The 144179-nt window shown below is 44.2% G+C and overlaps 1 protein-coding gene across 1 annotated transcript; it reads left to right on the forward strand.

The window, feature by feature from the left end:
• Positions 1–17696: 17696 nt before the first annotated feature.
• Positions 17697–104512, forward strand: KCNK9 (potassium two pore domain channel subfamily K member 9). The gene is made up of 2 exons (XM_074846491.1): positions 17697–18282; positions 103410–104512. The coding sequence occupies exons 1-2, from the start codon at positions 17697–17699 to the stop codon at positions 104249–104251; spliced, it is 1428 nt and encodes a 475-aa protein (XP_074702592.1). The 3' UTR covers positions 104252–104512.
• Positions 104513–144179: the final 39667 nt, after the last annotated feature.

Consider the following 144179-nt stretch of genomic DNA (forward strand, 5'->3'; position numbering starts at 1 on the left):
AAGATGTTTCCTTGCAAATAGCTGAAATTTCCCTGTTTGTTGCTTCTTGTCTTTTCACTGTGCACCTCTGAGAAGAATCTGGCTCATCCATTTCTGTAAGCACCCACTAGAAGTTAATGAAGTCTTCAGCTTTAATAAGGGCAAATATGAAACACTGGAAGCAATACTTGTCTGTATTAGGTTATGTCCAAAGGTGAGCTACTTATAAAATTAATAATTGGAATATTATCCTAGCTTCTAATGACAAAATTCATCAACATGTCGAGAGAGGACGCACGAAAACATAAAAGTAAAAAAATGTAAACATAGATATTTTTAATGAATAAGGTAGTTTCTATGTCTGTAATGTTTCTCGTTACAGCAAAGTTCTCCTTCTCCCCTCCAGAAGAAGAGAATTTCTCCTTCTCCCCAGCCCTCACCCCGACTGCCACTTTTTTGAGTGCATGAAGTGCTCACATAACCTGTCTCAAATATGCATGGCTTTCAGAAATTTGCTATTTCTTCCATGGCATTAAAAGATTCCCATATAGAACATCACAGGAAAGGAAGAAAAAAACCACCATGTCCCATTGATACTGCAGTGCATTTGTTCTGTGGGAAGCAAATCTGCTCCATAGGCCATACCATATGCAATGTAATAGCAGGATAAATTCAGAATGGTTTACACTAGTCACTGTAATGGTTGCAATTGCCAAGGAGGATTTTTCAGATGAGATTAAGATAGACATTGGGGATATACAGTTACAGTATTACGGCCTTCAGTGGTACCAGTGGTACAGAGCACCTGACTATTATACACTGCCTACTTGCTGATGCCGGAGCCCTGAGGGACAAGGTTTGCTAATGCAGGTTTAGGGCATGTGGATGGTGGTTTTCCATCCCCCTGAAGGCAGTATGAACCCCAAGTTTAGCTGTCCAAGGGACTTCTCAGCTCTCTGGTCCAGCTCCCCTTTCCCACACAGGGAACAGTAAGACCACAGTATGGTCAATAATATTCACATTTGTCTGTGTAGAATTAGCTTACTCTTTATGGGGCACACTTAGAAAAGGATACCAAATCCCTCAGAAGGCACGCTTGGTTCAGTTACTGCTATCAGTACTGAGTCATTCATTTCTGAAAAGGCAAAGAATATACCAGTATCAAGTGGTTCATTTTTACAAAGGCAAAGAATAAAACAACTGTTAAATACCAAAGCCCTTATTCTCCTGCGTGTGCTAACCTAGCCCTTCAAGGAAATTTTCGGCACATGTGTGTCACTAGTCAGACCCATTCTCATTACAGTGCAGCTGTTTTAGTGCCTTTCCATAACCCTCACGGATCTCTCATTGGCACTGAGTCAATACAATAATTTAAAATGAACTGCTCTATCCAGTTCTCATATTAGGGGTCTTGTGATACATCTCATGGGGGAAAGGAGGTCACGGGCAGAGCAGTGCTGCCTACTGGCTGTCCACGGATGTCTACTGATAATCTTGAGTTTGTTTTAACCAACACCATGAGCAGACAAAGGGTCACCGCTAGGACCGGGAGGGTATGAAGGTAGGTTAATACCAGACAGCTGTTGTGCTGAATTTAGACATCTGGAACAGAAGCTAAGACAACTCGTGTGATATTGTTGAGTGGAGGCACTGGAATACTTGGTCCGGATTCTTAAACTACAGCCACTGGTGTAAAACATTCTTTTCCAGTTCAATGGTGTCAAATGATTTCAGTTAGGTTCAGAGCTAAATGGTATCTATTGCAGCTGATGCTGGCATATGTTAAGTGCTGGACACCTTCATTGCACTGTATGCTGATACTAAATTATACTAAAAGAGGGGTTCTATTAGCAGTCTGGCCATTGACTTTAATGAAATAGCTAATTTGATCATTTTAATTATGAGTTGAGGCAAAGCAAGAGCATAAATGTTAAAATATCATTTCATGCCAGTAGAGAGAAAAGTTGACATTTACCTAAACCAAGGACTAGATTGCTAAGAATGATGGAGAGAGATAACGAGCAAGTGCAAAGGAAAGTAGGAATGAAAAGGTGAGACAATCTGAAAGCTGACAAGACACTAGAAAGGCATGACCTGGAGCCAGAGATGGCTGGAAAAGCCTTCAGGCAGGGAAAAGATGCTAAGTTTTGTGAAAAGGTTTCATCTGCTTCTTTAGCTAGGGAGGAAGAGTCTCAGTGCTGGAAAATGGAGCCTCTACTTCCTGCAGTCCTGAAACAAAGCATTGGATATCACACACGCAACAGTATTTCTGGATTCTCTTCTGAATGGAATTATTTCTGCATTTGTAAAGCTAAATTTGATCAAATTCCCACAGGAAGAGAAGCAGGCACACAAACCATCTTTTTTTAAAAAAAATAAATAAAGACATACTTTCATTGCGAGAGGCTAACAACTACAACAGGCTAACAACAATGTTAACAGACAACAGGTTTCTAAGAAAGAAAAATGGGATTACACAATTCCTTCAATACCAGAAGCAGTGCAGAATTACCAAAGCACTGCAAATGAAAACCATTCTGGCACTGAAGCACCTCCTCCTACACAGGCTGAGTTCTTCTTTTGCTTTAGCCATTGATTAGGTGTGTGGACTTCACATGAATCATCTAAATTCCCGAAGTGAACTTGTGGAGCTGCTGAAATCAATGAGAATTTCACCACTGGTGTCTCTGGGGGCCAAAATGCTGTTGTACGGTTTTGAAAAGGGGGTGTAAGAATATTTACTGACTTTGCAGGGAGATTAGTCACTCACTATTTGGTGTTCATTTAGCACTTGGATGGACACGGCGCTATGGGAAAGGCTGGCTATGCTTGAAGGTTGATCAACTCCTGCTTTATCTACCTTATTCTAGAGCCAGATTTTCCAAGCTTTTTTTTGAAATAATTTTTGTCTTTATCAAGAAGGAAGTCTGTGACCTGAATAATTGCAGTGAGCTGTGTCAATACCTTTGCCCAAAAGCTGAGAGGTCAAAATGACCTTAAGAGCTGGGGCCTGGTACTGTCATTCCTTAGACAGACTTTACATGGGTCTGGGAAAGTTGCTGTTAATCAGTATCCTCACCAGGTGATCCTGAATGATATCTGATAGAAATATAGAGCTGGATGAAAGTTTCTTCAGAAGTAATTTCTCATGAGAACACGTTTCCTCACAAAGGAAATTCCCCATTTCTAGTAAATTTAGTAGCAATACTGTAAAAAGAGAATCCTTGCCTCACATTAACATTTTTTGTTCTCACCAATCCAGTAGAGAGAAATTCCCTAAGATCTTACAGTCTAGAAGACTGCTTTGATCTTATATTAAAGATATATAATATCTGACACTTTTAGTGGTTTATCATCTGTGTAATTGGATGGATTGAATGGACTAGGCCAATTTCTCAGCAGGTCTATATTGACATCATTGGCAGCTTTGAAGCTGTGCATTTTCTCCAGCTCCTGTTAGCTAAAGATTTCAGTATGACTGAGATTATCGTGTAGTGGTTTGAAATGTCGTTTGTATGGGCCTGACCAGGGAACAGTCTCAGGGTTATCTGGTCCCGGTAGGTTTTGGCTCCTGTTTGTATCCTCTGTGTCCGCATTGCTTTTGATTGAGGTTTCTGATCTGCACAAATTTCCTGTGTGCTCCCGGTCAATGCTGTAATTTCTCTAAAATGCAGTTCTCATGTCTGTAAGATGAGGATAGTAATTCAGCACTGAATTTCTTCTCACTCGAGTGATGCAAGGAGAAATCCATTAATGCAAGGCATTTAGGTAATAGAGTAATGGTGGCTATGAGCATCACAAATACCTGGGTCTAGTCCTGCAGAGGGATGCACTCATATTTATATGGAGATGAGAGCCATGTTGTTCTATCTGCTACCAACCCATTCGACGTTCTCTATTGAAAAAGGACAAGACAGAGAAATAAATATCCTAACTGCAGATCCAGAGAAGAATCATGTGGAAATAAAGAATGGAAAATTGGAAAATGCTGTTTTAACGTCTGTTGTCATTTGCTCTTCCAAGCTATGGGAAGGTTTTGAAAAATAAAAGTGCTGTTTTGTGGCTCCTGCTCTCCCTCTGTAATCATTCCCTTTCCTTTGCTGTAAAGCATCATGACTGTGGCAGTTAATAGTGATCTTACATAGAATGAAATTCTCCCTCCCTCCTCAGGTCCCTCAGAAACTGCTCTGGGTCAGGCCTAGAGCTCCTGTCCCATTCCTTACCCACACAAGTTGTGTTAGGATGGATTTAAATGTCATATTCATAAGAGATGCTTTGGACTAAATCCTAAAAGTCTTTTCATTCATTCTCAGACTCTGCTCATACAAACTCCCAGTGAAACCAGACATTTCCACCAAACACAGATTTTTGATTTACTACACCTCAAGACACAGAGAATCAAGCATCTGCCCTGTGTGTTGTTGGGGTATGGCATCAGGTTATAGGTTCTTCTTCCCGTATGTGAAGAAACTGAGGCTCGGAGGAGTGCAGAGAGTTGCACCATGCCATACAGTGACCCTGTGCAGAGCCAAGAACACAGACTTATGGTGGCATCCCATGAAGGGCATCCAGAACTTCTGGCTTGTGTCATGGCAGAAGTGATTTTTCCTGACGACTTGCATGAGCTGGTGGCATCGGGGGTCAGCAGGCAAACTGAACCCAGGAAAGTGAGAGGCATGGAAATAGCTATGGAGAGGAAGAGCAAGATAAACAGAGCACGAGGGCCAGAGTAACTGTGAGGTGGGAGTAGAAGTTGGACGATGGCGGAGGATGTGATAACAGATGAGGCTGCTATAAGAAGCCTCAACTATTAGTAGTATATCAGTCTTCTGTTTTACTTAGCAGTGTGCTGGAAAGTGTGATGAATTCAATCTTGTGTAGCTTGTGGAAAGACAGCTCTAGTACATTTGAAATGCAGGAGATGCCGCGATCTGGAGTGGAGCTCAGCCCCTGTTTTATCTTGCACACCTGACATTTACTGTTGAAGGAAGCCTGCAGCAGGAAATGGAGTGCTGTTTATTTCACAACGTTTATATGAAAAACATTCAATCATATGCCCTGCTGTTCATACAGTTGCTAAGAGGATGAGATTGATAGTAAGTGGTCTTATGAAGCTATCAAGCAGCTTCATATTCAGAGCTCAGATTTCTGCCTTTTCAATCTGCCCAAAACAGGCCTTTTCAGGACTTTCCAATTTGCCCAATGGGACTTTTCATCTGCCAGAAATTATTATCCTTGCCAAGACATGATCTTCAGGGAAAACAAAAAAGTCCCAGCCCCCTCCTTCCCCATCTCCTTTGCCTGACTCAGCAGGCCAGAAATACCATTTGCCATTCTCTCGTAGACTTTTGACCTGTAACACTTGCCTGTTATTTAATGTGGCTTTACAGCAGGTTCAGAGAGGAAGAGCTCGGCAGCACCTCAAGCACACACGCTGTAAAACCAGGGCCAGCCACGCTACTTGGCCAAAACTAAACACAAGCTTTTTGCTGGGTGAGCGACACTGCCCGGAGGTGTGAGGAGGTGTGAGCTGTGACTGTCTAGCTGTGCTGGCACCAAGTCCTAAAAGCAGTGGGGTTATATGGCTAAAGCTGTGTGCTGCAATCAGACAGCTTGCTTTGCTGATGGGGAAAAGCTACTAAGCTTGTGCAAAGCTCTGCTTTGCAGGCAGGCATCTGCGGATACTTGCAAAGATGCTTTTGCCACTGTAGTTTAGCAGTAGGGAAATGCATCTACTGTAGACATAAAATTAATCCTGGGGAAAGTCTATTTAAACAGCAATTTTCTCTCCTGAACAGTGTGTCCTGAGCAGTCTTTTCAGGACAATGGTGGGAAGGGTTGTTTAGGAGGTGCGTTAGGGTTAATGCCCCTCAGCTCTCAGCACACACAAGGATTCTCCAGCTGCACTCAGGGAGGCTGGGATCAGAAAACTGAGGAGCTGGTGGAGCTCTGGCTCTTTTTTTCCTCACACCATCAGCTTGACACACAAGCACAGGCAAAAGTCTCTGCAGTGTTACGCCCATGCAAGAAAAAAGCCTTAGCAAGAAATGTGCTCAGAAATCTTCAAGGCACGATGCCTCTTGGAAACACAGTTTGGGTCTGAGAGCCCACTTTATTCTGCCAGTACAGTGGTAACTTCACTGAACATAATGTGCCTTTCCCAAGAATCCCCTCAATTTTGAACCCTGCATGACAGACTATCTGCCCCCCTGGAGAAACTAAAATGCGGGTGCTATCTGTTCCCTCCTCTGCTTTCAAGAAAAAATGCCAAGAGGATTCAGCCAGAGTCTCCAGACAGCTGGAAAACCTGCAGACACAGCTGAAGTGGACATTGATAAACATTTTCTGCAGTTCTGACTGCAATTTTTTTCTGCTGAGTGCCAAATGACTGATTGCACCAACCATCTCACTCCTAGCGCCGCATCTTCAGCTCCTAATTTCTCTGTCCACTTCCTTCCTCAGTCCCCCACACCATCTTTCCAGGCTTCTTTTTCCATCCATCTAGGTTAGCTCCCCTGCCTGATAATCATCACTGTCATGCTCTTCACTCTCTTTGTGCATTCCTCCCCTACCACTGATCTTTTCTGTCTTGCACATGCATATTGTGAGCAGCCATCCCTAGCCTGGGCTGGTCCTTCAAGATGGCCTTACGAAACTGGTGAGCAGTCGGGCATCTCTAAACCTACAAGTACACATAGTTTTTCAACTACTACCTCAGCGACTTAAGTGGAGTGTGGACTGTTAAGCAACACCTTGAGTCTCAGAGTGATGAGATGTAATCCCATACAGGTGTAAAGGCAGCAGCACCATGACAATGCTAAGTTGTCATTTTTGGTAGCCAAGAGACAAAAATCACAGAAATTCACACCTTATTTAGATGTTGTTATAAACTTATTCAGTCAGATGGCCTGTACTGAGCAACCACAAGGAAGAAATGCCGTCCCAAAGCACTGCTGTATGATAGTTAGGATATAGCAACCTGCCTTTGGTTCATGCTCTGCCACTAATTCATTTGTCGGGCTTGTAGCCGTATAACAATGCTGTGCTTCAGAGCAACCATCTGCAAACCGAGTATAGTACTTACTGAATCACAGGCATGTTGTGAGGCTTCATCAATCAATTGTGGTTTTAAAAGGACTCTCAACTCCTGGCCCAAAAGTGTAAATCATCTTAATTTATGTCCTTGTTAGAATCTTTTTATACAAATCTTTGTCCTATTCTTTTCTCATAACAAATGTACACCAGGTCAATTCTCAGTGGGTTACTCCGATTTAAATTGTGTAACTGAGCTGAGAATCAAATCCCTTGTCTTCAGCCAGAGGAAGGCTCTTAATACTGTAGCCATTTACGCCTTGAAAATGAAAGCTATTTAAAAGCTTTATTTGACTTCAACAGCAGGAAAATGTGCACCTCACTTTCCCCGGCATCAATCCTTTTTAAAGCATATTGTGTGTTTACAAGCTGTCTTGAGCACTGAAATTGATTTTAGAGCTGGGCAGTTATTAAAGGTTCATTTTCCCTCCCTCCTCCAGTTTCAAACTAAGTGATAATATGAGGTGGTGGGAAATTCTCTCCATGAGATGGTACTGCCTTTGCCCTGACTCTGAGTTTCTCAAGAAAGGTTTTCACTAGAGTATATATCCTGCTTGATCTCTACAAGTAAAACTATAATCTTCCTTTCAAAGAAACAGTTTAGCCTTGTGTGTATATACAGGTTGGAATTTATTTTGGAAAATAGCTGTAAGAGACTCTGGCACAGCTAAATGTAATTGAATTAGCTGCGGTTTAAGCTACTGCTATGGTCTCACTCCCATTTCAACACAGTCAAATACAGTAATAACAATATTTAGTATCAATTTCTTAATTACTAGCTAGTCCAACCACTGCCTGATTTTGGTGAGATAAAACTGACACTTCCAGCATGTCTGTGGAGAAGAGGGAAGATGCTGCTTTTCCACGTGCTCTACAACAGACTGGCTTGCTTGGCCCTAGAGTGTCCTAGGTAGACTGCAAAGTTGCACCCACAATAGGAGTAGTCAGGGATTATATTGGAGTATTATTCAGGCCTCAGACCACTGAGACAGGTTTGTAAGAGATGCAAGTGGAGGCAGTGGGGACACCCCATGGGGTGTCCATCTTCGTTTGTAAAAGATCTAGGTTAAGGCTGCAGCTGGATACCCCACCTGCCACCTCTATGGCTTTGTGTTCCCTACCTGAAAAATGGTATATGCAGCAGGAAAATGTTGGTTGGAAAAAGTTTTTCCATTACTGGGAGGTGGTCAGGTCATAAATGATGGGAATAGAGGCCAGAAAAAAATATGTTAGAACAAAATGCACTCTGAAAATTACAGAGGTATCTGAAGGGTGAATGTGTTCATGTGTCCTCAAAGAGGAGAAAAAATAGAAGGAGGTGTGGAAGAGCCCACTCAATCTCTTCCAAATAAAAAAGATGTGTATCCATGTGGTGGGTTGTCCCTGGCTGGATGCCAGGTGCCCGCCAAAACCGCTCTATCACTCCCCTCTTCACTGGACAGGGGAGAGAAAATATAATGAAAGGCTCATGGATCAAGATAAAGACAGGGAGATCACTCACCAATTACTGTCACGGGCCAAACAGACTTGACTTGGGGAAATTAGTTTAATTTATTGTCGGTCAAATCAGAGTAGGATAATGAGAAATAAAAACTAAATCTTAAAACACCTTCCCACTACCCCTCCGTTCTTCCTGGGCTTAACTTCACTCCCAATTTCTCTACCTCCTCCCCTCCAGCAGCACAGGGAGACAGGGAATGGGGTTTGTGGTCAGTTCATCGACCATTGTCTCTGCCACTCCTTCCTCCTCAGAGGGAGGACTCCTCACACAATTCCCCTGCTCCAGCGTGGGGTCCCTCCCACAGGAGACAGTCCTTCATGAACTTCAACATGAGTCCTTCCCATGGGCTGTATTTCTTCATGAACTGTTCCAGTGTGGGTCCCTTCCACAGGCTGCAGTCCTTCAGGCACAGGCTGCTCCAGCATGGGTTCCCCATGAGGTCACAAGTCCTGCCAGCAAACCTGCTCCAGAGTGGGCTCCTCTCTCCATGGGGCCACAGGTCCTGCCAGGAGCCTGCTCCAGTGTGATCTTCCCACAGGGTCACAGCCTCCTTTGGGCATCCCCCTGCTCCGGCGTGGGGTCCCCCACGGGCTGCAGGTGGAGATCTGCTCCACCATGGACCTCCATGGGTGCAGGGCACAGCTGCCTCACCATGGGCTGCACCACGGGCTGCAGGGGAATCTCTGCTCTGGTGCCTGGAGCACCTCCTGCCCCTCCTTCTTCACTGACCTTAGTGTCTGCAGAGTTGTTCCTCTCACATATTCTCACTCCTCTCTCCAGCTGAAATTGCTGTTGCACCTGTTTTTTTTTTCCCCTTTCTTAAATCTGTTACCCCAGAGGCGCTACCACCATCGCTGATGGGCTCAGCCTTGGCCAGCAGCGGGTCTGTCTTGGAGCCAGCTGGCATTGGCTCTGTGGGGCATGGGGGAAGTTTCTGGCATCTTCTCACAGAAACCACCCCTGTAGCCCCCCCGCTACCAAAACCTTGCCACACAAACCCAATACAATACATGAACCATTTTTTCAAAGGAGATAAAAGCTAGGTCCTGCTGCTCAAGCAGTCAACACACAGACGTAAGGTAAATCAGCACATTTTGTTCAGCTTTATTTTAAATATTCCAAGCCATATGGTGCTTTTTCTTCTGGACAAGACAATTCCACAACAAATATTCATAATAGCTCCTATTTTCCCTTTACAGTGGCATTCCATTAGTAACAGTTGTAGCTTATTGCACTAGCCAGGAAGACTTCTAAGCAATTAATTTCTTTCTTCAGTGGTGATTTTAACAAAATGCACACTTCCACAAATTCATTCAGAAGTTGTTGCATTGAGATATAGTACTCGTTGCTACAGGAAGGCTGTTGTATCTCCCAGCTCTATGGATCTTTGCAGCTCAGTTACCTTTGGTGATGATGGAGAAGGCTGTACCAGTACAGGGATCTTCCTTTCTACTTTGCCAGGGTTCTCCTTGAAGACTTATTCAGCGGCAGTTTTGGTACGCAAGGTAGTCATCTAAGGCATCAGCTGCAGTAAATGCAAAAGTGACAGTCACAGTGTGAGCATTTGGTAATCTACAAATAGATCTGGAAGTCACATTGGCTCAGGAAACTTAGGCGGAGTCAATTCAGTAACAAATGCATCAATAATGAACACCTTTGCTGTATTAATTTCTCCAAGGCAGCTTGTTCCTCTCTAGTGTGCCTACAAGATGTGCATACATTACCGTCAGTGACTGATGCTGTCCCCTTAGCTGCTCATGTTTAATGAAAGCTTTGTGCCTATATATAAATTCTGTGTTTGAGTGAAACATCTTCCAAATCCTTCACAGCAGTTCTGGAGGAGACCTTTGGCTTGTATACTGAGAAGTGAACTCACCCTTTCTGCCATGCACAAGCTCTGCAGAATAAGAATGATACATGAATATAAAAATAGAACAGAAGAGACTATTTAGGTTGGACCAGATGCTCACATTCCTGCCACCTAGGTGGATTTAACATTAGTGAATTCCCTGCAAAATGAAATGAGTGTGGGAAAAATATGAAGCGTAGGTCTGATCCTGTTCTTTTTTTCTCCCACATGTGGACTTGTTTCACACAAGCACCCTCTCCCTAAGTCATTGAGACTCTTCGTGCATGTTTTCTGTCACTGCTGATTACTTTCAAGAGGACTGTCATGTTGCAGGCACAGGAGGGATGGAGGCAAGAATTAAAGCACCAGTCCCCTGTTCTACCTTCTTCTGCACTGGCTGACTGCTTGAGGAAGGGAAGGCTGTTGAATCATTTGAAACCTGCCTGAGTGGATGCAATAGAGGTTGCGCTCCTTTGAACATCAGTGGGAAAAAGGTACAAAGAATAAAACGAGAGCTGCACAGGGAAGGTTCCCTCCTCCATCATTTTCCCGAGCTACTGCTCTAAGGACACAGGTGTGTTCACCTAGTAACCCGCGCTCAGCTTCCTCTCGCAGTCAACCAAACAAGACCGTGGTCCACGAACACATCAGTGACGGTGCAAATGCACACAGCTGGCGGAAGCAAAGGACATGAAGAGAGCTTGTGAAGCTAAAGGGAAGTTTGGCTCCTTACAATCCAGTCTCCAATACTTGTCATGATAATCTTTGCATTCTTGACAATAGCCTGATCCAAAGGCCACCACCAGACGTCTTAGATATGGCTATGATAGGCTTTGAGTCAGGCATTGCATTTTTAAACTGAGCCACTTCCCAATTCTTAAAATTGCAACGTTTGCCTCAGTGCGGCAGCTGCATTCTGAAGGACAGTCTTCATTCATGGTCAGATCATTTCATGAATGCGTTTTGTAGACTTGCAGGGAAGAATTTTTATGGGGGACCTCTGCTGAGCTATTCTTAATCACTGAAATTGCAGTGTTTTTCTTACACATTGCCAATCTTGTCAGAAGTGTTGGAATTGCTGTGGATCTGCAGCACTCCTCTCACGTAAACATCGTGGCAACAACCACTCCCTGTGTGTGACCACCTTCCACGAATAAATTGCTTATTGTCACTCAACATCCACTGCAAATTTCAGCACCCATCAGGTGTTGACTCTTATCTCCCGCTTCCTTAGGGCATGCAGCCCTGGAGAGGACAGTGCCTCCTATGGGACTTTTATTGTAGTAATTCCAAGAAATCCCCCAAAGGGCCAGAGACACTTTATAGGGCAAAGTGAGCCAGGGCTACCCTTCTGCCTTGATGGCCTGTACACATGGAGCCTCTTACTCTAATTGCCGTGGCAGACAGATGGGGAAGCCACACAGAGCTGTCACGTTACACCCCTGCATGGGGGACAGTGGCTAAAATGGGGCTACCTTCTTGAACTTCAACGTCTCTGTCAAACCATGAGCGGCATGGAGAAACTGCAGTTTCTCTCTCTTCCAGCACAGGGGTGGGGGACCATTGAAGGAAGTCTGCTCTGAACAAATAAAAGGGGGTACTCTTCCTGCTCTGAATAACAGATCTGTTGAACTCCTCCTTAGGAGAGGATGAGAATTTTTGCTGAGGATGCAAAAATTTTAGCTGGATTCAGGAAGAGAGAGGAGAAGTGCTTGAGAGAAAGATCCATCATGGGTCACTAAATAGGGCAATGAACAGAGTCTCAGAATATCCCCTGAAATAAAATAGTCTGGAGTTGGGAGAATACTTACGGAGCTGAAAAAGAATCACACATACTTGTTCTGTTCATATTTCTCCTTCATGTCTGCTACAGCCTATGCAGAAAAGAGAGTTCTGGGCTAAATGAACCTTGGCCCTCAACCAGAGCTGCCGTTCTGACCATCTTTGTGCCACAGTTTCAAGAGAAAGAAATTGGTTTCTTGATAATCTGTGTAGAAAAATAAATAGGTTAGGTCTTTTTCTTTCTAGTTCTGATCATGGTTTTCAGTTTATTTTTCTGGTTTGGGGTTTTTTTTCCTTAACTGGATTGTTGAGACTCCTGTGGTTTAACTGGAAGATGGCTCATGGATTGGGAGGTCCCAGCCCCTTCTTGATTAGAGAGGGACATTAGATCTCTCTCAAGGAGCATCTCTGACAGGTCAACAGGGGTGATTTGAGAGGTCCACAAAAACAACTCAGAAGCCAGTTGCTTTGCAGCTACCTCTTGCCGTTGTTGCAGCAAACTCAAGGTAAAACAGGAGAGCTGCTGTAACACAACAGCACCCACACACTCTTACCTTTAACGTGGGAGACTTCTAACTCCCGTTGGCTTTTTGTGGGGAAAGTAGGCGAAACATGAGGTTAGCACAGCTGTTAGCAGCCAGGGAAACCACTACACAGCTCAGGGCTATCTTCCATCCTGCTTGCTCTCCCTGAAGTTAGACTAAACTGAGAGGAGCTAAGATACGTGTTGACACTTCAAGTTAATCTTCCTTTTGGTGACTAAACAAGGTTTGCTCCTTCAGTAGCTCCATCTACAACAGAATAAAAGACTTTTTTTTTTTTTTTTTTTTACCTTATGGAGACAACTTTTGGCCAGGAAAGATCTTTTCTAGCCACTTCCATCTATATTAAAGAGAGAAAAGCTCTTCACTCATCCCTTCCCCCCCAATCCTTTCCATGCCAGCTTTACAGATATTTTATAGATTCTTCATCTTTATGGTTTCCTTTTCTTTCAGCCATGTCATACACCTCTGGTCACAATCCGCGTTGACAACAAACTTTCTGTTCCTGGGTGTATGTGTCTGTCTCTCACTTGGGCGATGTCAGCTCAGCCTGGCACTCCAGCAGAGCCTGTGAGCTGAGCCATAGATCATCCTGTCCAATGTCAATCCTTCCCCCTGAAGTTTGCCTGACTGCTCTGCTGTAGATGGAAGGATTGAAGGAAGCTTCTCTTCAGACGTTATTTGCTCTGTGGATCAAATACAGACTTCTGCTGGGGAGTCTGGATGAGCAAAGACTGGTCCCCAGAGAGGTGGATACTTTCTCAGCAACAAGGTCAGCAAAAAAGAAGAAAATCCCAAATTCTTGTAGACTTAAACAGATGTTCAGAAAAATGACTGTGACTTTTTTCTAAGCAATATTGAAAGTACACAGAAGTACAAATATTTCCTATTCCACAACCCCAGAAATATGCTAATACTCAGATATTTCTCCAGAAAGCACTACAGCAATCTGCAGCTTGACACTGCAGCCTGATCAGAGGAAGGCTGTGAGATCACGGCCGTGCCCGTACCCTCCATGACTGTCACGCTACTCTCTGCCCTGAAGTCCCATGGAGACCTCCTCCCTCCCCGGCTGCCCACAGGCTCCACTTTGACCCCACGCTAACCACCCCTTTCCAGCTAAAGGTTAATTACTCCAGGGGACATTTCCATCCAAGCTGTTGCCCGCAGGTTGCAATCCCTGCCTGAGTGCTATTTTTAGATCAACTCCTTCGTTGCTATTGATCCCAGTCACCCTCTGTTAATTAGATACACACAACACACACAGCATTTGCAACTCATTTATCAATTCTGTTCAGCACCTCCCTCCCCTGAGATGTAATTTGGAGCCCTCCTTGAATCATGCTATTGATCTTTCCCAGCAACTTGGATATAGGATTCTCTGTGTTGCAAACTATTTATAGATTATTCTTCTTCTCCTGCTGTCCCTTGGGGAATGAGAAATGGGCAACGGTAATCAGACTTCCACTTTTAAGGAGTTGATCGAAACCAGATATTTCCTCTTTTCTCCTTCTTTCCCCTCCTTTCCCCTGTTGCTGTTATGTACAGGCTTCCTCTGGCAGGTGAGACTTTCCTGCTCCATGTAGTGCTGTAACCATTCTGGTAATGCTCAGGTGATGTGATACAGAATTTGCCCTGGATGAAATCTTGTTTGCTGAATTAATGAAATTAATTCCTGCTCCTCCCTGGGTCCAAGAGTTTCACAAAAGGCTTTGGGACCTGTTTTGTCTGCTCAGTCTGAGGTGCACTTTTCAGAGGGCTTCAGTTTCGGATACTGCCTTCTCAGCCCACAGATTTCATCAGTTTGCAAGGCACTGGGTTCCTGTTGCCCCCTTGTATCTCAGGAAGGGCATCCAAAGGCCTTAGACAATGTGTATTCAGGAGTGAGATAGCTGGAGTTGCTTTTAAGAATGGAGGATGGCAGTAAGAAGCCCTGGGGTCCCAGGGTTTGAGAAGGACCTAAAACGAGGGAACATCACCTGAGGCTCAGAGAAGTCAGAAGCAGCTCAGCCTTCATTGAGTAAATCCCAGCTCTAACGCAGGAGGAGGCCTACAGTTAGGATAGGCAAGGTGACACCAGGAGGGACAGCCTTTTCTCTGGGCGTATGTGAAAGCAGCCCCAGGCTTCTGCAGCTACACCTGCTGCTGAAAATCTGATGGCAAAGTGGGAAAGAGGTGTGTCAGGAGGAGCTGGAGCCCTGGCCTGAAGCCTCCGGCTCACAGCACGGGGATTGCAGCCCCCCGAGCAGGGTGGTGGCTCAGGAGTGATGGGGCTGGGCTGTGTGGAGCTGGGCTGGCTCCTCCGAGCCATTGGGAACGTGGCACCGTGTGTGCGTGTGTTGTGTGTGAGGCTCTGCGTGTGCCTGTGCTCGGGGGGGTTGTGCTGTGTTGGGCGAAGGGGCGGTGTGGCACGTGTGGGATGAGGGTGGTGTGCGCAGGGCTGCGGGGTGGTTGTGCGGTATGCCAGCGGCTGTGTGGTGTGTGGGGGCTGTGGGGTGTGTGGTGCTGTGGGGTGTTTGGCTGGGGACCGGGGGGTTGGGCTGTGGGGTAGGGGGTCGTGTTGGGGGAGCTGTGCCGTGTGGAGGTCGGAGTGTGTGTGTGGGGCTGTGTGAGTGGAACTGCGGTGTGGGGAGCTCTGTGCGTGGAGTGGGGAGGGCGGGATGGGAAGCTGTGGTGTGTGGGGCTGTGTGTGGGCGTGGGGGCTGTGGTGTGTGAGGCTTGGTGTGTGTGGGGCTGTGGGGGGCTGCGGGTGTGGGGCTGTGGTGTGTGACTGGGGCTGTGTGTGTGGGGCTGCGGTGTGTGGGGCTGTGGTGTGTGGGGCTGTGGTGTGTGGAGCTGTGGTGACTGGGGCTGTGGTGAGTGTGTGGGGCTGTAGTGTGTGACTGGGGCTGTGGTGTGTGTGTGGGGCTGTGGTTTGTGTGTGGGGCTGTGGTGAGTGTGTGCTGTGGTGTGGTGTGTGGGGCTCAGGGGTATGTGGGGCTGCGGTGAGTGTGTGGGGCTGTGGTGTGTGACTGGTGCTATGGTGAGTGTGTAGCTCTGGTGTGTGGGGCTGCGGTGTGTGGGGCTGCGGTGTGTGTAGCTGTGGGGTGTGTAGCTGTGGGGTGTGTGTGTAGCTGTGGGGTGTGTAGCTGCGGTGTGTGTAGCTGCGGTGTGTGTAGCTGCGGTGTGTGTAGCTCTGGTGTGTGTAGCTGCGGTGTGTGTAGCTGCGGTGCATGTCCGACGCTGCGGTGATGGTGTGGGTGCGGTGTGTGAGCAGAGCCCAGCGCGGTGCCGCTGTCCCCGCTCCCCCCGCGCCTCCGCCCCGCCCGGGCCGCTCCCTCCATCCCGCCGGCCCCGCTCGCGTCCTCCCCCAGCGCGGCCGCGGCGGCAGAGCCCGGGGGCGGGGCGGGGCGTGGCCGGCGGAGGGGGCGTGGCCGGCGAAGGGGGCGTGGCCCCACCTGTCCCGGCCGTTCCCCGCCGCTCAGCTCAGGGGCGGGACCGGCGGCCGCGCTGTGCCCGCCCCGCTCCGGGCTGCCCCCGAGGGAACGCCCCAGCCCCGCCCCGCCCGGCCCCGCCCCGCCCCGCTCGGCTGCCCGGGGCGTGGCCACAGGCCGGGGAGCGGGTGCGGGGGGGGGGGAGGCGGGAAAGAGCCGCGGCGGGGGAAGCTCCGCGGCTTCTCCCTGCCAGGGCGGCACCGACGGGGTTAACCCGCTCCCCGCGGCGGGCCGGGGCGAGCTGCCGCCTCCCGGAGCAGGGACAGGGACAGGGACGGGCGCTCACACACTCACACACACACGCGCAGGCGATGGCTGAGGGGGGCGCGGGCTCGATTTTCCCCGAGATGATGTCAAGAGCTTGGGAGAAGGAGGAGGAGGAGGACGGTTGCTCTTTTTCTTAACGGCTTTGTTCTAAAATCATCCTAAATAAAGCAGCCCCAGCCCCGAGCGCCGGGGGAGCAGCCGCGAAAGTAGCGCTTTTTTTTTTTTTATCTTCTTTTTTTCCTTTTTTTTTTTAATTTTTGTTTTTTTTTTTTTCCTCATCTCTGCCTTTGTGTCCGCCTGGGGCCGAGCCCCCTCCCCGCGCCGCTCTCTCCCCGGGGAAGCCGCCGGCTTTTTTCCGCTCCTCCCCGCAGCCCGAGCCCGGAGGCAGCGCCCGCCGCCCTCCCGCTGCCCCGGGCAGGTGCTCGGCGGCCGCCGACTCTCCCGGCGGGCGCCTCCTCGCCGCCCTCCCCCGCCCGGGGCGGCTCCGCGCCGGTCCCCCCCCCCCCCCCCCCCCCCCCCCGCCCCCCGCCCCGGCTCTTGCGGGGCGCTGGCTCCCCGCCGCCGGGGCCACGCCGGCGGCCCGGCGCCCCCGCCGCCCGCCGCGCCCGGGGATGCTGCCCCCAACTCCCCGCCCGCCGCCTGACTCCGCCGCCGCCGCCCTCGCCGAGCCGGACGCCGCTCCGCTGCCCGCGCCGCGGCCACCTGCAGCAGCCCGGCTCCCCGCCGCCCGCCTCGCACCGCGGCGGAAGGAATAAAAAGCGCCCAGCCCGTCCCGACCCGCCCGGCCGGCCCTTTCCACCCCCCTCCTCCGCTCCAGGGCAGCCGGGGCCGGGGCGGGTCGGGCCCCCGCGGGCCGCCTCCCACGGACGGAGCCCGGGCGCCCGCCGCCGCCGCCGCCCCCCCGCCGCCCCGCACCTCCCGCGGATGGGCGCGCTGCCGCCGCCCGGCCCCCCCCGGCCCCGCCGCGCCGCCTGAAGAAACTTGGGACGGCGGCGGCGGCCTCCGCCTCCCCGCCGCGCCCCGCCCGGGCTGCGGGGGCCCCTTCCCCCGCGCCGCCGCCCCGACTTCGCGGGGGGACCACCCGCCCCGCCGCAGGACTCCGGCCCGGGGCCGCCGGCCCCTCGGCGGGGCGGCGCCCAGAGCCCCCTCCCCGCGGCGGGGGGACCCCCTGCCCCTGGCCGCGGTGCTGGGGAGGAGCGGGGGTGCCCTGGATGGCCCTGCGCACTGGGACGGCTTGGTTTGGGCAGGTCCTGCGCAGAGTTTCCCGGCTCCAGGGCACCTGGTCCCGGCGCTCCAGCAGCCTCCTGTGCCTCTCCTCCTCCCAGGAGCCCGAGCAGGCGGGCGGAGAGCGGCCGCCGCCGCAGCACAAGCTGCCCCGGAGCAGCGGCAGCGGCGGCGGCGGGCGCCGCCAGCCCCCCCGGCAGCTGCCCCCCTGCTGCGGCTGCTGCGGCCTGTCGGATCCCCGGGCGGCCAGGGGGGGACATGGTCCCCTCACTCGCCCCTTGCTGGCGGCCATGAAGAGGCAGAACGTGCGGACCCTGTCCCTCATCATCTGCACGTTCACCTACCTGCTGGTCGGGGCTGCCGTCTTTGATGCCCTGGAGTCCGACAACGAGATGCGGGAGGAGGAGAAACTCAAAGCCGAGGAGATCCGGCTCAAAGGAAAGTACAACATCACCAGCGAGGACTACCGGCAGCTGGAGTTGGTGATCATGCAGTCCGAGCCGCACCGGGCCGGCGTCCAGTGGAAATTCGCCGGCTCCTTCTACTTTGCCATCACGGTCATCACCACCATCGGTGAGTGCCTCGCCTCGGGGAAGCCCTCTGGGGCCAGGACCAGGGCTGGGGCAGAAGCCCCCCTGGTTGGGAGAAAGGGAGAGGGGCCGGGGAGCTGTGGCTTGCGAGGGGTTAAGAGCCGGATGAGTTTTTTTGGCTTCCCTCCTGTGTTATGTAATTCATCGCTCTTCATCGGCACTTGTTGGACTTGGCGGTGTCCCGCACCTCTTCCCCTGGAGACGGGGCGTGCGTCCCCTGGGTGGGACTGGAGAGGAGTGGGGCTGGCCCGGTGGGGGGAATGGCACTGGCCGTGTGGCTACCACCGAGCTGTGGCTTGGGTGGCAAGGAGGAGGGGGGACGAGGCAGAGTGACCCTCTCCTGAGGTTCCCCTCAGGAAGAAGGAGGCCCTGTTGTCACGTTCCCTCTTGCACCTTTGCTTAAGAGACACGGGGAAAACTTAGGCAAAAGGCGGTTGGATGAGGATGAAGACGGTGAGGGCATGGGAACTGGATCAGCTGGGAAAGCCCTTGATGTAGCCAAGCGTAGCCCTGCTTTCGCAAACTTTGTTTTGGCGTTGGCGAGGGCTGTGGTGGGGGTTCCCATAGCCGTGGTCCCACCACTGGGCCTCTCCTGGGCATTCTCAATGTGTTCCCAAAGTTTTTATTGCAGCCGGAGTGTCTCATGTGCCAACAGGTCACAGTCTGCGTCCCCTCTTTCTGGGCACACGGTTGGACAGGCAAAACGATGCCCTCTGTCACATCCATGCCGCCCAGCTTCCCAGACATGCCATTTCCCAGGATGGTCCAGGGACAGTCAGTGGACACGGCCACAGGCTGTCATTTTGTAATTCTCCGCTTCCCGCAGCTGAAGCGGAGTGTTCCGCGTAAAGTTTGCTTCCCTGCCGTAAAAATAAATACCACGATAAGTAGAGGCTGCAGAGTGCACACAGAACTGTGCTACAACTCAGGCTTTGGCTTGATGAGCAGGTTTGTTCTTGCCGGTTTTGTATTCATTACGGTGGATTTACTGAGGCAGTTGATAACGTTCTTCTCCCAGCACTTCTAGATGTTCCCCCCTAACATCTGGGGAGATCTGAAAAGACCTCTCTAGCTCAGTGGCTGTTTGATAGTGCATTATATTGAACAGGACACAAAAGACTAGCTCTCTTATTAATACAGAAGGACTCGGTCTTTTTACCATTTAGGGCTTGTTACAAGAAATTTACACATTGCCACCTGAAGATACTGACAGTTTTCAGCAGGACGGGCTGTCCACTGCCCTTTAATCAGTGTCTACTTATGTTTGTATTTGACTATATTATACCTGGGGCAGCAAAAAATTTCCTTTGAAAGACCATCTGACAGTGTAAAGCCCATTTGCCCTTGCAAAGATAAGATTTTTAAGGGATAATTTCCTCTTCTTTTCTGTTATTAGATATATTTACATAAAATGCAGATGGTAATAGGCTATAGAATATAAAGTAGAATGTAACTTTGGCTGATGACTTAGATTTCCTGCTGTTCATTGCGATGTCAGAAGTCTCCTTTCCCCTTTGGTCACTGATTCTCTCTTCCTCGATCTGTCTCTTGTCATTTATTTGTGCTAAGTGAATACTGGACTGGCGTGCCCCTCTGGATTACAACAAGGCTTCCACGCACACACCTGTGTACTCACGGTGCCCTATATTCCCGCCTAAGGGGTGGCTGCAATACTTTCTGCATTCTTAAGCTCGGTCGGTGACAGGTAGAAAGGGCTGTTTTTACAATAGCGTGCTGTTTTGATTGTATTTTATCTGCAAACACGTACAACTTGCTTGGGAAGCTTTAGCATTTTCTCCTGCAAAGAGCTGGGATTTGTTTGGGAAGCTCGGAGCACCTCAGCGTGCAGAGGCTAGCGTGCATTTCTGTAGGCAGAGGCGCTTTGGAGTGTCAGAATTGTTTAAATTAAAAATGTGTATAGCAACGGGGAGCCACTGGGAGGAAGAGTGATAATAAAGAATGGTGCAGAAAGACAGACGTTCTTTAATGATTGTTCATTTGGGAAACTCTGCTCCAGGAGGATATGTGATCTGTCTTTCAAAAGTTTATTAATAGTTACTATCTGCATCTTGCCAAACGCACTTCTATTTTGCGTATCATCTCTTCAGTACTAAAGTAGCTTTGTGATGTTATCTGATCTACTGGTAGTCTGTAAAAGTGAGCATGGCAGGGTTTTCTTTAATTTCTTATTTATCCTAAAATAATTTGGTTCACAGAGGGAAGAAATTACTTTTCTTGTGTAAGTTTTCAGGGAAATAAGGGGTTTCTTCTCTATGTTTCTTGTGCAGGGCAGCGATCCGAACTGTTCATACTAATTTTTCGTGATGGTTCTTATTTTTAATCTGACTGTGTGTGCACTCTCACATACATTTCCTTCTCCCTCTGAAACCTCCCAGACTTCAAGAAACACATGCAGTGGTGTATGCATTAGTGAACGTGCTGTAGTCAGTTGGTGCTCCTGCAAAAGTGCATCCAACGAACCGTCGCAGGCTGACTTTTAAAACAGACTTGAATAAAACCCTTCCCTGCCTAAGCTAGAGTGGTACATCTGTCTTCACAAAACTTCTCTTCGGAGAAGCGCGATAGGAATCTGCGGACCACAAGGTCTAGCAATATGCCTATGACAGCAGAGTCATCTGTGTCTAACTTAATTGTTCTCCTTAATACTGCCGTGCTAGCAACATGTCTGAGGCGATTACCAATTCACTGCCTTGATTTAAACTACTGTGGGTTTAATTTAATCAAAGGTGTTTCTGGCTGGCCCCGGACCAGGAGCCCGCGGCGACCGGTAGCCCGGCAGAGCCCGTGGTGCTGAAGGGACAGCTCCTGCTGCCGCGCCGCCGGCCCTGGCCTCCCCCAACCCGGGCCATCTCCGCGGCTGCTGCTTCCTGGGCAAACACACCTCTAAAGACCTGTGTGGAAGGGAGGATGGAAAACTGAAAGCCTCCCGTGCGAGCCGAAGCGCTGAGATTGGGTCAACTCCCACATTTCCTCCAATCTGTGGCATTTGGCTTTGATCAGAGGGTGGTAGGGGGTTGTTGCTCGCTTGTCAGGCTGAGTACTAAACAAAGAAGCGAGGGCTGATCCACTAAATGGAAACAGTTTTTTTTTTTTTCACCAGGGACACAACATTTTTTTTCTACCCCACAGGTGCAATGTTGGTTTTTTCTCTGTTATTTTTAACTGACCCAACAACAACAAAAAAACCCTCAAACCAACCGCGGGTGCTACGACATTCAATGAGTCTGCTCCTAAAATCCATTAGCGGAAGAAAACTACCCAGCTTTCACAAAGTTTTGGTCATGTTTGGATTCTGCAGAAGTTTTTAGGTGATCAAAAAGATCTAATAAGCTGTTCTTGGCTCTCACTAGTTGCTGAGTTTATTTCGTGATTGGTCTCACTTCAGAGTTAGCTAGCACAATTTCCTATCCATTTCCAGTTACAAAGACATTTCCAGTTACGCAGTCAAAATGGTGACAGAGTGATTTAATCAAGTTCTCCATCCAGGTACTTGTCTTTTATGAGATACGCTGTAGAATACACCACAGAGTTCATCAAGAGGCTGGATACGATGAATGAAAACACCAACTTTTGAAAAGAAAAGGTAATTCCTAGGATTCCTAATAAGTTTTAATGCCATTTTCTACAGGTTTATAAGAGTGAGTAAACTGCTTTTATGTAAGCAGGTGTCAACACTGTCAAAATGTGTTATTGGTATGGATATCGCTCCATCATTTAGGCCTTAAAGGGTGATAGTCATACTTGATTTAACACCACCGAGCTCTAGTAAACACTGAATATTTCTGGCGGCTTGTGCAGAATGTAAAGAACTGAAAGCTGTTTATGTCACCCTAAAATGAACTGAAACAACAAACAGATTGAGCATTTTTATTTATTTATTTTTTCCTGAGAAGTGACTGTAAGGGGAGCAAAATTAAGACAGTGTGTGTTGTGAATTGCTAGTCTCTTTTTCGAGTTTTAGGCCTTTGTTTTCAGTTTCAAACCTACTACAAGCAGTGACTGAACTCTCCTGGTGAACACAGACAAACTATTCTTTAAGAATGTGGTGCAATACCTGTAATGGTGAATGGACTATCCACGTATTGACAGACATTTGGCTACTGAGTACCTAAAGACATGGGAACTGTCTACATCCAGATGAGGAGATGGCATACTTCTGTCAGATGGTGGCCTGACAGGGAGTTTGAACCTGCATTTGAACCTGTGTGAACTAAGCAAACACATGCTTAAATCCATTTCAGGATAGTAGTTGAGTCACTGTATCCTTTCTCTGTATCACTTTACCCTTCTGTAAAATGGGTATAAAAATACCAAGCTGGTAGTGTTGCAATAACTCTAATTTGAGTTAGAAAAAGATTTAAGTGTTTTCAAGTGTGAATTTGTTTGTCAGTATTGCTCCTCCTTTAAGACCAACTTCTCTGGTGTTTTGAGTCAGCTCTTGGTTTTCAATGGATGGTAATATTTAAAGGCAGTCCATTGACAAGATTTGAGTAGGGAATCATGGCAGATGGACAATTTGCAGTGGAAAGAAAGAAAATGAAAAAAAGAAAACAAGACACAAAAGGGGGAAGATAGAGAATAAAGACACCAGTGCTTTGGTCAATTAACTGCTGCATTCATGACTTGCCAGGACCATGAAGGTCATATCTCATATAAAAAAAAAACCAAACAAGCACAGAGTAGATTAAAGCCAGTCTGTTATTAATAAACTCAGGCGAAAGTAGAGAGCAAGATTTTCTGGTGATACGAACGCTTGTAGATGCACTGGAGTAATGAATCTATTCATTGACACCATCTGAAGCTTCAGCGGAGAATACTGGGTGATCAGGATCTGAATATCTGTTGGGAGTATCTCCCAGGCAAGGAGGAAGTCAACTTCAGCGAGCCACATGAAGATGAACTGTGTGTAGGATTTTGCTCCCTTGCGTAAATGTTCTGCAAAATCTTTTCATGCTATATTCTTTGTCTCATGGAGATTTCAAAAAAAAAAAAAAACAAACCCAAAAAAAGTCCAAAATAGTGATCTGCTAACACAGAGGGGACTTTGTGGCTACTTTGCTCACATGTTCATAGAAACAGTTCTTTGGTTCTTGAAAACTGGTTTTGCAATGATACCTCACATTCCTGCCAGAGGCACATTAACAAAAGCTTTTTAAAAATCACTGATAAACAAAGCAAAAATACATCTCAGGCTGATGCTGAACTGCAGCTTCCCACTGTATGGCTTACTGGCAGTGCAAATGCAATATCCAGTAAGAGTCTGAAAACAGTTTTGGGGAAGCATCGAGAAATCTCTAGCCACTCAGCTGGTGATGGTGTCAGCAGATTTCCTTAGCATAACCAGGCTTGAGAAATTACTGTCTTGTAGTTTTTTAGGATTTGGTGCTCTTTCATTTCCTCCTAACTATTCATACTTTTTTCTTTAACTGAAGCAAGTGAGATTTAGATTAGGCACGAGGAAACTCTTTCCAGCTGTCAGGGTGGTTGCATGCTGAAAGAGATTGCCTAAGGAGATTGTGGAGTCTCCATCATTGGAGCATTTTTAAAAGAGTTTAGACAAAAATCTGTCAGGAATGGTTGAGTTATAGCTGCTTTTGCCTTTGGGGAGGAAGATGGACTGGCTGACCTCTTGGAAGTCTTTATCAGCCGTATGGTCTATGATTTTCTGAATCTCCCTTTTTCCACGTCTTGAGCTCTAATAGTTCCTGGGCTAGCTTGTTTTTCTTGAGAAAGAACACCAAAGATCTTTGAAATTCCATTTTCTCCACTGTATGGTCTTTGCTTTGACTATTTTTCTATGCAGTAAAACCATTTATATACCTTTGCAAGTGTCAGCGTAGAAATATCTGTGTTTACCCACTGACAAGGCTACAAGTTAGAGGTGTCAGTGAGTCTTTTGGGAAAGAAGTTAGCTGAAGAAGAAAATGATCCTGCTGATACAAGGATGGCAAGCAGAATTTACAGGGAAGAATTGGGAGGGAGAGGAGGTGTTCTAGAGTAAGAATAATGGAAGAAGTTTAGCTGTTAGCTATGGGTTTATGCCTGCTTCAACTCAAAAGAATAACAATCCCTTTGCTTTCTCTGGGAAGAGCATCAGAACTACGAGGCTAGATCTCAAGAAAAACTGGTTAATGGAGAGCTTGCCTGTTGGACACCATGGGTTTTGGGACAGACGCTGCTGGTCTGGGACCACAATGCTGTTGTCTTCCCTTGAAGGCAATCTGAACTGAGGTGCTTAATTCCTTCAATGCTGGGGCATATTCCTTCATAAATGCTGAAAGCCATGCTCATGGCTTTGAGCTGGGGTTACACAGCACTTTATATTCAGAATGCTGTACTGACATTAGGTGATTCATCTTCACAACACCTCTGTGTAAAAATTACCCTCAATTTAGAGACAAGAAGATAAAATGACTTTCTGAAGATTCAGGTTAGGAACTATTTCTAATTGCCAAACAGCTCACTTCTCTCTCTTTCAGACCACCTGGCATTAGCTTATAACCAGATTAAACAGTGAAGATGAACCAAAGGCAGAGATCCATAATGGATTCAAGGTGATAGTAGCAAACTCCTGCAGCTTAGCTCTTCTGACATGCAATAATAGCAGAACCTTGAGCTTTATTACATGAAGGAGCGTATACAGTTCTGGGTAATTATCTCTGTTATTACTATATTTCTTCCGTCAAAGGCCCTTCAGGTTTTCAGGTACCCAGTTTCTATGGATTTTACTGAAGATCCTTGACTGGATCCAGATAAAGGCCGCATGAAATATCCCCTTCCCCTGTAACAGATGCTAGCAAGGACACTTGCTGGTGATGCAGAACTAATCAGTAAGTGTCCTTGCTGCTTCTAAGTTGAACTAAGAGGTTACTGTGGACTTGCAACAGCTGTTTGCTTGTGTGTAGCTGGCCTATTCATCTCTTTTTGGCTTGTGGATATTTTTGAGTGAAGCCATGGACTAGTTCTGAAGTTTTACATGTGTAGATTACCGTGATGCAAATTAATTTGAATTTGTTACCTTCTCTGGATTATAGTCCATGGAATCTACTGATTTCAAGTTAAAATGTATGGATAGAGTCCTTCCCCCAGGCTACCTATACCCTACCAGGTGTCTGTAACTTGATTAACTACAACTAACATTGAAGTTGTTGGTGTTCTAGCTACGGTGGTTTCTTTGATTAAAGTGAGAGGGTCTATGGATTAGGCAAAAAAACCCCCTAGAAATTAAGGCCTGGTCTAAAGTCTGTTGTAAATAATGTAAATAGTTTCAGATCAGGATGTTATTTGACATGAATTCTACAATGCAAGGAGCTATATTGTATAGGAAACCAACTCCTGGAAAATACCTGTAATAACAGTTTTCAGATATTTATTTTTTTTAACAATCAAGTAAGCAGAGTTTGTGAAGTTAAAGCACATGTTGACTTTGGCATTTATACTGATTTTAATTTTTTTAATTGAAAGTGAAAGGCTAAATTACATGCCTACTGCATACCTTAAACTTTGAGCAAAGAGGAATCTTGAGGAAGAATGTTGATGCTTTTTATTCCATTTATTTGTTTTGGTGTTTGTTTTTTTTTTTTTTTAAATTTTGCATTCTTTCATTGGTGCCAGACAGTTAACAACCTCTTCTGATCCAGCCTCTTCTGATCCAACATCTTCTGATCCACTGAGATGCCTTTTTCCTTCTTAAAGTGTAGCGCACACTTATTTCTTTTGTGTTTCGAGGGAAGAACCTCCTAAGTTCCTTAGCAGTTTTTTTCTTTTTGAGGAGTTAAGTGACCATTTTTTTTTTAATATCTGGCCAATTGCCACAAGAGGCTTATGCAGTCATCAGTTGGTTAAAGGGTTCAGTATCCTTTTTAACAGCTTTCATTATGGAGATGATTAGGGCATGTCAGTGAAAGACATCTCTCTATTAAGGACTCATGTATTTGTTACTTATTAGGATGATTAGAAGGGAATAGACTATATTGTCCTTTAAATTCCCTGCACCAGCAAGAAAGGAGAGCTTCAGAGAAAAGCAGGCAAGTAGTGGGGTTAAAAGGTATCTGATGGAAGTTGATTGTCTCATTGCTCTCCCATCACAGAAGAGGATCACTCCCTTTGCTAGCTGCGTGAGCCTTCTCAGACAGGAAAATTTCACAGAGAGCTTTAGGGCACAGATTGATGAATGAAACCTGCAGCAGCTCTTTCTAATTGTATAGTGCAGGAGATTAGCTACGAGGAAATGTTCGTAGACTCCCAATTTAGGGATATTCTTGACATAGTGAAGGGAAGGTAGAAATAAAAGACATCTACTCCCAAGACAATTGGCACTGTCAGCAATTTCCAATGCGTGCTACCATTAAGTCGTTACAGAGGTGTTTTGGGTGCAGATGGAATATTTTATTTCTTCCACCCTCTTTTCTTTTGATATTCTCTAGAGAGGATGTTCCGCTCTTATGTTTAAACCATCACAGGCCATTGCTGTGGGAACTGTATCATAAATTAACTGTTGTAACAAACCTGTGACCACCTGGAGTTTTGAGTTGTCACTTTGCTGCATTTCACACCCATCTGGAACTTTTCAGGACTAGGCAGAGTAGGAAAAGGTGTCAAATGCTCTTGTTTCAAAGGTCTAGACCTCCATTACTTGAACTAATGAACAGTTGCTGTTAGCTGTTAATAGTCTGGACTGTATGGTGAAATAAGTCTGACTTCACTCCTTGAAAATAGTGTTATTGGCAGTCATAATTTTTAAAAATCTGCAGTTTGGTACTTAGAATAACTTTAGTCTGGAAACTAGGGGACCTGCAACAAAATGAACTCCATCAGCAGGAAGGACATGGAGCCCTGACCATAATAAGGCTCTGCATGCAGGCTGTGTTGTTTAAGATACTGCATCTGAAATGTTTTAAAACTGTTCATGAAGTAAAGATGATTGAACTCACCATTACAATCTTGCATCAGAGAAACACCTTATACTTGCAGAGGTGACTTGAAGTGCTCGCCCACAGTTTTTCTGACCTTTTGGAACTTCTTGGGCTTCCAGAGGTAGACCAGGAGTTTTAGAAGAGTTCCATACAGGATAAAGCATATAGTATTGTCTGCTGAGGACTAGAAACAGTAGAAGGATGCCCTTTCAGCATTATTCAGGATCGTTATATATACTAGGCTGTCAAAAAAACTGGATTGCTCTTGACTGCCAAAGAGGAAAAAAACATATTTTGGGATGTGGAAGTCTGGGTACCAACATTTGGGGAGTGAGAGTCTCTCCCAACATTTGAAGGATCTACCGACCATCTCTCTGCCCCATCCTGCATAAAAGTCTGTGATCTACTATTTGTTTGCTCCTGGACATCAAATGTGAGTTATTGTTGCAATCTTTTTTTTTTTTTTTTTTTTTTTTTTCCCCAATATTACTTAAGTGTGTTAGAAATGAGGTAAAGCTAGTTCTAGGGAACTGCTAGTTGAAACAGTGACACTGGATCTGTGCCATTGGAAGCACCTGGAAATCCCAGTGATTTGATGTGAATTTTTCAGTTGACCTTTCAACTGATATATTAACAATTCAGTGATCTTCTCAAACTCTCTCATTCAGAGTTTCTCCCCTCCTTTGCTCTTTCATGTGGGAATGAACATCCCAAGAAGGGAAAGGAGATGGTAGCTGTTCAGTCTGTACTGATGCCCTATCAGTTTTTGCATTCTTTTCTGGTATTTTTGTCTGACAAACAAATAAATGATCATGCAGTCTTTTGGCAGAAAAGGCTTAAGCTCATGATTTGCTCTTAAAACACATCCTGCCTAGTAGTAAAAGGTCTGTTATTTAAAGGGCACTTTTCAAAACAATTAGGACTTTAGTAGCAATGTGTTTGCCTTAATGAGTACACTCTGCCAGTCAGAGGAAAGAGCATTGGCTGATACCTACTGATGTAGGCCAACAGAGGCAAATTAGCAATGTTACAAGTCAGTTCATGAATGTACTGCACATCCAAGAGGTTTATTTTAATGCTTGAGAAGCACTAGGCATGATTCAGAATGGCTCATTTTTGTTTTCTTCCCAAATACCCACCCCCGATTATGTTTTCATTTAGAAGACTTCATAGCACTCCTATGCTTGTGATAGCTTAATCTCTGTGGGTTGCATTCAGCTCTGGTTTGAGTTGTTGGACTGGCACCAGAGGTAATTTTTCATAAAGCCTCAATCTTACTTCATTGCTGTTGTTGTATGATGTTTGAAGTCAATGTCCTTATGATGTAGGTAGGTCAGCTGCTGGCATTTTGGTATGACATAGATCTCTTTTTTAAAGGTTTCAAGAGGTTTTTCTTTTCTCAAGTTGGGCCACAATAAAGGCTGGTGGCACTGAAGAGGTAGATGCATGGGATGCAGTCTTGCCTCTGAGTATCCAATGATAGGTACCACAATGGAGGTTGCTGGCTCTTGAGCATATGTGGTCCTGATTTGGATGACTAGCTGAAACCTGACTGCAGGTTGGGTGATGAGCAGTTAAAAAATATTTCCATGATCTCTCTGAGAAGAATGCATCCTGGGGGGCTTTTCAAATCCGATCGAAACCAAGGTCTGTTACTGAAGAGCTTGAGTGTGGTACAGTGAAAGACACAAGCTGTTAAACAACAGCAAGGAAGCATTAGAGTGGCCACAGTGAAAAAAATCTTTCTAGCAATGATACTAGTGAAACACTGAAATACATTGCCTGGCGAGGGCGTGGGCTTTTCTTTGCTAGGTCTTGAAGAACAGGATAGACAAGCATCTGTCAAGAATGGCCTATGCATGCTGTCCTGCCTTGCGGCAAGGTATGGACTGGCCTCCTCCTGCTTTATTTTTAATGGTTCTGTACACACACAGGCTGTTTGAAGTTTGTCTTGGATCTTGCTTGGGATCTGTGTAAGTTTATCTTGTCCTTTTTTGCTGAAGGTTCCTGCTTCCCTGAGGGATTATCAGTGCATCCTACAATTTTGTCTCCAGCTGAATATCTGGATAAGAATCAAACCTCTTCTCTAAGCAGCAACTGTTCACTGTCAGCAGTGTCACCAGTTTTTTATGGCTGCTGTTTGAACAGCTCTACCAGTGGCTGTTGCAGGGAAAAACAAACATGCTGCCTATCTTTAAAAAAGGGACAGGAGAGAACATGGGGAGTTAATGCTCAGTCAACCTAAATTTGATACTCAGGAAGATATTTGACCAAGCTGTTGAACAATCACTGTGAAAGTACCGAGGGGATAACAAAGGACAAGCTGGAACAAACGCAAATTTTTCTTGAGTAACTCACATTGGACTTCTCTGGGTTGTTTTTTTTCAATAGATAGCTGATAGTGGGGGAGCAGTAGATCATGATGTTTATTCCATATGTGGCATTATAATAGCCCTGAGTTTTCATAATTACGGTAGAAAAACACAGACTGGATTGAATTGCCACAGGTGGGTGGAAGGTCTGGATGCACACACACTGTGGACTAAAGGTTGCACTGTGGCCAGACTTATCGCATGTGTGAAAAGCACACACACCGTGCAGGTGGTTGTAAATGGGGCAGAAAATACAAACACAGTTGCCCCTTGCTAAATCTGCCACCAGATAATTTCTCAACAGGATAATAAAAATGCAAAAGTATTTATGATTAGTTTTCTGTCAAATTGAATGGACATAACATGTACAGTCTTACAAGGGTCTGTCTTGTGGTTGCTATTATTCAATTTTCCCATTAATGGCTTGGCTGATAGAACAGACAGTACACATATTAATTGTGAGAGGGGGTGCTCACTTCAGAGGGCAGAGCAGAATACAAAATGATTGTGATAAATTGGAGAAATGGTCTGAAATCAATATGATGAAATTCAATAAAGACAAGTGCAAAATACTACACTGCAGAAGGAAACATCAAATGCACACATAGAAAAATGATATGAACCGACTAGATGCAAGTACTGCAACATCACGCTGATAAAGTGGATTGCAGTCTAAATATGAGTCTATGGTGTGAGATGTTCAAAACAGGCAAGTGTTGGATGTAAGTCACAGAATGTAGCTATTCTATTTTCTTGGTATTGGTAAGGCTTCAGCTTGAAAACTGTCCAGTTTTGGGCACACAGTGTTTTGTGAAAGAAAGAGAAAAATCAAAATGCTAAGAGAAAACTTGACCTGTGTAGTGGACAGAGATTGTTTAGTCTGGGAAAGAAATACGTGAAGGGAGGAACAATAATAGTCTTCAAATATGTGAAACGTTGCTGTAAAGAGGACAGTGATAAGTTTTTTCTACATGTATAATACCCAAGGTTTACTCTTCAACACAGCAGATGTAGGTTCATTGTCAGCTGTGAACAGCTGTAACATGATCTGTAAGGAACCTCCAAAGTGCCAGTAGTAGGATATTTATCTGAATGGGTTAAATGGTTGTCCAACACACGTGGGCTTGGCATACTTCAGCCTGCCTCAGATCTGAATGGACTAGGTTACCTGCTGAGGTCCCTCCAAGCCATGTGTTCCTAGGAGTGGATGGCTGACAGGTGCTGTACAGGAACTGACGAGTTGAATAACCCCTAAGTGATGGACTGAGGATCTAAACATCCTGAAACAGGTCAAATAGTTTATTGAGATTTCTCCCGCCCTCAGCTTCTGGGATTACACACTACAGATGTTTCTGATACTGCACTAAATGTACAGCAGCACTTGCTATCTAGCAGTGGACTTCATTATGGTCAAGGCTAAACTTGTCTTTAAGAGAACAATTCTACAAGAACAGGCATCAGTATGCATCTTGCAACCCCCGCTCATTTCGCATTTTGGGTTACAAATACTGTCACGCTGAAACAAAGAGGTTTCTCCTCTTTCCCTAAATCCCATGCATACAAACCAGCAATTTCCATAACACAGACAATCATCCAATCTGTTATCTTGGCAGACACCAATGCCTTTCCACTTTGGAGGAAGGAAATCTATCCCATAATACACCTGTGCAATATATGGCAATGGTGATTTCGTTGCTAACCCCCGCAGCAATCAGTTTATGCCCTCAAGCATGGGATTTGATTATCCTTGTCATTATCTTAGCTACAAATGTTATTAGCAGCCATAAAATTGTCCATTAAAGTGAGAGGAATTACTTGCCTGCACCAAGGGGAGAACAGATAATTTACTACACCGATTTTAAGCCCAAATGCACTTTTTTCCAGAAGAGCCCTCTAAGCCTTTGTATAGCCTCAATTTTTGTGTTTCAAAACCTGCTTCCCCCTCTATGGGCTTCAAGTCTGGGTCTTTTACCATTACAGTGAGATAGATACATGCCGTTCTTGAAATAACCTCAGGGATCATGACCATATATTTCTTTATGTTCTATAGCTTGCATAAATTCTTCCCTAACTCTGGAAATGCAGATGCCCAAACTTTGGTTGGGTTCCATAATTTCTAGACTTCAGTGTTGGTTTGGGCTTCACTTACACACAAACAATTCTGGATGCCTTGGGCTGACTTGGCACCCATGGACTGACTGTACATCACTGGTTGAGTGTAGGATCAGTTTATCTGCTCCTGGCAGGGTAATTTTTATAGGTTTTTTTTTTTAAACTGCAATACTAGGTTTTTATGAGAAGAAGAGATGATGTATCACAGGGGCCAAGAAAAGATGCTGTGTCTGAGTGGGTGAGATCCAGGGTAGTGTCTGAAAAATTTCTTTGTCTTCACTGGGACTGGCTGATTCATTCCCTTCCCACCACCCTGTTAATTCCTGTTCATATATCAGTTCACCGTAAAGCTGCTTTTTTATTCCCATGTGGTATTGTGTTCCCACCCCCTTCCATCAACAGGGAGTGGGAGAGACCACCTACGTCTTTCCCAACAGACAAAAATGGTGGATCCTGACAGACTGGGACAGATTCTGATCACAGTTGCTCTCTGTAAATCCTGTGGAACTTGGTTGTTTTGGTGTGTTTGTTGGCTTTAAACTGAGATGAATGTGTGCAGAATCTGGTCTGGAGAGCCTGTATTTTGAAGGAAGCATCCCCTCCTACTCACCCAACAAATTCACACACACATGGTGTAGCATCAATATTAGCTCCTGTAGCAAATGGAAAATGTGGCAGTAGCCCGAAAGGAATAGAAAATGTTCTTAAACAGGGCTTAAAAAAGTAAATAAACAACATACAACCAACAAAATCAATACAGTTCCACACTAGCCATTACAGATATCTCTGTCTTTGTCTCCATCATACTGTGCACATTTCAGTGCTGTAGAAAATGTATAACCCGGAGGACCTCATTTCAGAACTTGGAGGTGATATATTAAATGCAGGGTCTGGGATAGAAGGCCTGACAGAGATTCATGTTAAATAACAGAAGAGGCTTTCCCCTTCCACCCCCCTAAATAGCATTAACTGAACCAAAGAAATGCAAAAATATATATACATTTTGGATATATATTCATGGGTGTTACAATGTTACTAGAAACAACTCCTCAAAAGCTCTTTTTTTCCTGAGTCATCTTTACTGACTTAAAAAATGACTTTGCAAGAACAAACATTAGGTTCAGGACATCCAAGAGGGGACAGCCTTTCAGCTTTTTGCATTCTAAAAGCTTTATATTCCTCAGCTGCTCTGCTGCTTGGAGGGAATCCTAGACGGAGGAATGTCTTTATGCTTTCCAGTCTACACCTCATGGCCTTCTTCCTTTACTCTTCACATCTTCCAACACAATCAGTAATATTCAAGCTAATCTTGCGGTCTTCTCTACTGAATTTGTTCAAGCTAAGCTGCTCTTGGCTGCTGAAGGCATTCCCTCTTCTCTTCTTCCTTTGAGAAGTTCATGTCCCTGTTGATCCAGGAAGCAAGAGTCAGGACTGCGGACTAAGCAGGTGGTTGGTGATCTTCCCAACCGGAAGATCACAGGTGTCATCACCTGTCTCAGTGGAAGTTGTGTTAGATTTAAAAGGAGGAAATGCTCCTGTGACCTTGGGCCATTCTTTGGTTGTTTGCCTAATACAATGCACATAATATTGGGGGAACATGCTGTGTCTTTTGAATAGAGACTTTTGCTTCCATTCACAGTGCAGAGGAGGGATGGAGAGAGTTTTTCACAGGAAAACTTGCCAAGGAGAGACTGGCAAGTTTTCCTGCACAACACATTGGTAAAGACTTTGAAGAAGAGGAAGAAACTGGAAACATCTATTGGGACAAAATGGACCACTGCTTGGAATCCTTCATTCAGGTGATTTCCTGAAACAGAAATGGCTGATTTTGGTGGTCTTCAGTCTTCTAGTGTTTTAGTTCTGTGTTTCAGAAAAGGTGTGCACCCTCACTGAGTCTGCTGGAGAGCCACAGGAGCAGTTCTTCACTGTGTTTGCTTTTCTATTAGAAAGACAGTATTACCTGAAAGGTAGATTGATAGATAGACAGATAGGTAATTTATTTTCTTTTGTATGTAACCTTTTAATCTGACATGCTCCAACCCTTTTTTACAAGTGTCCGTAGGCCCTCTGGGAGGTCCACAGCCTTTCATCTTGAAGGGGAGACAGAATGCTTTTGTCTCTCCTCCGGCTTCTCCTTCACCTCCCAACTGCAGTGCTTGATGTCGGTCTTGCTGCTCAGAGTGCCTGCAGCGTGTGCGAGACCTGGGGGCTTGGGTTTCTTGTCTCTTTAATGGCATTCTGTGAGCTTGTGTTCAGAGAGAGACAGAAAGATCAAAGGCTGTGCAAGTGCACTGCGCTTGATTTTGCTTACACCAATATGAATCGATTGACTCCACTGAGTTATGAGGGATTTACAGCTAGGGGAGAACAGATTCTGACCTAATGGCTCCAAAAGAGGCTTTTCTTGGATGAGCAATGTAATTAGAGCACTGGAACAGACAGATTTCGTGACTCATCTGTGGGTCTCCAGTCTCTTCTTTGCTTCTGGTAGGGTGTTCACTAATGTCACCACACTTCCATTTCACCCGTGGGCTGATCTAATGAAGGACCAACCTTTGCTTGAACAAAGATCTCTATTCAGCTGCAAAGCATCCTCCAATCTTCATGTCACTGTGCAAACTTTATTTACTGCAGATCACCCTAGGAAGGGAGCAGCAAGCTTAGGGCAAGACACCGGGGTAGTGGAAAATTTCCATTTTCTTCCTTTGTTGGAGTAAAGCAGAGGATTAAAAGAAATAGAAAAAGTGAGGCAGGGGGCAGGGAGAATGGACTGATGACTGGGTCCACTTACAAATCCCAGATATGTGTTTTATCAAGGGACAAAATGGTGGAGCACATATGCCAACATCAAGCTGCTCTATATATCCAGCTGGAAAGCAGTATGTGCATTTTGAAATCGGTAAAGCTCCTTTTCAGAGCTGGTTGGAGGTCTGGGGATAAAATATTTTTGTTAGAAGATACCAATTCACTGAGACTACAAGGCATTAATTTGGGAAACTTTGTTGAGAACGTTCCCTAAGTTTGGGGAAGAGGAGGTAACGGTCAGTGTAAGAGGGACTAAGCATGTGTTTGGAATGAGGGTAGATGAGCATAGTCACAAGGCTCAGGCTTGTCTTCTCCAGGTGTCTGGAGGCTATGCTGGGTACAAGGGCCTCATGGAGAGGTGGTAGCACTCAGGAGGTGGAGGTGATGCAGTTTTGGCTGCTGGTTCTCCTTTGGTCCCAGTGCAACAGCAATTGGAGTCAGGGGCCAGCTGTTGCAGCTTGACTGGTGGCCATGACCATGACAACAACAGTAGCAGGGTTGTGTTAGGTGTGAGTAGGCAGAAACCCTACCTTGCTGCATACATAGTCCCACCTCTTTCTCACCCATCTTTCGTTTCAGCTGAGCTTGAGCTGTGAGACCTCTTCAACACCAGGGCTGTTGCAGTGGCAGGGGGCAGTGGCCTTGCTTTGGTCCGTCAAAGTAACAAGGAGACAATAGTTTCAGGAAGGGGTAAGGAGGCAGTGATGCAAAGGACTAGAATTTAGTGTGGGATGGGAGAGTTGAGGCAGAGACACTATATCTGGCTTCACTGAGGGTTCCTCCAAAAAGATTGGGGGCCACAGATATGGGGACCCCAATGGAGGTGTCTGCCTTACATGCAACCCTTCCTTTGTGCCTGTGGGCTATCTTCTGAAGCCTTCAAGATGCCAGTGTGCATCTGCTACAAAACCACAACCTACTGAAGTTATACCTGTGCTAGATTTAGCCTTCCTAAGTGGGTTGCTGCTGGTGCAATGCTCAGCACAGATTGTAAGACCCACCTGGGAAGGTGAATTGCTATGTGCTGAATTGTGTGCCTCACCACTTGGCAGTGACAATAGCACAGCTATATCTGCAATTGGATTGGTTTTCTTCTGATTTGCCACTCACTGAAACTTAGAGCCAGTCATGATGATTGGTCCTGTCCCTGGATTCAAGCCCTGCTGCACTGGGCTCTGTACCAGCATGAAATTCAGGGTAATTTCAAAAAAGTGTCTAGAAGACCACAGAACTAAAGCTCCATTTTCAAAAGTAGCTTTTGCACTTAGGAGGCTAGTTTCCAAGCCAAGTAAGCTCATACCTGCCAAATACGGGTTTAGAAAACAGGTTGGTTGGGGTGTGAAGTTATTGAAGAACATGTGAAAAAAATACCTTTCAGGACAGTTTAAAAAAAAAGAGGTACAGGTGCCTGGTAACTCCGAGTCCTCTGATAATCCAATTCTTCAGCTACCTGTCACACAGATTTCCCTTGGAAGATTTTCCTCTCCTGTTACCCTTGAGGAAGTAAGTCACCATGTGAAGTATTCATGAAAGCTGCAGTGGGTGCTGGTCTGCTTGTACACAGAAGTTAAAACTGCTCTTTCTGCCTGCTGACTCATGAGGTACCAACTGCTGTTGATATTCACAGGAGCTTGATGAATACCTGTAAAACACAAGAGTAAGTCACTGCCTTGGACCAATTTCTGTTGCTTTGAAACAAGACACAAATGAGTGCAACAAGTGGATGGAGGTAGGATGGAAGGAGAAGGAATAATGACACTTATGATCTTCTAATTGCTCTCAATTGCCACCATCACTGACTAGCTGAAAAATTTATCCCAAGCAAGATACTGACCTTGTGAGTTAGTTCAGGGATATCTTTTGTGTCCAAGATGCTATGAGGAACAATGCCTGGAGACGTTTTTTGAAGAAGCCAAAAAATGCTAGTCACAGCTGGCACAAATGGGATTGCAGATGGGGAAGTGGGTGATGAGAAACGGGAACTGGGAAAGATGGAGCAGGACTGTGTGGTCATGAAGAGCTCAGAGATGTGGGAAAAGGAGAAGTCAATAGGGAAGGGCAAAATTCCTGAGATACTGTGCTGCTCAGAACAGAAGTGTTGACTTTGGTTTCCTTTGATATTTTTTTGAAGATAGGTGAGGATATCCCACCTGAATGGGGTAGCCCACAGGTGTAGAACATCACAGCTTATGTGAGTGCTGTTTAGAACAGTTACAGCTTGACTGACCTTCCCTGACTTGGTTGAGGGCTTTCTTTATGCCTTGCATGGTTGTGGGGATCTGGATGCAGGATGCACTGTCCTTTCTGAAAGAGTCTGAAGCTACATATTTTATTTTTTAAGCCTCCAGAGATAGCCACTACCACATGTTCCCAGGCTATTTACACTGCACAGCTATCTGTAATATGGTCTAATACAACATAAGAGGTTCACACAGCTCACCAAGCTGCAACGTGGGCAGGGTTGAAACATCCCAGCACAGTATTGCCTGAACCTACAGGTTTTGTGTGCGCTCTGCACTAGGTTTAGCATCCTAGCATCAGCCTCATTAGCAGCCCAGCTCTTTTTAATGGTCACCAACACTTTAACACTTTTCAGCAAACTTTGGGGTTAAAACTCTGGTGGGAGAGTTGCAAAACTCTTCCCACTGTTCTGACCTGTGGATATATTTGGCTGTGGAAACAGTCGTACCTCAGCAGGATTAGACAATGTCCGAGCAGGAATGGTAGACCTGTGACATTGAGGCCAGGTTGTTGATCAATAATCTGAAATCCTAATTTTCCAAGCCCAGATGCTTCTTAATGACTTCAGCTGAATTTGTGGACACCTTCCAGCTTTGGGTGTCTTGAAACAGACCTCTAAGAAGGGAAGCGACTATTGCAAATGTGTGGCAGATACGCTGATGCTTCTGTTTTCCGTCTGGGGGCAGGGCCATGCAAGCCTTCCTGGAGCTGTTCTCTAGGTTAAACCCCGCTCAGGGAGTACTAAATATTGTCATTATTACTTGTGTGACTGAAGAGAGCAAAATTACCTCAGGGAAGAAGGAACTGGCCAAATCCACTCTCCCGGACGCATCGCCCTGAAGAAGAATTTTGATTGTGAGCAGCACAACTCCGAGCTGCCGTGATGTTCAGCTGCTGTCATTGTAATGCTGAGGCAGACGTGCCGCTTCCTCTCTGGATTGTGTATTTTGAGCACGTTTCAGTAGTGCTCTGAGTTAACATTTTTTTTTCTCTTCCTTTACAGTGCCAGTCATTGCCTTTTCTTCATTTTAGTGATTAATTGCTCTAAATACTCCTGCTCCTGGACTGCGGGAGTACAATTTCTGAGCTGTATTTCATTTGAACTTGCTATGCAAGTACAAGCGAACTTGGGGGAGTGCACACACCCACGTATTGCTAGGTAGAGATGGTTGCCAAAAGGACACCAAGTAAAAGAACAGTTAGTTCTTAAACAAGGGTATAATCTAATAAGCCAAAAAAGAGAAAATTACATACTGGAATCTTCAGTGCCTTCCCCCTCCCCCCAGTTTCAAAATTTACAGCTAGTACAACCCCTGACTAGAGCAGTGATTTAAATATATATAGGCATCTGTGCTTCTAAGAAAAGGAAGTGTGTCTGTTTGGGGAGCTGTGTGGAATGAGTTGGTGGATCTCAGTCCAACTTCTGGCAGCCAGGTTTTCACATCACTCAAAGCCACCCCCTCGCCCAGCCCCCCTCCAGGGCATGTGCCAAGCTCTTCATCTCTCCCTTGTATGATCCCACCTGCCTTAGCACCTTCTGCAGAGATGGAGTGTGTCTCATTTTCGATTGTGGACCTTCTGGGCTGGTGCTGAGACACGCTGCTGGCCTGTCAGCCCTGCACGTAGAGGGTGCTCTTTTCCCCAGTGCGGCCGATCCTTTGCACATCGCTCTCCACAATCCCCATGTGTTAGACACTTTTAGCCATCCCCATGACTGGTTTTGCCTGGAATGTGGCATCATCTTTTCAGCATGCTGAAGAGAAGCCAACTGGAAGGCACGGTGCTGCCTTGTGTTAGGAGCACGGCACATCCCCTGTCATAGGGTGGACATGCTGACATGCACCTCTCCTGGGTCCAGTGTGCCAAATGTATCAGGAGCATGGATGTTGTCTGGGATGTGGTAGAACAGCACTTCTTCACCTTTTCTATGCTGTGGCTCTGTTTTGTTACCGACAAAAAGCTTCAGGACTTGCAACAGATTTAGCAGCTCAGAAATAGAAGGTGATTTGGTGCTGCCTGGAGGTTACAATTTCCTCCTCAGCTCCTAGGTGGAAAATCCATGGCTTGATGCTGCCCTCCTTCATCTGTTCTTAGGATGTCCATTGCCAGGACCCTCAATCTGGTCTTGTTTATGTGCTGCTTTCCAAACCTCACTGTGCGAGTTATTTCTTACAAAGCTGTCGCTATGTCTGGCTGTATTTAGCTGTTTAACGATCCTCTTGTGCCCCTTGAAAAGTACAACAGCCCTTTCTGATGAAAGCGGCACTCTGCAGGCTGAGTGCTTTTACCTTGACTCAAAAACTTAAAAGGAAATGTTAATTGCTTTAGTGTTGTTATTGTTGAAAAAGGTACACCAGGCAGACTAGCTCAGAAAGATGAGTCCTGGCGCTGATAAGGAAAAGAGCAATCTATGCAGGTCTGTGAAAAGTCAGTAGTGCCCAGGGCAAATTCAAAAGTGGAATGGAAATATCTCAGTGATTTGATTCCTTGTTGCTTTTGTCTGGAGATGGCGGAACTGACTGGCATCTCAGGGCTGTGTTAACTTCTGCACTGCTTTGTCACAGGCTCTGGGCTTCTTTAGAGTGCTGCCTGTGCTGCTTTTCTCTGTTATGGCAAGTGGCCAACTGCAATGGAAGTGCAAAAGGGAGACAGAAAAGAGATGCTTTAGGCAATGCATTAGTTACAGGAGTCATGAAGGACATGGGCAAGGTGTGTGCTTGCTCTTCTCCTAGACTTGGAGATGCTGTGGATGGAACAGCACAATCAAATTCCAAATTTGTTCAAGCCTGGAGGATTCAATAGGTCAGGAAAAGGTGACACAGCTCTCTGGGAGCCTGGGTTCAGAACCAGGGCATATGACCCCAGAAATATGAGGATGTCCCAGCAAGTTCCTTTCCTTTCCCAGCTCCCATCTGCCATAAAGCCAAATCAACATGGCCTTGTGGTTGCTGGTGGTTTGAGATGCAGATGATGTGTCTTCATGTCTTGGGCTAGCTCTCTTTGGTGCTCAAGTGACCTAACCTATACTCTTCTGATGCCTCTGCTGTTTTGTTTATTTTTTTCCTTGAATTTTTGAGCTCTTCCAGTTACAGTAGTTGCATATGTGCAGAATCACCACTCTCCTACCATCTCAACACCTAATTTAGGCATCCCTGGGATCATAAATAGAGGTTACTTGAAGCAAGAGGAGGTAGGGAATGAGTACTTTCTACCTGTGCTGTTAAAAATGAGCCATTCTATAGGAAAGGATCCAGCAAGAGAGAGTAGAAGGGAGGGAGCATGTCATAACAGCATGGTGATCAGATGAGGAGGAAGTCTTCGACTCTGGTTTTTGTTCCCTGCACTGATTCTGGATGTTGTTACTTGAATAAAATACTTTAATAGTCATGACAGCCACATCTCCCAAGCCCCTGAGACAAGGGTTTGAGTTTTACTCTGTGAACTAAACACATAAAGCATGCGCATTGCTGTACCTCTGTTCTGGGTGCCCAAGGACCTTACTGCTTCTACCCTTAATTTGACTATGTCTCAGTTTCCTGCTGTGTTGGGTATGTGTGTGTGTGGCGGGGGCTTTGATAGCGGGGGAAAGGGATACAGAGGTGTCTTAGACAGTAAGCTGTCCTAGCTACTAAGAAGGAGGGGAAAAAAAAAATCAGCTCTATCCCAGACAAAACCAGGACACCTAAAAATGAAATAGGTATAACCGTGCCTCCTCTTCCCCTACGTGTGCAGTCTACACTGAGAAAGAATTCTTCCCTTGTCTTTTACTACATTTGTGCAGTACATGCTTGCCTGGGGTTTTAAAAGCCCAACTCAAATCCAGTGAACTAATGTGTTATTTCAATTTCTGTGTGCACCTGTTATTGTTCTCCAAATTCCTGGATTATTTTTTTTTCTTTTACGAATTCATGCTTATTCTCCCCAAAGAGGTTTTAATGGGCAGAGAGAATTAAGGTAGACAGTCTGTAAAAATCCAGACACTTAAGAAAGAGCAGCAGCCTAAATTATCATCTCAAGTTATTGCTGTACTGTGTTACTGCTTACACTACAAAGTGCTTTGAGCTGTAAGGAAGCAGCTGGTTTATAATAGTGGAGGTGATTGGTATCAGGTAGAATCAGAAATGCCCCACAGTGTGCGATATGGTAACAGTAGTCTTCTGCATGAGAGCATGGTGGAAGATCTCCTATATCAGAGAAATGCCTGCTGTCTTACGTGGCCAGAAACTGGCTATAAATGACATTTATTTAACAGGATCTCCAACTCATACTGCAGAATACTCAAAAAGACAGCTTATAATTGGTTAATCTTAGTGCTGGCTGGTGGGTCAGGAATAAAACAGCATAAAAAGCATCCTACTAGACAAATGGGAAAGGAAAGGATCTGTAGTTTGTAGAGTAGGAAGTAAATTGGCCTGAGCCAGCCTTGGAAAAAAGGTAGCCTTATGCTCTGCAAACTTCTAGACTGCCAAATCATCCCCTATTTGTTTTTTCTTGCTCCAGCATTCACTGATAGGCTCAATCCCTTTGCATTACTTTTTTTTTTTTTTTTTTTTTTTTTTTAAACTATATCTCACTATCCTCCCCCTTGCCTTTACTCTCTTTTTGATCCTTAGCCCATGTTATGTCTAGTTCATGGAATTTCTACCCAGGATCTGATGCTGAAGGATTATACAGCAGGCAGCTGTTATGTATCAGAACTGTTGCTAGTAGGTGAACAGTGATGTCTTGTTAAAAAGTGCCAGTTAATGCTTGTTTGAACTATTCAGTAGCCTCCAAAACTGGGCACTGGCCTGGGACATTCATAACATTCCCAGAAAAACTTGGGTTTCAGGTTTCACAGGCAACTGGGAGTATTTAATCCTAGCACAGGTTAATGTTTTTCCTGCCCTGTGACATTTTATTCATGAGTAATGATGACTGTGGCAGTGTGGTAATAGTGCAGTGGCAGAATGTGGCTGCTTGGGTTTAACACCACAGTTGTGATGGTGTTTGTGTGGGTCTCCCCTCGTTTTCAAATTGATCACTTTTTCTGGGATGGTCCTTCTTTGTACCTGTCATTGCTCTAAAGAGAGCAAGCATTCAAGAGGTGGATGGACTAGTCTGGTAGTAAAGATAGCGACTTGGGTGAGATTCACGTTACCACTCTGCTAATGGCTCCGTAAGATGCACAGAGAAGAATAAATCAGCGTGAAGGAAGGAAATAGTGTTACTGGAACCTGGATGGTGGGATGCCAGGATTCAAATCCTTTGTGAATGGAGCTGTGTCACTCACTCTAATGACAGTGCTTTTCAGCCTGAGATTTCATCCTGCTCCTAAGAAATGCTGTGTGCCAAAAGTGGTGTATTTCCAAGCAGGGGGGGGGCAAGGGCTGAATTGACACTTTTCATAAAAAATACAGGAAAATTACTGTATATTCAGTATCTGTCCTCATTGCTGCAAGGGAATCCCGCTGGGTGTCCTATGTGTCTCCCAGGAGAAGCAGTAACCCTCTCTCCAGAGCTGAAGTTGAGCACAATCCCAGTCCAATTGGTTCTGTTCCTAAAATGAGTGGGGGCTCCTTAATATGTTCCTGCAAATGCAATGGGAACTCCAGAAGGGCACGTTGAGATCTGCATCCCTCAGTAAAATCTAAGCAGGCAGAGAGGAGGAGAGAATAGTGAACATCTTGTTCAGCTCAAGTGATGGGGGCAGGTCTGTCCTCACAAATTTGCTTTGGGTATGTGTTGTAGACAGAGGAGTGATTGCTCCCCACACTCTGGAAGAGTTGTTACTGCTGGACAGCCCCAGAAGGTAATCTAAGTATCTGTCATATTATTACGGCTACTCAAGGAAGATTTTTTGGCCACTTGTAAGCTAGGCAACTGTGCAAGGAACCTAAGAAAACTGTACAGTATTTTGAAAGCTGTGGATGCAGTCACAGGGATAGTGGACAGTGGGGAAGGCAACTGGCAGGTGGGACCTGATGGGCAGGTGAGGGCTCCCCAGAACATACCCTCGGCTGTTGAAGTAGGAACTTCATTAAGAAAAACTTCAGGGAGCCCAGTATTGTGCTTCAGCCAATTTGAAATCATCTAATACATTTTCCAATATCCTGTGAGCAGGAATAATGTTACTGTAGTGCTTTCTCTTTTATCCCTGACATTCATCACAAAGACGAAAGCAATGATGTTGTGACTCAGCCAACCTGAACGAGCCTGACAGTTCGTCTCTCTGATGGGTTGGGACTGGGTTATGATATGGAGTCATTTACTCCTAGTTGGCTTTCAAGCAGTAAGGACTTCAGAAACGTCCCTGGTGAGGTAGGGATGAGGGCACTTAGCAAAATCTAGTTCTTATCTAACTGACAAAAAAAAGCTGTAAGAAGCTCCGTATTCCTGGTAGAAATGTAACATCGACACAAAGAAGACAGAGTTGGAAAAATGCCTCATTCCAAAGTGTGTTTATCCATGGTAAAGTGCTTCTATAAAAGGCATCTTGGGACTCCATGTTTATTCCCCCTCAATGACTTCTAGACTGGGTTTGCTTGATTTTCAAGTCAACAGTGGTGGTTTTTTTTCCTACTGCCAACCGTATAAACTCAGCTGGGTTCTGGAAATCAAACAGTGCTTTCTCCCTCACGACTGTCGCCTCCAGTAATATCCTGCAATCAGCACATGGGAAACAGCTTTATTGGCGATACATGAGCCAGTTTAGATACCAGTTCATTCGCCACTGCAGTGACCCTATCACGCTGAGAATAGTAAAAGCCAGTCCCTCTAAACAAAAATGGAAGACCTAATTTGGCGACATGCCACCTTGAGAAAGAAGGGGCTTCTTTCTACTTCGATGTGGTGGTAACTGTGGACTTCTACCTTTTTTTTTCCTGGTTCCCACACTAATATTTTAAGTTCACTGTGGTGAAAAGCTGATGCATTTGTGTCTGTTTCGTGGTGAAGAAGAAAAGCCCATGTATGTACGTATTTTCCCTCTTTTCAGAGAGTCATGTGGATTTCCCACTTGTACCTTGCAGAATCTGTAGGTTGGGATGTGCTGTGTCCTGAAGGGAGCAGCTCAGAGAATAATTCCCAAAGGGGAGCATGCAAAGGTGGCATTAGATTTCCATTTGTATCTCTGGGATTTTGGGGAATGTCTGGGACAGTTTGGGTCTTCAACAGTGTTATGGGGAGGGGAAGAAGGAGAATGATTTCTGTGAGTTGTTTCTGATGCAGCTCTAAATCCATTTTGTACTTCTGAGGGCTCTTGCTCCTGATTTTGGTCCCAATTTTGGTTCAGGTGAGCTCCTTACATAGAACCACAGAATGGCTTAGGTTGGAAGGGACCTCTGTTCATCATCATGCCTCTCCTCAAAGCAGACCCTGTCCTGAGTTAGGTTGGAGCCTTGTCCAGTTGCGTTTTGATCATCTCCAGGGCAGATTTTTAACCAGCTGGAGATTGCACAGCTTCTCTGCCCCTGTTCGGTGTTTGTTGTAAAGATTTTTATCCTAATACTGAACTTGAGTTTCTCTCTCTGCAGTTTGTGACCATTGCCTCTCATTTCGTGGTGCACCTCTGGGTATACAGCTCTCTCTTCTCTTGACCTGCCACTGTGCTCTTACTAACACAGCCCGGTGCGGTTGGCTCTTGTTGCTCAAGGGCACACTGCTGACTCCTCTTTCACTTGTTGTCCACCAGGACCCCCAGATCTTTTTCTGCTAGCTATGCTCCCTCCCAGCTTCTTGTGCACCTGCACACTAGCAGGACATGGGGAGTTGAAAAGTCCTTGATTTCTTAGCAACAACGAAAAACATCAGTGTATTATCAACATTCTTCTCATACCAAATCCCACAGTGAATCCAAAACACAGCACTATTCTAGCTACTAAGAAGGAAAATTAGCTGGAACCAGGACACTAACTAGTCATGATGGTTTTCAGGCCCCTCATGGTGGTTTCCAGCATTTGCACTTCCAGAGGATTTTAGGGACAAGGGCAAGGAATTGAGAATCCATCTAGATGAATATTGGAAAAAAGGAATGGAAAACTTCCAGTGAGGGATCTGTCACTGAGGAGCAGAGCAGAGCTGGTTCCTTTTGTAACTGGAGTGATGTTTTTTTCCTCCCTTAGTGTAGAGCTGCTAAAAAATTGCACAGTATCAGTTGTAACAGCAGCGTTACAATTTGCAAACATGCTATGTTAAGCAGTTAGCGTGAGGCTGCACGCCGGAGCCTGCAGGTTCCTCTGCTGATTCTGGCTGAATCCTCGCAGATGTCAGACGGTTCTGGGAGACTATGTCCGTACTAAATAAAATCTTTGCTTTTTCTGGGAAAGATCGCTTTCCTCAACAGACTGTTCCACTGATGCATAGGCCCAGCATTTGGAGTAAGCTCCTAATTTTTAGCCTGCATTTTGTGTTTCATAAATTCCTTTGGTTCTTGCTAGTTTTACTGCCTCAAGTAAAGTGTTTGCATCCTTCCAGTATTTACAGACTATTATAAAGTCCTCACCATAGGTTATATTCAGTCAAACTATATATTTATTTGACTGCTTTAATCTCTGCTGGTTAGTCATTTCTTTCCAACATTGAAATAATTTCTCATGCCTTTCTTTGGATTTCTTTATCTCGTACAATTAGGTATCCTCCCTTTCTGGGCCAGGGAGTACTGTGGGGAAGCAATCACAGGTGAACTTTTTGCCTCTGTTTTTTTTTCACCAGAACATTCACATCAATTACATTTCATCAGTGATTTTAGTTTTTAATTTTGCGTTCCCTGATGAAAGTGTGAATGCAAGAGTGGTGCAACTACATCAGCACCTACCACATTGAGTGGGGGACTTCTGGAACCGAAAGCCACATCTATAACTTAGGCTGAAATGGAGGAGCAACGTGCTGACCGACTGCCTTCATATTTCCCTCTGCTTTTCAGAAACGTGGCTTTTCCCAAGCTCAGCTTCACGAACATCAAGGATCATCACAGCTAAAAGCCCAAAGTTAGACCAGCAAGGGGGATGGAGACAGTAGGGTCATGGGTTCCCCTCCCCCATGGAGAGAGGGGATGCTTAATGTATATTCTCCGTATGTTCTTCTGAGCAAGAGGTGTTCAAGGAGCTGTGTTTCACTGAGGCATATGAACAGACTGCTGTAGTCCTCAGTGATAATACTGATGGGGATAGCTGGGACTGGTGCTGAGTGACCAAGGTAGATTTTGAGATTAATTAATTCAGAAGCTGTTTAAAATGCCTGAGGCTCTGAGACATCACGCAGCAGCTGGTGGATAACGTGCCACCAACTTCAGCATCGCTGCTGGTACTCATGGCAGTGCCTGGGATGCCTTGGCCAGGGACCCAGCCCTCGTGTGCGTGATGTCATACATGGGTACAACTGGGAGCACCCGGAAGAGACACTGTTGAGAGCAATGTTGAAGGGCCTGATACAGGTTTGCTCAGCCCTCATCTTTCTATTTATTTGCAAGCTAGCTGACAAAATGCTGTGAAATAGATACCTGCATTTCCAAACTGAATTTCCAGGGAAGAGGATGCTTGTTTCTCGAACGAGAGACAAAGGGGAGGAAAGGCTGCTTTCCCCTCCTCTCCTAATTTCACAGCAGAGACAGCGAGATGGAGCCAGCCCGGGGAGTGGGGGGGGCCAACTGCGGTTCCCGAGCTCCCCCCAGAGGCACACCGGCTCCCCGCTCCCTGCCAGACTCGGCAGCGTTTCAAACACTTTTTTCTTATTTTTCCACCTCTTTTCCTTTTGTTTCTTTCCCCAAGAAAGCCGTAGGTAAGTAAAGCATTTCTCATCTTCAGCACAAATGTGACACCCCCCCCCCCCCTACATTTCCCTTCCCTACGGGTGGATTTTGTTTGCAGAATAAGGCATCCACCACCGTCTGCAGTGCAAAAAAACCTGCAACCCCAGGTACTCTCTGATCAATCAGTCGTTAAGCCTGTTGCGGACTCTGGGATAACAACAACAACAACAAAAACAACCCAGAAAAGGAAAGAAAGCCCTCCGAATTTTATTTTGAACAATTTAAACTGCTTTATTTTTGGTGTTAGCTTTTTAGGAGAAACTTCAGGTTAAAAGAGATTCGCAGATGGCTGAGAGGGTACAAACACTTCTCATTTAGGCTACCAGTTTTAGTACAAGCCATCGCTGGAGAGAGGGTGAGAAGGCAGAAGGGATACTTGTGCATAGAACATTGAAGGATGTGGTTATACTTGGGTTTTGCCTCGTGTGGCGTTTGGACATCCTCATGTTGGATGTTCCTATTGACTCTGGATTCCTGGCCAAACCAAACTCCCACTTTTTGGGAGCACAGTCTCATGTCTCTGGGTAACGCTTATTTCTGGCTGGGCTGTTAGGACTTCTGCAGGTTTGAAGGATGTACTTGATTAATCTTGTGTTTTTCTTCTGATTTTGATGGGGAATTTTGGATCGATTCCTCCTACCATCCTACTCCTCTTCCTTTCCTCCCCAAAAGGGTGGGTTATTGCAATAAAGAAAAATGAGCCGCATAGAATAGAAACATCAGTTAGACTGCAGTGTGGGGACTGTTTGGTCAACCTTGTGAGTGGGTGCTGTGAAGGAGAAGGATGATACAGGCATCAAACTGGTGTTTTATAGGCGCTCTTCAAATTGCATGGGTTTCACGCAAGGGATTATAGGAGGAGATGCTAATGCCTTGTCAGTACTCATCTCCTGAGCCTGTGTTATGGTGTTTGGTTAACATTATGGTGACATTTGGATGGTCTCATTAGCCTCTTCGAGATGAAAGAGGAGAATACAGAAATCTTTGCATTGTCAGCAAAGCCTTGGCCAAATCCTGGTGAGTCAGTGAACTGAAAGCAAAGTGCAGTTGGGGAGCTATGGAGATGCCAATTTATTTGTAGAGAGTTGCCATTTCAGGATGGTTTTTCAACTATCCTTTCTCAGCTTCTATTTGTTTTACTTGACACTCCATAGACACAGTCTTTCCCCCTTTTAAATTTATTATGTATTCAGCTGGGACATGCACAGACTGACGGATTCTCTATTGGATTTCTTTTTGGCACCTGGGCTGGATTTTTACAATGGACTATGTACTTACCAAGAATTATTTTCTGGTATTTCCCTCTTCGTTTTATGCAATCTGACTGTATCTGTCCTGCTTGAGTACAGGCTTGAAATCATTCACCCAGTGGGATTCAAGTCACTTAACTGCTTGTGATAGGCAGGGAGTAGCATTTGACATGTCTTCTTCTTGTCTGGTAAGGAGTTTCTTCACTTGATAGCAAACTTTTTTATTCCAGATTTGAGACAGAGTGGGAACCAATGTGAGACCATTTGGGAAGTCTAATCTCAAGCCCTGAGTAACCCTGTCAGTGAAAATGTTCTCAGGATATTTGCATGTTTGATGTGGCAAGAAGATGTTTTGTGGTGGAGTCTGCTCCATGCGGTGCATGTCCCTCCAAGTAAATCTCTAAGGTGCTTTCAGCAGGTTCTCCATAAGCATGAGTAGGTACATTTTTAGTCACCATGTTTTTCTAGTCAATGCGATTAATGTAGGAATTCTTTGTCCCTTTATGGCTTGGGTGCTAAAGACTGGAGCATGTTCTTCAGCAACTACATTTGATGTCAGTCCAGCTCCCCTGAAGAGTTGTGCCATGGGGTCATTGCAGCTACTGGGCAGCAGAATAATACCAGAGGACATCAGAGAGGCTTTGGCACCTGTTACAATAAAACGTTTACTGGAGCAGACCTGACCTGAAATCAGCTAGTCTGACATTTCTTACCAACAAACCTGCCTCCTTCTCTGTAACCACGAAGCTCCGTGGGGATGGAATTGGAGTGCCTTTCTTTTTCTTATTTAAAGTATAATTTCAAAATTTTTGGTAAATGATAAAAAATTAACAAGCTTTCAGACCGTGATGTGTGAACAAGAAACAACCTCAGAATGCCATGAGTAATAATACTGTGTTAGATTAAAAGGACAATGATACCATGTAAAATCTTTTCAGTATGTGTAGATCTCATTCCTAATAAAATGTTACATTCAAAATGTGCTGTTTGTTAGCCAGTATCTAGATAAATTTGACCTGTTTAGTGACTACAAAACACCTAGAAAATAAAAAGCCTTGTACTTCATTGAATCGGGCTGCCCAGGGCAGTGGTGGAGTCCCCATCCCTGGAGGTGTTTAAGAGTAGGGTCGACATAGCATTTAGGGATATGCTGTAGTTGAGAACTGTCAATGTTAGGTTAATGGTTGGACTGGATGATCTTCAAGGTCTTTTCCAACCTAGATGATTCTGTGATTCTGTGAATGTGTCAGGAAGTAAATACAGTTCATATTATGTTCTGCTTAATAGTTGTTTAATAAAACAGGATAAGCAAATGCTGCTTTTATACTTTTCATTTTGAAGACTGTAAAAAAACATAAAACATTGTGGAAAATGCACAGTGTTTTCTAACTCAGGGAGGTTTTAGTACCAGAAGTCATGAGAAAATGTACACCCAAGTACTTCTTTTAAGTATATAGTCAAAACCATGTTCAAGATGACCAAAGAATTCCACAGGAATGATGCAGAATTAGGTCTCTGTTGATATTTTGTTAAGGTAATGATTTTTTTTTTACTTTCCAGACCATAGGGTTTCAATAAAAGAAAGTGAAATTGAAGAACAACAGTGACATTCACATTCTGATGGAATTGACTCAAATAATCAATTCCCTTGTCTGAATCATTCAACTTTTCATCAACAGATTCATTTCTCTTTTTTTTTTTCCCCTTGATTTGACTATTCAGAAGTGCCACTATTTTATCATAATCATAAGAGACCGTTTTTAGTATCTTCAGCAAAATGATGTTTGGTGGGAAGAGGAAATCAAATAGTGAATCCTAGTGAAGATAAACAAAGGTTTAGGTTTTTTTCTTTTCTAGTGAAGGTGCTACTAAAATGTTGGGTGAAAATTATGTTTAAAATTGAAACATTATTGCTGATGGCTCTTTCAATTAGGAGTATCAGTCAGTCATGATCTAGCTTCCACCCAAGCCTTCAGTATGAACCAGTCACACACATGGGATCAGTAGTCCTAGAAGTACCTGCACTGACACAGAATCATAGAATAGAATCATTGAATATCTCAAGTTGAAAGGCACCCATAATGACCATTGAGTCCATCTCCCTGCTCCTGGCAGGACGACCTAAAACTAAACCATATGTCTAAGAGCATTGTCTAGACAGTCCTTGAACTCTGATAGAATTGGTGCCATGACCACTTGCCTGGAGAGGCTGTTCAGTGATCAAGCACCCTCTCAGTGAAGAACCTTTTCCTAATGTCCAGTCTGAACTTCCCCTGATGCAGCTTCATCCCATTTCCTCGTGTCCTGTTGCTGGTCACCATAGAGAGGAGATCAGCACCTCCCACTCCACTGCCCCCCTTAAGGAAGCTGTAGACTACGATGGGGTCGCCCCTCAGCCTTCTCCTCTCCAAGCTGAACAAGCCAAGTGACCTCAGCCGCTCCTCCTAAGTCTTGCCCTTGAGGCCTTTCACCATCTTGGTCACCCTCCTCTGGACACACTCTAATAGTCTGATGTCCTTGTTACACTGAGGCACCCAAAACTGCACAAGTACTCGAGGTGGGACCCCATCACTGCTGTGTAGAGTGGGACAATCCCCTCCCTTGACCATCTGGTTGTGCTGTGTGTGATGCCCGCAGGACACGGTTGGCCCTTTTGGCTGCCAGGGCTCACTGTTCACTCATACTCAATTTGCCATCAACCCAGACCCCCAGATCTCTTTCCGCAGGGCTGATCGCCAGCTTCTTGTCCCCCAGTTTGTATGTATAATAATAATTGCTTCTAACACAAATATGTGATTAATTCATTGTTACCTTATAGCCTTCATTTGTTGGTGTTATCTGCCTAGCTCAAGAAGCCTCCTAGGCCTTATGGCTGCATCACATGGAGTCCTCTCTCAGGACTGTCGAACCAGTGAAGGGGCCTGGGGGCAGCTAGAGCTGCTCTTGTGCTCCAGGAAATCTGCCCCTGCCTATAACAAGAGCCTCTTGTACCTGCAGCAAAATAAAACTAGTACTCAAAAGCTGGAAGAAGGTTTCTCCTGGAAGGCATGTGAGAAGTCAGAACTGCCAGAGTAGCCACTCTGGTGGTGTCCTGGCTTTACCTTTCTCTCCAGAAACATTTAGAAGGACAGACAAACAACCATGAAAGGTCAGTCCCTGACCTAACAATCTGGTTCAGCGGGTAGATTTGAGGTGGAGATCCTCTTAGTTTTTCTCCTTCTCTCCTTTGTTTTGTTGGGTCATTCTACACAACTGGCTTAAATTTTCTGCCTCAGTTTCCTCTTCTATCTGCAATGGTACTCACTGCCTGCCTTTCTGAATCCTTGCTGAGGACTGTTTAGTTAGTATTGGTACAGTTCTGTGGGAGTGAAGAAATACCTCCAAAAGTGCTAAATTGTTAACCGAAGTGATGAAATGCTGTTGTGCACAATAATTAATTTTTTTTTCTGGATGAATTGGCTAGTGGCAAATTAGCTAATGTTCAGAACAAGGTCCTGCTTAGCTGGGTTTATCAGCCATTGAATTATTAGCCCGACATATTGTTACGTATTATACAGTGAAGCCATCAAATATGCATCAGCAAAGCCTCTATTAGCAAGACAGGAGGGGTGTGATGCTGTAAGTTGCAGCCAAGCCCAATTACCACGCCAGAACACCACTCCTGTTTGGTGGCTGCCAACTATTTTGGCGTTTACTCCATTTAAGTGGCTTTGCCATCCTGTCCCCAGCTCCTGTTTCTCTGGCATTGCTGCACGGCTGTAAGCAGTGACAGGCATGTTCATAGGTTGTTTCAGCTTAAAAGTGGGATTAGTTGTCCTTTGAAGACAGGGCTGAGTTTGGGGGTTGACCATGCTCAGCAGCACTGGTTGCTGCCCCAACCACCTCCATCATTTGCGTGGGGTAGGAGTAGCAAGCTTGCTCTGTAGCCCTGTCCCCCAAAACTTTTCTTCCTATCCCCATCTTCTCCCAGCTTTCAGTTCAGCGTTTGCTCTGAAGAGCTCCAACTTGGCTTCTGAGCAGAGAAACATGAACAGTTGGGCTTCTCCATACCACCTTTTTCAAGCCAATGTGAGATGACCCATATGATGGGACTTCCTCCATCTCAGCCCTCCGGCTGCTGGTACAAAAGAGGGATTAGGCCCACGTCTGATCCTTCCTGGTAATCTGAGGCCAGGCACGATCTTTTCTTTCAAGAACAGTTGCTGAAAAGATTTTAAGGATGTTGCCACAGCTACACTCACAGGCAAATGGAGCAGTTCAGCTGCTTCAGGCTGTGAAGATTTAATTGAGCTCCAAGGGAAGGCTTGAAGCTGAATTAAGTATTTTTCTGATGGAGAGGAAGGTCTGCCATAAAGTAATTCTCCTGATGCTTGCCTTCCCTGCGTGCTGGCTGTACCAACCCAGGACCAGCTCTGACCCAGTCCAGGGCAGAGTTTGTGCTGAGAAGGTGGCTGTTTGCCCTGCTGGAATTACTTCCCACAAGCAAATAAACTATTTTATTCTCTGTTCAGCATGTGAAAAAGACATTCAGAGCAACTGAACTGCCATTTTTTAATTGCTGTTACTCTGTAGCTAGAGATCATGAGATTTGCAGTCTCTCAGTCGAAATGTCATAGCAAGATTGTTCTTTATAATCGTGTAAGAAGAAGCAGCATATGTGGGAGAGACGGGCAAAGAGAGAAGAGTTTATCTGTTTTCCTTAGTAATATAAGGATGACACATGTATTAATTTTGGAGCAGACTGTGAAGATTTGCCGTAGAACCTCATGGGTTTTACTCCTGATTTTTACTCCTGAATAAATCTCAAACTCTAACATGTTTTGAGTCTCAGGCCAATTTGTAAGCCTCGTTACTACCAAAAGTACCTGGTTAGTCCATCCCTGTAAGGATTACATTTGGAGATCCTAAGGGACTAATCTTATACTGGCTACTTGGAATCAATTCCGCTGGATTTCTGCACAGTAAACACCTCTTAAAATGGCTTTTAAAAAATGCCTTCAGCCCTGTGTTGCTGTTGGTAGGTTTGGCAAAGACATCCTCAGCAGCCAGGAGTTCAGTGCTGGAACATGGGTGTGTGGGATCCTCTGGAGATGGACAAAGGCTTTACTCCTGAGCCTCAGAGACCCCGTGACATATTTAGGGATATGTCAAAAAGTGCTTCCATGGAAGGGCATCTTTATGCAAAGTGTCATCCGCTGACGGGTTTGTCTGTGCTTTGTGAACAGGAGAATTTGGGTTGTTCTGCAAAATAGTATGTTTTTGTTTAAGATCTGTATTTTTTTTAATTGAGGAAAGAAATACTGAAAATCTCTTTAAAAAAACCCAGCTCTCTGTTTTGAGAATTTTGGCAAAACCAAGAGGATCAGATGTCTGGGTAAGGATCAGAACTGCAGGATATTGGTGTGAATGAAACTTTGGGGAACTTGTAAGGTGCCACTTTTTGTTACTTACTATTCTTACTTGCTGAGAAGATATTTTTGCAATCACACAATCTTTCAATGAATTTAACAGGAATTCAGAGAGGTCTCCTGGTATCATATCAGTTCATTAACATACCTCCAAACTTCAAGTCTCCTAAAGACTTCATCTTTCTTTTTTTTTCCGAGATCCTCCCTTCTTGTAACATGTCTGAAAACATTTTCATTCAGATGTAACTAAACTGAGACCAACACTTAGTGTCAGGAGTATTTAAACTAGAAAAGAGTTATTATAGAATTCAACCTTGAACTACCTGGGGTTACAGGAAAGCACAGAACTAGGCATGAATTACGGGAAAATAGATGTGAGGTGAGTGATAGGTGATATTCTTGGAGGCTTTATGATTCCAGGAAAGAGGGAAATGTGAAATAGAAGGTGAGCCAAAATTAGAGACACTTCAGAGACACTAATAAATCTGAGGGGTGCTGATTAGTGCAGGGTTTGTGAGCAGCTTCCCATCTTTTGTGAGATCGAGGAAGAATTCTTTTTAAATCAGTGCATGCTAACCTGGTTCTCACTTTGTACCATCATTTACACAGACACAAAAGGTGACATAAATCATAGAGGTGATCTGTTTTGGTAGCATTTTACCAACCTTCTGGACAGGTAAAAGTGAAAACAAGTCTCACGGCAGCTATACCAAATTTTGCCCTGTGACTGTGGGATTTCATTGCACAGTTCTGGGTCTTAATCCTTTTGCATTTGCTTGACATGACAAAATGAAAGGACCCTAAACCAGACATAGCCTCATCCATACCAAAACTTGAACCAAATCCAGTGCAAAAATGAACAGGCTGGTGCCTGTGACTGAACCTTGCGGATGCCTCACCCCTTCTTATACTAAAACGACACTTGGAAGGAATTACCTCTGCTGTAGCAGATCTGGGGTCCCGTTGTGCAGTAATTCTTTGTGGTGATTTAAGTACTGCATCAACTAACTCTGCATGTAGCTTATTGCTGGAGCTAAGGCTCTCTGTGACCTTGGTGAGGTTAATCCTCATGTGTGCTAGTGTGAAAACTGAATCCAGTCCATATGTTCAGCCTTGCATGTGGCTCTGGGAAGTGCCATGGATGGGTTCAATATTAGAGTCATACCGCTGTCTCCTTGGGTAGATGGGAGCTTGCCAGGACTGGAGGGGAAAATATTAGCTGATATTCATGAAAGCAAGGACATTCATGATTTTTCCTTCTCCCACCTAGGTTAGACACCTGGAGAACCTGAGGACTTTTCTCTTCTGTTTTATTTTGTTTAATGAGCAAAGAGATGGAAAGATTGATTTTGATTTAAATGTCAGATGACAGAATTACAGCCTTGACAATGCCTTGGGTGCCCTTTTGTTTAAAAGAAGCATCTGCGCAAGAATCGGTACCCGCAACAAAGCCAAGGTCTCAGACAGCAAAATTAAAGTGACTCTAACCAAGTGGTAAATGCGAAGCACCAGTATGCCTGAATCTGCTTCAGAAACGTCAACTTCTCTTTAAGCTGCAGGATAGGGGCAACAGGTTTTCCTAATCCTCTGACTCACATACCAAACTATTCTGCAAAGCCTGTCAGCCATGGGATGTATCATTGTCCCTGGGAGATGAAGGGATGGGAAGATTCAGGAATAGTTTACAGTGGGAGAAGACGGTGTTTCTTAAGGGTTTGTTGCTCATTTAGATCTGCTGGGTAATCTGATGGGGCTGGTCTCAAGAGTCCTGGGTAGTCTCAGGGGTCCTGTGTCCATTTCTGGGCTCCCCAGACATGGACATATCAGAGAGAGCCCAGGAGAGGACCACAAGGATGATTAAGGGCCTGGGGCATCTCTCCTATGAGGAAAGGCTGAGAAAGATGGGATTGTTTAGCCTGGGGAAGAGAAGGCTCAAGGGGAGTCTTATTAAAGTGTATAAATACCTGAAAGGATGGTGTGCTGGTTTTGTCTGGGATAGAGTTAATTTTTTTCATAGTAGCTGATACGGGGCTATGGTTTGTGTTTGTTCTGAAAACAGTGTTGTTAACACAGGGATGTTTTAGTTACTGCTGAGCAGAGCTTACACAGAGTCAAGGCCTTTTCTACTTCTCACCCCACCCCACCAGCGAGGAGGCTGGGGGTGCACAAGTTGTTGGGAGGGGACACAGGTGGCACAGGTGACCCCAACTGACCCAAGGGATGTTCCATACCATGTGACATCATGCTCTGCAAGGAGGACAGAGCCACACTCTTTTCAGCAGTGTCCTGTGACAGGACCAGAGAAGCGTCCATTTGAACACCAGAAGACACTTTTTTTTACTGTGAGGGTGACTAAGCACTGGCACAGGTTGCCCAGGGAGGTTGTGGAGTCTCCATCCTTGGAGATGTTCAAAAACCACCTGGACATGGTCCTGGGTAACTGGCTCTAGGTGGCCCTGCAAGGGGGTGGGGCAAGATGATTTCCAGAGATTCCTTTCCACCTCAACCATTCTGTGATTCTTTGTAAAACTAAGGGTTCAGTTTACTGAAAGATGTGTCTCACCTGATCATGTTCCTGAAATGTGAGTGACTCCTGAACTATTCAGCCTGCGTACTACTCAAAAGCCAAAGCCCGGCCTTGCCTTTCTTGGATTAGAAGTAGACCACCAAAACCCAGATCTTAGCTATTCCAAATGGGAAGGAGAGCACATTTCACACCTGGCAGCCCTTGCAAGGATTGACCTAACCCGTGTAGAGAAGGAATTACATCCATCTAACCACAGCTGTATGACCATACCAATATCTTTGTTCAAGAAATCTCTAGTAGAAGGTATCCCAGTTGCTAGAGCTCCACTTGGAAACATGAAGCTAGCCCAGATTACGGGACAAGGATGTGTGGGCTAGTGTTGAGACACAGGCTCTGTGGAGTGATGTTTCACTGTGCTTTGCTCCTGTAAATGGGCTTTGACAGCGAGAGTTCCCTGTGGTGAGGGAACCCAGCAGAACCTCAGGTCTGGGTAACGGCATTGTCCTTATCCGAGGGGTGAAGCTGAAAACTCTCAACCTCTGTCCCAAGTGGGCTTGCTGGGAGATTTTCAACATACCCAAAATAGCAACACAACGTGTCTGACTCACCTTATTTGCTGCTGAAACACCGCGCAACATTGCAGGTGACTCACCAGGGGTTAAATAATATCTGCAAGCCCACTGATGTCTCCTGGAGAGGTCTAAACTACTGGCACCATGTAGCATAGCGGAATAATAGGAAATGAGTTTTGATGGGAGAGAGGGTAACAGTAAAGACAAAAATCCCTTCTAGATCAAGAGGTTAATACAGGCCAGGCCAGCGAAGCATTGCTGATAGAGGTGCTGATAGGCCATGAAAAATTCACAAGCTAACATCTCAAGGCTCTGTCAGACTGCAAAATGTTGACCTTAATCCCCCGAGCCTGTGATGCCATTGCCAGGCAGTAGATGCTGAGCCTTTGCAGAAGATCAAGATCGGGCGCTGATGGTTGGTTTGCTTTCCCTGCAGCGTTCTTCTAGGATCTGCTGATCTCTGCATCTCACTCGCTGTCATCCTGAAAATGGCTGGATGTGTGGTCTGTTTGCTGTGAAAATGCAGAGTCGAGGCCTCACTGGAGTGTTGGCAGGAAAGTGGGGGCTAACTGGTCTCTGTGCTGGACCCCCTGACCTATGGGCTTTACTGGAAACATGAAGAATACATATAATCCTAAAAGGTCCTAAATAGCTCCCATTCCACATTAGGCAGGGGTCTCTTTGACATAGTCATTTCTTTCTCTTTGCTGATGCTTTTTCTTCTTCATAAAATTGCTGAGCATGCTTCTCTTTATCTGAAGGAAGGGAAGACTCACCAGTTCTGCTCGATTAGAGGAATACTAACCTAAAGTGTTCAAAAGTTGTCTGAGGATACAGATTTAATACCTTGTGCCTTGTCTAAGCCCTGGGTGATGTGGCCAATGGAAAACTAGGAATCTCCCAACATCTCAGTCCCAAAGAGAAGAGACTGGTTGGAGAACCAGACTAAAAATTAACTCGGCTGTGTTTTCCTCCCAGTTCTGATCCTGACTTGCTGTGATGGTTGTGTAAGCACTTTCCTCCCCCTCCAAAGCAGCTCGCTGTCTCGCCGGTGTCAGAAGGTCTGATTGCCTGGTGTTTATAAAATGTTGGAAATCCTCCAATGAAAGACTGAGTGCTATTTCACTCCTTTAACAACACACCATCTTGCGTGAGCTGTAACCCCAGTGACAACGGTATGTCAGTCTTATTTTAAGCCTAATCTGATTTAAACTTGCTTATACAAAAGCAGAGAGAGAGAGATGAGGAGAGTTGACCCAATACATATCTACTTAGATCTCCAGTTTAAAGACAGTGTAAATAAAGAGTAAAATCTGAGCAGGGTCTTCAGAGCTTGGCCCCTAGGGAGCCCTTTTTTCCCCCCATAGAATGAATGTAGCAGTAATGGGAGTCCCTTACCTCACATCTCTGGGTGCACCTCTTCATGTGGTCTTGGAGACACAGGTTGTTTCCACCTCTCTGAGATGCAGCCCTCTCCACCGTGCACTGTCTCATCCGTGCATCATTGAGCCGTGACAGAAAAAGCCAAATCCAGTTGATGCCTTGGGGTCCATCAGCTGGCTACTTACACTCGTCAGCACTGAAAATGTGGTGGTCTCCAGCTGCTGTGCAAGGCAATAGCACTGGAGATTTTGACCATGCTGCTTGGCAGAGGGGTAAATGGGTGCAAAGAATACAACCCAAGCCAGCTGGGGTCTTATTAGCCGTCTCCAGCCCTGGTGGTGGTCAGGCAGCTGTTTGTCTTGTGAAGGATGGTGTGTCTATTTGCAGGGTAAATCAAACAGAGAAGTGAGATGTCCAGCTGAAAAGTCTCCTAACACATGCTGATTGAGTATTGGCTAACAAAAGCATAGATTGCATGGCTTCCATTGAACTATGTGACCGCAGACCTCAGAGATTTTACTACTGGAAGTCAGGGAAAACCTTGGGTACATAAAATGGTAATAAATAAGAGCCTGAAAGGTTTTTGGATTTAGTGGGGCAGTGAGCAGCATGGAAACAAGACCAAGTATTTTCCCTTCTTCCATATCTCTTTCTCTCCCCCTCTCCCTTCAGCTTTTGTGTTTTGCCATAAGGAACTACTGAGGGAGGCTGCACAACATCACTTTTCCTAAGATGAAGTCTCCAACTGTTGTTTGTTTTTTTTTTTTTTCCCATTCTGCAGACACAAAATTTACGATCACAATAAATTGATGGTGGTAATATGCTCCCCAATTTACCCATGAATTCATATATAAAAATGAATGTGAAATGCAGCATTCCTACTGCTGACAACCTACCAGCAAGGCAGCCAGAAACTACAGCTCCCCTTTCCATAGAGGTGGGGACCCCTCCTACTGACTTCATTCATGCGGAGGTGATCAGGCTTCTCATAAAGCTTTGTGGGCTTCCAGGTGATGCATCATTTTCAAATTCATTTCCTGCTTGGGTTAATAAACAGTTGATTCATCTCCTTCCTAGTTACAGGCTAGTTGCAATGACTCTAAATACTAGACCGTCAAGGTGGAAGGGAGGCAATCATAGGCAATAAACAGACTGCAGAGGAGTTCAATTACTTGTTTGCATCAGTCTTCACTCCAGAGCTGTGTTCGTATTGAATTGGAAAGGGTTTGGGCGGCAGGGTGAGAAGAGTTGTGTGGGAGGGAATCCCTTTCCTCTTCTGAGTTTTAATTTCTGAGTACCATTGAACCATTCTCACAAGCAAAGCTCTGAGCCAGAGTATTTCTGACATAATGTCTCCCCTGTGAGTGCATCACATCAAAGCAACTAAAAGACTGTCCTGACACTGAGGTTGCAGGTAATCCAGGATCCCATCTTGGAGAGTTTTTCCTTCTTTGCTCATGCTTTGCCAATAGAATAATTAGAGGGAGGAGGACAACACAGACACTGAGAGAGGGAGCCAAAATCAACATGGCATTGGAACAAATGGGAATTGTAAGGCTGCAGGGCAGTAAGGAGCACGTCATGGGCACATCTCTGTTGTACCCCGCTGAAATTGGCTGGGCACAGGTTTTGTTCCTAGGGACCCAGTCCCAGAAGAGAGGCACAGACCAGGGCAGTGGGGAAATTCTAGGTGTCTTGAAAAAGCTAAGTAATTCAGTATTACATGGGAGCTGCATAGCCATGCTGTTTAGCATCAAAACCAGCTGGAGAAACAGAATAATAATGCAATAAAGTTTTTGGTTTTTGTGACCGAGCTCTTGACTTCACTATACTTTGCTTAGTTCACTTCATGCTGTTGGCAAGTATACTGAGAGGATTTGGGAAAGCATCTTCCAGTCTTCAAAGTCCAGTGATGATAAAACCATTTATCATTGATCTGTGATTTTCCAGTGTAGTGTGTGGCTTCTCTAATAAAGCAGTTACAAAATATCATGGATACAGGGAACCAACAAGGAACCAACCATTAAAAGTGAAGAGTCAAAGAAAATTGTTTGCAAATAACTTAAGGTCTATTTGCCAAGTGCTTATAAACAATCAATACATTTAAAGAAAATCAGGATGGTTCCCAAACATTCTGCTAACCAAAATGGGGCTTTATTCATAATAAATACTATTTATGATGAGTAATTTGACTAGGGAGGACTGGAGAGAGGCCAATGAATCCATCTATTTAATAGGAACTATGGGTGATCCAAAGAATTATAGACTACTCAGTCTTATTTCAGTTGCTGAAAGAATAACTGAGAAATTAATTAAAAAACAGGCAATAGAACACCAGGGTAAGTGTAAGTTGAAAGTAGCAAATCTCCATGAATTTTAAGGGTAAAATTCTTCATGCTTTCATTCACATTTTGTAGAGTTGAGGTAAGAATTGTTCCTTCACTGGCGTTTCTGTATCTACTACGATCATGAACAAACAGAAATGGGGACTTTCACTTGGTGTAGACAGCTTAGCACGTTGCCACCTAATCTTTGCTGATGTCTTTGAACACTGCAGCACTTGAATACAAATAATAAGTTATGTCTCTAATGCTAATAACCCCTCAATTTCTTTGGAAAGATTAAGAGCAGAGCAGATAAAGGAGGGCTGGCAAACACAGTTAATTTAGATTTTCAAGATGTTTTAGAAAAAGTGCCTTACAAGAAGCTATTAATGGGATTTGGTGACTATAGAGGGAGAGGAAGGCACAGTCATAGCTTCAGCAGTGGTGAAGAGGAGGGCCGGAAAGAGGAGGGCAAAGAGTTCAATTCTCAGCATGGGAAGAGGTTGATAACAAGGTCCGCCCAGAATCAGGTTCATGAAGACTAGTGAGGAATAAAAGCAACTCCATAAAGGCCTAATAAACCTCAAAAATTGCCAACATGAATTTCAATATAGCCAAGCACAAGGCAATGCTGCTCGAAAGGACTGATTTAAATGCTTCGTGCATGCTCATGATTTGTGTTCATTTTAACCCTTCAGATCTCGGGACGTTATTGCCAACAGCTGAAAGAAGAGATTCGTGCAGCACGCAGCAGGGGCTTGCAGTGGTGAAAGGACTGCTCAGCTGAGTTAAGGAATGGGTGGAGGAATCTGTGGCTAGTAATAGTGATGTGGCTAATAATGATCCAGTGAACTCATTCGTCATCTGTACCACCTGCTGTATTGAGTCCTGATCACCCTTTTGTTGAGAAGAGGTAGTGCAAATAGGAAAAAAATGAGAGTGATCAACAGCATGTGGTTCCTCTGTACGGTGAGAAGGGAAAGTAGTGGGGTTTAATCTGTAGGGAAAGAAGATGAACAAGTTAGAACTGACATATTTTATGGGGTTAATAGTCATGGGGAAGAGCTCGTCTCTCACTCTATGGTTTTGCTTTTTGTCTTTTAATCCTTTTTATGAAGTGATGAGTACAAAGAGGTACAAAGAAAGCTAAAGGCAGTTTGTTTCAGAGAAGAGAAGTGTTCAGAGGCTGCATTTTCAGCTATTTTCAGTTTGTGGACCTTGGTGGGGGAAGTATGTCTTGGAAGCAGCTGTACATTTTTGTAATATATGCTTACATATATTTGGATATATATATTTTCAGTTAAGGATCTAGTACTTTTAGGATCTAGTACTTTAGTACTCTAAAAGAAAGAAAATGTCCTAGGCTGTGAATATGCAAGGTGCGTACTGATGTCGAACTGGGAATGGAAAGGGATGTCATGCCGTGGAAATACCACCCTGTTCTCAAGCACTGCTATACACAAAATCTCTTGCAGACAGCAACGATTGCAGCATGGGTTACCACAGTTCAGATTTGATGGCGGTTTTGGGCTCTAGGTCAGGCTATCTAGAAGTTGCCTGTGCCCAGTGTGTGGTGTCCTGAACCAATCTGAAATGACTTGGGCAGGAGTGGGAGGCTTTGCCTGTGTATGACTGCAGCTGGGAGAGACCCAGCAGTTTTGATTCAGTCTCGGGCTCAGTTTTTGAGCTCATTTGAACCCCAGGAATGAAACACGGATGGGTCTGTTCATCAGCTCTCAGGCAGCAAAGCTCCAGATCAATTTTCCCAAAGAGGTGCAAAGTGAAATCTGTCTGAAGCTGAAGAGTGCCTTGAGAAATTGCCTGTGACCCAACACTCCTGTGTGTGTTGACACAGGCTGGGACACTGCTGCTGTGCACGCACATGCTGGTGTTGGAGGGACACCAAGCTCCAGGCAGCTGCGAGATGCTTGCGGATGGTAGGACTGCTGCTGTGAGTGAGGTGTCAGTGCCCTGTGCCATCGATTGGAATGGGTTGCTGGAGGACTGTCTATTCTTCTCCTTTTCCCTGAAGCCGCCTGATGTGCAGGTTAAGGTGTGACCACTCAAGGCACCCGATACATCTGTTTTGCCCATAATGGTGCTTACTGCCCCAGCCTTATGCTCACTGGAGTCCTCCAGCTGGTGCTGAGAAGTCATGTGCTGTCCTCTTGCCTCACCTCCTTTCTCTGCACCACTGTTGCTATTGCTGTTAACTACAAAGGTAGCAAACAGGACAACGAAGGTGTAGCTGGATGCTGAATAAGTGCTTAATACCCTGATCAAATGTGACACAGGGATCATGTCTTCCCTTTGCTTGAGAAGGCAGGGAAGTGCTCCATCCTTCAATTACCACTGGAGAGCTGAGGCACAGAAAATGTCCTGGCCGCACCCTGAAGAAATTCAATGCCAGCAACTGACTCTGGCTTTTCTGGATCCCAGCCCTGGGTGTAAAGCAGAAGCTTGACCCTTCATCAAGGCTGTCTTCTCCCCTCCTGCTGGTTTGTCACCGTGCCTCACTGCATCCTGCTTAGCGTTAGCATCCACATGTGCTATGGACAGGTCAGCTCCTTCTGTGGTGCTCTGTGGGAAACGAGCCTCACTTCAGGGTTGTTATGCAAATTCATAACAACGATGATCCAGAAATAGTAATCCTTAATCATGGGTAATTTCAAAAATGAATCAAACACACTCTTTTCTTTCCAATGAATAATTCTCTTAATGCTGAGCATTAGTGATGATAAGGACTTTCTAATGTCCCTACAATATGTTTTTAAAAGACATTGGTCTCTCCTTTTAATAAATCCCCTTTGGTAATGGTCTGTTTAATTTGAAAACCTTAGGAAAAAAGAAGGGTCTGGTCGAAGCAGTCACTGCTGTTCAGCCTTAATCATATCAAGATGGTTTTCCTCTGCAGATTTAATGCATGTGTGTGGATGTGTGGCTCAGACCCTTCCTCAGGCATGCACTGACTTTATAGGCCTTAATGGCCATGTCAGTGATCCACAGATGATAGGTCACCGGGAGATGGGGCATTTTGAAACTGCACCTTTCAATCCATGCTGCTGCACCTTTGTGGGGTTTCTGAGGCAGCCACAGGAACCAGCCAAGAGGCAGGGATTTTCATCACTGAGCATCCTAGAAATGCCTTGGGCAGTGACTTCCATCATAGCCCTGGCCTTTGAACAGTTCTGAAGGACAACTCTAAACTACAGGAAGTTTAGCAAAATCAGAAAGCTATGAGAGGTAGTATTGAACCACATTGCCCTGCACTGGTATTTATTTGCTAATTGAGGATAAAGCCACTGTGGGCCTGGTGAATAAACCTAGAAGTAAATGCATGAGCATAGTCTGTCCTGGAGGCACTGTGTGGAGTCGGTGGAGGGATGCCAGGAGGCATCTGGCTGGAGATCTCTGCCTTGAAGTGCTTGGACTCTAAGAGGGGACATAACTGAGCCAGGCTAGAGAGACATGGGCAGTCACACACGTGCAACGTGTGCACATGCCCTCACTGTCAGGAATGTAGTGCTTTCAACTAATATTGATCTTTCCTTATTGCCCTTCTACTATTTCCTCCTGCCAGTCTAGATGAAAAAAAGCACAGATTGTTTCCTTAGAGCTGCAACAAGAAAAGACCAAAGAAGGAAAATTTAATGGATATCATCAGGGCTCAAAATGCAGAAGGGCTATCAAGGAAAAACACTGATGCTTGTGGCTCTGCAGATGATATGGTAACTGCATGTTCAAAATGCCTGTGTGCACCAACATGACAGCTGCCCGCTGCACGGGGAGGCATGATTTTGTGTGGTTCCCCACTGATGTGCCCACGGGACAAGTTTGTGAGCACTGCGGTTGTCCCATCTCAGGAAGACAAGAGTTGCACTCAGGAGTTCCTGGCACTTTTACTCATACTTGTCCCATAGGATGCTCTGACCACCTGGCACAGTAGTTATTTTGCCAACTTATTTTTGGTATGTCAGAAGCAAGAAGGCGTGGAATTAACAACAGAAAAACTCTATCCCTTTCAGGAATGTGTTTCACCAGGAATTGAGAGCTTGTCCCAACGTGCAGTGCCTGAGTGCCAGAAGTCCATTGCCAAGGATGCAAAGTTTCCTAATTCTGCAGCGCGGTTGCACTAAATACCCTGCATGAGCAGCTGATCTTGTTTTTTCCCCCAGTTTTCAAGGCTGCCCCACAGAGTGCAGTGAGATCTCTACATGGGGATGCAGCATTAGATTTGAACTCTTGCTCTGTGTCACTATATAGTTCACTCTTGCATGAAGAGCATGTAGTTAGGGGGGATATGGCCTCATGTTACAGACCCAGAAATGTGAGTTTGAGCTTCCCTTCATGCCCCTACTGAAGGTTAAGCATGTTTCACGGTGGTGTGAAGAAAAAGCTCCTCATCTGAAGAGCTGGTGATCCAGATGGACAGTATTTAAAAACAAGGGGAGCAAGGAAATGAACATACAAACCAAGAATTGAGTACGGAAGCTTATTGCCCTTCTAGCCTGTCCAGTGTTGGTTGGATGTTTGTCTAAGTGCTTGGGTCCCTGAAACTGGTAGCCTTTGATAAATAATCTATAGGAAAGTGATAGCTAGCTTTAAAAAATCATATCACTGTGTTTAAAGGTGAGGAAAAGGTCAGCTTATGGTGAAATCTCTTGGTGTGATTGACTTGTTTTTTTAACATATTCATTTACTTATCCTTCTAAAAGTGTGGGTGCTGGACAGATGAACTGTGGTGTATATGGCAGCAGGAAAAGGGATGGATAAGGGCAGGCAGGAATGTGTGGTTGGGTGCATGGGAATCTTTTAAACTGGATTTGCCTCTGGAGATGTTGTCTTATGAAACTGTCCCCTTCAACATCAGTGTATCAGGATGGTCATCCTCCTTCCCCATATCCTTTGGGGTAACACAGCTGATTTTGCAGAAGTTTGCTGTGGTTAAACAGCAGCTGCTCCTTGGCTTTACACTTGCTGCTCTGTGCTGCACAGTGTGTAGATCATGGGACAGGCCATTCCTGGGCAGTGCCTTGTTCTTCTCTCAGTCCTCTTGCAGCTCTGTTACCCTTGCCTGGGATTGCAGTCCCTGGGCTTCATGTGGGTTCTCTGCCTGGGTGTGGTCTCACCCTGCTCTCACCCTGCCTATGACCAAGAGGAACTTTAACTATGCAGAGTTAGTGGGATAATATGACTTAAAATTGTCCTCTACCTGATTTGGATGTTGTGCAAGACCCAAAGTGGCACTATAGGATGTGAGAGATAATTACACTCTTCGTGGAGTCGTGGGTTAAGTGGGTTAAGCATGAGGGCTTAGAATTGCAGAAGGCAAGCATCTACTGACAAATTCTTCCTATCCTGTCCTCTAACATTCATTCTGTACGTGCTCTCTTGCAGAGAAACTGTTCTGCAAACATTATAGAGAGCTGTAATGTATTAAAATTAGGTTTAGATTAGCATCCTCCCACCTGGAAATCCAGGTGCTTTACTTATCATGAGCTGAGCTCTCCGGAGCTTGGAGACAACCATAAAGCTTCTGTGAACATCCTTAAATAGCTGTTCTGCACGTATAAATGCTGCTCCTTTGAAATCAACTACCTAATTTCCAGAGCAAGTGATATGTATTGCTGTGCATAGCTCTCTCCTTCCCTGGGTATGAATTGCCCTATTCTGCTGAAGAGCATGGACCAGGGCCCAGAGTGGCAGATTTTGTATTACATATTTGTCTGGTCAAATTTTCCTTCTCCATTGAGTGGAAGATGCAAGTGGGCAAGAGAGAAGAAATGCCATGTTGGAGAAAAAAAAAGAAGGAAACGGTGTGTAGAAGATTTAAAAAATAATAATCAGTGGTAGTAATTTGGAGGTGTCCAGATAAGATGGTGGAGGGGTAACATCCCAATGTATCAGTGTTCTTGTAATCATCAGTGTTATTGTAACGACTCTCCAGTTCATCACAGGGGCATCATTTCCCCAGGTGCAGATTATATCAGTTATTTTTAAGGGCACACTGAAATCTAAACTCTGTCTTCAGCTGGTGCGGGGTGGCATAACTACATGACCTCAGCAGAGCTCTGAGAATTTATTCCAGCCAAAGTTCTGGTTTATTGACTGATTGCTATAAAACACCCCACACGTCGGTTCGAGGTGGTGAGTACAGAGCGCTGTATCCAAGTGAAATTTTAGGAGAAGCAGAAATAACACAAAATTCACTTGCCACAGCTGGCATCCTGCCAGAGTGCTGGGATTAAGCCGGCAAATGCTTATAAACAGCACAGCTGGCCCTGGTTGTAGCTTTCCCCTTAATCCACATGGCATGGTTCCTCCGGAGCAGCTTCCTGAGCTGTAGGGTTAATACTGCTACTGAGGAAGAAAAGCTGCCGATGAAGGGGCTGGTTGCCTGCTGGCCCCTTCTTCTGGCTTATGTGTTGGAAGGCTAATTGCAGAGAGTTCCCAGCTTGGGGGGAAAAAAGTGGAAAAGACAAATGGCGAAAGGATGATTGGATTTTGCTGTCAGCCTGAGGAGGTGAATAGTTGGAGCATGGAGTTTACTGTGTAATGGAGGCCTAACCCAGTGCCCTTTGAAATCAATAGAAAGCCTCCAACTGGGTTCAGTGTCCCTTTGTTCTAAGGAAGGTGAAGATCATGGACCTGGGAAAGCAAAACGATAACAGGCTTTAGACCCGCAGAATGCACACTTATCATGGGGTCTGCGGAGATGCAATTACCTGTCTAGGTTCATGGAGAGACAAAATAGTGATGTTTGCCTTAAGGTAAAGGATTTTTAAAAAAAAACAAACCAAACCCAAAAATAAATAATGCATTCAGGGGAATTGGATAGAGGTGTCTGCAAAGGATGAGGATTAAAAACTTGGTTCTGCTTGTTGCACTCCTGCCCAAACCTGAGTTTAGAAACAATGCAAAACAGTGCAAGGAGCAGAGGAGCCAGTTCCAATTCTGCAAGGAGATTAGCCAAAAGATAAAGCAGACTAAATAAAAATCAACCTATATCTTCCTGTTGTAGAGGCAAAGAACTGAAAAGATCAGTTAGAGTATATGGGAGGGACCAAACCCAAGTTGGCAATAAATTGAGGACAGATAGGTTGTCTTGGGAATCTTCAATCTACCTGGCTGTCTGTGCACATATCTGCCATCTTATACATGGGGCATCCTATAACTACAGTAGAAAATCAGAATAGTCCATGACATACACTGAGGGTGTTGCTTTGCATATGTATACCTGAACAATTCCTGGTTACTATGGTGACTGGCACTATAGAAAGCGTTCCTATGGATTCCTTGACAATTTCTAATCCAGTGGGGGAGAGAGAGCCGTCTGAGAGGGGGTCTTTGCCAGATGGGTAGCCTCTAGAGAACACCCCTACAGGGACTAATGGGTCTTCACTGGAGACCTTTGAGTTATATGTTGAATTTGTATTCTTTAAGAGAAATAAAATGAGCTCTGAAAACCTGATCTCTGCAGTTAGGGTTTTTGGTGCCACATGGCTAGACATTGCCTCAGAAACTTATGGACTCCTGAGTAAATATCCTGGATTTTGCATTTAGTGAGGTCCATCAGGTATTTAAATGTTTATATGCTTTTAAACAGCTAAATCCATTATGTAGGTGATATTAATATCCTTGAACAGCCAATGAACTGGGGTGGGACTCATGGAGTCACAGAGTCATGGAGGTTTGGAGGGACCTCTGGAGCTCATCCAGTCCCCAGCTCAAGCAGGGTCAGCTGGAGTGGGGTTGCTGAGGGCCACATCCACCTATGAGTTGAATATCTCTAAGGAAGGAGACTCCACAGCCTATCTGAGCAACCTGTTGTGGTGTTGACCACTCTCACAGTAAATAAGTTCCTTATGTTTAAATGCCATTTCCTGTATGACACTTTGTGCCTATTGTCCTGTCAGTGGGCACCACTGAGAAGAGTCTGGCTCTGTCTTCTTTACATTGTCCTGTCAGATATTTATACACACAGATAAGACCCCCCTGAGCCTTCTCTTCTCCAGGCTGAACAGTCCCAGCTCTCTCAGCCTCTTCTTTTGTGACAGATACTGCCGTCCCTTAATCATCTTCATGGCCCTTTGCTGGACTCACTCCAGTATGTCCATGTCTCTCTTGTACTGGGGAGCCCAGCATTGGATGCCTTGGCTACAAGCACTGTCCTTTGGAAAGCATCCACATTGTCCATCAGCAGATGATCAAGGGAGGCAGGATCTGGACCCATGTGTCCCAACTACCCACTCTGACAGCGAGGCCACGTCTTCTAGCCAGGCTTGGAGATGGTTCCCTTCTCTGGCTTCTCTTCCTTGCTGTAATGAAAACGTGGTTGGACTGATTATCAGAATTGGAGAAGTTGATGAGTCACTGTCTTGTAGAGCAGCACAGTTTTGTGTGGAGCACTGCACTGATCTGCCTACCCATCTTGGGTGAAGATTTATTTATGGTGCTCTCCGAAGTGATACTGTAATATCCTTTTCTAGCCCACATTCCCTCTGGTGCCTGCTCACTATGAGATTTTTTTTTTTTCCCAATGTGTTAAATAAGATTATAGCGTATTGAGGTTGAAGGGAGCAGGATATTGTTAGGATTTTTATCATCAAATTACTACTTTAAGCAAACTGGAAGTCTCTGATCAATCATGTCCTGGCCTTGACATCCTCTCTCCTCTCAAAGCCCCAGCAAGATTCAGTGAGGATACAGAGGTTGCCTGAGGTAAAGGTGGAAAGCATATTGGTGTGAACAGCTGCTCCTGGTCCTGGCTCCTTCACTCTCAGGGAGAGTTCAGAGGCAATAGATTTGTCTCAGTGAAACATTTCTCCTGCTTGGTAAGTCATGCTTCACTAATGTACTCATCTACCAGGAGGCTATTTTCAGTTTATGCCCATTCCAAAAATGAGAGCACATCTCCGCACTCCTCCTCAGCCTCCCTGCTCTGCCCTGGGAGGGCTCGAGGGGATGGTGGAGGCATCTGATGCCTGCAGGGAAATGTGGGTGCTTTGCCATCTTCTTCTTCTTCAATGAAGCGTGAGAAAAGTGATCTGCTGAAGGTGTCTATGGCAGGCAGAGCTAGCTGGCCACTCATTTCTCCTATCTGTTGCAGGCATTGAAGGTGGTCAAGTCACATTTAATTCTGATATAAAATTAGAATGTGTTTAGAGGCAAATTCAGTGTGTTGCCTGGCAGAGGACCTGCATTGCCCTTGGCACTTTTAAATTTAGATTGCTAAATGCAAGTGATACAGTGGTACCTTCCCTGCTTCAGAAGTCCAACATCTCTCTTTCTACAGTGGGCTGGTGGATGCATGGTGGTGATGTTCCTTCTACCTCCTGAAATACTGAATTTGACTTATTTTGACTGATGCCATCCTTCAGTCAGTATACAGGGGCTACTCAGTCTAATACCCAAAAAGTTAACGCAGAGGGGCAGCAGTGAAATGGTTAACAAGAAGGGCAGGGGAGCACAGAGAGATGGAGATGAAAAGGAGATGAAACGGATTATCCAGGACAAGTTGTTTTGGTTTGCTGCAGGAGGATGAGTCACTGGCGATGGTGGCTAGTGTAGATTTCGAGAGATGTGCGTCCTTTTTTCTGAGTGAGATTTTCAATGGAAAATGTGGTTTAAATGTGGACTAATGTCAAACGATGCAACAGGGGCAGTAGAGTGCATATGTTAAACTAAACAGCTCTGCAGCCAGCCACCCGGTGAAAGTATTGATGGGTTATTTATTGCAGATTATATGACAGGGGAAGAAACCTGGCTCATCAGGGGCTAGGGAAATTAAATGTTATTCTCCTGTCACGGTAGGTGCTGAAATCAGTCTGTTACCTCCTGTTACCTCTTTTGATGAGCATGCAAAGCAGCCTGTTGCTCAGTGGATGCGGCCAAGTTTTTAGAGTTGTAGCTGACTAATTCTGAGGGCAGCAGTAACATTTCTGGTTATGAATTTCAGAGCATAAAATGTTTTCTGCATAGATCAAGAAAGATGACATCCCTGCCACATATAAAATTGATAACCCACTATGGAGGTGTTTTTACATAAAGAGCTTCTTTGAACCATCAGATAATGGTGCTACTAGAAGCATGGTACTGAAGCAGACCTATTTAGTGCAAAATTTTGGCTTCCATAGGTTTCAAGAGAGATCACCTATTTTACACCCCTATAGGACTTGTTTCCATGTCATGTAATTCTGTGCCATTATGTGAATACTGTGTCTCTGCTTCTCTGCGGACATGTAACAACATTTATCAAAGTCCAAAAACACGTGTTAGGAATGTGTTAGCCAGGGCAAATTTAATCCTGTGCTTAGCATCTGGTCAGTGATACTGCTCCCTAACTCTTCTTAGATCTTTAAGCCTGGTTGTGGTAAGGGTTCTGCACACACAGTCGGTGCCTTTGGTGACTGATTTAGTTGGCCAACTTTTCTTAAAACAGGAAAAGATATTTCCTGCTTTGAAAAGAGTAGTCATGTCTTTGCTCATCTGCCAACATCTGTTGGTGTGAGCCAGTCACAAAAATGTGTCTTAATCCAAAGTATACCATGCTCTGACACCTACCAAATCCTAGGCCTAAAGGGACTTGGCTCATGCCCATGGCCTTTGGGAATTGCTGTAGAAATGATTAATAGTGATAGCCATGGCCGTCCGTGGCTGTTAATACCAACATCTGGCAGATTTTGGCAAGAGTGCTGAGCATTGAGGGTTGCCTTATGGCCATTCTTGATGCGTTATGTGGTGCAGATAAGTGCTAACAAGTACATAAGCAGGTAAAACTGGAGAGATGTGATTGATGCTTTTCCAGTGGAGTCAGAGACTAGAAATCCAAATCTACTCTATGGTAACATACAGCTAAGTTTTTGAGGGACTTTATGTGCAAACTGATTGACTTTTATTAGAGAGACATTTCTTCTACTATAAAGAACCTGGTGGCTAGTACCTGACAATGGGGTTCATTGCATTCAGCTTATAAAAATGTTATTTATATATCAGCAAAGATTAAGGACATGAGTCTCTTTCTACTGAGGTGGCTGCGAGATTACCAAGCAAAGAGCAGTCAGCATTATGAAGCGATTTGGTAAATCTGAATGAGATCAGCAGTTGTCATTGAGAGCAGCCTAAAAAACACCACACATGAGACAATCTGAATGCAAGCTGAATAGATGGGACATATTGCTTGAATGCAAGAGACAGTCATATGGAGTCAGGACATGGGTAAAAAGCAAGGCTAACCAGTTTAGTAGGCAATTAGGCTGTGGCTGAGCGGAAGGAGATAGTTATGTGATTTAAATGCCAGCAGAGCTGTCGGATTGGGGTTCTGCTCCTGACTGCTGCAGGCTCACAGGCTCCTTTGTTTGCTATTGATGCTCTCCCCTGCACAGCCTTGTTTCTGCTTCAGAGCTGCCGAAGGGGTGGCTATATGGGGGACAAAATGTTTTGGTGAATACTTTGAGCTTGTTGCAGAAACAGTCAGGTCTTGGTTGAGAGAGGGATGCTGTCAGCAAGGCTGGTTCCTACAGTATCTGTAGCTGTATATGCATATATATGTGTATATATGTATTTATATAGCTATGTATGTATGTGTAGATGTAAGGCTGTCATTCTTGCCTCTGCTGTCACAGACTTGGAAGTGCTTTTTAGGAGTTGATAGGGGAGGTAGGAGCATAGCTGTACCCTCACTTTCTCAACCCTGAACTCTCCTGATGTGTCTGGCTGGCCACAGAGAGAAGGGAGCTGCACCAAGGTCTCCAGCAGGCTAAAGAAAAAGCTGAGACTCTGTCAGCTTTATAGCAAAAAGTATTGTAAAACAAGGAGTTGGTGGCCTCTTGGATAGAGGAAACTACTCACTGTGATCATCTAGTAGAATGGTGGCCCTTTTGAAATACCCTTGGTATGTGGCAGACCCGCATTGGGAAAACATCAATCGCCCACTCAAAAGGCAGCATTTGCCAGAAGGTTTTATGCCAAAGTGTCTGAGTCAGTGTTCTGTGAATGGGGAGCTTCTGGGTTTCCTGACGCAGCCTCGTTGGGCCAGTAGAGCATGGCACAGGAGCCAGCAGTGGTCTTTGGAGGGTGCCAGTCCTGCCATCACTCACCAGTGCCATGGAGGGCCTGAAACCTTTTGCACAATGACCTCAGGAAGCTCAGAGTCACTCATGCTTGTCTCATGCACATGGAAAGCTGTCTAGAAGCACAGAGTTTGCTGTGGAAAGGGGAAGGGAAGGGAAGGGGAGGGACAGATGGGCAAGGAGGTAGCAGGTGGGAGAAGAGAAATAGAGCAAATGCAGGACAGACTTGGAGCCAGTGGTGGCCAAACCTGCTAGCCAGAACATGCCAGAAGGAAGCAAAGATCATGACCAGCCATCAAAGCATCCCCAGGATCCCTTGCCAGTCCTTTCTCCCTGGAAAAACAAATACAAGGGGAGGCTCACTGACTTCATGTCATCCCAGGAGCTTCCAGCACAGCATCATCAGCCATAGCATGCTGACCTTCTCTACCCTGAGTCAGACTTTGTCCTCTCTTCATTTGGAACCCCTCTCTTGGATGGGCCAGAGAGGATCAAAATGCCAGAAGCCAGAGTGTGAAGGACTCAACAGACCATGACAACCATGTCCTGCATGGCCAGGAACAAAAATTAATGTGACATGGCTCTCCAGCTGAAACACAAGAAAATGTGAGGAGCACTGTGCCTAATTTGTCAGTCAGGCAGAGCTCTGGTGACGTGAGGAATGGGAGGTGACACCCCATGGCACAGCCACCGTTAGGGAGGAGGATGGTGTGTGCATGTGCTCATCCCTGCTCGGCATCAGCGGGACAGTTATTTCCTGCTGGTCCCCCCTCCCACAGATGTACCTGAAAAGATCTGCCAAATAAGCTGAATAAGCTGTTTGACTACAAAAGCCAGTGAAATAGTAATTTTGGCAAAGAACAAGTTTTCTGGAAATCAATTACCTAAAATTCAACCTCCGGCTGGGTAAAGTCCTGCAGATTCCAGTACAGTGTTTGTGTTGCCTGATGGATTTCTTGCTCTGGGGATTGCTCTCTCCTCATTTTAATTACAGCCACTTTCAACAAATGCAGCAAGGAACACCCTTTAAAACCAAGTCAGGCAGCTCTTCCCCATGCCTTCAAATATGGGCAATGAGGCTGTTGATCTTGCCACCTTGTTACATCCAGAGATCACAAAATGAGACTCGTGCTTAAGTGGATTATGTAGTTTTGCTCAGTGGCTTCACGTGGAGAGCAGAGACTGGGAGCCAAGATTTCTAGTTCCCTGCATTGCCTGTTGGCAATGGCTGGGCTCTTCTGCAGTGTGTGGCATGGCCACCTGTTTTATTATTTGGTAGAAAGCTGGGACTTCCTTCGAATGCACTTTCCTTGAGGCCTGTCCTGGATCCCTCCCACAGAGCTGGATTTCTTCTCTGTTTATTTCTTTCCTGTTTTCTTTATATGCTTCAGTCTTTAAATCTGCAGAATGCAACTGGAAAGATGCTATGCAGACAAGCTTAGAGATTGCAGCTTGTGTATGAATTCCCCTGGACTCTTGGCATGACCTCCAGATACGCTGTAGGTGCTAGGAGATAAATAGATGTCTTCTTACCACAACATAAAATGTGCAACACTTCCTGCAAGCAAAAAGAAGAGACTGAAAGTGTTGTACCCTATTAAGAAAGAGAAGTCCCCCTCTCATAGCTTTAGTAAGGGCAGATATTCAGATCTTGTTACGCTGTTACCAAAAAAATTACCAGGATTACCAGGAAATGCACAAAAAGCCATGGGAAGGCAATGCAAAATACTAGTGGAGGGCTGAATCTGGAGAGCTTGTCCAAGGGATGAGTAAAAGGGCTTGTGCTACCTAGCTACAAAAATTTAATGGATGTAAAAACCAAAGAAAGAGGGGAATGATTTGGCTTAGTCAAAGGGCATAGCACTTAGCAGTAATGGGGGCAAATTATGGAAGGTTAAAATCCAGGTTGAGTACAGTACAAATGTGCAGTCAGATGTGTTAGTTTAGAGAATAACCTCCCATGGAGATGTGTGGCACTTAGTTGGCATTTTGCAACTAGGTAAGTGCGCAGAAGGGGTAGCAATGAATGGGTATCTGGAGAAAGGAATTGGGTGTGAGCAGGTCTGTTGAGATAGGAATGCGTGTGAAGCTGTGTTGTGAGGACCCATGGGTATTTTGCCTATAAATAGTATGAACAGAAGAGCTGGGAGAATACAGTGTGATGGCTTCCCAAACAGCTATCCCGAGGGAGAGACTTATAGAAAAAACTCACAAATCAGCAGGCTTTATTGAAACATTTTTATGTCCAATGCTCACTGTTCAGAGATCCCATAATCATTTTCACTTATTGATGGACAGGCACCACTATTCCAAATTTACAGAGGCAGTAAAGACAAGACGTGGAAGGCCAAGACTCTCTGTAGTCACTTAGTTGGTTAGCAGCTGACCTGAAAAAAATTACTGTTTCTTATCATTTAGGCCTTTCTCTCTGAATCGTACCATCTCTGAAGCTCATATCTTTTTTTTTTTTTTTTCTCCTTTTCCAATCAGTACTGGAACCTGCTGTACCAAAGTGCTGCTGGGAAGCTGTCTCTTGGAGGGGGGTAATCTCCAGCTGAATCACAAGAAAGATTGTACCTATCAGATTTACATCACAACTTTTGAGTTTTTTTAAAATGCTTTTTAAAAATATTTGAAGCTGTAGATGGTTCTCCAGACCCAAAAGGAGAAATATCTGAGGTCTTTTCAGGAATCATGCTGGCAACTTCATCCAGGAAACAGCAGCTTTCTTGGCTTCCTGTGGTACCTGTTGTTATACCCAGTTTGAAGGAGCTGCTATTTTTGAAATTTACAGGAAGCCACAAAGTTCATGTGTTTATTAATTTATTTTTCATCCATGTACTGAGCAGAAGGCAGCCAACAGCTGATGGATCCAGGATCCAGAGAAAGAGGGAATGGCAGCAAATCAGAGATTACAAATAAGTCCCTTGTCTGGTTGGAAGTGTAGCAGAATTTCCAGGTGAACAAGTCAGAGACAGAGACGTCTGTAATTGTTAAGGAGCCGGACACTAGCGAAGAAGTTAGTCTAGTGAAGAGTCAGTCTGGAGCTCCAAAGAACCCTTTTAATTCTGCAAATCTTGGAGCAGTTGTGAATTTGGCTTGAGACAGAGAAGTCCAGTGGTGACAAGAAACATTACGTTTTCTTTTTTTTTCCTTGCTCATTTGATTTTCCTGTTTATTCTTAGCATCACGTACAAGATGCAGTCATTTTCCCAATATCTCTGGGAAGAGATTAAAGACACAGGATCCAGTTCTGGTCATTCTTCATTCTGTATTTATTTAATATGTGCAAGCAGAAGTTGGTTGATGAAACATGCTATTGAACTGAATGAGGCCATCACAGGAGAATATGGGTTTATTTTTCTCCTTAATGATGATTCAGGTAAGTAGACAATGACTCCTGGAGGATTCTGCATCGAGATCATGGAGCTGCAGGCAGCTCTCCTTTCATATTTTCCCCTCAAGGCCTCAGCCTTGGTCCTGCTGTGTCATGTTCATATGCTTTGACCTCTTGGTACTGATGTTATGCAGTGAGGATTTGGGGCTTGGAACAAAGCAGCCAGGATGGACTTGATGTTCAAAGATCCCATGTTGATTACCAGACCCACAAATGTCAGTAAATAAATACTACCCAAGCACCACATCTCTAAACCTGAACAAAACCGTGGAGCCATGCCCTTCCTCTGTGTGTAGTGTTTGATGGCAATGCAGGAGGCAGTATCTCTCTTACCTAAGGCCCATGTTTGAGCACAGCGGTCTCCAGATTAGTACCTGGAGAGACAGTGCTTCCAAGTCCATGAGCATACAAAGGTTTTAGCGTGATGTTGGAGTGAAGACAGGCTTTGATGTACCTACAGTTGGCAGCCCAGATACCTCCTGTAGTGTGATGGTTCGTGGTTGGCGTTATGGCTAACAGACCGTGTGGCTAACCAGCTACACAAGGTTAAAGAAAAGCTGTGTAGTGTTAAGACTTCCAAGACTGGCCACTGAAGAGAATGTGGTATGTCCCCAGATCTGTATATGACTGTATCTGACACCCTTTACTGCTTAACTTAACTTACAGCCTTAGCAGGAGCAAATATCTTAGGCATGCAAACAGCAAGATCTCCTTCCTGTCTGAGATGGGATTTTTTTCTAAATTGGTTAACGCCAATTGCCTGTGCTTCCTGATAAGCTAAATAACTGCAGTTGGGATCATCTTCATGGAAATTTCCATATGCCCCTTGCAGAGAAGCCAATAACCAGCTGTCAAGCAATGAACCTCATCCCAAACACCCAACCAGGCTGGCTGCTAAATGGGTGTGGAGGGAGTGATGACTCCACATCCACATCCAACTCATGGCTCTGTGTGATGGCAGAGTTGCAGGGTTGCATGACTGCTTGCACAGTGGGCTTGGGCTGCTGCAGAGTGGCTGTGCCAGCTATGCAAGAAGCTCGCAGGTGGAGATATGGGAACTGCTGCTGATGGACTGCCCATAAATTCAGCCCAATTAGAGATGGAGAGGATGTCTTCTTCATTTGGTCCCCATCCCTTTCTCAGTGCAGAGGTGGAATGAAATGCTGTGATCATCAGTGCTGCATTATTGTAGCTCTTCCTTGGTGGCCAGCAGTCTCTAAAGGTGGACTTGCCTCCTCCAGCCCTGACAGCACCCCCACAATTGATAACAAGTTGAGCTTTCTTTTGTCACTTATCAGCTCTGCAGCAATACAGTTTTTACTGCAGCTTTGTTCTTTCTCTTTGAAATGTAGGCTAGCGTCTCCTATTTTCCCTATGCTACGCAAGGAGTAGTAGAGATGGTGTATTTGGAGTATTTAGAGTAGAAGTTTACAGTTATCTAATTTGCAGCTTGAGAGAAGTTATATATGTCATTCAGGAGTACAGAGAGTTGTTTTGTTATTATTTTATTAAAAGTGCATTTTTTGGTAAAGGGGATCCTTAGCCAATAATCAAATAAGAGAAGCTGCAGATCATTAGGAAAACAATAAAGGATCAGACTAATGACTCTTAGGGCCTCATTTGCTCTCCAGTTAATTAAACAGACAACACAGATGCTGCTGCTGTTAATAATATCATTCAATTACTGTGCTGCTAAGTATTATGGTCCCTAGGAAACCATTACCCAGTGCTGATTGAGAAGGGGAACTGTGAAGGGCTACTTAGGGGACAATAAACCATGTCTCTGTTGAAAAGGGGGCTGAAAGGAATGTTTACTAGAGACACTAGGTGCTCTAGTACAAGTAGGTGCAAGGTTGTTTGAGGTGATGGAGGAGCTAATCTGAAAAGCTGTACTCCTACCCCAGGTGTGCTAATGAAGCTCAGAGCAGCTGGTCGGGGTCAATGGGAGGCACTTTTGGGAAGAAGGGGCTGGGGAGGAAGGTTCTTTGCTTGTGGAAGGAAGAGAGTGTGTGCATATAGCAGCTGGGAGATGGATGGTGAATAAAAGGGAATTGGAAATGGAAATGAATGTATCTCAACACCCCAGAGTATACTAAGCATTTCTCCAGGGGGGATGGGGGATATCATAAAAGCCTCATTGAGCAGTGCAGGTAATAGATTCACTTGTCTAATATTTCCACTCTGTTAGTTTGAGGGCAAGTGTAAAATCCAGGGCTGGCAGTAGAAGACCTCATCTCAGCCCTTGTGACTTTACCAAACTCAGGTTTATTGTCCCAGGCATTGCAGACACATGGACTATCGAGCTGAAGGAGCACAGCACAGCGCAGTCCCAGGTGGCTCCTGTTCATGGCACAGACCTGCTTCCCCCAGCATCCTGGGAGTGCGATGCACAAGGGTGTGAGAGGGCAGAGGATAGATGTTGACAGGAAACCTGGACCTTCCCCAGAGTCCTGATGTCTCGTTGCACCATCTCCTCTGTCCCAATCTGTCAGCTGTCTCTCATTTTCCCCATCAGGGCCAGAGGTGGTCATTTTTTTCTTTTTTCTTTTTTTTTTTTTTTCCTTTTCTTTGTGTTTGTTTGTGCAAAAGAAGCTTCTGTAGTATTTATCTATACTGTGGTAGCAGCTGGAGACCCTGACCACAGATGTAGGGGGACTTGTATGCTGTGATGCTCAATCTGGCAGGTAACAACAGTGTGGGGTTAATGGTCTGTGTGCTTGGTACTTTCAGCTGTTCTCTGGTCCCCAGGAAGTGCCTTGGGTCATGGTCATAATAGCTTAAGTAATATGAAGAAATGTGTTGGAAAATGCTTGGCAGTAGCTCTGTGTAAGAAAACCTCTCCTGCATGGCTGCACTGACATTTTGAGCACAGTGCTGAGAAGTTTGCTTCTGTATCAGGCTGCTTCTTTGTGGGTTCTCAGGGTAAGGAGGTATCGCAGTGTTGAGGGCTGCACTGCCACGTGGTGACACCAAGCTGCATTATAACTGTTTAGCTAGTTGCAGAAGGGTCCTTTACTGGCCTCTCCTGGAGCATTGTGCCAGGATCAGAATTTCAGTTTGCGTGTTAAAGGCTAAAAAAAATGTACGTTTGTGATACAAAATGATTCAACCCCAAACTAGTAAGAAGGGAATTATATTAACTTCTGGAAGATGCTCTGGGGAAACAGGTTCCAGTGATGAGGCACATTGCTGAGAGAAGCTGTGGCTGTCCCCTCTGGAAATGTTCAAGGCCAGGTTGGACGGGCCTTTGAGAAACCTGGTCTAGTGGCAGGTGTCCCTGCCCATGGCAGGGGGGTTGGAGCTATATGTTCTTTTAAGGGTCCTTCCAACCCAAACCATTCAATTCTATGATTCCATGATTTCCTTTAAAGCTCAATTTAAAAAACATACCTATATGGTGTTTTTACCCAAGCTTGCATTTATTCATTCAGGTTCTCCTTTTTCACTGTCTTAATATACTATGTCAAAATAATTTAAAATGGCTTTAATCCCACAGACACCTGTGCCCCCACTGAATTAATGTCTGAGCACCTCAAATCCAGAACACAGAGACTGTTCTGGCCCCTGGGACTTGTAGTGTCACCTGGCAATTAGCATCTCTTTGCTCTTCTGCCATGAGCAAGGTATGAACTTGGGAACACACTGGGATCTGAGACCTGGGCATGCACCAGCGTCTCGCCAGCCATTGGGCTGGTGGGGGGCCATGAAGGACCAAGGCCAACCTAGATCTGGTGGTGTTGCCAGGGGGTGGACCTGCTACTTCTTCCTCAGACTGGGACCATCCAGATGTTTTCAGCAGCTCCAGCTCACTGGGGCTACGTAGCACCTCTTTCTGGAGAGTGGAAAAGTGTCTTTCTTGGTGGCCAAGACACTGCATGTTCCTCGGCCTAAGGCAGTGGCCAAGGACAGTGCAGTATAAGACTGAATATCTCAGGATGTGTCTTAGCACCACGGCAAACTCAGGCAGAGATCAATTTAAACAGGAGAATACAGTGAAGCAGTAGCAAAGGAGATTGAACCTCAGTTCTATGCTTAAAACAGGGTAAATTGGGACTAATGTCAATCAGGGGAATTAAATGCAAGAACAGCCCAGGCCCTTGTGATCTCCACTGCTGAGAAAGGAGATTTATTGTGGATGAAATCATTCTCTGGGGTGCTTCAGTATAAGCAAAACATCTCCTTGTTTCCGTACAGTTTGTCTTTGCTGGCACTGGCCGGTCGAAAGGCAGCTCCAGATCAACTTTGCATCAGCAGGATGGGGACTGGCCTCACAAGGACATGCCGCTACGCTCACCTGGTCGCTTGGGGTTTGTGAGAGGTGGGAAAGAGGCTGGGGTGGCACAGGTGAGCAGAGACAGGTCTGTGCTCCGTGTTTGGGGATATGGAAACCTTTCTAGGACACCATTTTCCTTCTGTTTCAGCTCTTTCCCAGCCCCCTGGAAAGGGGCTGACAGTCTGTGCCCCCAAAGACACTCACCTCCTATATTGTCAGGGGTGCTTGGTGACTGTGCAGACCTTCCCAATGCTTCTGTTTTTAGCTTTTGGTGACCCCTCCTTTATTATGGATGTGTGTGTGACTTGCTAGCTGGTAACAAAGCTGGTGAATGGGCTGGAAGGCATGTCCTATGGGGAGTGGCTACGGACTTTAGGCTTGTCTAGTTTAGAGAAAAAGACGATGAGAGTTGACCTCATTGCTCTCTATGGCTTCCTGAAGAGTGGAAGTGGAGAGGGAGGTGCTGATCTCTTCATCCTGGTATCCAGTGAGAGGACACATGGGAATGGTTCAAAGCTGCATCAGGGGAGGTTTAAACTGGACATCAGGAAGCATTTCTTTACTGAGAGGGTGGTCAAACACTGCAACAGGCTTCCTAGAGAGGTGGTTGATGCCCCAAGCCTGTCAGTGTTTAAGACGCATTTGCACAATGCCCTTAATTACACACTTTAACTTGATCAGCCCTGAAGCAGTCAGGCAGTTGACTAGATGATCATTGTTGGTCCCTTCCAACAGAAATTATTCTACTTCTATTCTATTCTATTCTATTCTATTCTATTCTATTCTATTCTATTCTATTCTATTCTATTCTATTTATTTCTATTTCTATTTCTATTTCTATTTCTATTCTCACTGGCATCCCACTTCTGTCCCACAAATGGAAATATTAATGAAGATCAGCCCCACCGTGAGGAGCTCCATGTGTGCCTGCAGGGATGGGACCTCTCTCCAGCAAGGCTTTGGCTTTGGTGCATCTGCCAGTTGCCCGGCCACCATTCCCTGTCTGCAGCCTGCTGAGATCTGTGGATCTCTACCCTGCCTCAGTTGCTCCTTCCTCTGACGTTTCTTCACTTACCCATTATTGCACTAAAGGCTTGTTTTGTTCATAAGCTCCCACAGACATCTCTTTAATCAGGGCGATAAAACACAGCCATTAACTCTTTCTAGGTCAATACTCTCCCATGCGACACAAGGTGTTGACATTTCTTATTTAATTCTTCAGCATTCCTCATTTTCATGAGGGATTCCCTGTGGGGCATATTAATTAATCTCACTGGAGTGCAACAAGAAACACACCTGCATTTTTTTTCCACTTTATTTATTTATTTATTTATTTATTTATTTCTGATGTAGAGATACTTGGTTTCTATGTTTGAGGATGTGGACAGTTGTTCAAGAATTGTTACCAGTTCTCTGTCCCAGATACTGGTCTCTATCTGGACTTTTCCTGAGTATTAAGTAACCTCCTTTCTGCTGAAAACCAAAGCAAAGCATTCTTCTAATGTATGGCTCATCCTGCCCTTGTTCCCCAGCTGCCTTCTTTCCTTACATATCCAAAGAACCCTCTTCTATTTGTTTTAGTGTTCATTAGGCAGTTCTCATCTGATTCCTACATGTAGAAACTTAGCAAACATGTTTTTGTTGTTTTGCCTTTTCCCGCTCCTTTTAAATGTCCCTGTCAATTCTTCCCTTGCAATAAGTATTACTGTTATCTTGCAATAAGTTGCAAGATCTATTGCAGTAAACATTACTGTAATCAAATCCTGGTACTCTTTGTGCATTTGTCATGGAGAAATCTCAAGCTGCTTTTTTATCATCCCTGCATTCTTCATACCAAGTGATTCAGTTATTAATCCCTTTAATTTTTCATCATCGTGCTTCAGAAATTAAGGACTTGGATACCTGCTTTTGCTTATCCTTCCTTTTAGTTTAAACAGTAGTAGTGAACATTTGATCAAACGCTTTTGCGTAGTGTCCTCACTGTTGATCTAAACTGAGAATAAAATAGAATTGCTTTTTGCTGGCTCTGATGCTGTTTCAGGGGAGAAAAATCTATTGCCTATTACATCCAGGAAGGACTGAGCTGAAGTATCGTTAGTAACAGTAATTCTCCACTTGCCATCTAGAAAATTACAAAATGACACATTTCCCAGTATTATTTATCTTTCTAATAATTTCCCAGAGATCTCTTTCATGTCTGCATCCAATGGCAGAGATCTGTAACAGCTTCTCAGAAAATGAATTCTGTTCAGATGGATCCTGTTATATGCATGATCTAATTTTTTAAATCCTTATGAGCTACCGTGTTATTCACCTGCACTGCAGTTTTGCCGTTAGAGCTTTTATTTCTCTCTCCTATCATATCACCCAGTACTCTGTACTGATCATATCATGTTCCTGTTATCACAGAAATACCCTGTTTCATATCTGGCACCAGGAGTTCTTGTTCTTCCAAGCATTCACATTGCATATCTGCCATTTTCCATGGGCAAGTTTTCCTCATGTTTTTATTTCCTTGTCACGTTCTCTTGTTCTCTCTCTCTTTCTTCATATCCTCCTTTCTCCTTTTCACCTCTTCTCTCTGCTCATTTAATCTCTTTTTCATACCCTTTCCCATCTCATTTTGCTCTTTCACCCCCCTTTCTCTTTTTCCTCTCTCACAGTGAAATAACTCCCATGTCCTTATAAATTCGTTAGCGCTTGTCTCCCTGCTTCAGGCTAGCCTGCAAAAGAGTTGCCGGGTACCACACTTTAAAGGCATTTGAGATGTGCTTAGTCTATAAAATATGGAGCACGCTCAAATACAGTGAATCTGTCTCAGCTAATGTCCCGGTACATCAGCGAGAGTTAAACAATCAAGGTCAGTGCAGTTCAGGGCTTGTGTGCACACTGGATTACTCAAAGTCCTGCACTTAATGACACTTGTTGTCTCTGCTGGCTGTGTTTAACTATTTTGCTTGTGTTCCCAAATCCTGATGATCCACTGAACTGCCCACTCCAGGCTACAAGTGGAGGAGGGAGAGGATGAGTCCAGTCTGGAAAAGGGGGGAGAGGGTGTAAGAGCTGAGAAATGATGAGAAGGGGGATGTGAGAAGAGGCTGGAAGTTATTGAGGGTGGAGAGGGGAAGGTTAAGAGGGTTTAGGGGGAACCATGGTGGTCAGGATGGGGTAAGAAGGACCATTTGGGTACCCAGAAGATGCTGGAGATGGTATAGTGGCCAAGATGAGCTCCAGATCTGTGCTGTAATGCGTTTCTGCACGTGGGGAGAGGGAAGGAAGTGGGGCAGAAAGCAAAGTGCAGCAGATGTGTGAAGAGAGAGGCATGGAAAGGCACTGAGAGATATAAAATGTACAGAGTGGGCTGGAGGTAGAAGAGGGGCACCCCTGATCCCCCATGAGTGTCTCTTTCATAGCGGGAAGCCGCTGTTCTCCTCCCCAGTCCCAGCTGGTCTTGGGGGATGCTGGCACCACCTTGACAATGCCTGTGCCTGCTGCACCCGACGAGTGCTGCCCGGCCAAGGCTTCAGCACTGTCCCTGGATCAGCATCAGCAGCGCTGGCAACAGCAGCAAAGTGACGGGGCCAGCCGCTGGCAAGCTGCTATAGTTAAAAAACAAAACAACAACAAAAAATTATATACATAAGAAAAGGAAAATGAAGCAATGATGGGTTGGGCAATTAAGCTAAAAGCATTTGAGAGTGTAATCCAGCTCTCTCTATCAATAATTCAGGAGTCCAAGATCAGTCTAATTGATTGAACACCTTCCACAGTAGTCAGCCACTAATAAGACAAATGAAATGTCTTTTTTATTGTCAAATCTCCATCTCACATTTGCACAGGCAGAATCCTGCAGGGCTTTTCATTTGAGGAGCTTGGGTATTTTTTCTCTTGATGGAGATAAATTGAGGGCCAGCGTCTGTTTTTAAACAGCAGTAAATTAAGCCGGTCTGCTCCTTTGGCTGCGGGTGGGTGGAGAAACAGAGCTATGCTGAACAGGATTCACACATAAAACTTGTGTGGGTCGTCAAAAGTTGAACCTCATTCCCAGAGGATGTGTTATCACTGTGTAATGATTTGAGTGCCTAGGACACTTGGCATTGACAGACACCAAGGGACTACAGATCCTACGCTAAAGCCAGTGTCTCTTGCCTCCCTTCCTCTAAAGAAGAACCACATTAGGATCCTTGGTTTCCTAATAGTGGTGTCGATGCTTACCTTTTGACACGGCATAGATGTTTAGAGAGGGCAGGAGAAATGTTTAACTTTTCCAATTTACGTGAGCAAACCACATCACAGGTTGTGAAGAAAAAGAAAAAAAAAGGGTGTGTGTGTGTGTTTGAAACAGTTCTGTGTTTTATAGCTTTCTTCCAAAATTATGCCAAATGCACTGATTTGAGGGACCTCTTTCATGACAAAGTAGGGCATGATCAGCAAATTTGCTTGATTTTATTTCCTTTGGACTGTATCCCTGAGTTGGGGGGAGATTGCCCCAGCAGGAGGGAGCTTGTGGACAGCAGCTCCGGAGCACTGCCCATTGCTAATCAAAAGCTGATTTGGAGAAGTGAGGCTTGAGTTGCTACTGATGTATATACAAGTGCCTATCTGCACGATGAAAATCTGTGTGTGAGCAAGGCTTCTTTAAGCCCAGATACTCACCAGTTATGCTAACACATCCTCTTGTACGCACAGAGGCTCTGGGACTGGATTTTTAGCCAACATAAATCGAAGTACCTCCTCTGGGGCATTCTGCTGACTTATACGAGCTGAAGATAGCCCTGGGGTGAGGGAGCAGCTCTGATTATGATGTGTGCGTGTGTGTTGAATTAGGAAAGACCGCAGGCTGTGTGCATGCTCTGGAGTCCCCACCGAGTTAACCTTTTCGCTGGTGTGACACAAGTTACCTTGTGAGCAAACCCAAAGTATGGACATCTGGTAGTGACTTTTCCTCAGTTGCTATTATTACACTTGTTTCCCCGCGGCTTGCTGGGGTGGGAGGGAAGGAGGGAAAGTGCCTAAGAGCAGTTTCATTTTGCCTGCATTACCTCTGAAACATTATATAATGTGTTCAAATGCTTGATCTAACCAAGGAGTAGTTGTTTTACTTCCTAATCGAATAACCTCATGATGTCTGTCTCCTCTTAGCTTTGCTCTAGCTTGACTGTGCAAATGCCATTTAATTGTGTTCTTGTGAAAACTAAAGGCCAATAGCCTTGCCAGGGATGGCTAATTTTATAATGCACTACTCCAGAATTAATCTTGACTGCAAAGATAAGACTGATAGTTTATAGTTGGCAATTATGGTCATAGAACAACTGTTGTATAGGGTGGTTATAGGCTATGAAGTTTTTTAACTCTTGTGCATTGACTAAGGAGGCAGGTGTTTGACATAGTCAAGACAGAGGAGAATGAAGAAGGGGCAGATGGGAGTGAAAGAAATGGGGCAAGGGAGAGGAGGGAAATAGGACCCCAAAAAAGGTGATAACAGCAAATGAAAACAAGTAGGGTAAAGGCATGAGAATGTCATGGGAGTGACACACAGGTGGGACAGGGGAAGAAGAGGAATAAGGGAGATTATGGAAAAGAAATAGAAAGAAACTAATGGGAGAAGTAGACCAGTGAGTACAGAAGTCCATCTGAGATTCAGTGTAGTCAAAGAAGATTTCTTTTTCTTTTGAAGAATATTTTCATCTTCTCTGTCTTTAGGCCACATATGACCTATCTGCCTAGTAAGAAAAGTAACGTGGTTACTACATAGTAGATGTGCTGATGCTTACTGGAGTCTTCTCACTGGGACAATTTCTTTCAAGCTGAGAGCTGGTCCTCTGCAGAGACAAATAAAACATTGCTAGGTTTATAATTCTGCTGCTGCTGCTACACAGCCAGGAAGTCAGGAGGTCTTCAGGAGTCAGAAGCAGCTTTAGCCTCAGTGTGAGCACTTGAAGCTGGTGGCAACAGCTCCATCAGACTGCTTACGGTTTTGCAAGGCAAATGAGACCCAGCAGCAAATGAGCTAGCAAGTCTGGAAGTGGAGCTGTTACTTCCAAGACTTGCAAGCAACCAAGCTAGCAAATAAAAAAACCCTATTGATCTGTATTGGGTTTACGTAGCAAGGTTTTGGTAGCCAGGGACTGCAGGGGTGGCTTCTGTGAGAAGACACCAGAAACTGCCCCCATGCTGGACAGAGCCAGCTCCAGCTGGCTCCAAGACAGAGCCACCGCTGGCCAAAGCTGAGCCCATCAGTGATGCTGGTGGCACCTCTGTGATATATTTAAGGGTAAAAAATGCTGCGCAGCAGCTGTGAGAGAGGAGTGAGAATATGTGAGAGAAACAACTCCGCAGATGTCAGTGAAGAAGGAGGGGCAGGAGGTGCTCCAGGCACCAGAGCAGAGATTCCCCTGCAGCCTGTGGTGAAGACCACGGTGAGGCAGGTTGTCCCCCGACAGCCTATGGAGGACCATGCCAAAGCGAATACCCACACTTCAGCCCATGGAGGACCCCACACCAGAGATGGTGGATGTGCCCTGAAGAAAGCCGCAGCCCTTGCAGACCCCATGAAGGAGCAGGCTCCTGGCAGGAGCTGCAGCCTGTGGGGAGGACCCCACGCTGGAGCAGGTTTTCTGATAGGACCCACACTGGAGCAGTCTGTGCCTGAAGTACTGTACCGCATGATAAGGACACACTGGAGCAGTTCTTGAAGAACCACAGCCCGTGGGAAGGACCCATGTTAGATCAGTTCGTGAAGGACTGTATCCCTTGGGAGTGACCCCATGCTGGATCATGAGAAGGAAGGAGAGGCAGAGACAAAGTGTTATGGATTGACCACAACTGCCATTCCCAATTCCCTTGCACCAAATGGGGAGAGGAGGAGGAGGAGGCAGAAGTGTTGGGAATAGAGCAGTGAAGTTGAGCCTGGGAAGAGGGGAGGGGTGGGGTAAGGGCTTTTTAGTTTTGCTTTTGTTTCTCACTATCCTACTCTGTTATTAACTGACAATACATTAAATAAATCTTCCCCAAGTTGAGTCTCTTTTGCCATGGTGGTAACTGCTGAGCAATCTCCCTGTCCTTATCTTTAGTCACAAGTTTTTTCATCCTATTTTCTCCCCCTGTCCAGAGGGGCGGGGGGGGGAAATAGAATGGCTTGGTGGGCACCTGACGGCCAGCCAAGGTCAACCCACCACATGATTATATATATGGATTCCCCGGAACATGCAGCTGAGGAAACTTGACTTCCACAAAATTACGCTAAGATCCTTACTGAGAGTCCAAACTTGAGCGTGTGTCTGCAAATCCAGTCCCAAATTAGAGTGAGATAATACCACACTGGAAGTACAGGGCATACCCTGTACAGGGCATGGGAAGGGGTTGTGCAATGGAGGGTTGTTACGTCTCTTAGACAGGAGCTCTAGTGGTCCCTCAGCAGTGCTGCTCCTTATTTATATAAGCTTCAAAGCTTGCAAGTGAAGCTGAAACTGAGACTTAAATCCCTACAGGAATGGTTCTGAAGGATGTTAGCCAGGTTTTGTTTTAAATAATCCTACTCATGGGTTTTCTCCCTCATTGAACAGATTAATAATTTTCCTCATTACATGCCCTTTTTTGGAGGGGTGTCAGACTCTTGGTCTGATCTGTATTCTTCATGACCAAGTCCTCTCCCTCTCTGGTATCCACGTCTGGAAAGTGCAGATGGTAGTTTCCAGTGTCAGGACAGAATTGTGAATAGTCAGGGACCATCTCATGTTTTTCTGTGTCTTTTATATAGCCCCTGCTCTTGTGGGGTCGTGGACCACAATGGAGGTTCTCAGGTATAAAAACTGTAAACGATGGTTATGACTGCTCAGAAATATCACATGAAATATTTTGTCAGTCTGATTTCTTGAGCTACATTGTATGGGGGAGTTCAGGGATGAAACAAAATAGACTTGGTTATGATATGAAAAGAATGTAGTAGGATGCTGTTTTCCACCCAGCAAAAGAGAAATGATGAGGGGTAGAGGTTGGCAGAAGCTTTGGTAAGTGGCTTCCCATTTCTTCCCGCTCAGTTTGACTATTCCTGTTGGCTGGGAGTAGAAAACTGAAGTGATGGATTGCTCTGATTATGCCTAGTCAGGTGCATTAAATGGTGTCTCACTCTACTGCCTCCTGCAATCTTGCTGCTCGGTGTGCTTATCAGGGCTGACGTGGGAAAGGTAGATGTCTGTAAACAATAAAGAAATAAAAGGAGAGGTAAAAGATCTCAGAATGGTCTCAGCAAAAGAATTTGTTGGGAACTGGAAATGTGTTGGGGAGACTAAACTGAGCCACTTTTAGAATAACTAATTGGGGTATGCCTGTCAGCTTCAAGACTCGGTAGCACACATGAACCCCATCCTGCTTTTTATAGGTCATTTGTTGGAGAGATGCTTGCCCTGTGTGGAAAGTTTCTTTTGAGCATCCATCTGTTTAATGCTAGCATGGAGCTTAGCTCAAACACTTGTGTCTAGTTAAACCATGAACTCATGTGTTCTTGAGTTACACTGCTGTGAGTTCATAGTCACCAAGAAAGATTACTCTGTTTTCATCAGTGTGAGACAAAATAAGATCCCATGGATTTTTAGTACTGCGAACCAAAGACAAGTAGGTTTCAGATGCAGTACTTTATTTCAAGTTGTGTCAGTGCTGTATACAAGATCTGTCTAAAATTGTATGAAATACTATTCAAAGTCTGTACAAATGGAGCATTGAATTTCTGTGTTTCTCTGTGTAAATTTGGGGTGTTGATGTACAAGAAAATTGAATTCAAGCTGGAAAGGTGCAAAATGCTATGAAAGTGAAAGTGTAATGCAGCAGATGAGCCGTGGCTGGTTTATTCATCCTAGGGAAAAAAAAAAAAAAAAAAAAAAAAAAAAAAGGCTAGTGAGATATGGTGGATCTTTATTAATCTATGGGAGTAGGGAAGACAAACTGGGAGGACTGCTGTTTGAGCTAAGGACATCTATGAGAACAAACAGACCATGAACAAGTTTGGATTGAAAACAGGAAGACTTTTAGCTATAAGAGCAGTGAGTTTAGAAACAGCATTGCAGCTTGATTAGTGGAGACGAAAGCCCTAACTGAGGTGGACATCCATCTTTTTAGGAAGGAGATTTTCACTGCATGTGAACTCAAGTTCTGGTTTTAATACCAGTTAGGCTCAAGCTCCTAAAACACCTAACTTAACTTGGACAGTTTCTGTTGGCTGGAACAGTATCCCATGAGAAACACCTCTGGTTTCATCTTGGTGGCCTTGGTGGGGAAAGGTACTGACAGTCTCTACACTCTTGGTGTGTGCTTGCTTCTTTGAGATAAAAGTTTCTATCAGAAAAAAAGGATGAGGTGGCTTCATTTGAAAGTGCCAACCCAGTGAGTTAGACCAGTCTAGCTCCAGCGGTGTAATTACCTTGATACTGCAATTCCAGCAAATCTTCCTGTAGACAACCCTGAACAATGTTGCAAAGCTTTGACCTTCACATTTTAGCTCAGCTCTTCTGTCTTCAAAGTGGAAGGATAAATGTACCTCAAAGTTAGCACTGGCTCGGTGGACAACTAAACAGAACAGTAGAGTTGGGCAGTATATTTCCATTAACTTTCTTGGTTTCAACTTGCAAAAATGCTTTCTCAATCAGAATTGAACTTCTTCCTTCACAGAAGTTTTGGGTGAATTATTTCAGTTTTTCAAAAACAATGGACAGGACACACTTCAGATTTGTAAAGGAAAACTGAGAAATCTCTTTTTGCTTGTATTTTCAAGCATAAGCCTGTTTTGGGAATAAGAGCAGCAGAAATAAAAAAATTAATGTATTGGTAAAATAAAGTCAATCCAAAGCATTTGAACAAAACATTTTTCTTTCTTTCTTTTTTTTTTTTTTTTTTAAATGAAATACATATACCCCTTTGATGAAATCTATCTATTAATCCAGTTGAATCACTGCTCAGTCTATATGTGATGTGATGAGGGAAATTATGATGAACTCCACTTGTTCTGGCTGTTAGCACATTGAAGCCAGGTTTCAACTAATAAAGCTGCTGCAAAATTAGAGTGTCTGCATGGAAAATAGCCTTGGCCAAATCTGCAGCCAGTCAGAGTCAAAAGAGATGTTTGGGAGTGCTTTTCTTCATAGAAGGATACAATAATTGCTGTAACTGATGTAAAGAAATCTATGATTGCAAAGATCTAGAATCAGGAAAGCTTGTGTCCCTCTGGCTAATTCCTTATCATGGTCATGAAGGGACAGAGAATGAGAAGCAAAGGAGAAGGAATCATAGAATTGTAGAATGGTTTGGGTGGAAGGGACCTCAAAGATCATCTAGTCCCAACCCCCCTGCCATGGGGGGGGGGTTCCACTAGCCCAGGTTACTCAAAGCCCCGTCCAACCTGGCCTTGAACACTTCCAGGGAGGGGGCAGCCACCGCTTCTCTGGGCAACCTGTGCCAGTGTCTCACCACCCTCACAGTGAAGAGTTTCTTCCTTATATCTAATCTAAATCTACCCTCTTTCAGTTTAAAACTGTTACCCCTTGTCCTATCACTACATGCCCTTGTAAAAAGTTCCTCCCCACCTTTCCTGTAGCCCCTTTAAGTACTGGAAGGCCGCTATAAGGTTTCCCCAGAGCCTTCTCTTCTCCAGGCTGAACAACCCCAACTCTCTCAGCCTGTCTTCATAGGAGAGGTGCTCCAGGCCCCTGAGCATCCCTATGGACCTCCTCTGGACCTGCTCAAGCAGGTCCATGTCCTTCTTATGCTGGGGGCCCCAGAGCTGGACACAGCATTGCAGGTGGGGTTTCGTAACAGTGAAGTAGATGGGGAGAATCATCTCCCTCGACCTGCTGGCCACGCTTCTTTTGACGCAGCCCAGGATACAGTTGGCTTTCTGGGCTGCAAGCACATGTTGCTGGGTCAAGTTGAGCTTCTCATTAACCAACACTCCCAGGTCCTTCTCCTTAGGGCTTCTCTCAATCCACTCATTGCCCAGCCTGGATTTGTGCTTGGGATTGCCCTGACACATGTGCAGGACCTTGCACTTGGCCTTGTTGAACTTCATGAGGTTTGCACAGACCCACCTCTCCAGCCTGTCCAGGTCCCTATGGATGGCACATCCCTTCCCTCCAGTGTGTCGACCACACCACACAGCTTGGTGTTGTTGGCAAACTTGCTGAGGGTGCACTCGATCCCACTGTCCATGTCACCAACAAAGATGTTAAACAGTGCCAGTCCCAGTACTGACCCCTGAAGAACACCACTCGTCACTGCTCTGCACTTGGACATCAAGCTGTTGATTGCAACTCTTTGAGTGTGAAGAAGAACTGGTGGTTCCTCCATGCTTGACTGTTTACCTGACGAGACAGACTACCCTGGAAGAAACGCTTTTGTATCTGTACAACTTTGTCTAGATCAGAGTTTGTACCACTTTCCCTGTATTAGTAAAAGTTGTGTCTCCTAATTTATTTGCTGGCATGTTTTTCTAGCAGGGACTGAAGTTGAGCACAGAGGGAATCGCTGACCCTTCCTTTAGCTGCCCTTTTGGATGGGGGAAGCCATGGTTTCTCAAACAGCGGAAAGGAGAATCTACTCAAAATACCATGTGCCTGTTAGTATTTTCTAAAATTTTCAAATATATCCTTTTTTTATTCTGCACAGAAACAATCTGCAGTAGATACAGCACAAAATAAAAACAAATAGGTGAGCAAACTCTTGGCAAATTGTGCTCTTCTAAGTTTCTTAGTTGCATAGAGAGGAGAGTCATAGAGGCAAAATGCAATTCCTCCAGTGAAAACTGAGCTAAACCGCTTACCTAAATGTCACCCTGCGACCCTCACTGGATGTGCTGTGTTTTGCCAGACCAGCTCAGACAGCATTTGATGTCACACTGATTTGCAAAAGAGCTCTGTGGACTGCAGTGGATAATGTCATCAAAGGTTCAGAGGGAATGATTACTATGTCGTTAATGATTTGAGCCACTCTGCTGCATGCTGGCCTTTGGTAATGTTTTGTTTAGCAGGGTTTTTGCTGAGATCCAGTTTCTCAAGCCCTGGCAGTGTCCGAGAGCTGTCTCAAGCATTCAGCAGGTCTGAGAGCAGAATCCTGTTAACCCCCCGAAGGCTCAGAGTTAATGTGGTTTTAGTTTGAAAAGAAGTAACCCTTCGATCAAAGAGAAATCAGAAATTTCTCATGCCCCTTTTCTGTCATCACAGCATAGTAAAGGAAGAAGAAACCCCATTCATTTTTGGCTTCTTCTTAAGACATGAGCCCCTATGCTTCTTCCTGATGTATTTTTCCCCGACCCCCCAGAGTGCTGTTTGGATCATCCTGCCAACTCTGCAGGTGGTGAGTCCTTCATCTTCCCCCCTCATGGACGGGTCTCAGATCATTGCCCATAAACTGTGAGCAACCAAAATCAGTTACAGAAAACTATTAAAATTACCCAAGATAGAGAGGATTGAGGAAAAATAATGCTTACTGCAATCACAAACATGCAGTAGAAGGAGCCTTTGGGATGTAAAGAAATGACAGCATCAGGAAGTTTGCTGTACAATGAGGACATAATGTTATAGTGATGACCAGTCAGACCTATATTCCCAAAGAGGATATTTTGCAGTCCAGGGAATTAATAACCCTTCTGCCATAGTCCTGCCTCTGTAAGGACTGTGCACAACTCTAGCAAAGAGCCTGCAAGTTTCTGAAGAGCTCATAAGGAGCTGCTTCTGAAGAGACATTTAAAATGAATCTAGGTATATGTTGTAAAACACCTATTGTCTTTCGTGCTGCAGGACTCTGCCCCGAAGAGCTCTGTTTATAGCTAATGTTGACTAAGGGATGAAGCTGTGACTATCTCCAAGAAGTGTAAAGGAGCGAGTAGTGATGGAGAGAAATGGGGTGTGTTGGATTGAGGGCTATAAAAGAACACCGTGATAAAAGACAGCATAGAAAAATACAGGCCGTGTATCAAAAAAATTTTCCTAATAGCTGGATCTGCTAGACAGGGGAATAATTTCCTAAGGGAGAGAGCAGAAGCCCTGTTATTTCAATCATTTAAACAAAACTGGACAAAGCCCTGGAGTATATATTGTAGGGAACAATCATATGCCGGCCCCTGGGAATGGATAACATGACCTGATAAGTCTTTTCCTAGTGGTTGCTACGATTCTCTTCAGATTGAGAACTTGTTCTGGGCATGATTTGTCTTGGGACTAGATGTGATGTGAGCCTCAGGTCAATCCTCTGACTGTTTCAAAGAACAAAATGGAGAGGATGAAGGGGAGGAAAGGCATCCAGGGGCAGTCAGAAATAGAGAGCATGGGAAAACGTTGGCTCAGAAGTGCTACAGGGCTTTGTGCAGTTAGGTATCTCAGTGCCAAAGAGATATAAAACACACTCCTGTCCACATGCAAACGTTTTACTCTGAGCTGGTGGTGTGCAGGATCCTGAAAACCTGACTGTTTGGTGCTTACCAAAAAGCTCCAAAGTTGTATCAACCTGAAGAGTCATGGTCAACCTGCTTGTCGTTGGACTTTGGAGGTTTGTTTTTCTTGCTGTTACAAGAATCCAGCTTGTTGGATGATCTGTCTTGCTGTGTTCCTGTGATGCACACGTGGTGTCCTGGTGATGTGCCTGGCCAATTTGTACTGCTGTTGATTTCTTCAGAAAGGTGTCTGGGCTCAGTTGCAGTCCAGGGACCTGTCGGCTACTGCCCAGCTGGAAATCCACAGCAGAGCTGCTGTTGGTTTCAGGAGGGGCTGGGAAATGGTATAGCAGAAACATGGCCCAAATCACTACTGTTTTCGATGCTAGTCTCCTCATAGAGCTGGAGAGGAACCTCTTCTCTCTTCCAAGCCTCTTTTCTGAAGCAGAGGAAGTCACAGAGTAGAGATAATATTGTCATGTCTGGACAAAATTAACTGGCAAGTGTTGGCATCCTTGATTTCCTGGTGGGGTGGAACACCAGGTAGAAGTTACCTCAGATGCTCTGTTATCTTATTCAAAAGAATTGTCAGTGATCGCAGACATCTCTTACCTAAACAGTGTAAGCAGAGGCTGTCTTAAGTTCAACAAGAGGAGGTTTGAGATGGTCAGGTCTTGCGTGTCATATGGATGAGCAGGAAGATTGTAAGTGGTTTCACGTGGCCATTTGAAAATTTCCACTCTCCCTCATTTGCTGACCTTTTTTAGTAAAACCCTTTATAGTGTAAATTTTACACAGAAAAAATGGAAAAGGTTCACATGCAGAGGGAAAAAAAGAACAAACCCAAACAAATGCAAAACTCTCAAATATTTTGGGTTTTTTTTAAAGCAATATTTTCCAAGTTTTGTCTTTTGCTAGAGACAAGTAGTTTCTTGAGCAGCAGCAGTACTCAAGCCTGGTTTCCTGTGAACTCCAAAACATCCACCAGTTCACTTGAACCCTGATCTGCATCCTCATCATCTCAGGCAGATAGATATTCCATCACAGGTTGTCTTATAAGATGGTGGAGATATCCGATTCCTGCAGTTCTCTCCCATGCTCCTGTGTCTCACCCCACCTTACAGGACCCCCGGCTCCTGTTTCTTTCCTGTAACTGGACAGAGGAGGAGCTTATCACATTGCAGCTGAGTCTGCACTATGTGTGTGTTGATTTTTTTGCCCTTTTTTGTATATTCCCAGGTCGGCCAGATGGCAGGCCCAGCAGAACAGATTACTATCAAGTTCACATTACCGCTTCTTCTAAAAGTGGTGGAAATTGGTGAGCAGCTTCAAAGCTATTGGGGAGAAAAGACAGATGGGCAGAGATATAGATATAGGTGGCTTATCCTTATCAAGATATGAGAATAAAAGCAGAAGTAATTAGAAAGTTTCTTATGGCTTAGTTTAAACTTGTAAACTTATTTCTTCATGCAGTAACCCAGTGGGTATCTGAAAGGGCCAAACATTGTGACCAAATCTGTTCTTCCCTGTTAGGCAGAAGCAATATCTGTCAGAATGGGGGAGCTGTGTCCTATTGGGGTTTAAGTTCAGGAGGAATACAAGATCTTTTCCAGGGGAAGCAGAGAAGGTCCCAGGTCTCTCCAGCTGTGGGGAGGGTGGAAACTGCCTGGGCACACACCTCTGACGGTCACACGACTGAAGGAACAGCACTTCCAACTACTCTGCCCCAGTGAAATGAATAGATTTGTTCGCTCACCATCCCAGATAGTCATCCAAAAGGACAGAGGAGAGGCCACCCTTTGTACATGCTGGTGGTGGAGTCCAGGCAGGGAAGGAGGAGGAAAGCCCAATCTAAGCAGTCTGAGAACCTCTGAAATGTAGTTCTCTGACGTGTCCCATGGAGGTGACTTTACGGAGAGCCTTACTGGGACTGGGACACATTATTTGCCTTGAGCCTCTAAGAATCTAAAGGAAGTCTCCTCAAGAGGGGAAAGTTCTTGCAGGAAATGCCTGACTGTATTGCATGTGATCCCCAGATGCAACCAACCAAACCTGAAGTCCTACGTCCTAAAATCAAGGAAGTCCTAAATCAGAAATGAGCATGGCAGTGCGTATCTGTGTTTCACTAAATTGCTGCCTTTAGATCCCTATAATTTAAGGTCGTCTGAGAAACATATTGTCTTCCCAAGCTACACCCACAAGAGGACTACCCAGAAGGCTGTTGCAGCTGATGGCCTCAGTTCTTGCTCCATCATGGCTGTAAGAGTTCAGGGCAGTGTTCTTAGGCAGTTGCCCAAGCACCCATTATGTAGTACTTTTCCCATGGTTGTATCTTCCAATGGGACATGGTTTAGCAACATCTGGTAATGGTCAGGATTGGGAATTTATACCAACAGACAGTTTGGGCAATTCAAAAAGCAGGAGGTAATGTGGGATGGCTGCGGATCAGACTAATGGAGAGAGTGAGGAAATGTGGCGCAGGGATGAGTGGCACAGAAGCTGTCATTGTGCTGACTCAGCAGTAATTATCAGTCTTCTCAGTCATTTTGGATGAGTCCTTCAGGTCTCCTGCTGGGCTGTCATGCACAGCATTTGCTGACAGGCAGTAGATTCAGCGTGCCTGGTGAGCTTAACAGAATTTGCTGCAGTGGGGGTAATTTCCAAGGCTGAGGCACTTGTCTCAGGATGTGCACGGGTCAGGGCTGGCCTCCTGCCCACCAAAAGACCAGCTTTGCCTGCGCCTTCACCTGCTGGTCAGTGGATCACAGAGAAAAGCCATTTTTTCTCCTCCTCATTTTCCTGTGGGATGCTGCCTGTGAGTATGTGTGTGCCTGCCCAGCTGGTCAGAGCTGCTTTTGAAGCTGTTTCCCCTGATCATCTTGAAAGTTTGGTTCCAAGATCAAGAAGAGACATCTGTGCTTGTGGTAGGAGATTAAAGTGAGGGAAGCCTGCTGCGTCCCTGCTGCCCAGAGTAGTAGGTCTTCTGCAGGTCTTGATACAATGCAAAGCTTTGAGTGTAATTTCCAAGGTGTAATTTCCAAGCCTTACCTCAGCAGTCAGGACATAGGAGCAGTCATAACAGAGCAAGGGTGAGCCGGGGTGAGAGGCTGTGCTGACCTTGTCAAGGCATTTCGGATCTGAGGTTGCACCTGGGCCTTGGCACAGCCTTCCTTCTCTCACACAATGCCCATGTCTTCACAACACGGGATGATTTCAGCCCACGTTGCTGTGTGTTCCTGTAGGGAGACATGTGCCATGCGTTGACCTGACATTAGAGACTGTCTTTTGAGCATGGAAGGGGAGGATGTCTTTGAGGATGGAAGGGGAAGCTGTGCAAAGTAAGAGAGATTATTCAGCTAATGTGCTGCAGTGACATCAACTAACAAGTGTATGAAAGAAAAAGGGGGTCCTGAAGATGTTTGGGGAGGAAGGCAGCAGGATTTGGGAAGGGCCCAGACATGTGAGAGAGAGAAGAGGGAGTAGTCAGAGGTGCTTGCGTGCCACGAGGCTGGTGTAGTTACACAGCAGCTTTCATCCAGGTACAGCAGCATCCATGATGTGCTCTGGATTTCCTTACAGGAGGATGCCTTTGTCCTGGTAAATGAGTCACTACCAGTTAGTTAGATGAAGTATCTCCCTGATCCCTGCTGAAGCTTCTTTCATCTGCACTGTGAAGACCATGTTGTTTCTTCTCCCTGCTGAAAGCGCAAGCAGCAAATCCAGCGGAGAGCCAGCCTGTTCCTTGTGGCAGTTTCTCTGACGTAGGTGAACCTCTGAAGTGAAGTGTGTGACATCAGGAAGATGTTTTAATCTGAATTATGCTTGCCCATCTGAGTAACAGGTGCCGTTATCCTCTTTTCATTATCTCACAGCCAGGGCTGCTGCCAGCATGAGTAAGAAAGGTTTGAGTCACAGGGATGGAGCAGTTCATTTCTTTCCGGAGGCTGTTGTCAGAGACGACCAGGCCCAAATGTCCATCATGAGGATGAATGATGTGTAGATGAATGAGGGGAGAAACTTACTCCTGAGAGAAATAAAGCATCCCTCATGAATAACGCAGAGTGTTGCTTCAAGATTCAAGACACCTAAAACCTGTTGTACATTGACTGTGAATGTGAATGAGGCTTAACTGCTCTGCAGCTACACACTGGCCTGAACGCAAACTATAAATAACTTACCGCTGCCACATTTCGTTTTTATTTTTTAACACTGACCATGTATTTGGCCTGATACCAATGCACATCTAAGACAAACCTCTCCCAATCTCTGACAGAGCCTAATGTGGAAAAACACCCTTTGCTTTGCACCATGCAGGCTCCATCTATGCTACTAAGTAGAGCAGGACCTGTGTTTTGTAAGACATGGAGGTCAGCAGAGGTGGCATGGAGAATGCCAGTAATGTCTAAACACACATACTGCCCCAGAGTGGTGCTTGGCTACAGTGGGCCCTGGCGAGCGTTAACCTCCATGGGTGGACCAGGCATGGGCATTGCCTGAGACAGTGATGGTTGGTCCAGGGTAAAGCCATGTCGGGAACTAGGCTGATGATTTAGCAGTGTGGACTGTCATGGGTTGGTGGTAGAATCCATCCGTGTCCCAGTTCAGTTTGCTGGAGTCAGTATTGCCTTGCAGTCTTGGAGGTGGTCACTAAGTAGATGTAACACACAGAAAGTATTCAGGATTTTTTCCCATAAAGTTTTATTTTTGTTATGGATTTACTTATTCTGGGCAGTCTGCATCATTGCAACAGCATGAAGTTCTTTATTGGGACCCTTTTTCCCCCAGAAGCAAAGTGTTATTCAAGAGACTTTACAGGCCTGTCTACATCCTGCAGCTGAGCGTGGTGCAAAGATCACTGATGTAGATCTAAGCAAGCTGGTCTGTCCACATGAGGCTATACAGTGCCTTAGTACTTGCTTAGGGCTTGAATGCAGACATCACATTTTTGTTGATAAAATGTCTATAAAATCATGAGTGACACAAAGAAGGGGAGTAGGGAATGATTGTTTCTGGTCTCTTCCATAGAGGATGTGAGGACATCAGATGATAGTAATGGGAGAGAAGTTCAAACTAAAGAAGTGATGGTGATTTTTTAAAAGAACACATGGTTGATCTATGGACCTTCTTGCCACAGGAGGTGGCAGGTGCTAAAAATTGATACACATTCAAGGGACAATGCCCAAGCTCATGGAAAAGAAATCCAGTGTGTGTTACTAAAACCAGTGAAACTGTATCTGGTTTAGGAAATCCCTGGGCTCCAGATGATAAAGCTGGGTACCTGAATACTTGTGGGAAATGTCACATACCATTATACCATTCTTATGCACCTCCCCAGCCATCTGCTTGTGGTTGCTTTTGGATTCAAGGTAGCTGTGCACTGTGTTCCACTGTGCACTATGGTTGTGGCCTGGAACCACAGCACAATATCCCTTTAGAAGTGAGAGAAAGTTATTTGGGTTGTCCTCCTGAATGGACCTCATGTAGATTGTAATGAGAAGTTTCTCTGTGTCTCGTCTGAAAGGCACCATGGAAAAATAAGCTTTGAAGGAGTCTGAGTGGGTTTTCATAGCTACACTCTGGCAAACAAGAAAACAGTATTCCCTTTTTTTCTAGAATTACATATAGATGCACATGGTCTTTGAGAGTTTTCCACCAGAGAATGGATGAGGCCTGGAAAAATCAAAGGCAGAGAAGGCCTCAACAGAATAGTCACAGAATCACAGAATCACAGAATCATCTAGGTTGGAAAGGACCTTGAAGATCATCTAGTCCAACCGTTAACCTAGCACTGACAGTTCCCAACTACACCATATGCCCAAGCGCCATGTCAACCCGCCTCTTGAACACCTCCAGGGATGGGGAGTCCACCACCTCCCTGGGCAGCCCATTCCAACGCTTAACTACCTGTTCTGTGAAGAAATACTTCCTAATATCTAGCCTAAACCTTCTCTGGCACAACTTGAGGCCATTACCTCTTGTCCTATCACTTATTACTTGGTTAAAGAGGCTCATCGGCAATGACACTCATTTGGTGTCAGCCCTTATGGTCTGACCCTTTGCCTCCCTTGCCTACACCTTCTTGCAGTTCTGTTTGATGTCTGTAGTCCATACCTTCCATAAGTGGGAGGAGATGGCTTTTGCAGTGCATTGGTGCTCTGCAGGCCAAAATTGGAGTAATACTCTGAGACATGACATTTCTTCATGCCAAACTATTCTTCTTGGTGCCAACACAGATGAGCTCTGTCTTGAAAGCCTGAGCAGCTGGAAGCTATTATAAAAGAGAGAGAGTACTAATGGCATCACTTCCAATCAAGGTGAGAGGTATTTAGACTGTCTTTGATCATTCAAATTATATCTCATTAAATATCAGGCAAACCTGATTGATGTGGTCATATTGCTGTATTGTGGGACCTCAGCAAACTGGTTAGTCTACTAGAGTAGTATAGGTAATATTTACCTAAGCATGGTCCAATGTAAAGCTCCATCTATACCTTTCTTACTGATATCTCAGCCCCATCGCTAGTTATTTGCTATACCTAGTTTTAAGGTCTTCTGTTTGATCTTTCTTCTTCACCATAGAAGAGTGAGAAATACCAATGTCATGCTTAATCTTTCTATTTCTCTTTAAGCCTTGTGTTTCTTATGGTTCACATGGAGTCATCTCTTTATACTCTGGTAAAGGGCAGTGGCATTCATGTAGAGGGCATTAGGCTGAATTTTAGGAGCTGAAATCTGCTACCAAGGGAGCTGATTCTGCTTCTGCCTTTACTTGACAGAAGTAAAGCCCAACTGCTTGGAGACTGATCCTGTGCACTGTGGAGGGCTATTTCCCAGCGTTAATGATCATCTGTGCCCCTCTTTCTCTGGCAATTGCTGACCACTTCATTTTGCCCAGAGGAAGTCTTTGCTGTTAAGAAGACAGTGGTTTGTTTTAAATTTGAGATTTACTGAATTTCAGAGAACGTATACTGCTGGAGTTTGCTTTTCATGCATTGCTCAGTGTATTGCTGGATAGATTCTGTAATGCTAAAGTAATGGAGAGTTAAGTCTTTCTTTGGTGCATTTTGAAACCCCTCATCTCGGAGTGTTGAAGGCAATGACTAAGGTGCCTATTCCTTAAAGCCATGTTATACTGGAGAAAGATATGACTCTGATCCTCTATACATGAATCTATTTGTAAAGTCTTATTCCAGCTTCATGAATAAAGTCCTTTCTTTACCCCAGTTTCATGGTGAAAATACGGTAAAAAATATTATCTGATGTTGTGGAAAGTGAGTATGACATGGGGCAGAATAGAAATCAGAATTTCTGGATATTCTGTCTACCTGTGTGAATTGGAGAGAAATTATAGCCTGACAGTGTCTGTGCTTTACTATCTGTAAAACAGGGATATGGATATATTCCTATCTTATGGGAGAGCTGTGAGTCCCAAGTTAATTACAAAGTCTGTGACAAATCTTAGATATTCAATTGTGAGATAGTGTGTAAGCACATAATATTAATGTTTTATAATCTCCCTAAACTGTCTCTGTGGATATCTTTAGTGAGAGGGATATAGCGATATCAAAAGAAATCTTTTTTCACCCCAATCATTTTCTTTAGAACCCAAAGTGAAAGCTGTTTCCACCAACTGCCATCTCTGCAACCATCTGGAAAATCACATTTTCTGAAGCTTTCCTTCTCTTTATCAGCTGTAACTAAAGCTATAAAATGGGAAGATGTCCCTGGTTTAATTAACACCCCTGTAGTTCAAAAGCTGATCTTAGTAATGAGAGGCAATTATAGCCTTTATTGAGGGACAGTCAGGTGGAACAAACCCAGCATCAATCTATTGAAGACACTTCCCTTTCCAGGTAATTTGAAAACTGCTTTTTATGATGAACAGGCTACCCGGCCCAATACAACAGGTGAATCTCTTTGTTTTGTAACCTGAAAAGAACTTCCTATTTTGAGTTATGTGCTTCTTTTGTAAACTGTTTTTTACATCCCATCCATCTGCCAACAATTAGCAACTGAGCTATGGAAATACCTGTTCCTTTTTGGAGGGTATTCTTGCTGGTTTTCTCTCTTTTTTTTTTTTTCTTTGTCCACTGTTGGTTTTAATTTTGAATGCCGTCTGATGTTCATATTCTTGTTCTAGAAAAACTGCAGACTCCATGGTGCGCCCACATCCTGAGGGCTATGCAGAGTTCTGGTTTCTGCACCTCCAAAATTATGTGGCAGAGCTAGACAAGGTCCAGAGAAGGACATCGAAATGATCAAGGGAATGTGATTTCTGCTATATGAGCTAAAAAGGCTGTGGCTCCAGTTCAGACAGGAGAAAACAGAGCAGAGATAAAGCTGAGTTTAGCTCAAGTCATGAAGATAATAGATAAGGTAGATACAAAACTTTAATACTAGACGTAAGGGGCACTAGCTGAAACAAGGAGATCTGCCTGAAAGTATGAAGTCCTTTTTTACACAGCAGATAGTGAAATTCTGGAATCTGTTGCCACAGGAGTCTGAAGAGATGAGCAGTGTCAACAGTTTCAAAATAAGGATTAGACAAATTCAGAGCAGCATGTCCATGACCTGAGTCTAAGGGTGATGGGCAGGGCTGGGGCAGTATGAGGGGGATGGTCCTGCCTCAGCAGTATCTTGGATGCTGTCTGGTCTCCAGCTTCTGATCCATAAGTGTGGCTCTGCTGTATGCCCTGTGTTTCATCTGCCAGCCCTCTGTGGATATCCTGATAACTCAGGGGTCTCAAATGATGATAGATGGAAATCTGATTTAAACCCTTAGTGTCTACAATGCAGGCACCTACATCGGAGCTAGTCACTGAAGATGAAGCTCTACTCATGATAAGACATCTGCGTTCAGCTGTTTGTGTTTAGGAGTCTACCTGTGCAGTAGGTGTCTAAATTCTTCTGCAGTCAGCAAGTGTCTAGTCTGTCTAATGGGGACCTAATCAATACAGTCAGTGGAACAGTCAGTACTGTCATTTCATCTCACCATAAGGTAGACTTGGATGGTCAGTTAAATAACTCACTACTGGCTGTTTTCATTAAATCTTTGTTGACTATAATGGGAGCTTGGATGCCTAGTGCACATGTAGATACCAAAATTTAGGTATATTAATCTTGAACTGAGTTCTGTCCTGAGATTTCTATTATAATGACTGTAGAGCAATAGGTGACTCCTGAGAATAACTCATTGACCTGTTTTAGACACCCAGGTGTAGATGATATAAACTGCACTTGGGAAGTGCATATTTCTATTCATTGACTTTAAGGGGATTATAGACAGCGGTTACCCACATGGTCAGTGCATACCATGGCCAGATAAGTCCCAGCCATCCCAGTTTGGAGACTTTGGTACTGTCACATAGAATCTTAGCTGTAAGAAATGTAGATTTTTAAAGCAGTGTGATGTGAAAAAGTGAAATTATGATTTCAAAACAGACTCACCCACACGTATGGTTTGATTTAGAATAAAGGTTTTGCCATGATTTTACTGTCTGTAAACTATGATGTGAAATGTGCTACATCCTCAGTCCTGGATTAGTTTAATATCCTGACAAAATTGCCTTTGCCTAGCTGTAAAAGCTGTAAAACTATAAAACAAGCTTGTAATTTGTTTATTCTTCAGTAATTAAAGATAGAGCAGGCATTAAACCCTTAAAGTCCTATGGTGTTCCAGCAGTGAGTAGCTTTCATAAGGTTCTAGGCGAAAGGTTTGTTCAGTATGGAAGAGTTTGGAAAGGAATTTCTTTGGTTGGTGGATCTGTGGATGTTGCTAACTCCAAGCTGCCAGCAAACAAAGAATTTGGATACTATCAGTGTATTATGGTTTTGAGACGGGGCAACACCAACTCTTCTCAAAAATACTGTGGACAAGTCAACCTATTTCCAAATCTTCCACTATTGCATGTGATACAGGATGGATGTGAAATTTCTTTAGTGAATGAATGCGATATAATCTTGTTTAGGAGACTGCACAGTTATTTGAGGTAGGATGGATTTGCCATTCTTTCACCTTTCCCACCCCTGCATGTAAAACTTTTTTGTTCTGTGTCTTATTTTCTTTGGATACAGGACGTGAGTGAGGAGATAGGAAGACTGTGTGACTGCAGTGTTCCTGTAGCTTTGGATCTGGCTGTGGCATCAGACCCTCTGCGATTCACGTGGCTTGCATGAAGGGGGAGCTGTGGTCATCATGTGCCTTGCTGACTGTCCTGTCTTTTCGTTCCCCCTCCCAGGTTATGGACATGCTGCCCCAGGGACGGATGCAGGGAAGGCCTTTTGCATGTTCTATGCGGTCCTGGGGATCCCACTGACACTCGTCATGTTCCAGAGCTTGGGCGAGCGCATGAACACCTTCGTCAAGTACCTCTTGAAACGCATCAAAAAGTGCTGTGGGATGAGGAGCACCGAGGTCTCCATGGAAAACATGGTCACTGTGGGTTTCTTCTCCTGCATGGGAACACTCTGCATTGGAGCAGCAGCCTTTTCCCAGTATGAGGAATGGAGCTTTTTCCATGCTTACTATTACTGCTTTATAACGTTGACTACGATAGGGTTTGGAGACTATGTGGCCCTGCAGACCAAAGGGGCCCTTCAAAAGAAGCCTCTCTATGTGGCTTTTAGCTTTATGTACATTCTAGTGGGGTTGACAGTCATTGGGGCATTTCTAAATCTGGTTGTTCTCAGGTTCTTAACCATGAACAGCGAGGACGAGAGGCGGGATGCCGAGGAACGGGCATCCCTGGCAGGGAACCGCAACAGCATGATTATCCACATCCAAGAGGACTCCCAGCATGGTCGGCCACGGTACAAGGCCGAAGTAACAGACCTTCAGTCAGTTTGTTCCTGCATGTGTTACAGGTCCCACGAGTACACCAGCCGGGTGGTGTCCCACCAAAATTCGTTCAGCTCAAAGCTGAACCCCCAGTACTTTCACTCCATCTCTTACAAGATAGAGGAGATCTCACCAAGCACATTAAAAAACAGCCTTTTCCCATCTCCTGTCAGCTCCATCTCACCTGGGTTGCACAGCTTTACAGATAACCACAGGCTGATGAAAAGGCGAAAGTCCATTTAAAGGGATTTGTCTTCTTTTGCTTTCCTTGTTTTCCCTAGTTCTCCGTTGTTTTGTTTTTTTTGTTCCTTGAGTGAGACAGAGCGAGGCCAAAGGGAGTAGAGAAAGCCAGTCCTCCTCTGAGACTCAGCTCTTGAGCATGAAGCATGGATTATTACTGTTCCAGCAAAGTATGCCTTACATTACCCCCTCGGTGGATGTCAGAGGATTCAAGGTGACGTGAAGTGGGTACCAAATCCAAAGTTGCACACACAGCTGGGAGCCTTCATGTGCCACTGGCACTCCTGACCTAATAAACTATTTTCCTCACGAGCAGGTTGCAGCGTGCGTGCGTGCTTGTGTGCGTGTTGGGTGTGTGTGCGTGTGTGTGCGCGTGCAATTCCACAACTAGTGCCATGTGACAAAAATTAAAGCATCAGGTATCATTTTTTTTCCCTTGAAGCAATTGTGTTCCAGCCTGCTTTTAACTTTTAGATTGCTTCCAAAAGGAACGGGGAGGGTGGGAGGGGAGCCAATTCGTTTTGTTTTTTGCCAAGACAAGCATGCGCCATAAGCAGTCAATATACCAGGTGTATCATGATAAATTTTTTAATGCTAGATTTTAGATTGTATTAACATTAAAAAAGGCAGGAAAAGATGGATCATTTTAGCTTGCCAGTTCAAAATTAAAAAAAAAAAAATAAAATAAAGCATGCACTTTGTAAAACTGGTATGCATAATAAAAACACAAGAAAAACTAGCAATGGAATTAATAATCAAAAGCAAATAATCCTATTGATTTAACTATATTTACTTTTATCATTTTCAACTGTTCCAACAATTTACAAGTGGAATTTTTAAGAGAAATTGGGAGAATTGTTGGAACTAAAGAGTGTATTTTGTTATTTTTATTTTATTTATAAAATTATTATTATTATTATTATTATTATTATTATTATTATTATTATTATTATTATTATTATTATTTTGTGCAGCAATTACCTGCATGAATAGGAATTATATTTTTTTGGAATGCTTGGATTAGGATGGGTATAAAGAGGTGGATGTATATTTTTTCTTATATAATAGTGACAGGGCATTCCTTGTTTTAAACAAAAAAGTGAAGATGATTGTCTCTAAATGCTTTTGATTTGTAAATAATGGAAAGCCTTTGTTGGTCTCAGGAAGAATTCAAGGGACAGTATCTTGTGTTTGGCTCACTGGGAACTTGTGAGTTTAGATGTGATATTGCTTTTTTGCTAGGCAGAAAGGCAAAATGCATTTCGCAGTAATGGGCAAAAGCAGTTTTACTCCAGTGTTTGGAGGGTAACATTGGGAGTGATTGCGTTGGCAAGTTGTAGTGGAGGATGTTGAGACCGTGTCATAGAGTTGTTCCTTGGAGATTGTCCATCTCTCAGTTGTTCATCTGGACCAAACAGACTTTACAGAACCGAATTAGAGGCCTGATCCAGCTCCCTTTTAAGACAATAGGAATTTGCAATGATTACATGGGATTTAGTGCTTTGGCAGATTTATCTTTGATTTGACAGGGGTAGGAGTGGGAGTTTTATAAACCTGCACTTTTGTCTCTGATTTAATCCTATCTTTTAAATTGCCTTCCGTGTTAATTTGCCATACAAACCCCATCTTTTTTTGACACTTATCACCTACTGCTGATTCTACCATTTTGTGCTCTCGATGTAAAAGCAATAATCCTTTTTTTTTTTTTCTTAAAACTAGATGGTGTGTTTTTGTACAAGCCCCAGCTCTGAGCTCTGTGTGTTGATGGATGTTGATATCCTTTCAAAGAGGCATTTATAAAGAGCATTAATAGGAGAAATAAGGAATGTCATTCCTCCTCTGTTCTCTTCTCCCTAGCTATTAAATTATTAGCTATATCAAATATGCTGATGTTCTCCTAATTTCCATATCTGTTTCAACAAGTAAATGAAAAGCAAGTATCCATGACTTTGGCTCCCCTATGCAGCTTCCTTTGGGATTATAAATTGCTGTGGCATGAAAACCTCCATTAAGATTAGTGAAGAAATAATTTAGGATTCCTAATAAGGATGGATGAGGATGGACTTTTTCAGCCTAATGTGTGGGGATGACATCCTTCAACACAGTAGGAGAGCATGCTGGGTACACTAATGCTGCGCTGCGGGTACCATGTCCTAAGGCAAATGCTGATGGCAGAAGTATTGAAGCAACCATACCTCGAAAAGCAGTTTCAGGATGTGTTAAACAGCCTCGGTGATTGCCACCTGGAAGCTGGTTTCTGCGAGGGTGGCCCATAGGGTTCACGGTGCTGTCAAAATTCACTTTTGTAGTCTTTGCTGGTGGTATCCCAGAAGTGCAAATAAGTGTAGGCTTCTTTTCCTGCTAAGGAGTTAAGAAAAAGTATGTCTGGCATATACACATCTGTACTATGTATGACTGCTGGGTGTATCTGACACTGGAGAAAAGCAAGAAAAGTTTGGGATTTTGCAGAACTCAAATGAAATTCTCTCTGCCTAGCAAAGGAGAACATTTGTAACAGGACTTTTACCAAAAAATTTTAACAGTTTTGTGAAAAAAGGTTACAACATATAAAATATTGATTAGCACTTTCCTTTTTTTTTCCTTTAAGAAAAGAGGAAAATTCTATTTCTGCTGCATATGAAAATAATCTTTAAATGTCCTATAAATAATGTTGAACACCAGAAGTTCAAAGCTGTTACATACTCTGGCTGATTTGTTACTAAATCTTCCCTCTGGAACCATAAATGAAGAGTAAATTTTAATACATGGGGTATTTAACCAGGGGAGCAACTTACCTTGGCATGTCATGGGTTATCTGCCACTTAGAGCCTTTGCATTAAAACTCAATGGCTTTATAAAAGCTCTGATTTAGCTTAGTTGAAATTTATAGATGTGATTGAAGAAATCTATGTATGTTGATATGAAGGAGCCAGAGTAGATGTCCGCAATGACACTTTTATGTCTAAAAGCTGTAATGAGTGTGTATGTGGGAGTTTTGCTAAAATGTGTCTGCATTCCATAGAATTTTAAAATACATTTATTTATTGTTATTTTCTGCCTGAAGAACCTACAATTCTGTCCAATCTATATTTTTGTTACACATGTGATTTTAAGGTGGCAAGACATTTCCTTTGCAAGCCTGCATTCATTCAGATGTTTGCATGAGCTCTTGCAGGACTTTGCTTTGTGAGCAGCCACAAATACAAGAACTCTCGTATGTACCCATCAGTACATCAGGCGAAAATATGCTAAAAATGCCTCTCTTGACTGATGTATGAATAATGATTTGGGCTGTCTGGAACTGGAACAGACAGTATTGTGAAAGGGAAGCTTTTGTCCAAGGTTAATCCTAGCTTTTCAGTTACACATGAGAAAGTAGTCTGTGAAAGGTGAGCTGATTTTTGTCTGCTCTATCTCTGCCTTCCTATTGCCCTACATGAATACCAGTTTTCTTCCCACAACACTGCTTTTCACAGAATATTTTCTCTGGTACATTATTAGTTTTATTCCACTATCATGGTTTAACCCCAGCCAGCAACTAAGCCCCATACAGCCGCTCACTCCCTCCCCGCCCAGTGGTATGGGGGAGAGAATCAGGAGAGTAAAAGTGAGAAAACTCATGGGTTGAGATAAAGAAAGATCAGTAAGTAAAGCAGAAGCTGTGCACGCAAGCAAAGCAAAACAAGGAATTCATTCACTGCTTCCCATCGGCAGGCAGGTGTTCAGCCATCTCCAGAAAAGCAGGGCTCCATCATGCGTAACGGTGACTTGGGAAGACAAACACCATCACTCCGAACATCCCCACCTTCCTCCTTCTTCCCCCAGCGTTATGTGCTGAACATGACGCCATATGGTATGGAACATCCCTTGGGTCAGTTGGGGTCACCTGTCCCACCTGTGTCCCCTCCCAACTCCTTGTGTACCCCCAGCCTCCTTGCTGGTGGGGTGGGGTGAGAAACAGAAAAGGCCTTGACTCTGTGTAAGCTCTGCTCAGCAGTAACTAAAACAGCCCTGGCTTATCAACACTGTTTTCAGCACAAATCCAAACCATAGCCCCGTATCAGCTACTATGAAGAAAATTAACTCTATCCCAGCCAAAATCAGCACATCCACTTAAGACATTATTTCTTTCAGAACAACCTCTCTTGCTCACTACTCGCTCTTTTGAGAGTCAGCTAGAAGCAGGTAGTAGTGGTGCTGCTTATGACAAGACACCCTAATATCCAAAATACCTAACCTGTGTTTCCGTAGCACACAGACATCTACTATCACTTTGTGATGCACTCTCATTCCCCAGAGTCTCATTTTCCTACCCTTCCCTATTATTAAGCATTAGAAATAATAATAATAAATCAGATTAGTCTATTTATGTCACACTAATGTGCTCTTCATCAAAACAACACAAATTTAGCTCCCTGCTGTCGACTTTGATTATATAACAACCCTATTATCCTATCATATTTCATATTATCATCAAAGGGAAAAATCAGTTTCATCAGTGAAGCACCAAAATAGCTTTGACTGAGCATGCTGTGATATGGAAACGAAAGAGGAAACTTAATAGAACAATGAAGGCACAACTCTCCACTTGTTCTTCATTACTGTGTATGGAAGATCCTGACTGATCTAACTGGGGCTGCTTTGCCAGAACTCTGTACCTATATATGCTTTACAGGGATGACTGTAATGGCACAGCTCTAGAAGAGTTGTTTGGGTATTACTTCAAAGGTCCAAATAACTTCTTGGTTGTTAATGAATGGAGACGATGCACAGTGACCTTCATCAGTAGACTTCTGTTTGTACTCCTCTGTAACAGCTCATTAGGACACAATCAACAACTTTATAAAAAAAGAGAAAAGAGGGAAGTGACCAAGTTAATCTACTGTAGGTTGTCTCATTAGTTTCCTAGTGCTTTGATCGAAGAAATGCCAGGGCAGTAATCAAGATTATTGTGAATCAAACCTGAGCAAGGTAATTCCTTGTTTTCTCTGACAGATTTGAAAGCTTTTGTTATGGACAAAAGCATAATTTGTTGCTAAAAGCTTAAAAAAGAGCGGTCAGTAGAACCAAGATGGAGAATGAAAATGTTCCAGACTGATTTGGTGTGTGCAGACCAGAGGGCAGGAGCTTGGGTAGAAGTAGCTTTCAGTTGATGTTTATGTCCTCATTTAGCTTTATGTAATATTCCTGTTAATATTAGGATCTAATTAAGACAGTAATTTAAAATCTTTATGAGGAAGCCAGACCAGAGAGATGTGTTGGAGTGTGTCCATTACACTAATGTTATGGACTTTTTAATGCATATTTCAACAAGACACTATTATTGACTGGAATATTGCACAAATTACAATGAGAATCACACCACCACTACTTTCATCAACTAGAGATGCATGATACTCACAAAACTGAAAAAGAAATATTGCTTTTCTGACCAGCCTGCCTGTCATCTATAATATCAAACTTTATTTTGGGAACTTCAGCAAGATAAAGCGTATGAAAAGGATTATCCATCAAATGATACACCAAAATCAAAACAAATGGAATAATGACATTGGACACAGAGAAACTGATTACAGACAGAAGGCGCTCTGGGACTCTTATGCTAGTTAATCTGAGCTCAGAGGCTGAATTAAAACCATGAAAACTCATGGTACCCTTTGCCAAAACGAACATGGTAAAGGAACTTTCACCTAAAAAAAGTAATAGGAGGGCAAAAAAAAGAGTTGTAAAGAAAGAAATTGTTCTCAACGGCAGGAGTAGTTGTGTTATTTCCAGTTGAAACCACTGTGAGGTGATACTGAAGACTGTTGTGCTTTGATCTGGGCAGAATCAGTCTGGGAGACTGGCTGTCCTCTGCTCAGCCAAGCTCTATGGCCACAGTGTTTCACTGCTTACTGCTGATAAGGAGATCCATGGAGTTCCTGATTCTCCAGTCAGGTTTTTGCTGCTGTCTTCACTGAAACCTCGATTTTATTCAACCAGCCCATCCTGAGCAGTGCTGGTCCACTGTGATATATCATGTTAGTGATGCTATTTCCTTTACTGGTGCTCCCAAGTGCAAGGGCTCAGTAGGATGTAAGCAAACTCTTTTCCTCTCTAAAGCTTGGCGTGGCAGTGGATGCTTTACTAATGCTAAACTTGTTTGGACTGGCCCTAAATCTTTCATTTAATTGGAAATTGCTCAGTGCTTGGTAATTTTTCCTTTTCCTCAAAGAGGCTTCTCCAAAGCTCCTGACTGATTCTCAGTCAAACCATATTGTCCTTTGCACAAATTTCCAAGTCATCGGTATTCCCTTGGGGGAAAAGTCCAATATAAAGCTTCAAATTGGGGAGCTTTCAGCATTTGTGTCCCTGTTACACTTGGAGCTCCACAAAGTTTCTCCCTGTGTGCTCTGGAGAATGCAGACATGAGAAATGCATGACAATTGGGTTGGCACATAACCTAGGTGGATGTTATAGCTGCTGAGCTGGCTCTTGCTGGACTATTTTCTGAAGTTGCTGGGTTTATATTGCTGTGAAGTGGTAAGCTACACAGAAATCAAAACTCTTATTTGGCTATTTTTTTCTCATGCAGATTTCCAGTGTGGTAACTTAACTGATTTGGGTGCAATGCAATGAGTCCTGATTTATACTCCTTTACTGAACCTGGAATGTGACCTGTTTTCTATTTACTGCTAGGTACTATGTCAGTGTCTCCAACTACTGATTACTGTGAACAAACTTTCCTAAACCTAATGGAGAGCAGAAAGACCTAAAGACAACAGTCAACCTGTATAAATTATGCAGCTGTATTTTGCGTTATGGTATCCAGTCATCCAAAGCTGCCTGCTAATTTTAGGCTGGAAATACTATCCCTGGAGCTTTCAGCCTTCATTTATCTCTCCTTCTGTGAATATTGTAATTAATAAATGTGCTAAAGCCCTCCCTCACCTTGCTTTCTGACAATGTAAGGAGTGCTGCCATACATTAACACCCACAAGAGATTGGGGGGGGGGGGGGGGGGGGAGGGGAAAAGAAAGATTGATGCTGCAATTTTATTGGTAATTAATATTCACAGTTCCAGGCTGTGATGTCTTTTAGTTCACTTTGAGAAATGCAGAGCAAACAGCATCATGATAGCATTTATCATAGCTGGCTAATTCACAAGTTGAGCTAGCAAATATAATAATTGAAACTATGCTTTATAATGCATCTTCCTCATGCATGAGTACTGATACCACTAGCCTGTCTTTGATTCATTGTTTATCTGGTCTGTGGAACAGCTTGCAGTAATTGCTGTATCCAGAGCACGATACTTGAGGCTAGAAGAGAGATCCATTTCACAGACAGTGGCCCTCTGGCTTTCTCCATATGCCCTCCCCCCTTTCCTACCCAGACATTAACTCATTAGCTTGCCATTTCATAGATGTATGTTCAGACCCAAGATCACCACATTCTGTACTTTCCCCCCTCATCTATTAATGAAAAGCATTATGCTACAGAACTGCACCCTGGGGAAGGAAATGTTCCACTCTAATTACTACTGACAAAGGAAATCTACAGATTGATTAAAAACAATGTGCAGGGAATCAGATAGGAAAGGCAAAGTGCATAAACCTGCATGGGTGAGATCCACTTCTTTGCTGGCTGGGATGCAGTGCATTAGCCTGTGAGGAGAATCTGGGAGAATGTTTGTTCGGGAGAAGGCCATCAGGAGAAAGGGCAGCACAAATGACACGAGCAGGCAAAGAGACACAGCAGTTTGGCTCATGGTCTGTAGGTCATTGGTAAGGTCTGTGGTGTGGTTTCAAATGAAGGAGGAGCCATGGGTCTTTGGGGTTTAGTCTATTTGCTGGTCATCTGCCAGCATCCTCCTAAGCAGGAGTGACAGGAGGTGTGGGAAGGATGGACCATGTCTGGTTCATGGTGGAGTGGATTGACATTGGTGAGAGCACGTTACTGACGCATCAAGCAAGAAGCTTGTGTGTTCTAGAGCATCTTCTCTCTACTATTCTTTGGAAGAGATCAATTTCACCATCCCTCTTATTGCCTGCAGCAAATCCATACTGTGGCTCAGGGAGACCTGGATTGTGGTATTCTTGCCCATCTTTGATAGCATTTCCCCAGAGCTGTGCGGTAGAAATGTGTGGGAAATGCTAAGCTTCTCCAGCTGGGTTCAGGAGGTCGCAATATAGCAAAGAAACCTCTTAGTATTGACTATGTTTGGACAGTTTCTACATGTCAAAACATAATCAAAAACTGACCTTTAGAGAAATAACATTAATTCATTATTATTGCCTCTCTCTACAGCATGGGTATGCAGCTCCTTCATCATAATTATTGTTAAGAGGCTAATTAATCTGATAACAGTATTTAATTAGATTAGCTGAAGTAGAGTGTAAATGATTCTGGCTTCCCAGAGTCTGAAATCGCAAGTCTACAAAATGATTTCCAAAAGGCCTGTTTGGTAATATCACTGCTGACATGGGGGTCATGGCATGACTGTCCTATTGACAAGCATCATCTTGGCACGTTGACTGGAGATGGTCATGGGAGTATCTGGGGAAAGGCCTTTAGCTCAGATCCAGTATATGCAGTGAGGCTCTTAATTCCCACTGAACTAAATAGCTGCTTAAATGTCTTTGTGGAGATAGGTTTTGGGCCCGATTTTGTCTTACCTGTAGAGGAAAGAACTAGTGTTGTGTCTTAGAGAGATGGGATGATGCCAATGGATGAGCAAGGGACTGTATTTCGGGATGGAGCATCGTTCTGGTACCCATTTGGTGCAATGGCCAAAGTGTCTCAGCTGTGCTGTCTGGGATAGATTATGCTTCTAGGAGGAAGGGTTGCTGGTTACATGTCCAAACATGTCTGGACCACCTGGAGAATGGGCAAGATTCAGTTGAGTCTCTGTGTCACAAGCTGGGTTGATGAGGACACTGATGCTATGGTATATCCTTCTCCCAAACCCTGTCTGAGCAAGGTTAAAAAAGGCAGAGCAAAAGACTGGATTTCTACTTGGCCTCTGGGTGAGGACGATGGAGGACAGGGCTGATTTCTAACTTACACACTGGGCAAGAGTTCAGGGCAACATTCTCCTTAGGAACCAAGACAAGGAACTTTGGTGACAGAGCCTTCAGATAGCTCCATAATTGTTTCTTCTTCTGTTTCCTTTAAAGCACCTAGTACGTTTCACTGATCTCTGATTTGAAGCTCTTCTTCTGAGACACCCTTCTGAAGGGTGAATTGGAGTTTCTTGTTCAGCATGCAGCAGTGGGCACATCTCATTATCTTCTTTGTGCCAGTCATCCAAATGGATCTGTGGGGCAGCTGACAGCTACTCATCGTGGCTGTGGCCACCATAACCTGGCCAAATTCTTCTGATTGCTCTGGCAGCTGTTGTTTTGCCAGAAGATTGGCCAAGTGCAACACAGGTGCAAAGACATATGTGAGATCCTTTTAGCAAAGCAGTTAATTGTTGTGGGTTTTTTATCTTCACTGTACATTCCTTTCATGTTCTTCAGCATCTAAACCTCAGTTGCTCTATGGTGACTTATCTTTCATGTGACTTATCTTTTATGTGACTTCTCTTTTCTTTGAAGAATTCCTTATTGTCACACACATTTTCCAGAAAGTACGGATGCCATATTGCTCCTTTTTAGCATATCTTTTCAATTCTCAACATGGAGAGATACTGCAGTCAAAGGTAGCAGTAGGAAATTCCTCTTCATCGTTGATACTGTGCCCTTTTAATTCTCCTGGGAAGATTAGTACAGCAGAGTCTGGTGTGGTCACCACCGACCAACACAACTGGTATGCTCAACACAATTTAGTGATCTCATGCCAGTTTACCTCCTTTTCGACTGCTCAGCTGCATTTACAATGTGGCACATACTTTCTGTATAAGTTGTTAGTGCAGGAATATTATTCAGATATTGGAGAACAAGTGTAATACCTGCATAAGAAGAGAGGGATCCCAGTGTCCAAGTTACAACAGATTTAAGACTGTTAATCTAGCAGTTGTCTTTACTAAATTGTTTCCTGGGTACCACTCTGAGCACTGCTCTAATTTGGTTAATCCATACAAAGTTAGTTTGGGTGTAAGTACTGTTGGGTTGACCGTGTATGAAAGAAGGACTAGTATATGCTTCAGAAAGAGTCCTGTCTCCTACAGACCTTTTTAACAAGTAACTAAGAAGCAGAAATTATAAGAGACTGGCTCATTCTTTAGAACACAAACCTAATCTATTTTTCTTTTACAGAATGTAAATTTCCTATAATAGGCTATACAACCAATAATCCATCTGTTCCTTTTTTGCAAGGTCAGGAGTGAACTGTGGAAGAAAAAAAATGTTTTCTTTTTCCTCTTCCCTTGACTTGTTAAGATTTGTGTGGCTGTTTGTTGCCATTGAGGAATATTGACTAAAACTTTTGATCCTGGTGATATGATGGCAAAGGAAATTATTTGGAGCTGGATAGGTCAGTGGGGAATGGGAGGGGGGCTTAACAGTTGTTTCCAGTAGGCCAAAAGAATGTGGATACTGTCTCTTCAAGGTGCAATTTCTTACTTCAACAAACTGTTCATCTATGAGAAACAGGGATAAAAGTGTTCAATTTGGGACCTAAGGAGTTTATATGGAAATTCTTGGATTTCTTCCAAACACACATACATGTTGAAATTAAATTGTGATTCCTACTTTGGAGACTGAGCCTTCCTGCTCAGACAGAAGCGTGCGTGTATGTGTGTGTTTGTGAGTGTGTGTTGATGCTATGTCTCTTTTGGATCTCTTGACACTTTTTGGTGCATTTTTGTACTTCTTTGAATGTGCATATGCGGACTTACCGATGGTGTATTGACGGCATTCTAAAGGCCCTCAACAGCCTGAGATAGAGCAAAACTCTCTAAATTTCTACCCTGGTTGATACATTTTCTGTGCAGCACACAGAGCATTAGGAGCACGGTCATCTAGAAAGAGGAGCTGCTTGACTGTGGAGACTGCACTGGGAATTTACCTCCTGGAAGCTGTTTTCTCTGCTCATTTCAGACCTCTAACTTCAACATAGTTGTTGAGCTGGTCCTAGCAAAGGAGAAAGAGCAGGTCATAAGCATCAAGATGCGATTTATTAAACCAGTGATAACTTGATGACAAAGAACCAAATTAAAGACTCTTTTGTGTTTTCATTTCTTTTTCTGGCCTTCTCCATAATGGGAGAGGATGCCTTCACACATGGCCTTAGAATGCCGTACTGGAGTTAGAATGCAACAACAGTCAAATGAAAATAAGATGTATTGCAGCTTACATAAAGAATGAAAACTGTATCACACAAATGTTTACAAGTCCAAGTAGACAGCGAACCCCTGTACAATATGTAATTTATGCAAGGGATTGCATCTTTCTTTTGTAATGAATGCACTAAGCAACCCTGTATATATTTTACAATGTCTTTACAGAGAAAAAAAAAAAAGAATCATTTACTGTAGTGTTGTAAAATAATGCACTTTTCTAATTTTTTCATTAAAAATCCTATGGCACGTTTTCAAATGTATATTGTTTCTTTTATATTGAATGTGGAAATGTTAACTTCCTGTAAAATTGCACTACAGAAGTAAAATCCACTGATGGAACTTATTTTGTTAAAGAAAAGTCCCTTGACAACCAACAGATGTTGATGATTATACGATATGTATGTGTGTGCGTATATGTGTATATAGTGTATATGTAATGTGTATATGTATATGCACACACACATATATCTGGTGATATGTGTATATATATATAAAATGATATAGGTCCAGATTTATATATGATTGTATTAATATAATATCTATAGATTAATAGATATATAGATATGTATATATATTCATACATACACACAAGAATCACAATGTACAAACCCAGAAAGGATTACTCATTAAATTTAAGGGGGTTGGGGAGGGAGAAAGATGTCATATACAGAAGATATTTTGCATTGCAATAAAAGTTTTTTTGACAAAAGTACGTGCAGAGTGAAGTATGAACCTTCATCAAATACCCAACCACGCTGTTCCCTGAAGACTACAGTACAGAATAAGCAAAAGGAAGGTGCTTAGGGGAGGCATAAGAGCAGAGTCAGTGCGTGGTGGGCTGGAGTTAGCTGTTGAGACTCCCCCCACCTTAACTCTGTGGAGCTGGAGGGCAAGATCTTAGGATACCAAAGTGAACAGCGTATCTTCTCCTGACTTGAGGAGATCCGTGTTTCACTCACAAAATTATTAATCTAGTGCTTCCTAGCAGAAGAGGGGAAGTGGGTCTCAGTGCCAATTTTAGTTGGCAGGTGTTGCTGTGAGGCACAAGCACGATTTCTCATTTGGGATGGAGCGCTGGGCAACTTGTACTGTTGCCATCCAGGTAAGTCACAAGTGAAGTCAGGTACAGGACCTCACTTTGTCCTTACAATGTGATTTCTACACGCTGCTGCTCATGGAAGAATTCTGAAAGTTTTCAGAGCTAATATTTCATAATTGAGAAACATCAATAGGAAGAATCCCCTCTTTTTTTTTTTTTTTTTTTTCTCTCTGATGATGCTGTGGCCAGAAGCTGATCCCAGCTGCACAGTAACAGAGAATGAGAGGTTTTATATTTTCTTCCACCAACCTTGAAGAAAGAAAATGCATACATGAACAGTGAGAATAGTTAACTGTTAGAATAAAAAACTATTTCTGGCAAATTTGCTGTGACATGACATGAGGTGACAAAACAGAGACCAACTACCTTGTACATTCTACAGGAAGAAACCATTGTCTTAATGCAGAAAGAACTTGGTAGAAGTCACTGTTCTGTATTATAATGAGAATGGGATTAGGTTGTCGTCATAGCCTTCATCTGTTCTTGCTGTGTATGAGATTTGCTTACAAATGAGTCAAAAGCCAGCGTATTCTGTGTGTTGGGACGCAGTCAGTGTTATATACACCCTATATTTAGTCCCTGGCCTATATTAAAGCAACAACAAAAAATGCTTGTAAAAACTTCATTTTCTGATGGTGAAGACAGGAGTTCTTATGCCACAGAAAGGAGAAAAACAGCTTTAACAATAGAGATAAATATACCCAAGCAATCTCACATGCTTTTTTTCTGCTGCATCAGATAACATCTCTGTTAGTAATTAAGATCAACAATTTCTTTCTTTTTGGAGTGGTATTTGCCAGCATATTTTATCATCTCAATTTATCCAGCATGCATAGACAAGCCAAAGTGTCGTTGAACCTTGTCCACCCCTTTTGCAAGCAAAAAAACCCTTTTAGAGTAATTAATTAAGCAATCAGTAATATAGACTGGAAGACCACATTTTAAAGGGCTCCCAGTAGTGCAGCAGCATGCCCAGGAGAATTTGAAGACCTTGTGTGCTGAACTTTTCTTAACAACCGCAGGAATGTTAGAGTTTAGGGGATGGGGGAAAAAAATGCAGGGAAAAAACCTCCAATATTTCATCTATAGGCATATAAATATCTTTATAAATCTGAATCAAAGTCACAGGCGCCTGATTGTTCAGGGCTTGGCTGCTGCCATGTGCCTGGGTCCTGTCTCAGAGGATGAAAGAAATTAAGCATCCTGCAGCAAAATGCAAGAGCCTGTTCAGTACACATCAACTGCTTGGTTGACAGCAAACAAAATATTTCAGTCGCTGAAAATAGGTTTGTGTCTGAAATCATGCTGTGACCAAATCTCTGCATCTTTCTCACCTAAGGCAATGTCTTCAGTTCAGCTTACCCGTTGTAAAAACAGTGACTTTTGAGAGGGGACAAATGAGGGAATTGTACTGGAAATGTACAAAATAATGAACAGTACAGAAAAGGTAAATGAGCTTTTCCCTGTTGTGCTTTCTCTCTCTCCCAGGACAAAGCAATATCCAATTAAACAGAAAACAAAACATTTAGAACTGAGAAGGAAATATTTTGATTTCCATTATTAAAAAAAAAAATAAAGTTTTTTTAGGAAAAAAAGAAAGGCATATTTCTAGGATCTTCAGAGCCAGGAAAAAACTGTTACTTGATTAAAAGGCAGAAAACAAAAGCACTGGAGGACCTGCAATAGGTGTATCAGTCCAAATTCAGCCACTGAGGGAGGTATAAAAGACTAGTTGCTGCTTATACTCAGACTATCCTTGGTTCCAGCATTTTACTGCTGGGAAATTTTGACTATTGAAGGAAAGGAAGAAAATGTTCCTATAGTTGAAGTCAATGGACTGTGCCACTTACATAGTGGCTATTAATGGAAACTCTTGGCTTTAACACTTGATATGGATTCAGACAAGCTACCCTGTCTTAGCACTAGTTATTTGTTCCAGGTCTGGCTGGGGTGAGAGCGTGTCACTTGGTTTTTGAGAAGAGGGTGGAAATGCTAGAGATAGAAACTACTGACCTATAACATCTCAGACTGTACGGACTCTACCTGGAGGTCAATCTGTGCCTTCTACCTCCTAGTCAAGGTTGAGAGGAAGAAAAAATCCTTTGATGGCCACATTGCTTCTACATACCTTGTACACTAATGGTCTTGTCTCATAACAGACTCCAGTTTCACACTGGAAGTTCAGGTCATATGAATCAACTTGGTAGTTCCAAAGGGAACAACCCACACCTGTGACATTAGACTTAGGTTTGAATAAAAGGAGAACATATGGTACATCTTGATCATAGGGAATTTCAGACCTGATCCCTTTATCTGTTTCCACTTGGCACTTATCTGCTGGAGAGGACCTTTGAAAAAGGAGACACTAGATTGCTGGTGCCATAGGGCAGGAAGAGCATCTCCTCAGTGTGCCATACCATAGTCAGCTTAATCTGGTGCTCTTCTCTAGACAAAAGCCAGCAGCTGACTTTTCAAGAAAGGAAGAAGAGTTTACACCATCCTCTGGTGTCCTGTGCTGCACAGTGCATCATGAGCAACAGCTTTTATCTTGTGTTTCACTGTTGTAGTGTCTGATGAGTGTTACCAGCTGCATTTTGAATAGTAGGATGCAGAGACAAACTGCAAGATGCTGACACATCTGTGGAGTTTTAGGACAGAGGTTTGCTGTGTGGTACATAGAAGTGAGAGGAAAAGATGCCAACTCGCAACGTGAGTGACCTTGATCTCAAACTATGAGTTAAGCCTCCTGATGATGCTCACATTTAATACTATTGCTGTGCTTTCCTTTCATTATTTCTACTTCAGAAAAAGTAACAAATTCCATGTATAAAAAGGGGGCTGCTAAGACATGCAATCAGCCTGCTCCTCTAAGATTTCTTTGGTAATGTTGTCCCTGTCTGTCTTTGAAGATGTGAGTTGTAATAATTTTCCCAAGAGGCAAAAGGAAACAAGGAGCAGAGGTGGAGCAAGAAGGCAACCTCCCTCTATTCTATACTCAAGTTGTTGTGAAACACTGCATAGTACAAGTGATCCCACCTTGTATTTCTGTGTTTATCTCTCCTCATACTGTGCATGGGCTCTGACTACCATGGTATGGACTCTGCATTTCAGAATAAATCTGATATCGGATCACTGAATTTATATTGGTATGGACTCTGCATTTCAGAATAAATCTGATATTGGATCACTGAATTTATATTACGGTAAACAAGAGGCATATTTGGACTGATTGGTTAAATTAATCTGTATTTTGGTGCAAGAGACTGGGATGATATGAGCCAAACTGTTGGGCAGTAGTGTAAAAGCCAACATCACTGAGCTAGGACTCAGCTGAATACAGATGTGGTGCAAAAAAAAGAAGAAGGTAGAACAGCAATTAAAAGAATCTGAATTATTTAACTAGTCAGATTTAATAAAAGAGCTTACCTCAATTTTTCAGCATTGCAGTAAGCAGTTTAATCTAGGCATAGCCTACACTGGGGCTGAACTTTGCTTATTTGAGTCAATCCAGAAAATTGGTGCAACCTATAACACCTTGCTAGCTCTACGTGTACGGTCTTCCTGCCTGGGCTACTCGCACTGAGCAGGTAAATTTCAGCACTGTTCACATCACCGACAGCCTGATACTGCTCTTCTTGGCTCTGATTCCATGCTCATGATACACTTCCCTTCCTAGTGCTAATAAAATTTGCCTATTTTTTTTTCCATCCCAAAATGTCTGCAGAAAAGGCTTTTCCATTCATGTTGTAAATTTGCCCACCCAGAAGATGTGGTCACCAAGAAAGAGCTCTTCTGAAACTATAAAACATGTAGATGGTTGATGTGGATGCTAATAGCTTCTGGCTCATTAGCACAAGAGCAAGTGTCTGTGGGAGGTAATTGCTGTAAGGGTAATAATGTAGGACACATCCAAACCATCGATCTCTGTGTGAAGGTGAATCCCCAGGTGCTAAATCACTTAAATTAATCACCCGGTGCTGTTACAGGCAATGATTAGTGTCCACTCTCCCGAGGGAGAGACATGGAGAGAGGGAGAGAAATCTAGAACGCAAATCATACTGTGTTGGTTGTCCTGTGGACATTCTCCACCTCCTTGCAACAGCTTGTAGGCCAATACAGCTTTGTGAGACGTGGTCTTGTCAGGATTCCCAAACGCAAACAAGTCAATCAAGTCTGGCAGATCCACTAACAAGAAGAACAACAGGTGCCCAGATGCTGTTTTGGTAAAAGGGAGAGCTCTGGGAGCCCACTTGGTAAGTGAAATCCCAAACAGTCTGTGATGATTGCAGTTGGATAATTGCAAGATGATTTGGGACCGCCTTTGATCATTTAAATCCATGCCATGTTGATATCAGGAGCAACGGTCTCACCATTGAGTAACCATCTAGTTTCCTGTAGCAGATGAGTTTTCAAATTTGCCATTACTTCCCTGTGCTCCTTGAGATAATCTGGCTGGGTCCAGGACTGAATGAACTGTAAAGACAGAAGGATTCTGTAGTCTTGAACTGCAGTATAAAAAGCATCATCTTTTCTGTCTGGGCCTTTAGTGGAATGGCTGAAGGAGATGATGGTCTGGAGGTGTCCCTGAGCTCTCCAGACTTCACACAGTCAGACAGATAGCACAAGGGTTCACATCCATATAAAGTTTGTGTCTTAACAAGCTGTTGCATATCAGGTGAGCTGTAAATCCTGGCTTCAGGTCTCTTCTCAGCCTATGGCCATGCTGTGTGGAGTTTTCCAGTCAGTTGTGATGGAGTGTGTGTTTCTGGACAAATACACAGAGACATTTATTCTACTTCATATTTACTGGGGAGCTGTTTGGCCTGTACCACTCCAGTTAAGTCTCTGTCAGAAACTGGCGTAGTCCAGATATACCCAGTCAAAGACCTTTACACAGGGAAGCCAGATCAAAACCCATTCTGGTCAGGATCAGAAACATTCTTTCCATTTCAATTGCTACTAGCTCTTAACAAGTTTGCGATGCCTAAAGACAGGTAACGAGCCCATCCAAGGAACCAGCAGAACTGAGGGGCAGCAGAGGGGGAGGTGCTGATCTCCTCTCTCTGGTGACCAGTGATAGGACACAAGGAAATGGGATGAAGCTGCATCAGGGGAAGTTCAGACTGGACATTAGGAAACGGTTCTTCACGGAGAGGGTGGTTGGTCACTGGAACAGGCTCTACAGGGAACTGGTCACTGCACCAAGCCTGTCAGAGTTCAAGGAGTATCTGGATGATGCTCTTAGACATATGGTTTAGTTTTAGGTAGTCCTGCGAGGAGCAGGGAGTTTGACTTGATGATCCTTATGGGTCCCTTCAAACTTGAGATGTTCTATGATTCTAAGGTTGTTTCAAACACACGACTCTTCAAGGCAGACCCAGACAGACTGGGAAAAATGCTTCCTGTTCTTACTTTGGTCTTACATTCATGATTACATGTTATTTTGAATGCAGTTTTGCTTAATGCCAAACAAAAATGGGGCCATTCAGCTTGGCATTGTATACGGACAACACTGAGGCGAATTGCTCCCTCAGAGTGTTTATAATCTAATATACTAATATGCACCACTCTTCTGGCAGTGTTACCATGAATTAATGGGGAAAAAAACCCCCAACATATTCTGTTGCTCCAGTACATCAAGTAGTCATAAGCAGGTAACTCTGCTGCTGCTGCTGTGTCAGAGAGGGAGTGAAAATTACCGTAGGGCTGTTTGTGGTGAAGATCATCATTCAAAATCTACTCCAAGAAGGGAAGACACACGTAAGGAAGGCACCACAGGGATGAGAAGTGTGGGAGATCAATTGCCCAGAGCAGGTGAATACTCAGCATCTGTAGTGTGTGTCTGTGCCCAGGCAGAAGAGAAGGGCAGGAGGTGCTGCAGGCCCAGAGCAGGGATCCCCTGCAGCCCTGGAGAGACCCCGCGGGAGCAGAGACCCACCCTGCAGCCCGGGGAGGGCCCCACGCCGCAGCGGGGGGATATTTCCTGCAGGAGCTGCGGCCGTGGAGAGCCCAGGCGGGAGCAGGTTGTCCCTGAAGGACTGCAGCCCGGGGAAGGGCCCGGCTGGAGCAGGGAGACGGGGCAGGAGGGAGGAGCGGCCCAGAGGGCTGCGAGGGACCCACCGCAACCCCCAGCCCCAACCCCTGCACCCCTCGGGGGAGGGGAGTCGGGAGTGAAGGGGTGACCACAGACCTGGGTAAAGGTATGGGTGGAAGGTGTTGTTTTAGTTTGTTTCTCACCATCTAAATTTACTTTAATTGTCAAGAAATTAAATTAATATTCCTTGGTTTGAGTCTCTTTTGCCCATGACAGTAACTGGTAAGTGATCTCCCTGTCTTTATATCGACCCACAAGATTTCTGTTCTTATTTTTCCACCCTGTCCTGTTGAAGAGTGGGAGTGAGAGAGCAGCTGAGTGGGAGTTTGTCCTTTAGCCAAGGTTAACCCACAACAGTGTCCAAGTGGAAAAAGCCCTAAACAACTTGGTCCGACTTTAGCATTGGCCCAAATTGAAGTAGGAGGTTGGGCTAGAGACCTCCTGAGGTCCCTCCCAGCCTGAAGACTGTGACTCTGTGTTGGAATCAGTGTAACACAAAGGAGACACCTGGTATCAAGACTTGTCACATAGATATGTGAAAGGAGGTTGCAAAGAGCTGGGGATGAGTCTCTTTAACCAAGTAATAAGCGATAGGACAAGAGGGAATGGCCTCAAGTTGTGCCAGGGCAGGGTTAGACTGGATATTAGGAAGTATTTCTTTACAGAACGGGTTGTTAGGCGTTGGAATGGGCTGCCCAGGGCAGGGGTGGAGTCCCTATCCCTGGAGGGGTTTAAGAGTAGGGTCGACACAGCACTTAGGAATATGGTGTAGTTGAGAACTATCAGTGTGAGGTTAATGGTTGGACTAGATGATCTTCAAGGTCTCTTCCAACCTAGATGATTCTGTGATTCTGTGATATAACAGCAGTGACAGAATGGATATTTAAACATAGTCTCTCAATATCAAGAACATTTCTCCAGAAGACAATAGACGTCACTCCAAATGGACACAGTGGAAGAACTGACCTGATGCCCATGAATTAGGAGGAAGCTTAAATGAATTATAATCGAAGTACACTTAAAATAAATGTCCTGCAAAGTATAGCCTCTTGTGAATGTTTTCATAGCACCCTGGACTTCCCTGGTAATGATCACACATTCATATCCATCTTCCACTGGGCCCCAAACTTCATACATGCAGGTTCACTCCCTCCCAGGGAGAGCTGTGTTCAGGCTCTGGTAGGTAGACATTAATCATTCAGGACGGCGAAGTGACGGATGGCTGAGTGAACAGGGCACAGTGTGCTTTCGTTCTCAAAGAAGGCTGTGATAAGCAGGAGCCAGGGTTGTAAGGACATGATTATTAGTGTAGCTGTCTGATTACCGGAGAAACAGCAACAGAAAACACAGTCTGGTTGCGACTGCTACCTGAACACCTCTCCCCTGTAACAACTGAGGGACAGGCGAAGCCATGCAGGAGGCGGATGCCCCTGCGGTGGTTGCAGCCCTGTGAGTTGCGTGCGAAGCAGTGTTATACGCTAAAGCAGAGCACAAGACAGAGGGAGCTGAGATGTTCGCTCTGCTTCTAGAGAAAGAGGTGACCCTGTACATAAGGACAGTTGCAAGTCAGCCTCTCCTTGCCAACCTGACTCCTGACTCTGTGGAAATTCATAAAGAGATGTAAGCTCTTTGATCACTGATTTGGGAAAGGGCTGGGGAAATCAGGGGCAAAGAAACAACTGCACTCATCAGCATTGCCACATCTTGCCTGTCCCCTGGGAATCTGCCAGAGGCTCAGTGATGGGTCTGGACTATCGTCATGGTTTGAGCTCCACTACAGTAGAATGTGCTGGGTCTGTGTGTGTGGCAGGGCGTTTGGTAGTGGGGGAGGGGACTACAGCAGTGGCCCGTGTGAGAAGCTTCTCGAAGCTCCACCGGCTCCAAAGTTGGACCCACCTCTGGCCAAGGCCGAGCCAATCAGCGATGGTGGCTGCACCTCTGAGATAACATATTTAAGAAGGGGAATCTGGGAGGAGGATTTGAAGTTGTGAGGAGGTGTTATGAGAAGGACACCTATGCTAACACCAAGGTCAGTGGGAGAAAGGAAGAGAAAGGGGGGGAGGTGCACCAGAGCTGAGAGCCGTCCCATATCCCATGGTGAGACAGCAGGGCCGCCCTACTGCCACCCATGGACGCCCATGGTGGAGCAGATGCCCAACTGCAGCCTGTGGAGGACCCCATGCCAGAGCAGGTGACTGTGCCCAAAGAAGGCCAGGACTCTGTGGGAAGCCCCTGTTATTGTAGTTTGTCACTGGAAGGATTGCAACACGTGGGAGGGACCCATTTGGCAGCAGATCAGGAAATGCTGTGGCCCATGGGACGGACTCATGACAGAGAAAATTTGTGGAGGTCTGTCTCCCATGAGAGAGACACCACACTGGAGCAGAGGAAGAATGAGAGGAGTATTCCCCCACCCTGAGGAGGAAGAAGCGGCAGGATTGACTGCACCCCCCATTCACAGAATCACAGAATCATCAAGGTTGGAAAAGACCTTGAAGATCATCCAGTCCAGCCATTCCCTGTCCCCTGCTCCACTGAGGGGAAGGAGGTAGTGATATCAGGAGCGAAGCTGAGCCAGGGAAGAAGGGAGGGGTGAGGGAAAGGTGTTTTTAAGATGTGGCAATGCTTCTCACTGTCCTACTCTGTCTGTTAAGTGTTGTTGTTAGTGTTTGAATTAAATTGATGTTCTTCTTCCTCCCCTAAGAAATCTGCCTTTTGCCCGTGACTGTAATGGGTGAATCTTGCCTCCCTGTCCTTATCTCGATTCCTGAGCCTTTTGCTTTAGTTTCTCCTTCCCATTCCTGAGGAGGAAGGGGTGGGTGAGTGGCTGCATGGGCTCAGTTGCCTTCTGAGCTCAAACCATGATAACTATCTCCTCAAGTCAGGGGGAATTTCCCTGTGTACCACAACACTGACACTAGTGCAGAGAGCAATACCTCACCTCAGAGAGACAGGTTGTTGACAGGCAAAAGTGTCTGGGTCATAAAAGCAGCCTTCAAAATGATACCAGATTTTTTCCTTAGCTGAAATCTCAATACAATGAGAGAGATCAAGGATGTGAAAAGAAATGAGCTTCCGTCTAGCCACCTCCTAAGATGGACTTATGTCTCTGCTGTGGCATATAACTTGAAGAGAGACTGAGATCCTTTACAGACCTCAGCAGGCAGTGGGGAGAAATGGTGCCGTACACAGACCCTTTGCCTCCTCCAGCTAGCTGATGTAGATCTTGTAACTACTTATCTCCATTGACTTTATCAAAACCCATGCTCTGGTACCCCTTATTAGAAAGCAGTCTGAATAAATCACAGTCACATCAGCTGGGAAGCTTGTGCAGCTGCCTCTGCAAACAGAGGACTCAACTCTCCAGTTCAGTGGTGCTTGACTCAATTGATTCACAGAGAAAGTGACCATAGAGGGAAAAAATGATGCTGGTATGTTTGTGAAGACTCTCCTACACACCCCTATCATATATAAAAAATTACTTTCTCAAAATATAGCTGGGAGGCTGTGTGCCTTACACAGCCTAGATTCACTTCCAGCAGCTGATTTCATGGCTCTGCTTGTCTCCAGTGCATGTTGCCTCCCATTTTGGTTCAGTCTGTTCTTTACCTGCGACATCCACGGCTGAAGGACAAGGGTATTTCTCATCTACTTAACTTCTGGACAGGAATATACATGAACTCATGCACAATCTCTAAGGATGCTTCTGAGGGGATATGCCATGGCAGTGATTTAGAGCTCCAGAAGAAAGAAAAGAAACATTTGCATTCAATTTTCAATAAGCAGATGGTACACGGCTTGTTTTATACCGCAGTAAATTTTCAAGTCCCTACTGAAAAATAAGAAAAGCGAGCATATTCGCTTTTATTTCAAACTTTCCCTGTTTCCATGGCAATATCCCAGTGAGGTACTAAGAGTAGATGCTGGGATATGAGGTATTAAATAGTTCTTTTTCTCTGCATCATGAAAGGCAATGCTGAGATCCATGTGTAAAGAAAAGCAAGTCGGGAAATGACGCAGGAACATTGAAGAATTACTACACTGAGGAGGAGAAAATTTCAACACTCTGTGAATCCACAGAAGGATAAGCTAGATTTGTCCCTCTGTTTTAGCCCAGTGCAACTCAATTGATTTTCAGTGGAGCTGTAGAAGCACTAAAAAGATGGCACCATTCCCACATTATATGGGTGGTTATGGAGAAGATGAAGCCAGACTCTAGTTGGAGCTGTGCAGCAAGAGGATGAGCAGCAACAGACACAAGCTGCAGCAAGTGAAATTCCCATTAGGTACCAGAGAAAAATGAATCACAATGAGAATGGTCAAACCCTGGAACAGGTTGCCCCAGTACTAACCTTGAAATAATCAAAGCCTGACTGGAAAAGCTCTTTAGCAGCTTGATATAACTTTGAAGTTGGCTCTGCTTTATTCAGAGGTTAGATGATCAAGTTCCAATTCCCACCTAAATTATTTTGTTATTTTATGATTCCCTGTCACAGGCACTTCAAGAAGCCTCCTTTTTCCTACTGCACTGTATATTCAGCCTAGTCTGTATTTAAAGTAACTGAAATGGTGCTCCTTCTGTTGCATCCTTTTGCAGATCATTCTGCAATTTCATAGATTTTGCTTACAGTGAATAGGTAAGCTAAATTTCCCCACTGCTCCTTTCTCCTCAGTTTTAGTATTCCCCTTGTCTGACACATTACAGTACACTTGACTGAGCCCTGTATTTGCTATTTGCTTCAGTAATTGGGGACCTTTGATACCACAACACCCAGACAGCAAGACACCTCTTAGGTAAAATGTGTAGCCCAAGTATCATTAGCCAATTGCAACAATATACAGGATCATATGATAATTCACTTTGGAAGGGACATCAGGAGATGATCTAGTCCAGCCTCATGCCTGAAACCATGTGAGAGAAGCTGATTTGTACAGACTCATTGCTTCAGGGAAGAGTGTGGAGTATCTTAAAAGAATCAGAGGACCTGAAATTTATCAGGCATTAGATTACTTTCTCTAATAACAGTGAAAATATACATAATAATCTGTTGTTCTTCTTGTTGTTATTAGGAGTATGCATAGAAGTCCTAACCCTTTAAACAAAAAGGTATCTCCTTATTAAAATCTAGATGGGGAAAAAAGACAAAATGGAGATTAAAAGGAGTATATTAGAATCATTATTTTACAAGCTGACAAATTGTGTGACGTTTCCGAAGGATGCATGATGATCACACAGCTGGAAAACACACACTCTCCTCAATCCCAGACCAGGTCCTATAGGTAAGACAACTCTTCTCTCTAACAACAGGTGTTGTACTCTGAGGTGCATGTTTGCCCCAGCAGCATTCACGAAAGCCTAGGATCCTCCAGCAAGGAAGAGGATAAGAAGAGGATATTGCCTGTGACTTGGGAAAGAAATTGAGATATCTTTTTTTCCCTATCTGCATGTGGTAAACCTGAAGCTTATTCTTTAAATGGGTCATACCCATAAATATCTGTTTTTTCCATTTCCAAGTTCGGCCAAGATTTCAAGTGGCCAAGATTTCAGTAACACTATCTCTGCTGTTAACATGGAGGCAAATGAATCAAAATCTCCACAGCACTTTGTAAAGACATCTGTAGCTCTTTTCGCATTGTGAAGTTGGTGGATCAGACCTTACTCAGCCCCTTCAAATTCACCTTTAGTGATAGTCCAGCTCTGAGCTAACTAGCTCTGAGCTAATAGTAACAGGCTAATAATAGTGATAGGCTAAGAACTCTGATCTGGCTACCAAAGGAAGAGTAGCTGAGTTTCTGAGTTCTGCAAGTCAAAGACTGTCCTGCTATGAAGCCCAAGATGTCTGGTGTATTCCTATCCCTTTGTTCTTCTTCTTACTAAATTTATTGCTTCCATGTTTTTATAATTATATTCAGTCTTATTTTATTAATATATTTATTACTGATTAATTGTAGACTAAATATGCTCTCTAACACACTCCTAATGTTTCTAATGAATGTACAATGTACAACTTCTCCAAATACACCAGGTATCAGTGTTTTTGCTCAGTTCATAACCTCTTTGCAACCAGTGCAACACCACACCCCTCCTTGTTTCTTTCAGGGTCATACTGTCAGTATTTCTTATTTTCCCTTCTTTCCCAGCCTTTCCATCTGCCATCCTGTGACTGTGTCTGCTATCAGAGGTCCTGTGCAGTGCCTCCTCCATCAGTCCCTTGTGAAATACCCGCTGGTTGGTGCTTTGAACAGTGACTGATCACTGAGCTTGTCTGCTTCTTTAGTTAATTGTGGAAGAAAGCTTGTTGTAATGCTCACCACCTTCCCAGTGGTTCTATCTAAGGGTTGACACAGAGGGCTGTGAATGCTCTCTGTTGGAAGGGGATTCTAACAAACAATGGTATTGACTACAGTGAATAGTTTAAACTGAGCCTGCCTTCTCAGAGAGGGAGGCACTAGCTGGGCCATCAGGTCCTACTAGCCTTTTAACCCATCACAGGAAGGGCTACAGGATCCCCATGGGTCTAATGCTCAGGGAGTGCAGAACAGATTCTTGGCCTGCAGAATAACCCATCAGAAAAGTGAGACAGAAACCCAGTTGACACAATCCCATCTCCTAACACAGGAAGAACGCCGCCTTCTGTAGTGCAAAAGAAACCACAACTTGTGAGGTGGGCAGTGATCCATGACACAGGGAAGGTCTGGGTTCTGCAAATCATTTGGTTGAGACCACTTTAGTTGTTTGAGAAGAAATTTAGAAAGAGCATGAGTCTTGCTCTGACTCCAGGAAAGACATTTGTAGATTCAATTGAACATCTGCTGGGATCCGGCCAGATCATTGAGGCTGGGTGTGTTTTAGCAAAAAGCATGACTGAAACAGTTTGGCTAGACAGGTCCTGTTTGAATGCTGACCACCCTCCAGGAGTACCCAAAACACCAGACAGCACCAACTGTTCAGTAAATATTTAGGAAAAGAAATGCTTTCAACAAGCACTTCTGTAGCAACAGATGGCTTGAAGTTGATGCGAGCAAGAATTCTTAATTGAGGTCCTTCCAGTGGAGCTCCTGCAAAGGGCAGAGGGGGTAGAGAAATGTGCCCTAGATTCACAAAAGTGCTCATCTGCACTCATGCTGTCCTTCTCTGATCACCTGTAAGGGAAGAAGCAGAATCTCACTGCCTCCTTGCAGAGTTCAACTTCAGTCAGCAAAGTCAAGACAATGAGACACATACAAAATGAAACAAAGAGTTTTTAAAAAAAGACATGAGCTCTAAGGTGGTTTGTTTTCAAGGTTCATTGTTAGTAGATTTTTGTGACGCGTGGAGAACTGGGATGGAGCTTTCATATTTGCGAAAGCAATGACGTGTGAGTGGAGTGCTGTGCAGAGAGCGTGAGATAGAGCGACCCCTTTGCCATCTCTGCTGCAAAATCTCAGAAAATCAATACTAGTAATATTAACATGCAGGGAGACTGAAATAAAGTGTATGCACCAGGGCTGTGATATTTAAATATGGTCTTTTCAGTGAGCAGTGGAGGATAACGAGATATGACGGGGAGAGCAGTTCTCAGATCCAGAACTAATAAGGAACTTAGACTCCTGAAGTTACTTTCTGTGATACCTATTTTTCACTCTTCTGTCTCTAAAAGCAGAACTGAGATGTCCTGTATGAGATTTCTAGGTGTCCTATATCATGTATACAATACAGAACTGGGAGGCATATTTGAGAAACCAGAGGGTTGAGCTGCCTTTCAGGGGGACCTCAACAGTCTGGAGAAATGGGCTGACAGAACTTCATGAAGTTCAGCAAAGGGAAATGCCAAGTCCTACCTCTGGGGAGCAATAACCCCAGGCACCAGTAAAGGCTGGAGAGCAAGTGGCTGAAAAGCAGCTTTGCAGAAAAAGACATAGAGGTCCTGGTCAAACAAGTTGCAGATGAGCTGGCAATGTGCCCTTGTAGCAAAAAAATGGCCAACAGCCTCCTGGGCTGTATTAGGCAGAGTGTTGCCAGCAGATCAAGAGAGGCAATCCTTCACCTCTATCCAGTGCTTGTGAGACCCATCACGAGTGCTGTGTCTGGTATTGGGGTCCTCAGTACAAGGGAGACATGGGGATACTGGAGTGAGTTCAGTGAAGGACCATAAAGATGGTTCAGCTATTGGAGCATCTGACATACAAGGAGAGGCTGAGAGAACTGGGACTATTCAGCCTCAAGAAGAGAAGTGTCAGGGGGATCTTATTGACGTGTATAAATATCTGATGGGTTGAAGTAAAGAAGATGGAGCCATCTTGTGATGTCTGAGATGTCCCCGGTGGTGCCCTGTGACAGGACAAAAGGAAATGACAGAAATTGAAATAGAGAAAATTTCATTTAAACATAAGAGAAAACATTTCTTTTAGAAAGGGGGAGATTGGAGGGGGCATACTCTGGAACAGGTCACCCAGAGAGTTTGTGGAGTCTCCATCTTTGGAGATATTCAAAACCTGAATGGACATGGCCCTGAGCAAATTCTTCTAGCTGCTGCACAGTCCTACTGACAGATTAAACAAATGAGCTTTTGAAAATGGGAAAGGACAGTAAAGTCCAAGACTTCAGAGAATAAAGACTCTTTAAAAGGAGTGAGGTATAAGAAGGTGTCCATTGGTAAATTATGTGCCAAAGAAGCAGCAATGCCCACAGAGCCAGTAATGGGCTGCTCTGCCTGCAGTGTTCAAAGAACTGAATGTCTCTGTCCACTTAGACTCCAGGGCTGAGTCTCCCTTCAGACCCAATTTTTTCTAATGGCATTCTCATATTTGCCGTAAAGAACCTCACCTACTGCGGTGCCATGTGACTAGGGGTAGGGTCGGACTAGCATGGTTCTACTGATGTTTCCCCCAAAACTGGAATTCATGGATCATTTAATCACAAATTCCTTAACAGCCCAGTATAGTCTTGATCAAAATCCAACACATGCATCAGTACCATTCATTTAGCTGGATAAAATGTGGTTGTCAATTTACATGGCTCTGTGGAATTTGAAGATGAATAATGAGGCTTCGCTCTGGCATTTGACTATAGCCGTTCCAGGGAGGAAGATCATTTTCTTTTACAGTGACTTAATAATTTATCCCCTGACCACAGGAATATTCATTAAATATCTTTATTGACCATCTGGGCAAACAGAAATTGCACTAGGCTATATCCAAAAGACATTACTCTTTCTAATGCTAGTGGGCCAGGCCATGGTGTGGGGATAGGATACTGCAACACTATTCTTGATTGAGTAGGATCTGAAGAAACTGCAAAGTTAAATTATAAAAGAGCTAAGGGCTCTGTGCACGGGTTGCCTTTTGTGAGGCAGCCAGATGGTGAATGGGTTGTGTGAGTCCTTGAATAAGAAGGCTGAGAAGCATCTTTCAGCTTATTAGCTGAATCACAGAGTGTGAAAGAAACTTTGAAACCTGCTAGACTAGAAAGTAGCATATTTATAGAAACGTCACTGTGAACTGTATTATCTATTCCTACACTGCGTACTCTATCTGGTATTACTACTATTTGCTCTTACCTTAGCTCAGCTTGAAATAAAGTGATTTAGAGATAATGGGCTAGTACCAAGACTTTTCATCCTTTTGGCATGCCAGTCCTTAAAATGAAGTTGCTGAGATACTCCAACAGTGCTCAATTCCCAGAAAATCCCAAGAGAATGGAAATGTACATCTCCTCACACTCCACAGGGTGCCTGGCAGCATGGTACTTGGGAGCAAGGAGAATCTTCTCATGGCCACTGTTAAGGACTTTGAAAGACTTTGATGTACAGCAGACCCAGGAGCCTTGTGTTGAGACCATTGAATCTGCAAGGCCTCTAAGGTAACACTGCAGAGATGTAGGCAACAGGCTGACAGGGCAAGAACAGACTCATTCTACTAAGACTGTGCCCTGAGAAGATGGTCCTCTCCCTGGAAGAGGCCAAGCCCTGGCTTGGTCCAGAGCTCACCTGCTTGGGTTATGGGTGTAGCCCATAGTTTGGAGAGGCTACACTTCATTTATTTCAATTTGCCTGAGACCCAGCATCAGTGAGTGCAGCACCTGCCACAGTGACAGTGCTGCTTTTTTTAATAATCAGGTTTGTATCAGATATTGTTACCAGTAAACCAAAAGTAGCCGGGCTTATTGGGCCTGGTCATGGTGTTATATGCTGTTTGTTTTTTAGATCTTTCCTCGAGTGTCTTGGTACTTTTCTTGATGCCAAGGTTAAGAAGGTTAGTGGTAGTGTGAGAAACAGTTACATCCTCAATCAATCAAAGCCTATTCAGTAAGAAACAGGTCAGTGTAATGCAGAGGATTAGTCCTAGTAAAGGTTCACACCACTGCAGAATAGTAAAACCAATTCCCATGGTCCTCAGGGGATGTGCAGCTAACTATCCCTGTAGTGAGCCAAATGTCCTGGCAAAGAGATTAATTCACTTAAGCAATATCCCCCAGGGAAACAGAGTACCTGAGATGTTAGGAACTGGATGGGGCACCTTCTCCATCTCTCCTTATGCAGAGTGTGGTGGGTGAGACTCAGCACACAGGGTAATGAGCAGGGGTGTGGGGGGGTGTTAGACAAAGGAGGGGTGTACCAGGGCCCAGAGAGCATCCCCTTACTGGGAGATCTCTCTGCCAGGGTGGGGTCCAGCTCAGTGCCAGTGAAACTGAGGGGAGACTTTGCCAGGGAGCTCCTTGGTGAACAACCCACCTTTGCTGTGCACTGCTGGGATGGAAGAAGACGGAACAAGGGAGAGGAGCCCTTTGTGAAGCCCCCGACACAGCAGCATCCTGGTTCTGCAAACACAAACCTAAGCTGAAATCCAACTGCTGTTTCCTAAAGAGTAACAACTAGTGCAGTTCCCAGTGGCTGTCACAAGACAGACACTCAAATGCACAGTCCATAGGAGACACAGAGAAGGGTGCAGTATAGGGCAATGGCAGTAGGAAGGCCATAAGGAACAATGAGAAGAAGCTGAGTGGGAAGATACAACAGGATGACCAAGGGGGATTGGCATTAAACAGGGAGATGGAAGCACCTTGCAAGGGAAAAAGAGGCACCATTTATCACTGCAAAGTCTTTATCTCAAGCCTTTTTTTAGTGTGTGCCATCAATTAACACTTATCTGTGCCCTGTAGCAAGATGGTTCCTGCTCTTCTCCCCACTCCTACAGCCCAGCTGCTTTCAAAGTCACAACTTTCCTCACTGAATTGCTGCTGAGTGGAGGAAGATGATCAACATATCATATACAACCTTTGTACATGCTTTAAATCAGGTCTATCTTGCGGCCAGATCTTGGTATGGGTGGGATTTGGGTGTGGGGGATTACGTGATTGCTTGTGTTAGTGGGTCAGTATATTACTGCTCTCTTTCGCCAGGTGATCGCCACTCAGGGCTGGAGTACAAGGTTTATAAACAGCAACTGACAACTGCTATGAAAGAAGGAGTGATCTGGTTACTGCTGAGTATTATTACTTCTTGGGGTTCTTTTGAGGTTTGCTCCTTTTAAAGTAGTTGTGATCTTTAAAATCAAGACAAAAGCTACTGCTCTGCAGAAAAAAGCTAGAAAAAATAAACAAGCTCAAAACAGAATTGAGGGACTAAATCTCTCCCCTGCAGGCATCTCCGGAAACCACATGGGATCCCGGGCTTTTGGTTTTGAATGTCTGTACTCTGCTGAAGGCAAAAGACAAAGCCAGATCTCTTGGGGCTTGGGCAATGCTTGTGTTCCCTCATACCTAACCCACCACTGCTAAGTGAAGGGTCTCCATCCATCTTAAATACTAGCTGCAGATTCACTGGAAAGAGACATACCTTGACATCAGGAAACTTCTATGACACAAATTCTAGGTCTGACATGATTTTGTAGGTCTCTACAGGGACTAGCACCTGATCTGGCCCTTTGTTTCAGTTCAGTTGCACCCATGCAAATGGCAGAGGAGATTCATCAGTCTGTTCCCTGGGGTCAGGTCTGGCTTCAGACTTCTGAATGCCAGGGTTGGCAGTATAAGATACTATCCCTTATCAGTTTCCCTGCCTTGTTATGCAGTGCAAAGAGTTTGGAGAGGTGTTTGACCTTCAGTGCTTACCTTGTCAACCTACCAAAGCAGCTGAGGTTTAGCTGCCTGAGAGGAGTGAAATGTGAAACTCAAAATCATTAAAGAAATTTAGTCTAATAATTCAAGCAGCAATGTAAGCAAAGATGAGCAAAAGCCAAGACCTCACATCCAAAGCCAGATTTTGGGTGTATGGGGATGTGGAAGTCTGGACTATATTGGATTTTGTTCCCTCAGTGAGTGTTTTCTGGGCAGGGCTGGGCTTTCTGCCTCAAAGGTATTTTTTACACAGCCAGGACATGGTCTAGTTCTTTAAATGCAGTACAGATTGTCCAAGGAGTCACCAGTACCCTCTCTACCACTCAGACCTGTGCATTTGCAACTTGTTGATCTCCCTTCTGCAAGATAGATATTCAGCTTTTACAATAGGAGGTGGCTAAATTTCACCCAAAGAGCCAAACTCAGCTCTGGGAAATGGGCTTGCAGCAACATTCCTGCTCAGGGCTGACGGGGGAGAACAGGACATTTCAGACTGAGCAGGTGTTTGAGTTACTGGGAAATTTTGTTCATGAGGACTCCCTTCCCTTCTATGGAAGTTATTTTTTCATTTGCACTCTTAGTCTGCTGTTCAAACTGATGCAAAGTGCCTAACACAGTGTTAGTATCCAGGTCTGCTGCAAGTATTAATGGATAATTGAAGCAGTAAGGCAAGTGAATGGTGAGCATCCTCCAGCGTGTAACTGACTGATGTCCTCACTTCTACAGAAACTCACAGATCACCAGCTGATCCAAGGCCTATTGGGGAGGAGGAAAAAAACCACCTACATACACAAACATAGATTCTACCTTGTTTTAAGACTTCCTGAAGCTTACAGTGAGATTTGAATAAAAAAACATTATTTCTGAAAAGAATAACTTCAGTAGTTAAAAAGAATTATAAGAAGGCAATGCAATCTCACTGCAGGTGCAGATAACCTTCTGGGACTTACACCTGGGACAGAGAAGGTAAAGCATAACTCACAGACAATGGAGAAAGGATGAAAAAAAAAAAACTCTGAAAAGCTTTCATCAAAGAAAATTGAATTTAGGGGATGAATTTGCCCCATAAATCTAGGAGTAAAAATAGCCAAGGCTGGCTGATAGTGGTCTGAAAAATGAGTTCAGTTAAAACGGTCACAGCTGTGATGGATAGGGGAGCTGCTTCTTATCAGGTCAGGCCAGTAATGGAAAGGCAATGGGATAATCATCAAATAATTCTTTTTACTACCTATCAGTTACACATAAGTGGTTGCCTTACAGAACCAGTTAACTGGTGACAGTAAATCTGAGCAGAGCCTGTACGCTTCGTATGAGGATCTCCTTGTGCTCTTCCCTTACTCGTTCGAGTGCATTTTGTTTTTCCATCTCTGGTGTTGCCCGGGTTAGTTCTGACTAAGTGCTGTTGCCATCTGATAGTGTCTTGGTACCTACAGGAAATGTGCTAGAAATGCCATACTAGTTTCAAGCGGACATGCATCACCAACAAGCCCCCCTCCCCAGACGTAACTGGTTTCACCAGTGCAACTAAGCTGAGATGCTTTAAGAGATTTATTTTTTAGATAAGAATAAAGCTGAAATCATGACTATGGCTTCTAAGAATAATGCTCTTGTTACTATTGTTATTGCTACTGCTACTACTAACACTGTTACTAATACAGGTGATATCGTATACCTAGTAGGGCTAATTATAAAAACAGCAAGGAATAATAATAATGAAGACATTTCCCTCACTCTTCCTGAGCCCTGTAACTTTCCTGGCAAGATGAAGAGTAATAGCACTGACTCCCTGGTACCATCTGACCTTGGATAGCTGCAGATAGATTTTCCTGGGGAGTCACTTTGGAGCTGGTGTTCTTTAAGTTTGCTGACCCTGTGGGTAATTTTGGTGTGTGCTGCAGGAGTGCATTTAAACTGGGGGGTGGGGAGCAGGGTTGGACGTATATGTGAAGCTAAATAAACTAGTGGGAATGGCTATGTTGGGGCTATATGCAATTACAGACATGTTATTAGAGTCCAGTGATAAAATTGTGACCATGATCACATTTACATGGATGTGTGATATGTTTCTGAAGATAATTTACAATTTTCAGAGCAGAAATGATGTCCATATATCCATATACCTGGTTGTTCCTTGTGTTTCCAAGTTGAAATACACTCATATTTTGTAAAATATGGACTCTTATAGTATTCTGGCTCAACTATTGCACTGAGGCATGATGTATACATAGAATAGTCAGGTCAAGATCTTGTCTGGCCCCTGACACTGTTTTCAGTTTAAAGGAGATAACCTCACAACTGGGCAGAAAGGGTGGCTACTGGTATGGCATAGTCCTAGTTGTTTCTGTTACTTAGGATGGTCTTTAGAAAATAAACTATCTTTTAGCGTAATGGCGTATTCTTGGTCATGACAGGGTTGCATCCACCAGTGAAGTTACCAAGATTCTGTGAAGCAAATGGAAACCCACAGCTCTCTTCAGCTGCAGAGTAGAAGACATTGACCTTTCTTACTGAACAGGGTCTGTATTTTACTTTACTGCTTAATAACTTACTCAGTGGAGACTTAATTTTATTTGCAGTTTGCATGCTTCTGTATTGTTGATACAACAATTTTTCGTAAAAGGGAAATGTTTGCTTCTTGATGCGTCTCCTCTTTTTAACACAAAAAACAAATCTGCCAAAAGAAAAATACTCACCATTTGATTACTAGTGATGTTGTCTTTGTAGTTTTCATCAGTAAATCCTCATCTTCAGAGCTTCAGCTATTCACAAAGCTTTGCAGTTTTCCTTCCAAAACACCACAATATTCAGTGAAGCTTAAGCCAACTCATGAGTTTAATTAGTTACGTGACTTAAAGAAAAACATGGTTGAGTTTCCTACATGCCATGTCACACTGCGTATCTGTCAAATAGGCTGTGGGAGTCTTCCAAGAAGTGCTTGCCCTATTATTCAGAAAGCCAAGGCCTTTTGTTCCCTTCAGTGGCAGCTTGACTTAATAATTAATACTTTTTAATTTTTTACTATGTAAATATGAGTTAATGAATTCTCACACTACCCCAAGGCTAAGGATTATTGCTTCCTTTACATGAAGGGGAAGACTGGGCCACTGCAAGCCCTTTTGTGACTTCTTCTCCAGTTATGATGGCCCAGGAAACTTCAGGACTGTGATGCCCCTATAGAAGAAACTGTCTTTAGACAACAAACTGAACTGGGAGCCTTTTTTATTCAGGGACAGTAGGAAGAAACGAGTACAGTGAATCTCTGCTTCTGGCCCCTGATCTTCCTGACAGTGTGGCAGAAGGCCATGATACCCACCCTTTCCAGATATAGGCAGGAGTTCATGCTGCTGTGAGTGGGGCTGGTTAATATAAACTCAGCTTCCTTGTCAAAATTATTCTTAAGGACCATGATTCTCATGGAAGCTCCTCTTGACCTCTTTGAAAATTTAATGTCATAGACTGAGATACATAGTGATTAGTCAGTCTTGTCACTCGTTCCCATCACATAAATCAAGAGAAGTGATGGATCCTTGAAAAATTCAATAGTTAAGTGCAGGTGCCCAAGTAAGAAAGAATATAGAACTCAGGCCAAGGAGAAACAGTCCAAGTTCAAATAAAGAAAAAACTCAGTCAGATAATAATTCCTTGAGCATTTCCTCTTAAGAATACAGGAGACCATCTGGAGTCTCTTGCTCCACAGAATAACTGTGTGGAGTTTAGAAAGATACAGATGATGCTAAAAATATGTTCCTCTTCTCTGCCCTTTCCCACACACCACAAGCCCCTAAACATTCACCAGTGTTCCTGTATCATAAGACTTTCAAAGTGCAATTGCCGTATCTAGAATTCAGACCTACTGATAAGATAAGCAGGACAAATCTGGTCTCAGACACCTGCTCCATAGTCTTGCTTTGGGCTAGCTCTATGAATGGCTCACCAGCTGAAGTTGACAGAAAAATACTTTGGTTTTTTGAGCATGTCTCTGGAGGAAACTTATGTTCCCAAGTTACATAGGTTAGGTGAGGGCTGATCAGTGGTTTTCAGTATGTTGATGATGCCTAAACAATGTCTTGAAATGCCTGCATGGGTAGGATTAAACATGGGTGTCCATGGTTTAACCAATTCACTCAAAGCTCTGGCAGAGCCAATAACTGAATCCAAATCTTCCAATATTTTCCTGTGTCTGCACACCCAACTGGACATAAAACTCAACCACAGTTGTGAGTCTGTGCACTTTCATCCTTTTTTTCAAAGACATCAAAGGCTAAAACACTGTAGCCAAAACTCTCCTTTCTTATCAGGATGTGGATGACTTTAACCTCTTGCAGGTCAATGCAAAGCTTGGCAGAAAAGGGACTCCAGGGGAAGGGGAGGCCTCTTCTTCAAAGCAGCTTAATCCTACTAGGGAATTGCTTCTGAGCCCACTGTTGAATGTCATCCTCCCCTGCCTGCCTCAGCACTCTGGTGAGGAGTAACTTGATGGCTTAAGCCTCTCCCTGTGACTCGGGTTTCTCCCCAATGATTGCAGTGATGACGCAGCAACAGCAGCTCATCACTGACTCACTCCATCGACGTCTCTGAGAGAAGCAGGGGCAGGAGGGAGACCTGCATTTTCTTAGTTTAAATTCCAGATTTTCTGTGAAGCTGGCAAAGCATGCCTGAGACTGTCTGCATGCCGTGCTAGAGAAACCTTCACACTTGCTTCCTCTGGGAAGCTGCCTGTGGCATCCAGCACCCCTCTGAGTCAGAGCTGGCAGCTCTTCTGTTTGTTTGTTTCACTGGACATAGACAAATGCATCACGTGGGAAAATTGGAAATGAAAATATGTTCAAAGGCTGGTCACTGGCACAGTGGTAAATGCCGTAGCTTTTCATGCAACACAAGGGAAAATAAGACTTAACAACAGCAGCATTAATAACATGTATATGTGCCAAAGCACCACAAGCAACCAGAAGCATCTGCGTGTTGCACAGTCTTCCCCAGTTCTCTGTGGCTATTGCCTTGGGATGTCTGATAAATCAACTTTGTCTCAAGCTGAATTTAAAAAGGCCTCTTTTGTCAGTGCATGTGTTACTACAATGATCCCAATATTCTGGTTGCTCGTCTGCAAAGCCACCATGCAGCCGAGCCTCCTGGAATCCTTATCTTGGTGTCTGACACAGTTTTGCCCTGAACATGTTGTGCCTTTGCAAATTATAATCCGATTTGAAAGCGATACTTATCTAAAGTGGGCTAAATGACTTACAGTCCATAATCCTGGACTTCAATAAAAGTCTAGGCATCAGACACACAATATCTCTCTGTCCAGAATGTAGTGTTATAATCTGTCAAGAGCCCTTATTTGGGAGAAGGGATTGAATTCCTTGTGTGTAGCACAGACATCATCGCTCGCATGATCCCCTAGCTTTCAAGTCATTACACCACTGACTGCTCCATTTCTCAAGCGACTTCTACAGCTTCGTTTCTGTGCCTGATCCCAGGAGTTTTATTTCCCTGGTTCACAGACCATCACATCAGCAGTCTTCATCATCAAACCATTGGTGACATTGATGTCTCGGAGTTCAAAGCCTTATCCAGCTCAGGTGTGTCTGCAAACAAACTTCAGCCAAGGTTTTTTTGAATAGAAAGGATATTGTCACACTTATCAAAACAGGAGGCTTCTCTTTTACAGTTTTTTTTAAAGTATTTTCTTCAAAATGGTGTTTTCATCCATTAATGGGAGTTGTGCAGAGCTTCACTGTTGTCAGGACAAACATTTGGAAGACAACCTTGGTGTGCTGGTGTCCTGACAGCTCTTGCATCCAAGTAGATGGTATGGTACCTGGGAGGAAAAATGTTGCTGGTGAGGTGTTGCTGGTAACTGGCCCTTGCTGCTGTACAAGCTCCTGAGATAACAACAGTGACCCTGAGAAGAATCAGGAAGGACAACAGATAAATTGTGGGTAAGTCTGTCTACACAGCCATGACCTAACACAGCACAGACTGCAGTTCTCAAAAGTATTCCCTCCAGAGCAAGGAAGTGCAAAAACTGTATTGTGAAAAGAAAGTGATGTTTAGCATTGGAAGGCAACACCAAATGTGCTTGACTCTAAAGACCCTGAAAATATAAAGCAGAGGGAGAGCAATATGAGGCAGGCGCAAACAGATGAAGAACGATTGAGGTGGGCCTGGAGATATGGGCTGAATCTGTGCCTCGCTGCATCCAGGCAGCCTCAGACTGATCAAGGACCTGCTTGGCAGGAGATCAGGGTCCCATCACATTACTGAGTGCAGTCACATGCAGACGCTGCTGAGTTTAGCTCAGTGAGTGCCTAAGCTTCAGAGAGACACTGGATTAGCTTGTGAGTACATTGCAATATTTTGCTATAAACTAATACCCTTCTCCAAATCTGGAAAACCTTGGATAACCTTTCCCAGGCATCTCTCTGCCTGCTTTGGAGTCTTTTCTTTTGCAATCTGAAAAGAAGACAAGCATTTCCAGTTCTAGGCTGACACTGTCCAGACACATAATGGAAAGTACGTATGTGCTTTGTTTCTGCTTCTCTGGTTGTGGCATATAAGACATATTGAAACAGGTTTCAAAAATGCTGCAGTGAGGATGAGAGGAACAGAAGGAGATTTTTGGCTCAAGTGGCTCCTGAAACGAATTTGTCTTCCTTTACTTTGGACGCTGTCCTTGTGGTATTAACAGGGTATACACTCCACTGCCTTAGGACATGGGAATGACATATTCTGCTTGTGAGACCATTTTATCCATATTTTCCACCACTGTATGAATCCCTGCAGGGGTAGCTTCCTCACCTCCTGCAGATCCCACCTCTATTTTCTAGTGTTAGTGCCATGCAAGACATCAGACTTCAAATGAGCTTTTGGGAAAAGTCTTGTCCAATAACTAAGTAAGAGTGGGATGAAATCCCAAGTTTTATGGGGTTTAATTTTCATGGCAAGAAGATCTGAGTTCTCCAAGGACAACTGTTTGACATCACCAAATTAGAATATTGGAAATAAACTATCTGGAGATTATCTCATGGTTTGAAGGCAAAATGAGGTGCCATTACCAAACATGCCATATAGGCAGTCTCTAGAGATGGGAGATGGGAGGTCTATATCTGGAGGGAGATGTGGAGATTCTGTTTAACCCATTAAAGGTTTCATGGGAAAGCTTAGGACAGCTGTATTATTCATGAGTGTCTCTTAAACTCCTGATTTGTTTAGGCCACAGATTCTTACAGAAATATTATGAGTTAGAGAGTTATAAAACATTTTATGGTCTGCACATCTCACTATAAATCCAGGTTGCCTTAGTTACCATCTGCTTAACTGCACAGGTGAGGGGAGAGAGAGTGACCAAGAGGGAAAGAGAGAGATTAGTACTAATACATTTTTAAAATCTTGAAAAATCTTGTGAATTATAATGTTGTGATACAACAGAAAGTTTTCAAGACCTGCACAATACAAGAGGACTATGAAAACAAAGATTTGGGCTGGCAGCTCTCCGACAAGATAGTGAACACACTTATGAGTCTTTTTATTAAGGAAGTTATGAATCCGAATATTGCCTAATCAAAAGCTTTAGTGAAGCTAATACTTAGTCCCTTCTTGAACACTTTTTGTATTTGGGCTGGAGAGCTGTGTCTTCCCTGTTAATAAAATGTGTTCCAGCCTCTGATTGTGAGAGCAGATGGCATGGCACAACTTATATGCATATAATTAAATCATCTTCCCAACCCACTTGTCCAAACTGTGTTTTGGGACCAGTCTAGTCTGTGCTACCTCCTGCTGTACTGTCCTGTGAAGAAAACACAGGCACTGACCATGTTAGTATGGACCAAAATCATGTCATGGGGTAGCCTGATGACTAAACTGTAAAACCTGGATGCAGGATAACGTGGTCTGGTCCGTGCTCTGGTCTGATTTAGTGTAAACGGAGGCACAAGGAGAAAAGACGTCTTCCGAATATCTTCAGAAATGGTATGGCTACTTGAACAAAGCAGGCTGGAAGGGTGGCACTGGTATTCCTGTGAAATTTTGTGACACAGTTGTGAGTCACATAATAGTTGATGTTTTTCTTAGATCAAGTCCCAGCTGCCAGAATCAACAGCAAAGACTTGATATTCTCAGCCTTCATTTGAAAAGACAAAGGAGAAGATTAAATCAAATAATTCTAGCACACACTGTCGTGAAGGAAAGTTTGCATGAATGGAGGTCCCCCTGTGGGCAGAGAGGCCAACATTTCATAAGAGCTGTTCTTTTAAGCCAAGCTCATAATCTTCTGAGAACAGACTCATTTCTTTGTAAGGAGTACTGTTAGCAGGTTAGAGGCCTCTGAGTCCTAATGCTTTCTTCATTCAACTACCTTCCTATGCATCCACAGTAAACCAAATTTGCTGCTTTTTTTTTTTTTTTTTTTTTTTTTTTTGTAAGGCAAAATGCACCTAAACTGGAAGAAGTTTGGAAACAAAAATAGAAGTGCCTGTCCCATGTCCATTCTCTCCATACAATCTGGAATGGTAGACATAGCTCATTAGGCCCATGGATTGGATTTTTGGTTAACTATTACTGAATAATAAGATCATATAGGTTGAGAGCTGTGTATTGACTTATATGGGAGTCTGAGCCTCCAGGGAAGCTGAATACAGATGTTTGCAGTTACTCTTGTCTAAATGATACCCTGGGGATCTTGGATATTAGTGATGATAGCTTCTAACTGTGTCCTGACAAAAATAGTTTCTCTAAATTAGCATGAGGAGAATGGGTAGAAATCATGACACATTTATTTTATTTTTAGTTTGAGTTTGTACTGAAATCAGTAGGAAATGTGGTTGTGTGGACACGCTGGCTGTTTGTTACTCAATATCCCCTAATCCCTTATAAGTTTTAACCTGATGGCCAGTTTCAACCAAATCTAAAAGAAAGTTTGAGATGTCAGATCTCAGTTTTTCATGTGTATGGAATAAAAGATGCTAGTAATGTTCTGATGGAAAGGTCATAGACATGGTAACTCCTACTAGAGGTAGAAGAATGCACACAGCACTGCAACTTCAGGACATGGGACCCATGCCTATTGGTGTCCTTCTCAAGAGCCTACTAGTTTCTAAATGAGGTAGTAGAAGGTAGGATACCAAACACCAAAATGGATGTTGAGGATAAGCGGCAGAATTTGTTGGAAAAATTTATTTATTTTGGAGGTAGGAGTGAGCTGCAGTATTTCAAAAGCTGTATCTTCTTACCTTAACCTGTTCAAGGAGTGGCTGTACTATTTTATGTCAGAGGCATGAAAAATTTGGCCACCTAAATCAGGTTCTAGCTGTTGTGTTGCATCTCACTGAGGTTTTTTTGACTGTTCATGCTCAAACAATATTCTGCAAGACTTCTTGA

Source organism: Strix aluco, chromosome 1 (genome assembly GCF_031877795.1).
Source record: "Strix aluco isolate bStrAlu1 chromosome 1, bStrAlu1.hap1, whole genome shotgun sequence".
In the NCBI taxonomy this organism is placed as follows: domain Eukaryota; kingdom Metazoa; phylum Chordata; class Aves; order Strigiformes; family Strigidae; genus Strix; species Strix aluco.

Excerpts from the sequence above, each read along its gene's own strand:
- KCNK9 (XM_074846491.1), top strand. The coding sequence starts at position 17,697 with ATGGCCCTGCGCACTGGGACGGCTTGGTTTGGGCAGGTCCTGCGCAGA. Across the intron at positions 18,283-103,409 it reads CACGGTCATCACCACCATCG|GTTATGGACATGCTGCCCCA; the intron begins GTGAGTGCCTCG and ends TCCCCCTCCCAG.